This window comes from Lepisosteus platostomus, chromosome 11 (assembly GCF_059453375.1).
Source record: "Lepisosteus platostomus isolate fLepPlt1 chromosome 11, fLepPlt1.hap1, whole genome shotgun sequence".
In the NCBI taxonomy this organism is placed as follows: Eukaryota; Metazoa; Chordata; class Actinopteri; order Semionotiformes; family Lepisosteidae; genus Lepisosteus; species Lepisosteus platostomus.
The window spans coordinates 42,858,612-43,001,076 of record NC_142621.1 but is presented as its reverse complement, the minus strand read 5'-3'; the positions used below and the strand labels follow the sequence as shown (position 1 = coordinate 43,001,076).

Below are 142,465 nucleotides of genomic sequence, written 5' to 3'. Positions count from 1 at the left end.
TCTTCATTCTAATTGTAATGTCTCCAGATGAAGATGCCATGCTAGGATTTCTGTGAAAAGTGCGTGTGAAAAACTACCTACAGTAGCTGTCTCTGAGCTCCAGATCACACTGCCAACAAGGTCCTTTTAAATACAATCGCGTTTAAGAAACAGGCGTATTTTCAGAATGATTTCATATGCATAAAAGGAAAGTTGTTTTGACCTCCTTTAATAAAAGAACAGCTGGTATTATTCTAATTCCCCTCTCAATGTCAGCGCAGGGAGGGAGGTTGTGGAATGGCGACAGTATAGTTCAGCCTGCAAACGTGTGATGGTTTTCTGGGACCTGAGTGAGCCTCAGTGATCCGAGGGCAGTAGAATCAGTGGACGTCAACAAGACAGTGCGATATGTGGTCGTTCATGAAGGCTTGCCTATACACTAGCTCTCTTTGAGCTCTAGATCACACTGCCAACTGGCACATGCAAATCACAGTAACCACGCCACATTTCCTACCCTTTCCTGTAAGCTTTCGCCCACCACCACTGCCATCTGGACTTTTACAGTGTCTCACTCAGTGGTAACACACAGGGTGGAGGTGGGGGTGATATCAAGTAACAAGAGTGGAACAATTTAAATTTCTCAGCTGGAAACTTAATTTGCAAGTTTCTTTGCAAATCTGAAGGCTGCGGATAATGTAATTGGCTTGGTTGTTATCTGCAGTGGGCGGCATTGCTGCGTGGAGGTCAGTGAAGTCGCTTCCCAGCTCCTGAGTCCTGGGTTTGAGTTCAGGCTGGAGCAGCTGGGAAGAGCCTGTCTGTTCTTCTTCGTGTCCTTGTGGGTTTCCTTTCGGCACTCTGGTTACCTCTCGCCTCCCCAAGACTCGCAGGCTGGGTCGGTTGGTGTATCCTCCGCTGTCCTGTGAATGTGCCCCCTGCCGCAGACTAGCGCCACCTACAGGGTGTCGTTCTGGCTCATGCCACATGCTTCTGAGATCAGCTCTCACCCTTACCAGGAATTATCAGCTTTATGATAATGGATGGACAAATACTTTATCCTGTGTCCTGTAAATTGTCCCAGTATTCTGGGCCATATTCATTGCTGCGAGCAGTTATCAGATATGAGCCATCCGAATTTTCTTAAAGCTAAATTAGAGTCCTTGTATAGATTGCAAAGGGCATTGGACTCCCATGACATAATGGGCAGGTCTAGGTCAGGGCAATGCACTAGGACTATTTATTTGAATAAAGTACTGGCAATCAATGATTTGTCATCTGAGTTCCTCTTGACTTTTTTTTTTTAACGTTTCATTCTTTCTGAATGGAACCTTTTCATAATGCATTTCAAATGAAATCCATTAGCAGGCGCCTCATTCATAGGTAGGGCTTGCGAGTAACTGAGAAGTATGTAAACAAGGGAATTAACCGAAGAGGGGATTCCTATCAGTGAAAGCCTTAAAAAACATTCCCCGAATATTCTGACAACAATACCAACGGTAAAACGTGAGCAACCTGACATTCCACGTGACTCATTTATTTCATAGTTCATATCTTCGCAGGCCTTTTGTGTTTTCTATTTGGAGGTTAATAATTGATCCTTTCCATGTAACTGACACAAAGGGCCTCAGGCGGAGAGCCACAGAACAAGCCCACAGCTGATTTGCTACAGGGAAAGGTGAGGCCCTTGCTGCGAGACACGTGGTGAAAGAAGAAGGAACAACATGTCCCACAGCACTGAGAACACCGCCAGGTGACATCACGCAAGTCCTCCAAGATCCTTGCTGCCCAAACAGTCAGAAAAACGATTTGCAGTGTTGCAGCAAGTGTTTCAGCACACTCCGCATTCACAACATTCCTGCGACTCATTCACAACATGTCTGCTTGTGATCCACTTCTGTTGCAGTGCCACCTCATGATTTATCACAGTGTATAGCCTCTGGGACTAAGGCAGGTAAGCCTTGGTGGGGAAAGTGCAGTTCCTTCCCATCTCCTGTCCCTGACTTTCCTGGGTGAAAAACGTCAGTGGTGAGGTGTGGCCCCATAGTGAGACATTCACGCCTGGCTGTGCTCGGGCAAGTGCAATATTCCTGTTTTCACGAGGACCACGCTGGAGAAAATCCCTTCATGGCCATGGTTACCCCTGGGGAACACATTGTTAGGACTGGTGGGGCTGTTCAGACTAAGCAAATTCCCTTTTCTCGTCAACCCAAATGGCGTTTTCATTAAAATCCACAGGTCTGGGACTTCTTTCACCCTTTATCAAGTTTCACTTGGCCAGTGTCTACAACAGAAACTAAAAATAGAATGAGCTGTAGTGGGAGGTCCTTGTGTGTGTGTGTGTGTGTGTGTGTGTGTGTGTGTGTGTGTGTGTGTGTGTGTGTGTGTGTGTGTGTGTGTGCAGATATGGGTTTTCTTCTCTGTATGGATGTTATGTGAAGGGCCACATCTCGCAATAGGTTACGGTAGACATGTCTAGTAAAAAAAATGAAGTGGAAAGTGCAAAGGCAATACAGACTCTGCAGGAAAAGGAGCAGTGAGCTGTATGAACCACCACTGCTCACAAACTTTTTTTTTTAACGCCCTAACAACCCCGCCAAACAAATCAGACACACAAGAAGCAGCCATGAGAAAAGGTGCATTGAGAACTGCCCTGATCTCAACTGCCTTCAAGCTGAAGACCACTGGGGAGAAGTGTATGGTCGTTTCCCAGTGGTCGGCCTTTTCAGACTCCCGAGTCTCTTGAGGTCGGCTGGTACTGACCGCAGGACCTAATCCAGGACATGTGGCTCCTGTCTGCGGGCACACGTTTGAGAACGCAGCTCTCCTTTACAAAACTCCTTGAAAGAATATGTGGCCCCCACTGAGCAGATCATAATATGACCTTAGGTGTATCTCTTCTCCTCCCTCGTACAGTTTGCTTTGACTTATTATATATCTTCAGGCTGGTAATCTCTGTTTTGTTCCAGTCCTCCCTTATTTACTGCATTTCAAACAGCGCGTAACGGGACCCAGTTGTCTTATAGCTGTATCTACAGTAAATCTGAATGTGACTATTACCAGGGGCTCTTGTTAACTTTAATACAGTGCCAGATGTTCAGGGCCCTGTCACTGTGAGGGTTTCGCACAGCCAGCATTTTGACTCTTAATCGATTTTTAAGAAAGTTAATCTCTTTTCACAAATAAATTCAGATAATCGCAAAATAGAAAACTTTACATTAATATATATACCTAAAACAGTACATATGAACACATCTCGTTAAAGGTAGACCAGGCAACAGTTACATAATAATTTCTCTTGTTCTGGTGCATTGTTCCCAAGTCATTTTCAATCATTACTGTTAATCAACTCTGCTGTGTAATTAAGGAGCTGTGTTTAGCCAAGGAACTGCTCTGACATGAACAGGAGGTTCCTGGGTTTGAGCTTTCCCTGTCCTAGGGTGTGTTTTTTGGGATGTGACTTTTTCCCGGCACATCGGCCTTCTTTGTGACAGGAAAGCGTAGAGAAAAGGGGATGCTAGAGACTTTTCTGTAAGAGAAAAAAGAAGGAATTTCAGAAGGGCCAAATTAAAATGCTATACATGCGAGCGTGGGAGGGATATGTTCCCTGTGTCGATTTCCTCATTTTAATTTGCATGTGAGGAGGAAGGCGCCTCTCTCTTACAGCACACCAAGCACAGCATGTCATAACACAGTCTCTTCTCAGGAACTGGTTAAAGAGGAACTGTGATAGGAGGGAATTGTTCATTACAACAGACTACCTTTAAAGTGAAAGAGGTAGCTGGCACTGTGACAGCAATGTTAAAACACAGCGAGTCATCATGCCAATGGATGCTGTAGAATGGCTGTGTTGTACCGTATGTCTGAGGAGTTCAGGGTAAAAATACAGTGGGGACTCAAGCAGTTCATGTGCTGGTGAGCGGGACACGCCTGGTGTTGGGATGCCCCCGTCTGAATAGGAATCTTTTCTTCAGTAGTCGTGCATTTGGAGTAACAGGATGGTGACAGTGCAGGCACTTTCTCAGAAGTCAGCGTGAGGTCACTGTTTCCTTTCTCTTCTAAAGAACACCTCAGCCCTGACCTGAGACTGACCCCACCTCTTGTCTGTCGGCAGCATTTCACCCTGGATTAGAGGAAAGTGAGGCAATCTCTGCAATCCGAAACAGTATCCAGGCATAATGTGGGCATCTGTGTGGGGTAACTCGCGGCGATCAATTGCCGAATATTTGACTTCACATGAATTGCTTTATTTAGGTATGCTACACGCAATGCCCTGACTGCTTTATTTTGCAATCTGACTAAACAAAATACAGTATTGTAATATGAGTTGGCCAAAAGTTTCTTTTTTTTTTCAGGACAGAAAGTAAATTCTATTTCTTGGCCCTGGAATCTTTTTCTTCTGACAGAATTTCAATCTAGATTCAGAACCCTCCCCCCACCCCCCCCGGCAGTTAAGAAATAAAAGTTGCTCCACTCATAGTCCTTATGGTTTCCAGATGGTCTGTGAAATCATGAAATACAGAGTGACGAGTGCAGGACAGAATTGAGGTGGACACCTCGCACAGAGAAGCTGGACACAGTCTCAGCATGTCTCCTGGCACAGTGGTCACTGCCGCGTGGAGCCCATCTGCTTTGAGAATCCTGTTCCTTGACTTGGATTTGCATAGCAATTGGAACCAAATGTCCTAATCTAATCTAAAGATTAGTGTTACTGCAAAGCGTTCTCTATCAGGCATTACCTGGAAATGCAAAAGTTTGATACGTTTTGTTCACAGCTATGCCACGGGACTCTGGCAGGCAGGGACAGTATACTGTATGTCCTGTGACGTGGTTTCTGTCCACTTACTTGGTTGCACTCAATTGTTGGGCTGGGGCGGCGTGCTGAACTGTGGCTCCTCTCGTTGAAGCAGTATGTTATGTGGGGTGCAAGGTGATGGCTGTGCATCTGACATGGTCGCTGATGTTGGCAGGCAGTCTTGTCTGGATCAGTTTGGTTTCCCTTATCTAGCAATTAGTCCAAGATTCCCCCCCCCACGGTTTTCTGAGAGGAATTAGACGTGTGTCCTATTTGAAAAACCTTCGGTCTTCACTGACCTTTTTTCCTGCATCCTAAGGCTGGTATCCTTTCTGCGCTGGTTTCCGCCGGGCTCCGGTGTTGGACACACACAAGTGTGCCAGCACGGCCCACTTCTCCATGCACGGTGCAGCTGTTTTCAGCCCTGCCTGGCCTCTGCAGCCTGACAGATGGGCGTTAAACAGAAGCATCAGAAACCAAGCTTTCCTTTTTCGTTTGGTTAGAAAACCCCCTGCTTCTGAGAAGCCAGCAGCCCACGCAAGCCCTGAGAGACACTTAGGCACTTTCAATGAATCGCCTAAAATTGCTCCTTCCGTGTAGTAAGTCTGGTCTTTCTGTGTAGCTGAGTAAAACGTGCCTTTTTCAAAATCTTGATTCATGCAAAATCCTAGAACCGTTGGTGTTAATTGTGACTTATGCCAAAAGAGTGTTGTCCTCACGTCAGCTTTTAATGGTACTTAAACTGGTCCAAAACTGCTGTTTTAAGAAGTCTAAGGGAGTCCTAAAATAAAATACCGTCATAAGCTTTGCCGTATTTAAATAGCTTAGTTTTAATTTAAAGAAATTGTAAAATTCTAATCATGAGGTCGATGAGACTTTCGGAACACAGGGTTTTTTACCAGGTGACAGTAATTCTTTGGAAAGCTAAGGGCTTTCCCTAAACAGTCCTCTTCATGAGTCTTGCTGTATAAACCTTTCTGACCCCCCCAAAAGATACCAGTTGATCATGAACAATACATTGGCGTGTTTTTTTTTTTGCATCAGTTTTGAACTGAAATCCCTGATTGATATATCAGCTCTGGCTAGCATGTCATTCCACGATCTTGTTTGTGCTATTGTGCGAATCCTCACTCTTTGCTCAAAACCTAGCCTATACATTTGAACTATTCAAAGCACTTTTTCAGAAAAGCACTAATACAATCCAGAAGCACCGTGAAAGTGCTGTGGCCACGAGCATGTTGCCAAGAAACCCAGAAGAAGACAAGGATCTGAATAGTAAATACTGTTCCCTCTCTTTCCCGGAAGAAAAAAAGCAGCAGAGTGGGGTCGTACTGGGGGCAAGTGTCAAGTGCTTTTGCTTATTACCTGAATAGTCTTACATTTTGTGACCCTCAATTTATATATCATGAAGGCCTCTGGATGTTGAGCAACATGGAAATGAATGCCCCAAGTTTAGTCCTACTAGCTGAAGTATTTTTTATTTCTATATGCTATAATGCTTGAAAGTGCAACTGGAATCATCACCTGTAGTCTGTGAGAATGCAAGTGCGGATTATGTATTTTTGAAATGCAACCTTCTTTACTTTATACGTACTGTGTGCATTTCAGTCACGAGAACAGCCCGTCAAGTGAAACTTCAGCTCCTTCTTTTCCCATTTAATTAAATTTAACATTCACTAAATTGAATCTTGCAGTTTTAAACAATGAGCCATATTTTCCATATGGTTTTAATCCAGCTTTGAGCCGTTTTTTTTTTCCTTCAAAAACTGGGGGAGCTAATAGTGGTCTGGCAGATGTTGGATTGATGCTTTGGTATGCTAGCGTGTTCCTGGAAAACCCTTGGGCGTGCTTGAGCTGAGCTCAACAAGATTGAACCTAATCGGATAAATAAGCAGCCTCTCGGAGCAGGGCAGCGGCAAAGAGCTTTCAAAGAACTTTACCAAATAAACTTCTACGATGACAAATAGGTAGAATGTCTTGTACTAAAATGTTTGATTTCAGTCTATTTATAGAGCCGTGTTTACACCATCCGAACTCAGAGTTTTACTCTCCACTACCTGTTAAGGGTCTGCGAGTTGGTTCTTGAACAATTTGATGAAACGTTGGAACACTGGAAAGAAGTCTGCTCTGTGTAGAAACGGCTTGTGATAATCCAAACTCACCCCTGTAACACACAGAATGTTGTTATGAAGGTTCTTTGTCCCATCAGTGGGACAGACCTGAATTTTTAACAACCAATGCACCAGGGAGCTGTTTAATATTTTGTCTTTGTACCATTAGGCTTGAAGCTTTTTAAAAACCTCAGACAGTTTTAAAACGATGGAGAGATTATCAGTGATCAAAGAAATGCTGTAGGGAATCTGACTGGCGCCTTTCTCCATGTGTAGGTCAGATCTATCTGTGATGGACACAGCTCCAATGCTCAAGATATGACCAAGGCATCAGATTCTCTAGAATGAATAACATATAACAAAAATATTAAACACCTAAGTCTGTCTGGCATCACAGATTTCTCTGCCATCTCTATCATTTTGTCATGGATGTTTTGGAGAACACTTAGTGCTTCTGTCTTTTATTTTGTCTAAACAAACTGATTTTAAAGTTATTACTCACCTTTACAAATACCTGCAACTGCTTCAGGACATGTTTTGAGCTGGGGATCGTACATTTGTGTCTTTGGGACTGCAGCAGTTGCACTGCACAGCCAGCAGTGCAGATGTTCCAAATGACTTGCAGATGCATGAGAAATGGTTATCTGCTGTATTGCCCTTGAAGTTGTTCAAAGGTAATGCTTTAAAACGAAAGTCAATTTTAGGGATTGCATCAAACACGTACTGTAGCGTGCCTGCTGAATGGTTTTTTGTTGTTGTGAGCTTTCTTAATAATTGCACGGAGAGTGATTAGAAATCTAGATATCTGATGCTTTTCTACTGGGACATATTCAAGATAACTTTAGAGATTATTCTTGACATTTATATAGCGCTTTTCTGGACACTCCACTCAAAGCGCTTTACAGGTAATAGGGACTCCCCTCCACCACCACCAGTGTGCAGCCCCATCTGGATGACATGACGGCAGCCATAGTGCACCAGTATGTTCACCACACACCAGCTCTCAGTGGGGAGGAGAGCAGAGTGATTAAGCTAATTGACAGATGGGGATTATTAGGAGGCCATGATTGGTAAAGGCCAGGTAGGAAATTTGGCCAGGACACCAGGATAACACCCCTACTCTTTCGAGAAATGCCCTAGGATTTTTTTTTACCACAGAGAGTCAGGACTTCGGTTTTACATCTCATCCAAAGGATGAGTATTTTACATTATAGTCTCCCCGTGACCATACTGGGGCATTAGGACCCACACAGACAGCAGGGTGAGCGCCTTCCTACTGGCCTCAATAACACCTGTTCCAGCAGCAGCCTTAGCTTTCCCAGGTCTCCCATCCAGGTACTGGCCAGGCTCACACCTGCTGAGCTTCAGTGGGTTAAACGTTCATGGTTCCCCTGAACCAACTGCCCATTTCCATAAAACGTGATTTTTTTTCACAAGCAGGTCTGCAGTAAGCTGTGTGTGGGAGAGGCCTTAGCCCTTAGTTACTAAAGCTTGTGTCAAGGTGTTGGCAGAAGTAAATACACTTCATTACACTTCCGTAGAGCTTTTCTGGACACTCCCACTGACTCCACTCCAGCGAGAATCACACACCATGCCTCTGACACTTGAAACGCATTGGGTTCCCTGTACAGGACCCCACACTCTTTTGGTTTAACCACTCATTGCTGGAGTTGGTTTTTGCTGTGTGGCTCACTGAGAAGAGCATGACTGACTTATACGCGTTGCTAATAATACCGCCTGTCTCTGCTGAGGCCGGGGTGTTGAGGTGATGGTTTGGGTGGGTGGAGAGGGGAATGGGGGTTACCAGGGAAACCCAAGGTCTTCCTGTATGACACAGAAGAGTGGGCGGGCCAAGTTTCTAATCTTAGAACGATAGCGTCTCTCACCCCAGGGCTGGATGTGAAGATGCATCTGTGTGAGATCACCGAGATTGGAGTCCTCCAGTGAGATGCCTTTAATCTCGCTGTTCAGCTCTTCACACGTTTCACGCTCGTCATTGCTATCGATAAGCTGTGTTTGAGAAATGAGTAGTGTGTGACCTAACGCAGAGCAATTACGAAGGCAGGCATCATTTCTAAGCAAGATCGAATCCTTCCATCTAGTGAGGCGGAATAAACTTGCATCAGTTCACATGAATGTCATGTGTCAGGACTGGCCCTCTCTATCTCCCTGCGCATGCCTGATCGCCTTGTCCTCAATGCATGGTCTGCTAACACAGCACTGCAGCTTGGGAGAGTCCCCTGGCTAAACTGTTTTGTCACTCTCCCAATTTATTGCATGTGGCCTTGCAGTAAAATACTGATCTGTGTTGCCAGTCAATGCCACCTTTGGCAATCTTATTTAGGAACTGTTTTTGAATGTGAAACTTTTAAAAAATATATTAATTCCTGCCATCTGTGGGGATTGCTCATCATAGTTCCAAGAAGACTCAGCTTTGCAAATCTTATCTAATGAGCGAATTAACAGTACTGCAATCTGCTCAGGTACAGTTAATTTTTATTTTTGGCACAAGGCAGCTTTTTGAAATGCCATTGCTTGAACATCTCATGAAACTTAATTGCTGAATTATGCACGTCTTCGTGCATAACAGATGCATGAGTCAAGCATCCATGCTTTGTATAAATACCGAAAGCCATTTACTGTATACAAAGATTTGTTTATTGAAATGTTACTCTAACCAAGCTGTGGTGAAATTGATTGCATTGCTTGTCTTCTGTGAAGTGGAGGGGTGGTTGGAACAAATGGAAAATTCACATCACGATCGTTTACCAGAAAAACAAAACACCCTCCATTGACTTTTCCTTTTCCGTAACCTTCATGGAATCAATTTACAGTGACCACGCAGATTCTGCATGGTCAAGCCTGCCCTGCTGCCAGAATTTCCTTTTGTTCCCCTGAAAACTGCACCTCAGCGGATGTCCTAGAGGGTTCGTGAAATTCAGCGCTGCTTCCAAGTGTGATTGCAGGTGGGGCGCCATACCTCCGCGTTTCCCCTGCTCTTTGTGACGGAGGGCTCCTTCCTGCAGCCTGACACTGCAGCCAAGGGCCATGGGAACCTGCACTCACTGGCATTTTATGCAGCAGACAAGCATTGGAACGTTTCAAACTGCCTGCATGCTGTAAATAATCTGCTCTCCGAATCAGCTAGTTAAGGCATTCACTAGGGATGAGCTCAACAGCCTTGTGGGTTTCAGCCTGGGCCAAGCTACCTTGACAGGGATCTCCCATGTGTGGCCCAGCGCCAGAGTGCAGGGAGGGGATTGCTTAGCTCTCTGCAGAAGCTGGGATCCCGCTTCTCGGAAGAGCAGCTATTTCTGCAAATTTCCCCGGCGCCTGCTGTCTATCAGGCCTTTGAGCAGGCTGCACGCTGAGCCTCCTCCGCAACCTCCTTCCCAAAAAAAAAAAGTCTTTATCTCCGGCCTGGCGATAGAAGATTTCTGAGGCTGAAGATTTGCAGGTGGCAGCAGGGGCCCAACAGGGCCGACAGAGCAGCCTGAGAGCTTGTTCTAGGATAGTCCCGTGTAATCTGGGAGTCAAAGGCATGTATGTGGTGTTGAAGTGGGACTTCGTTCTATAAACTGTATCTGGTGATGACTGACATTAATTCACTTCTTTTACTGTCAGAAAACTCCCCTGTATTGTTTGCTCAGGGTGACAGACAATGCAAGATAATTTTTTTAACAGTTGTTGAGTGAGGTTTTTCTTTTAAGAGTTCCAGTTAACATTAAATTCATGGTGAGGGATTTATTGTTCATATGGCTGCTCTCACAGCCGATGAAGAATCCTCTCAGCATTCTTCTGCAAGGATCTGCCAGCATTGCAGAGGATGCAAACCAAAAATACCAAGACAATGATTCAGCCGTCTATGAGAATAAGAGCTTTTTGTCAGCCCTTATCTGTTTGGCTAAAGGTGTCCTAGGATTAAAGTAGGAATTTGTATTGCCAGAATTTAGCAGGGGTTTACGACCAATTATAAAGTAGTTCATCCATTTTAACTAAGAGAGAACTTTGCCCTTTGAGGTGAAGCTTTAGGATATGAATAAGACCTGGCAGAAAACGGTGCTTTAAAAAGTGCAATTTTGAGAGTGATTATGACATAGCCCAGTTACAACACTTAAAAACTATGTCAAAACCCGAGAGGATTAAGGTACAATATGTAAGTCTTTACACATGGGTTACACATTAGTATGTGTGACACTGGGAACATTTCTCTGATGAATAACCTGTGAGCTTTCTGATTCACTGGGGCCTGGCGATTGCTGTCTGGATTCCGTACACAAGCTCCAGGCAGCAGTCCGAGAGCCAGTGGACAGCACGGCCTTCTCTTTTCAGGAACTTGTCTTTATCTTTAAGCGCAATCGAAATGCGATTGGCGAATTTTGATCGCAAGCAATTTTCAGAAGAAGGTTGGAGCGCCTCTCTCCTGTGTCAACATCCTGCCTCCGTTTCAACATGCCTTCCTGGTGTGTAAGCGGCAGTGTGAGTGTGTGTGAGAGAGGGAGTGAGCCAGTAGTGATTCAGTGAGCACCGGAGAGGAGCCCATGTGTTGCTCAAGGCAGCTTTCGGTAATCATCTGAAGGGTTTCCTGATGGTGCAGTGAGTCACACTTCTCGGAGACAATTCTGTGTGTCTTGAGAACAAAAGGAGTGCACGAGAATTCTGAGTATGATTTGTAAGGCGAAACGTGAAACGTGAACCTCCACCCTGTGTAGCAATGCCTTATGAAAAACACTGGGACTCTACCTGTGCACTGCATGCACTTCTTCCTACTTTCAGCCATCTCCCACGTTTACAGCATCCCGGACAGACTTTCCTGAGAACTCTGTGCCTTGAATGGTCACAGTTCATACGTGAATATTCGTCTTAGCTTAGGGAATATTTTTGAATTTCCTTGACTTCTTTCCTTCATAATAGAATAGAATGTGTTTTTGTTTAACGCTTTATAATGACGTAAAAATCGGAACATTTGACATAGGTATGTTAAAAAGCAAGGTTATGGATACAGTACATGGGTTCCTAGGTGCTTCACACATCCACTGCAGATCTGTCTGATGTTAGCTCTAGCGGTGTTCTCAGTTCATGTCTTCGGAGACTGTAGTAGGGTTTGTTTCCAAATGCACTTGTGGGGTCATAGTCACCTCAGAATATTTAACCATGCACAAATAAAAGCCTTTTTTCAGTCTGATCTTGTCTTATCGGTTTGCAGAAAATAAAAAGATAGTAAAATCCCTATAATATTCAGAGCTCCAGTGTAGAATACGCACATTCTATACAATATTTAACTGTAAAATTGTAGAATCTTTATGACTTCACAAAGCTGCCTTGGAAAATGACTAGATTTGTAATCCATTTCTATATCACATAACACTACTTCCTATGTAGTGCTGTAATAGTTTGCACACAGCTTACACCCACCTGCTGTACATTTCCTGAGGGAGTTATTGAGAATCTTTGTTCTTGCTTAAGCTGTTTCTGGTGAATTACTTGTGCATACATCAACCTGAATTGCAAAACTTTATTACACATAAAGCAGCCTGTTTTACAGTTTGATTTTCCTGTATGCATGGTCATAATCCCAAATGTTTCTTACAGTCCTCTTGAAGTTGTTACCTTTTTCCTTTTGCCAGCAGTGTTTTACTGGAATCTAGAAATGATCACATTTACTTTCCACCTCCATTGTTAAGCTTTCAGTAATACATACTGTATTAAGCCACTGGATTCTTAAAACAAGCATGTGGTAAACCATCACTCTGACTTTCATGAAGGGTTTAAAGGAGCCTAATTGCTTATTTAAAATTCACATTGGTGCATGATTTGCTGAGTGTAAATGTAAACCATAGTTATACATTCAGCAAAAAATGTGAAGCACACAATATGCTAATTTCTTTAGTAATACTGGACTAGACTGAACTTCAATAAAGGTTGCAAAGAAGAGCCATTGTTTTCCGAAAAAAGGCAAGGTATTGGGTTCAACAACATGTCTGTGCAGCTTGTTCTCGACTCCCACAGCCCAAACGGGCCTTATAAATTTGCACTTGAATTACACTGAAGTATTATCACTGCTGAAGCTCTTTTACACACCCCTGGAACCTTGATATGAAACATGCTGCCATTTTCTTACTGCTTTAACCAATACAGGGCTGCGGGGGAGCCAGAGCCTATCCCAGCAAGCAACGGGCTCAAGGCAGGCTCTAGTCCATCCCAGGGCACACACACACACACACACACACACACACACACACACACACACACACACACACACACACACACACACACACACACACACAGACCTGGAATTGTGAGGCACCACTGCTAACCACTGCACCACCATGCTGCCCCAGTCTGAAACGTTGCTTTCTTTTAATTTTCATGCACTATTAGTAATGTATGAGTATGCACAAATATTTCAGAAACAGGATATCCCTGCCTTATCCCATTCCAGAAAGTCTGCAAATACCTTGATGATGAAACAATGGATTTGTTTTATGTTTTGTTTTCTCATTAAGCCTTCTCAAAAATTAATAGAGTTTGTGATGCTTGTGAGATTCATTCAAGTGGTATTACATCATTCTCTTAACTCAAACCTACTTGTGTCAGTCTTAATGCAGTGGTTTCTATAACAGACTGGATACTTCTCCAATAAGACACCAGTCTTTACATATAATTGTGTGTGCAAGGTTGTCTGTAGCTCTTGTTCATATGACATAATTGTAGACCCTCGTTATCAAAAGGCAGGCAGGAAAGACAGCTTTGAACTGTGTGGTATTTGCTTTGAAAAATTTTAAGCCTTGACATCTGTGCTTGTTTTGTGATTTGACACCTCAATGCTTAGCTGTCTTGGAGGCAGATGTTTTTCCCAGCAATTCTGCTATTTTGTGACTGTACTGGCATAGAAAAGGCCTTTCAAGCGATTCACACCTTTTCCCTTACTGTAAGACAGCTTGGACACTGATGAGTCAAACAGCTCCTGGAAATAGAAATGACAAACATGGGCTGAGGTGGCATGTTTGTCCAAGCAGGTGTTCCCACTGTAACAGGGACAATGGTGAGAGATGTGCAATGTCTTAATAAACTCTTCACCATTTCCTGCTATAAAACGCACTGAGACCGACTTACCAGAGCTAAATAAACCAGAAGTTATATTGAGTCACAATGTGATCAATACCTACTGGTAGCAGAGTGTGAGGCAAGGATGAGAGTTAGGCATCAGCTGTTTCTCATTCTGGGAAAAAAAATGTGATAAATATAAGAATTTGTGAGAAGTTTGTAGTCACTTCCTCCTTTTCGCTTTTTCATATCAGTGTTCATGCTTGACAGCAGATCCAGTGTGTCTCAACAGGTGTCGTAAAATGCTGAACTTTCTGTTTTCTTCAGATTTCAGGGGACTATTAGTAATCCTAGGATGTGCACAAGCGCTTTGACCTTTTTCAGAAAGAGGATAGCTCCGTGTCGCCCCTTCCAGTAAGTCTGCGTAACCTCCAGTGTCACAACAATGTCTGTGCAAGACTGATGACTCCTGTGGACTGATTACAGTTGATTCAATCATGGCATGGCAGTCCACATACTTTTTGATCTAATGCAATCGGTAGAAAATGCATTGAATTTTTTTGGATCATGCAGTGGGAATACTATTCTAGTGGTTACTGAAATCAAACGTAGTTGAAATTAACCTTAAGGAACAGGTGTTTTTAAAGGCTGTTGGTAAGACTTTACTCGTTAACATGCATGTCTGAATGCATCAGTGCAGATCCTTTCGTTAATAATAATAATAATTACTTACACTTATATAGCGCTTTTCTGGACACTCCACTCAAAGCGCTTTACAGGTAATGGGGACTCCCCTCCACCACCACCAATGTGCAGCCCCACCTGGATGAAGCGACGGCAGCCATAGTGCACCAGAACGCTCCCCACACATCAGCTATCAGTGGGGAGGAGAGCAGAGTAATGTAGCCAATTCATAGAGAGAGATTATTAGGAGGCCATGATTGGTAAGGGCCAATTGGAAATTTTGGCCAGGACACTGGGGTTACACCCCTACTCTTTTTGAGAAGCGCCCTGGGATTTTTAATGGCCACAGAGAGTCAGGAAAATGACTCTCTTCGTTAGTGCACGTCCGTGTCTTCGTGTGTCTTAATCTCGGCAGGTGAAAGAACTCCTCCTCAGGGACACACCCTCAGGGAAGAACCTTCTCAGCCACTGACGTGCTGACCGTCTGGAGAGCGGATGGCTGAATTATATTCCTTAACGGACGACTGTATGGGCTCACCCAGCCGCCGGTTGGGTTCCTGTTATGTACTTCTTTGCCTTAAAAAGATTGAATGATGTAATGAGAAAAATGTTGGTTTTCTTTTGCACTCTCAGTATGGCCAGTCATATTTCTGAACAAAGGGGTGTCCAGCACCCCTCACAAGAATAGAACAATGGGTCACAGAAAAATAAAAAGTTCCTGCTCTGTAGACTAAGGCCACACTGGATGATGAAGTCCTGATTTTTTCAGAAATCTCAACAGAAACGCTTGTATTCTTAGACTGTAAGTGAGAAGTGACTGCTATAATTCTTTCTGATATCACTTTCTGTAACTCACAGGTACAATCAAGCTGAGCTCTGAGCTTCTGTGGCTCATTTCCCTTCAGTTCCAGATTCCTTAGCAACAGGCTTCAAACAACAGAGAAGAAGGCATTAGGCTGAAATTATGGGAATATTCCTTATAGACGGCATTCTGAGGTGCATTAAGTAGATTTCCAGGAATCCTTCGCATGAAATATATCCATTAAAACAACTTCATCTGGGCCAGGAACTAAGCAGGTGATGGGTTCTGTTGTTCCACCTGAAAGCTAACAAACTTAATTTACAATAAAAGGGGCTTAATGAAAACATCATGCTTTGGAAATACTATGCAAACAATGTCGTAGTTTCTTATTCTCCCCGGGGTTTCTCTTGAGCGGACTGTTCCTGCTGGAAGATCCTATAAAAACTGTTCTAAGTGTTATGTAATGCCGTCCAAAAATCTTCATCATCTGTTCCACTGCTTCTTGGAAATGAGGATTCTTCAGACTTTTGGAACGCAGTTTTTTAAATAATGACTAATTTACTATACACAATCCGCAGTTGGCCTTGGATTAAAGATTAGAGCTGCGAGAGCGTGTTTCTATGGCAACTGTCTTGGCCAGGCCCTAACGTTGGCACCATGTCAAGAAGCCCATGTGTTTAGACCTTTCTGTGTACTTATATTCTTTTTTTTTTTACTTTAGCTGTCTTGGATTCCTCACCAGCTTCACCATGGGAATAGAGTGAGCGCGGGTTTTTTAGAAAGGATTACATCCAGGGTACTGGCACTCTGCCTCGGTCTCCAGGAGACGCCTCTCGTATTTTGGAAGAGTTCAGAGTTAAGCTGAATGACCTCAGCCCGAAGGCAGATGGGGTTTCCTTATGTATATACAGCCAGTGCACTTAGATACACCCTTGCCCAGCTGTTCCTGTAATCGGGACTCGACGCGACAGGAGGAATTCCCTTCACTTATTTTGAGAGAGGGACAGGCTGGGCTGTTCTTTAGTAGCAGAGCTGGACTGGGAAAGGAAAAATCCTTTATCGATGCCCATATCGGCCAGTCTTTGTGGAGCCTTGACTTCTGCATGCCTTTACCGTGAAATATCTTACTGAACGCACTCTCCGCATCTAGCAGAAAATAGGAAAAACAAGACTGCTTTAAAGAACAGAGGTACAGATATATATTGCTTGCTTTTCTGCTGGCTTAATAAATCACTTACTTTCCACTGATGTTGCAAATCTCTGCTTATCCTGAGGTGGCCATTGTCCATCCTTCCACACTGTGTTTAATTAGGATGGTGCTTGGGAAGCCTGCTCCATCGCCGATTTTGATTAGTATGCTGTTCTACAACCTGGCACACTACAAATAGAGTCTTGTGGGTTTATCTTTCACAGTCATTTCTGTCCCAGTGTGTAATGAGTTCTACTATTGATCAGCTATTGGAATGCTCTATTAGTGTCTTTGGAAGTTCCTTAGCTCAATTGGAGCATGCTCAGATGTCTGAGGTTTTCTGTGATGGGGGGGATAACACTGTGGGACACAGGGGGTGTGGTCTGTGGTTTCCATGGCGGCAGTACAGTATGTTTCCTCTGTGAGGCTTTCCACTTTTCTCCTAGACCTTTCTGGAACACAAAAACAAATTGTTTAATGCCTCCCCACCCCTCCCACCCCCCAAAAACAAAAACAAAACTCTTTTAACTGCTGAACCTTAAGCACCAAATGGGTTTTGCATATGTGCTGCTATCAAACACTTCTTTTTTTATCCCCAAAGGGATTCTATTTCCTTTCTGTTAGAAGAACAGGATGTACAAATGTCAGGTTCTATGTGTTACCCAAAATAAAGAAAAAAAACATTATTCTCTCAAGAGACAGGAGTTTTGCAGTCTCAGTTTATTCCACAGGGGGCTTGAGCTTGTGTTAATCAGCTCTCATCTAGGCCAAGTTTCTGCCTCTTTAGTTGCTCGGAGAGGTCCAGCCCAGAATGACAAAGGCAGTTCAAGACAGGTGTGGAAGTGAGAGAAAGATGTCATCCAGTCTGCTTTACAGAGAAACTTGTGTGGCAGTTCCTCTGTTTTCAAGAACCAGAAAAAAAAAGAATCTAAATATATAGATGATGGGGGCAGGATTTGGTGGCAGAAAAAAAGAGGATGTCCTTCTTCTTGTTTTGGGCCTCTTTGAAACTCATTGTGTAAGTTCTGCAGCTGTGTGGCATGGGTTTTACGGTCGAGGGGCTGACATCACAGGCAGTGTAACGTGGTGTACAGGAATAAGCTCTGGTGTGTGACTCGTGCTGAGCACTGTCTCATGAAGCGCATGGAGAGATTACAGCTGTCACTGTAAACCTGAGTGGATCGGAGAGGCGCGCTTGTTGCAGAACAGCTGTCTGCAGTAAAAGCGTAAGCATTGCTCAGCTGGGCCAGGAAGTGATAAGAAAGGCCTTGCTTAGCTTCAGATTACCGATCTTAAGAAGCTCTTGAGTTAGGAGTCAGTGATGCAATCGAAAGACCCCAGATTACCAACCACCACATTACAGGAAAATTATTTCTCATCCAGTTTATGTAGTAATATTATATTTCCAGCATTTCTACATTCTTTCTGAGGTCCCTGGGGGAATCATTATGTTTGTTTAACTATTTTTGACTTTGGGAATGGGAAATGGCCTGTAAACTAATGTCAAATTCTGGTAGTTTGGAAATTCATGTATTTCCAGTAAAGCTGTTAAGGGTCGATCACGTGTGTTTGTCTGTTATTTTGTTCCTGCTCTCCTAAACCACAGGCTGGCTTTGTTCGACAAAGAAGAAAGTAAAAACAAACAGAAGAGGCAGAGAAAGGGAACAAGCAAAGGCAACATGAAAATGGGTGAAAGAAACAAAAACTGAGGAGACCATAAAAAGAAAAGGCTAGCTGAAGAAGGAGAAGCAAAAAAGAGAGAGAAAATGTACATGGGGGGGAGGGTCCAGATTTTTTCTGCTTAGAGAAGTTGTAGCCTCATTCTAGAGCTCCCCCTCTTGCTGAGACAGAGCTGAGAAGTTTCTCTAGTTCCAGCTCTCTCAACTACAAATACCTGAGCCGACCATCAGGTTACACCTTGCTAGCTGGCAGTGGAATGGCCTGAGGTTCTGCTCTGAGAGGCGTCCCATTATGTTAAAATGACACTTAACATAAAAGCGAATGCATGTGGCCTGGTTAGAAAAAGGGTAAATCACGTGACTGGACTGAGCCAGTTCTGGTAACCTGTCTCTCTTCTGCTTTTGCTTTGGTTTATTTGGAAGTGAAGCACAACAGGAATGCACCTGGTACATGCGGCAATCTACAGAGGTGTCAATCATTCCCCTGCAGTATAATTGCCAAGACTGTAAGGAAGAAGCGTGGTGTCATAAAACACCTTTTTTTTTCCTGGTACACATGCCCATGTTGTCCAGCCTGACTTGATTACTTCCCTAATTACAGGGCTGGTTCCACTGGCTTCGTTAAGGAGGCGGATGTATCATGTGAACTGACTTGTGATTGTATTCTTTGCTAGAGTGTGCTCCGTATGTTTCTCAGTTATTGTTTCGGTTTAGATTTTTTTTTTTCTTCAGATTACCTATTCTAGCAAAAATAAAAGCTTCCAGCAGGATTTCCTGGAGCTGATGAGGAAATATGCAAATGTAGTGTAGGCTCAGTACAGCTCAGGTAGAAGAAAGACTTCAGGTTCACTGCTATTCAACAGCCCACGTCTCAAGGGGCTGCATCATTAATGCTTATGGAACAAGTGCAATGAGTGTTCCTTTTCATTAAGTAAGAACAAGGTTTCTTAACTTTTAATTTAGCGGTTGCAATTATTACTGGGTTGTACATTTGCCTTCCAATATTTTAAGGGAGCCCATTTAACATCATGTGTTGTTCAGTTCAAATAAGGTCTCCTAGGGCTGTTGCTAATCACTCTTTTAAATCTGCCATGGGACAGGATCCATCTGTTTTGCTTTTCAGTGAATATAAGAGCTTTGATGTTTTTTTTTAATACATCAGACCTCCTAAAGGCATTCTTTGTTACCTAAGCAACACATTAACGATTTCTTTAGTGTTTTAAGCCACATTTTCCATAATTCTACATTCCTGTACTGGCTAAATTCCATATCGGGAAACTCCAGGACCTCCATGCTCAGAGAAAAATCAGACCCAAACAACCTATAATTACTGCCTTAGTGTGTTTCTGTTGATAGAAATAGCATGTTATTTTCAAGATCTTCATAGTCCCTTACAGTAAAGGCATCACATTGTTGTCCAACATTGGCACTGCTCGAAACCAACAACAAATTTCAATGTTACTGCGGAAACTAGGAACACAAAACTGAGTTAGGTCAGCCAGACAGAAATACCGAATAAACACAGATCCAGACTCTCCATTGTTGATCGCTCTCTATCTTGGGTTTGTTCTGGGTGTAATCGAAGGAGACCCATTGACCCTTGACAAAAGGAGCACCTGGCTCTTCAGTAGAACGTTTTCCTTTGGAATCCTCTGCCGTGCGTGGAATAACTCAATGCTGGTGAAATGCAATCTGAGATGAATGGGGTGGAGGGGAGGAGTTCAGACTGGCTTGTCCTGCTTCCAGATTGACTAGTCTCCAATACTTGTAGCTGGCGTGTTGCATCAACAAAAACATGTGCTCAGGTCAAGGTCACTCACGCAGCCTGTGCTGGTGCATGTGGACAGGCATGGCCAGGCTGAGCCGCGATGAGCCGATGTAGGGTTATTAATAATAATAATTATTATTATTATAATAATTCCTTACACATATACAGCAACTCAAAGACCTTTTATGGGGAATGGGGTCTCCCCTCCACCACCACCAGTGTGCAGCCCCACCTGGATGATGCGACGACAGCCATTGTGCGCCAGTATGCTCACCACACACCAGCTATCAGTGGGGAGGAGAATAGAGTGATGAAACCAGTTCAGAGATGGGGATTATTAGGAGGCCATGAGTGGTAAAGGCCAATGGGAAATGTGCCAGGACACTGGGGTTACACCCCTACTCTTTTTGAGAGACACCCTGGGATTTTTAATGACCACAAAGAGTGAGGAACTCAGTCTTACATCTCATCCGAAGGACGGCGCCTTTTTATAGTATAGTGTCCCCGTCACTATACTGGGGCATTAGGACCCACATGGACTGCAGGGTGAGCGCCCCCTGCTGGTCCCACTAACACCTCTTCCAGCAGCAACCTTAGTTTTTCCCAGGAAGTCTCCCTCCAGATACTGGCCAGGCTCACAGTTGCTGAGCTTCAATGGGCTGCATTTGGAAAAGTGCCATTAACAGCTCCAGTGCTGGAGCTTCACATTGGTTTCCAGTTTGCGTTCTGGCTTGTGCCTGGATGACTTGAGAACTTCTCTACAGCCAGAATCATTTAGAAGGACTCCTGTAAGTAGTGACTCACAGTGTTTGGATATTAAAATGAGTGACAGAATAATACAGTAAAACAACTGCTTTGAACGCCCTAGGAAATTTGTTGGGAAATTCTGAAGGGATAGAGGACAGACTGGGACATGCAGCCTTGAGGATTTGAAATTCAAGTACTAGACAACTGACCTCAGCTTTCCTGTATTCTTTCTGTTCTGTAATTTAAATCGAAGTGAATTAGAAACGAATAGAAGGAATTTGGGAAAACTCCTTTTTGCTGTTGTTGACCAGCTGTCAGAACCCCCCCACACACACACAGTCTCTGTATCAAAAATAAAAAGCATCATAAACCACAACCCGGCGAATGTATTCTGCCTATAAGAAACCCCCGCCCCGTTTGTGGCTGAAACTCCCCCTCCCCACCGTTTCGTTACATTTTGGCAAGAATTCTAAAAAAAATCCCAGAACTGATTTTTCTGCGTGTCAGTTTCGGGTCTGGCCTGCGTCACCGAGAGCGGTACCGGCGACGGTGCTTTTGGGTATTTTCTCCACGCCGCGTCTCGGCTGGCTCCTCCTGCTCGGACTCCAGGACAAGAGCCAGTGATCGCTGCCACTCCCCCTGCCCGCCTGCCGGCCTGTTGTGACTGCAGGAAAACCCTGGACTTCCTCGAAACTGATTTGCATATCGCCGGAGAGATATGACATTTATTATAAGCTGTTTCCTGCGATCGAAGACCTGTGTGTTTCTTTTAAATTTCAGTTTTATTCTCCATGCTTGTTCAGACACGTTTTGAGTGTTAAGCCCTTCCTGCCTTCAGCACCTTCAGATCTGGAGTTTACAGAACTCGATGAGCCAAAAAAATGTTAGTTTTTGTTTTGCCGAAAAAAATCAAAATGAATTGATTATCCTATTCATTCGCAAGCCTGCGCCCCGGATCTACATGTATGCTTTGAAATTGTCCTCCTGCCTGCTTTTTTTTCCCCCTGTGATTTGTCTTTGTGCTATCTGGAGAGCTGGATCAATGTACTGTTGAAAGTATCCGTTTATACAGTAAGTTCTCAAATCACCTTGTTGCTTGTTGCTCGTCTCCCTGAATTAGTTCCCCTCCCTTCAGGGAAAAAAAAAAATCCAAATTACAGTTTTTTATACAACACCATCACAAACATTCTAAATTAGGGTGCCTGTGATCGCGTTTTGTCAGGAGCTGTCATTTAGAGCCAGCACCAGTTCAGCAGCTACCCTGAATAAACATTTTGACACGCCATTTAGTATGTCACTCATGCGTAATATCGAGTGTCAGGGAAAATGAAAGGCAGAAACACACATGCCATTTACCTATCATATTGTAACGCTTACGGCCGACAGGCACTGTGTAAGAGCCAGCGTACCAGAGCAGGTGATGTCACCGCCCTTCCCTGTGATAGCAGGACCACAGCTACTGGGCTGTGGAGAGATCTCTCTTTAGCTCACGGGGCTAGGTCGCTGCAGAGAGACGCGGAAGTCCCGGGTTCGAGCCTCCAGTCGGGATGGGGCCGACCAGATGCGGCAAGGGCGCCCGCCTGAGCCCCCGTTGCGTTACAATATGTACTGCAGGGGGAAGTATTAATAATATATATGTATATCAGCTTCAATCGGATCCATTACAGAATTTTGCTACAACCATCTCCTTAATTATTTAATTGATATTTAGAACAATCAATATATCTTGGGAGCGCAGTGCTAAAAGGAATTGGTTGCTTTGAAATAAGGTAATGGAGTGGATTGGAGGGAGCACAGGTCGACTACATCTTGGTATAGACTGTGCATCGATCTTTCCAAACCGTAAAGGAAAGATACACAACTATGATGAACAAAGGACTGGCTGCATCATTCACAGCTGTCTTTACAACACACTAGAGCCCTGCTAACCAGCAGCTAAGAACCCACACGAAATGTGCATTTATTACCTTTGTGGGTATCTCGATTTTTATTATAATATGATACATTATTATTTGGAGTAACATCCGTGGAAATTTTGAATACTGAATGTGCAGCCTAAAAAGACAGTATGGTGATGCTTCATATTTTTGTTAAATTGCCCAAAAAATGTAAAACGCTTCTCCTGTGAATACAGTATTGACAAGTTGCTGCTGGTGCCCAGCTCTGAGTGCCCCAGTAGACGCTCACCTAATGTCAGTGTCTCTCAACAACAACAAACTCCCTAACAGTACAGCGGTCTCTTCAGTGGGACAGGGTATGATGGCATCAAAAGACCAGAGTTTTGGGGAGGAGGAAACAGAAGTCCACTGGAGATCAGGGGGTGGGTGTAGTGTTTGAGGAACCGATACCAGTGCTTTGCCAGTATCTTGAAGTGTCATTTTCCCGGTTGTTTCAGACAGTGGCCATTGTGTTATTTGGTAGTGTGTGATCATGAAACACCAGATATTTAAGCCTCAGGCTTTCTTGGACAGTATGGGTTACAATTCCAAATCTTCTGCAGCTGGTTAAACGTTTTCCACATCAGCTCTGAGCAGCATATCCTTAACTTTCCTAAGATTATACATCACAGGTGTGTACTGTATGTATATCTTCAGCTGTGCTTTAATCACCATTATTCTTTACTATATGAAGTGCATCCAGTATTAGATTAGGTGTTCTATTCTTAGGCGTAAGAATGTAAAGTAACATTCCTAAAGCAGGCAGTCACTCTGAAAGCAGCGCTGTCCGTCATGTCAAACCATGCCAGGAATCCAGAGCACCCTGAACCTCAGTGACGAAAAAGCACTGCTGTGAGCTGTGAGGTGATGTACTAACACACGTCTGACGTCAGTCACAATGAGGTGCCTTGAAGATGGTAATCTCCGTTTCCTTTTTCTTCTGTGGCATGCTTGGCTCACGAAACGCAATAGGAATCCGAGTTGCTGAGACTCATCTTCTCAGTTCTGTACTATGGTGCGCATAGTTCTGAGTTCATTCTTGCATCGCTTGTCTAAGATTTTGGCTGCAAAAAGGAAAGGCAGCTTATTTTATTGGTTAGTATTTTTTGGAATTATGCAGGTAATAATAATAATAGTAATAATAATAATTTACTACACTTATATAGCGCTTTTGATGTGCCAGTCTGCTCACCACACACCAGCTCTCAGTGGGGAGGAGAGCAGAGTGATGAAGCCAGTTCAGAGATGGGGATTATTAGGAGGCCATGATTGGTAAAGGCCAGGGGGAAATTTGGCCACGACACAGGAATAACACCCTGAAATGCCCTGGTATTTTTAATGACCAAGGGTCAGGTCAGATAATCAGATAGTCTTTGCAGAATTGTGTACTCATCACTCTACGGAGGAATTAGGACCCACACAGACTGCAGAGTGAGTGCTCCTACTGGTCCCACTAACACCACTTCCAGCAGCAACCTTTGTTTTTCCCTGGAGTCTCCCACCCAGGCTCACAGCGCTGAGTAATGTAAATATGGGGACTAGGAGTGAAACACACTCGCGGGTTGGTGTGAGAAACTGCCGTTACTAATTACTTATCAGGACTGGTCGTCAGGAACACTTCAAAATACCACAGCACACCAAGTTAAAGCAGAAAGCTGGTATAATTTCAGTGCTGGAGAAGCAAATTGCATTGCCATTGTTAATGATTAACTACAACAGGAAAGGTACTGTAACAGTTAATTCCTCACTGAGAAGTAGAAGGAAAAAATGCAACATTTCACCCATTGAGCCTACTTCAAGTGTGAAGGAGAGACAGGAAGGTAATGGGGATATAAAGCACAGGAAAACTAAGGACAGAGCAGGTGAGAATAAAGGGAGAACTGAGGAAGAGGTCTGAAGAGCTGGAATCTATAAATGAATAGAGAGGTTCTTCAAAGAAATTAGTCAATTGACTCGGACCTCTCCAAAAACAATCTTTTAATGCATTTGCTCACAGGTCGATATCATGAGGCAAAGTGTGAAATGCAGCCAGTATTAATAATGCCCAACACAAAAGCACCTCTGTAATGACACAATGACTTGTGAGATAGGCTTGAGTTTCACTGTGTGTATTTAACAGCTTGTCTGCACTCGGTTTTGTTTTCACAAAGACAAACCAAGCTGTTTAATTGCTGTTTCTGTAACATGTTCCTCTGGGGCTGAGATAATTAAATATTAAAATGAAAACAGTGGGAATGGAATGCCTGTGGAATGGGCTTACCAGATTCGTTAATTGACTAATTAGCCAATAGGTATCTGACAATAAATAAAGATTTTGTTTTAACCAAGCCATCTGTTTAAATGGTGACGCAAGCTTCTGGCAGACGTGATCTAATCTGGATTGCCAGTAAAGGGAGAGAAAATGTAAAATGGCCCCTTGTACAATCAAATTCTACACTTGGTTTTTCAATTAAGCCTTTCCTCTGCAATTATAGTGGGTTATTACAGTTCATAAAAAGAAAAAACTGGCAAGAAAATCTATAAAGGACTTCGTCCGCTGTGTTCCCCCACTTTTTCAATTTACATTTTCTCAAAGCTTTGAACTTCAGGCTGACTCTCTCACAAACCGTAATCTTTTAACACCATATTTGCATTGCAGGCATGAAGTTTCACCTAGAGACTCCAGGTTAAAGGGTTGCTGACGCACGAGCACAGCACACAAAAAGCACACTTTTGGCATGTGTTGAGGTTTTGCAAGTTGCTTAATACTGTAAGACACCAGTGAGGTTTCAGGTTTCTGAGAACCAGTTTGAAATTGTCATTAATGATTGCACTGCTGATGCTGTTTTCTTCTAACACTGTGTTTCTTTGATGGTTTTTTAGTGTTGGGGAATACAAATATTATTAAATCCATCAGTTTCAAAGTGCTACTGTCCATTACCTAGAACATTTTATCTTGCATTGGACAGAATGTATAATTAATCAATAAACTTAGAATACATGTAATGCACAATTACATTGCATAGCAAGTAGTATTTTGCACTTAAATAAAGTGTTAAATAAACCTGTTTCAAAGGGATACCAATGCTTAAGTGTATTTTGAAAAGATTAGAATTAAAATACTTAATACGCATCTCTAGATGTTTAACCCACTGAATTTATTGTGATATACCTGCTAAAACATTAATTCATGTCCCCATTTCTGGACTCCTCATGATGTCCTGAGGCTGAATCATTGCCATTCATGGGTTGGCATGTCAAACACCAGATACAGTCACTTGCCTGGCATTTTCTTTACAGATTGCATAGAGCAGGCACCTTCAAGCCTGGTCCTGGATAGACCCAATCCAGTTATTCTTATAGGTTTTATAGGTCAAGTTAAATCATGGTCTTCTATTCTTATAGGTCAATCTAAAACTCCTGCTATTTAAAGATTAAGATCACATTTTTAAGCAATTGATCAATTAAGCAAGTAATGCTATGTGTGTGAGGATTGTTTGTTCTCCCCATGTTTGCGTGGGATTCCTCCAGGTGCTCTGGTTTCCTTCCACAGTCCAAAGACCTGCTGGTAGGATAATTGGTTCCTGGGAAAACTGACCCTGGTGTGAGTGTATGTGTGTATCTGTGTGCCCCGTGATGGACTGACATCCCATTCAGGATGTATCCTGCCTCTGCCCCATGCCCAGGGCTTGCAGGGATAGGCTCCAACGTCCCCATGACCCTGAATTGGATAAAGCAGGTAGAAACTGGATGGACGGTGTGTTGGTGCCTGTCTGCACTGCGAAGGACTGGCATCCCATCCAGGGTGTATCCCGCCTTGAGCTTGCCGAATTGACCCTGTATTGGATAAAGAGGTTAGAAAATTGATGTATGGATGTTTCAATGAATGGGTCACTGGTCCTTGATGGCTTTAATTCTGAGTTTGGTCCAGATGTTCTCTAAATGACTTAATTGATCACACAGCTGATTTAATTGCAGTAGTTAAATCATTCCAGGCCTTTGGAAATTGCTGTTTTATAGACTGCCTATGAAACCTGCTGGACTGGAGCTGTGCTGGATGAGGGTTGGAGACCCCTGGGATAGAGCAGTATCCCTGTGGGCCCTGTGCCACTCAGTGGCTTGCTGCTTACATTCAAGTGTGGACACTGAGGGCGGACAGCTCGATCACCATTGATCTCATGACAATGACATCATGTACCTTGTGACCCATACCGCCTGATGATTTTGTCAGAAACCTAGTTGCAAGTCGTGAAATGATGCCCCAAAATTGAATTAAATTCTGCATGGCCTACGGTTTATATGGAGTATGGGGTTGTATTTCTTAAAGGGTTTAACATTGTATACGCTGTTTAAATGTGAGAATAGGCACCAGTTATTGACTTTTCTAATGGAAATTAGTTTTAAAAAACTTTCAAAACCTTGCTTGTGCAGTGCTGCAGTTACTTTTCTGTTGCACAGTTCCTTCACAGAATACTCGCATCGTGTCCAATAGCAGGACTGATGACAGAGAGTTCTTTTAAACATCCTGTTTTGAAGGACATTCCAGCATTGACACTCTCTAAGTTCCTGTCAGCCACATGATCCTTAAGTCATAAGTCACGCTCCTCAGTACAAATTACAAATTGAACCCTCCTCCACAACAATTATCGCATTGTCTTACCTTCCACTGCCCGATGAATCTTCAAAAGTTAATTATATGCTTGCTCATTTAATTAGTTTCCGTAACCTATTGACAGGAACTTCCAGCAAACCGGACAGGGGTAATTCTGGGATTTATTCCATTTGTTATATCTATATGTCCTGTTTGTTATCTGTCTTTCAAGTTCGTCAAGTTGATGTGACTTTGTCCGTTATTCCTCTTCGTCAAAATATGCACGAAATATCCTAGTGATTTTACAGCTTTTACTATTAAATTCTACAGTCAATTGAATGTTCTCACTGTTTAAAAAACATAAACAGGATGGAATTTATAAACAGGGATGAGCAGAATCTGATGGACAACAAAATCTGACAAGTGCTCGTACGAAGCAGAACAATTAAACAAATAAGAACCATAGACGAGTTAATAACATATTACTAACAGCTTTTCTTTGGGAACGTTTCCAATCAGCTTAAGAGCCCAGGAAGTGAAGGCTTCACGCATGCAGATGTGACAAGGCTGTGTATTATTAATATTACTATTGGGCCTGCTGGGGGATTTCTGCTCATGCACACTTGGAAAAAGTGTACAAGCAAGAGGAGAAGCAGTTGTGTACTATGTGCATGACTGCGACCTGCAGGGGGTTGTCTTACTGTGCTGTGCTCTGCTGACTACAGCTCCTAGTGCAGCATTATTTTCCGAGTGGCCAGCAAGGGGTTAATTAATGCTTGCAGAGAAGTGCTCATAGAGCCATAACTGTATAGTACTAGAGGTCTATAAAAAGACCATTGTAGCTGCTAGCTGTGAAGTCACTTGTGCGCCTGTCTAACTATTAACTCAGAAGCATAACAGGGTGTTTAGATGATATTCATAGTTTGCTTTCCTGGCAGTGTGTGTTGAATGCCCTTGCTGTGCCCTCCAGGAGAGTCTGGGCTGAGTTACTGGAACAGGACGAAATTTTTCTTGAAGCATGTGTGTGTGCGCACACTCAGATAACCATCTTACTGTTCAAAAGGTGCAAATCAATGGCTCGCTTACTTTGCCAGGTAAATATCTCCCTGCTTTTGGGTTCCTGGACGTAACAATTCCTTGAGATTTACTGTATTTAATTTCCTCGGTTCTTTTTTTTTCCGCAGCTGTGTGCAGGATTGAACCAATAATGATTCCATTTTCCATAGCTTTTTGGGAAGTTGGGTGTCCTGGAGGCTGCTGTTTCTTGTGTTTATATTAGTATGGGCAATTTCAGGTTTAGAGGCTGACCAGTTCCTCTGCATGGACAATTACAGTAAATGGGCCATGCAGTGTATTTATACAATACAGTGTCTTTATATTGTACCTCATCTATTATTCTTTCATCTATTCGTTACATGTATGTCCCAGTATTAGCTGCCAGTGAATGCCTGTTATTATCAATGCTACTCCGCAGTCTGTGTTTACTCAAAAATGCTGATTTCTTGAACAAATCTGAATTAAATAAATTGAAATTCTTTTTTCACCCAATGAAAAAACCTGCACGTCTGTATAGAGTAGGTGTCTGAAAAGTAAACTTTTATATCGTTCTGCTCTGAATTCTCTGGTTCCCCTTAGAAGGCTTTGTAACTTGTTGATTTATCACATAGTCCTTCTCGTAATCCAATTCTAATCTCCTGCCCCCTTGCTCTGGTGCTGGTCTTGTTGTTGTTTCTTTTGCTGTGTCTGTATAAGGAGATGGACATGGAGTCTCGTGTGTTAGCGTTTCACGTGGCTGAAGATGAAGTTTCAGAGACACTCCCCTGTCTCTGCAGTCTTTGCCAGCATGTGAACTCTGTCAGCCCCAGTCCTCAACCTGCTGATCCGTGTTGCCTCGGCTTCCTCGTTCCCAGCCTGCTCCTGTTTCTGCTGTTTGTATCCACCCACTATCACATGTCTCTGGTTTCTATGATGCGCCTTATTTGTGCAGTAGCGGAGCAGTGGAGCAGCAGTTGGGGTCGTTAGCTTGTGACTGCAGGGTTGTGAGTTCCAGTCCCAGGTGAGGTACTTCAGCTGGATTGCTGCACTGAGACACCTGCTTGTATAAAGCTGTTGCTTTGATTAAAAGTGGCAGCAAATGTATTAGCAGTCGTTTCTAAATTTTAGCGTGAAGATTTGGCTTGTGGGCGGCCTAGTGGATGGCCCTGCTGCCTACTCCTGGCTCGGCATGATGGGCCGGTACACGGTGCCCCTTCCTCCGCATGCCTGCGATCGAGCCACGTGCTCGGAGCCCCGACTCTGCAGTTCCAGAGCAGGCTCCTGGTTGCCTCAGCCCTCGCCAGGTGAATCCAGTCTCTGATAATGGACACATAACTGCTTTGCCCCGCTGGGACCCTGCTGAAGATCATCCTTTACTTTCTGTGCTGGTTTTTCCAAGGCGCCTCTGCTCTCCGTGTGACAATGACCCTGCTTGTGTGTTCCGTGCTGACGTTAGAAAAATACAAAATCGAAACGATGCCCATGCAATCAAAACAAATAATTGCCATAAAACAGACACGTAATAATCAAATTCAGTAATGTATATATCAAAGTTGTATCAAAAGTGAAAGGTAAAGCAGGATCATGTGTTACTGGTCAGGGCCGAAGTCTGAGCCTGCTGAAATGTTTTATGATTCCAGGGAAATCTGGAAATAATCTGCCTTTGGTTAGTGTAACAAAAGGTAAAACAGGGAAGTAAATAAAGTTATGCGCTTAAGTTTTACTTTTGTTATAGGTGCACCTGATAGGATATGGAAGAATGTTTTCTAATGAGACCTGTGTGTGCTGATATTCACTTACTTTTCATGTTAATTCACAGTAATCATGAGTGCTATCGGCATGGTTTGTGTCTGTTAAGTGGTCAGGTTCCATGCAACTCAAATCACAAGGAACTAATTTTCATATCTGGCAGTATCACACAGAGTGTCATCACAACTTCATGGTATTCATTTTCCTTGTGACCGTTTGAATCCTTTGTACCTTTCTGAAACACATACGTCTTTTAAACTGGATTGCACTCGGGACAAAAACGGTCTAAGTGCCCTTTTCCGGAATAATAGGCACAAGCAAACACAATAGTCATGCACAGAAAAGGACGCATGCAATGATGAACAAAAGGATGCAAAAATGAAAAAAGTCAGATTTTTTTCATTTTCCTGAAGTATACCCATGCCTTTGTAAAAAAAACACAGGCTTGTGCACATATATGTCCCTGAAATACCTGTTAAAAAGCTTTGGTCCTATCATGGAAACTAGTCAACAGCTTGGTTTGTGTCTGTTAAGTGGTCAGGTTCCATGCAACTCAAATCACAAGGAACTAATTTTCATATCTGGCAGTATCACACAGAGTGTCATCACAACTTCATGGTATTCATTTTCCTTGTGACCGTTTGAATCCTTTGTACCTTTCTGAAACACATACGTCTTTTAAACTGGATTGCACTCGGGACAAAAACGGTCTAAGTGCCCTTTTCCGGAATAATAGGCACAAGCAAACACAATAGTCATGCACAGAAAAGGACGCATGCAATGATGAACAAAAGGATGCAAAAATGAAAAAAGTCAGATTTTTTTCATTTTCCTGAAGTATACCCATGCCTTTTTAAAAAAACACAGGCTTGTGCACATGTATGTCCCTGAAATGCATATTAAAAAGCTTTGGGCCTATCATGGAAACTAGTCAACAGCTCTCTAAACCAAAAGAAAACAGTGGGCTTATCAGAAATGAGCTGGTGTGGTGTCATTGTTCTGCATGTGGCCAAGACGAGGCTGGTAGCGCCAGGGTGTACTTCCGGCTGCAAGGTTTTCCCATCAGGAAGGTGACATGGCAGGCGCTGGCAGGGCTTACAGTAACAGAGCCACTTTGAGACAGGAAGCCAGACAAGACTGCTGGTGCCACTTCCAGCTGCACTGCAAACTATGGGGCTCTGTGGCGATGTATCCCAGAAGCACAGTCATCTATTCAAATATGACTTAGTAATGATTGATGGGACGAGATTAAATAGAAGCATTGTTGCCAGGATTGTAAAGTCATCATGAGTGCGCAATTAAGATCGGCTGCTTTATTGTACGTTCAGTCCCGCCCCCTCATTTACCATCATTTACACATTACGGCTGGCATATATTATTCCTGAACATTGTAGTCATTAATCTCTGCCTCCCCCCCCAGCACTCAATGTAGATCAGTGGGAGCCCATTGATAAGGCTGTGTGAGGTTTAAGGGGGAAGAAATCACCAAGGTGCAAAAAAAAACAGTTTTTCGCTCTGGTTAGAGTCAAAATGCATCCCGCAGATGCTTTTCAATTTAAAAAAATCTGATTCCCGGATAAACTAGTTGCCACAGTTAGGTCTTATTTTGCCTCGGCACCTTGAGTGTAAGATTTAAAGTAGCTGTTTTTTTGTTTTTCTCTCAAAAAAGAGGACCCCTCCCACATAACATTTGTCAGATCAGAATAGCGTGGTCCTGACCTCAGGAGATTCAGTGTACAGCAATGCAGACATACAATAAGTTAAACAGACATTTAAGAGCGCTGTCTTCGTGAAACATGAAGCTGCAGTGATGTCATGATGAGATGGTATCAGTTTAAGAACAGTAATAAAAATATTCTGGATGTAAAACCTGCTTGTCTAGATTTCTCACTCACAATAACTAGTGAGAGCTGACTTTGGACACTTCACTCTGTACTGCGTTATGAGGGTGAAAATACAAATCAGACTTTCAGGTGTTTATTCTTGTCATCAGCCTGCTTGAGATTTTATAGTATCATAAATAAGAAAAAACAACTGAGCAATTTTCTTCCTCTACATTCAACGAGTGTGGGTTTTATTAAAAACTACATCACCTCATATAAGATGTATTTGGCAGGGGAAATTTGCTGCCATGATGAAAAATATACTGACTTTAACTGTTCTCTTCATATTGTGAATGTGCATACTGTGTTTGTATAATCATGTGTGAAGAATAATAAGGCTGAAGTCAGCACATTCCCAGCCTTTCTTTTCCCCAGAGAGTTTCCACAAAGGAAGTCTCCAATGTGAACTTAGCCTTGTATAATTGTGTTGGGCTTCACTTAGCCTTCATTGTTTTGAGTGAGGAAACTAGAACATCTAATGTAACCCTCCTGCTACATCTAGGTTACTTAAATAGGGGTAGATTTGAGATATGAGAAAGTACACTTCTGTCTAGGGGAATGATACAGAAACCTTCTTGTTCGATGTAAGAAAGGTTTGAAATGTAAAAATGGCTGCTCTTCAGTATGTGTGCAAATATACACTGCTGTAGCGGAGTGGACGTGGTGAGTAGTTGGCTTATGTAATGGCAGGAATGCACCACATCACAGTGCAGTACAATTGCACACGACAGCAGAACAGGTTTCATTCATATTTGTGACTCGTTCACCAAATAGTAAAGCCAATTTTTGTTTTTCGCAAATCCTCCACACAGCTTCACTGCACCAGACTGCCAGCACAGTTGCCCTCCAAAGCAGAGAAACGATGAACTTGGGGTGCAAATTCAAACTTGGGTCTTGTGACGTGCCTGACATGATCTACAGTGGCTTAGGACTGTAGAAGCCCACTCTAGCTCCTGCAGTCAGTGTACACCTGGAACGTGAAGCACAGCAGATTAATAAAGACATCAATCAGCAGCTGCTGGGACCCAGGCTCAAACCGGAGACCTCCAGGTTATAGAGCTCGTCCTCCACTCTGGTGAGCCCTCGTGCTGGCTGAGCCACTGGCTGAGTTTGTTTTTCAATTCCTCCCATATGGCCTTGCATAAACATTACCTGCTAGGAGATCACAGACTTGTACCAGGACAGAGGAATAGGCAGTTAGTCGTTAAAGATTTGAGAAGCAGGGGCCAGCACTACTGTATCAGTTTAAGGGCGTGTGTGTGTATGTTGTGCACTCTGCCATTATGCCCTCCCCCCAAAAAACTGAAGGAACATCAGTTCCAGTTACTGGAAATCTGTAATCTAATCTCTTTGTTTAGGAATTTATAATGTATTCTATGCTTCCCTTATGATAAATTATGGCTGAGAGATTACCATCATTATTACTTTTTTCACTTTCAAATTCAAAAGAATCAAGTTAAACATTGCTCCCATAATGCTTTTTTTTTCCTTATTATTTTATTATGTTACTAATTCCCTTATGTTATTTAACTTGGCTGGTATCTGCCTGTAATTATACCTGTGAAAATTCCCTTTTGCTCTTGATTACTTAGGAATTGAAAAAAAAATAGTTGTAGCTGTATAATTTTTTTCAGCATTGTACTGGCGATACGATTATCTTGTGAGGAGATAATACAGATGAGCGCCAGGTGTTTTATTATGCCTGAAATTACCTCTACCTCAGGTCTGTCTTATGTTTGCATTTTAATGTTATACAAAACATCCATCAGTCTATTACCAGAAAGCTGCTGGTTCCTGGTGACATTTGGAGCAACCTGGAGTCTATCCCAGAAGAATGTTTTATTACCATATGCACATATATAAACAAGGACCACTGTGTAGTTATTGTTGAGAGCGAGACATCCTTATGAATTATGGAAATGCACAATGATCTGTTTATTTGGCCGTTTAACAGTACAAGAAAGCATCATTACATATAGCTGTTATATTGTATATAATCATACTACTGTATATAGTGAAAATGATACAATTTCTCATCAGTAGCTTACTGTGCACATACTCATTTTTAATGGTGAGCTGATTGGTTTGTTAATTGATTAGCATTGTTCCTTGGGATCACAGAATATTGAATAAATAGTTATTTCATTGTTAATGGTGAGCTGATTGGTTTGTTAGTTTAATAGCATTGTTCCTGGGAATCGCAGAATATTGAGCTCAAGTCATCTGATTTCATAAATCGAAGCCAGGTACTTTGTATTCTGAATTGAGTTACAATTGCTAAAATGAGTTAAAACTATGTAACTAGTCATGCAAACAAATTGCCTGGTGGCTGTCAGCATGATTGAAGGCAGCCTGTCTGCTGTCTGTGAGTGATGTTGCTTGAAATGTTCTGCTCCCAGAACCGCAGACTAGTCCAAAGAAACCAGAAAACAGGCCCTCGTGTCATGAGAGGCACCATAGTGGCCCAGCGCCTTCAAACCCATCTGATCCATCTGCATAACTAAAGAGTGCAATGTCCACAGTACAAGGAGTTCCAGGAATAAATAACCCACATCAGTATAACGGATGTAGCTCACCATCTGAATGCAAATGGCTAGTAATTGGCTTTGCTGATGCTGTTATCCATAGCAATGCAGTTGCACCCATTTATACAGGGCAGCAGAGAGAGCGATGGAGTGAGCTCTGTGAAGCCAGTACCCCTACAAACAGGACAACCAATGAATGACGTGACTCCCCGGAAAAATAAGATTCTATATCTTGGGAACGATAGCACCTGCACCTCAGACGCTACTTTTAAAGGCACAAGCGAATGAGATCAATTTGGTTCTCCTGCACTCCTGGGGGTGTGGGTGAGTAAAGACACACCCCTGAAAAAATAATAAGGAACTATATCTTGGGAACGAAAACAGCACAAATGGGTATTTTCAACGACACAAACCACCACAAATGCAACACAAAAAATGCAGTGGGTTTCATTGTTTGTGCTGTTTGTAAGGGTGGCAACTTCATGAAGCTGCTAGAGTGTTTCATTCATCGTCGAATGCTGCTTTGTCCTTGACAGACCTGATGGAAGACGTGAACGGTATGCTCAGTGATGCGGAGAGGAATCCCGTTTAACACCAGAACTTCTTTGGCGCAGATCGAAGTCAGCCTCACACCCGAGTGACAGGCCTTGAGCCGACAGTTTTTCCCGCTCCTGTTGAAATCAATCTGGAAGGGATGACTTTCCATCAGGACATTACAAGACCGCACAGTGCTAAGATTAAAGAGGCACAAAGGATGCTGAGGTCTTGCTCTTTCTCAGCTCTTTCTCCTGATCTAAGGCTAAGAGAACATCTTGCCATGGGGGGGTCTGGACAACCAACTCACCAGTGACCTCAATGAGAGACAGTGGCCCCCCCAGCCAAATGCTTGCCTGCAGTAAGAGGGCCATTCTGCAGGTCTGACCAGAATGCTGTCAGTGCTAAAAGGATTGTGTTCACGCTTAGGGAGGTCATACCCGATCCTAAAATTGAAATACTGTCAATATTGCCAACATTTGTGGGAAAAGAAATGAGAAGCCTGTTCACACAGTTCTGCCTTCTGGTGTTGTGAAATGGACAGAACCAGAACAAATCACAGTGATAGTTTGCTGGTAAACTCCATAATTCCGGGGGGTGTTTCTTGTACGATATACACACATACAGCATGTATGTACAGTATGTGCCTTTATGACCCAAAGTCTACTGTACTTGTGTCTACAGAAAGCTGAGTCATGCTGGGTTGGGTTTTAGCCAGAGGTGGTGAGGGCCATTTCTGTAGTAGACTGCAGGCTTGTCCTTTTTTTTTCTGAGGATGACATGAGCGGTGACTCACCCTCCACGAACACGTTCATTCAGAACGGAGGGAGCCTGTTCATTCACTGTGGCATGTGTACCAGCAGCGAGCTGCCTTTCCCTAAGTCTCCATGGCAACATACCGGTTGTGGAAATCTAAACAGTGAGAGGACTGCAGTATCCTTCAGAGCGGGAGTCCTCTTGGATATCCTCGGATGTTTTAACTAAGGGGGGTCTGCCCACTCCAGCTGACTGCTCTTATGTGCTGAGAGGTGTACTAGTGACACAATTCAGCAGGTTGCCATTCTGCCAAGCCCTGCTCCCTGTCATTCATCAGGAGACAAAGAAGCTGAGGTGTTTCATTTGATTATTAGGGTTATCATTAACTTATTTTTAATTCGGCGGGTGATACCTTGTAGGCTACTACACATTGTGGTTCGGCGTCAACAACCTTAAACACACAACAGTAAATGCAGCTTTTGTTAAATGTTTCATCATTTTATTAAACCTCCTTAAACAGTCTTTTTTTTTATCCGTGGCATCTTTTTAAGGTTTTTGAACGCGGATTCAGGCTGGCAAGCGAAGACTGAATTGAGAGTGTTCAAAGAGGGGATGCCAGTGCTTCTGTCGCTATACTTTATTTGGTGACACATAATACATCCGCCCATTTTCTGACCGCTTCATCCAGCACAGGGTCGCGGGGGAGCCGCAGTCTATCCCAGCAAGCAACGGGCGCAAGGCAGGGTACACCCTGGATGGGACACCAGTCCATTACAGGGCAGACACAGACACAGACATGCGCTCACCCACCCTATTTTAGCAGTATGTTTTTTGGACTGTGGGAGAAAATCGGCACGAAGACCAGGAGAACACGGGACAGGACCAGGGCCCCAGCGCCACGAGACAGCAGTACTAACCACCGTGCCTCCATGCCGCCTCTGTGACATATGACGGTCTTTAAAATGGTGTATTATTAGCTGCATTGCCACTGCTGTTTTTGTTGTTAGGATAAATATTTCAGCTTTGAAAAAAAGACCACAGGCAAGTAAATGTCCTGTTTTAGTTATGGTGTTTTGCTGATGAATACAAGGTGAATCCGAGTTTTTAAAAAAAAAAGTAATAATAGGATACTTTTCAGTAATGAAGGGCTTTATTTTAAAAAAATGACAGTCTCACCCTCCTCTGCCTGGATTGTGGGAATTTGCAGTGCTCTGGGAAAGGCCCGGAGTCATATTTTTCGACAGCCTCTTATGGGAATTTGAATTATGTGTTATGAACTGGTTTTGACAGGGAACGTTTCAGTCGCAAGATCCAATTTAGCAACAACTTGTCAGGTACAGGAAAGTGAATCTAAGGGTCTATAATTAGAGAACCTTTACTGTTGTGTCTGACTGGCACTCTCCTTTAACATGTTTCAGCTTGTGTAGCCCTGTGACTCACTCGCGGTGACATTCCAGGGGGAACTCTTACCTCTTGGAACCAGCTGAGTTCAGCAAAACAAGGGCTCTGCGAAAGAGAAGGCAGACCACTTCATTTCTCCTCATACTGAGAACCTAGCAACAAGACCGCCATTGACCACAATACAGTCGTGTTATCCCAGCAAGCCACCCTCATGTTCAAAATATAGACATACATCCATCATGAACAAAGCAGTTCACAGAGGTTCTGTGATCCAATCAGTTTTAAACACTGTTTACCTTTTCTGCCTACCTCTTGCAAACAAAGGTGTAATGAGAGGCCAGTGCTCTCTGTTGATGTTGTCATTTGAACTGCCATGATGTATAACAGTGACTTCTGTAGAATTTACAGAGAAGAAAACTTTCATATCAAAACCTTTCCGTATATGAAAGGATAAAGAAAAACAGACACATGCAGGCAGCAGTACACACGACACAGAGCGGTTTTATCCCAGACATCCATTTTTTTTTGCCCCAGCTTTTAATTCGCAAGAACTAACAGTGAACACAATCAAACAGCATTTTGTCTATTAATACGACCGACATCAGGTATCAAACTACTTCTCAAGAATTGCCTCCCAGCTGTGCCTGCGTTTCTATGGAAACAATGCTGTGTGTGGTAGTCAGTGTGGGAGGGGCTGTTATCGCAGTCTGGTTCATTCCTTACCTTCACACGCACAGAGTAGGCAGCTCTTCAGTATACAATGACAGCAGCTAAAGATTGCATAACCACACAAACTGTGCACACAGTTCATTGGAAGTGGGCTATTGAGTAAAATGTAATTCCGCTGTACTTGTATATTATATCTCGCTATCTGTAGCTGTGACTTTCCTTATATAGACCCACAGTCACTGTGGCTATATTTAAGCTCTAGTGCTGGAGGATCAAGAGCCTTGCTGTACGGAGGATTTCAGTTGTGAAATGTCACAGGAGGGATTCTTCTTAATTGTGACTGCAGAAGAAAAGCTTGTGCTGTAGTAAAGTAATTTTCTTAGAAGGCGTGGGGCACAAAGAGTGGGTAGAGATGACTTGTCGGTTTTGATCAACAAGCACTGGGCATGTGCAAAGCTGGTCAAAGATAGTCGTTTTTAGACAGACATGAAAGCAGCAAAGACAAATTGGCCCTGCTGGATCAATTGTCTGCTCTTCTGTCTCTCCAAACAAAGTGAAACTTACTGGCACTACAAAAGAGTTTAATGCCTTTGAGCAACAGTTTGCTTTGGACATATCTGTGTATAATCTCCGTTTACATGACAAAAGATAAACAGCTACTGCCATCACAAGGGTATCTATACATCCTTCCTTGTACCTAAAATATACATCCACTTATACATGTCTCATAAGAGCTTAATGTGATAGATTTATTAGATAGTGCAAAATATCTAACAAACTTAATGCAAAGAACTTGATGTGATAAATGTATTAGATAATGCAAAATAATAGCTTAGGTGTGCACAAAACATTGTAGAAAAAGTGTAATCAAGCTGTCTTTAGCTAATATGCAGCGAATACGTACTGTATCAGATCTTTCTGTGCCTGATACCTCTAAAGTGTAAACTAGTATCACCTACAATTGACTCCCTCCATTACAGCATAACCAAGAACTGATACCTAGTAGTGTTATCTAGCTTGGAAACATGTTTAACACTAAGCCAGCCGGATCATTCACAATAAACAATGAAACACAGACTAGAGGACACAAACAGGGGGGATTTCTTTACACAAAGGGTTGTGGGAGTATGGAACAAGGTACTCTGCAATGATGAGCTGGATGAGATCCTGGGATCAATTAGCTACCAACTACCGGTAACTACCAGTCTAGATGGACCAAATGGCTCCTCATGTTTGTATCTTTTCTTCTGTTGACCTCCTGGTGTTTAATTAAGGGCCAACATCAAGATTAATCTGTGTGTTTTTAGTGTTCTGAAAGAGCTATATTCCATCTTATCTGCGACGGCATCCATACAACAGCTAACGAGTAAGGGCATCCTCTGAGAGACAGGATACCACTTGAGGACAGCCTCCTCTCATCTCCCGTGTCCCTCCAACCCTCCGTAAAAGGTCACAGCCAGACCACAGCTCTTCCAGGAAAAAGTTGGTTACAATGAGGACAACAAAAAGGCTGACATTAACAGGCAAATCAGTAAACACATCTAAGGAAGAAAACCAGCTTAGTTTCCGAAAGCATTAGCTCAGATGTCTGGCAGGGGTTTAATCATGAGACAACATTCTTTTAGACAGAACCCCAGGGAGAATTACAGTGTACAGCAGATAAAGATTTATCAAAAACCCTTTTTTCATAGATTTCTAATCTTCCATAAAAGAGCCGAAAGATAGTTGTAGTTTCATGCGATGACTGCTATCTGCACAGTATTATTAAGTCATAGCCTACAGATTTGGTCACCGCCAGCATGGCATGACATCCCATAACAGATGAAAAAGCACGCCGTCCATCCACACCTGCTTTGTCAAATTCGGGGGTTAAATATCCAAGTCGGGGAGTCGGAGCCTATCCCAGCCAGCAACGGGCACAGGGCAGGATACACCCTGAATGGGACGCCAGTCCGTCACAGGGCACACGCAGACACGCACACACTCACACCAGGGACATTCTCTCACAGGCCAATTAACCTGCCAGTATGTCTTTGGACTATGGGAGGAAACCCACGTGACCACAGGGAGAACATACAGACTCCACACAGACAGCGCGTAGCTAACCACTGTGCCACCATGCTGCCCTAAAGCACACCAGATAGGCTTTAAGAGCACAGTAGTTAGCTGGTGGTACTGCTTTTTCTTTGTTATTTACTTTTAAGACTGAAGTGATAACTACGGTCTGTAGTAATGTTTCCAACTCAGCCCCTTTAGTTTCTTCTGAATATTTCTTTGGTATATTTGGAAAAACACATCTTAAAGGGCTCAATACCACTTCCTATTATTCCTGGTCCATGTTCCTCAGTGTAGCTTGTGGATCTATAATGTCATCTGTGACTCTGACCCTATGCTGGTTTATTACTTCTAAAATGTAGACTTGTAAATATTTAATATTTTGCCAGATATACCTTTCATCCACTTTAACTGCACTATACAGCTACAAGACCTCTTCAGAGATAAAGCTTTCCTGTTTGTCATGTTCTTCTCAGTTCTTTACTTTATTTCTCAGAAGTACAGTTCTTTGCAATCCATGATGGTGTGTTATTTTATACTCTCTTTTCACAGGATCCACAGAACCTCCACAAGCTTCTCTTGCTGCATGCCTTGTAGTTATCTTTGCACAAATTGCTGGCTAATTATTTAACAGTTTTTGCCAGTAAAGTGCATTTCCCTTGCAATGTGCAGTAGGCACCTTTTTCAGGATTGTTCCTGACCTGGATTTCTATGTCTTTTCCTGGGGGCTCAATGTAAAAGCTGGTGGTATAAAGGCATAATTCAATGTAGTTTCTAAGCATTACGTTTAAGATTTAGAGCAGTGGATTCCAGTCTTGGACCTGGGGCCAACCACTGATTTTCATTGCAGGTGAGTTCTTCACTTAATTGCATCCTGAACTGAACCAACAACTTGCTTGGTCGCAGGCCCTTCGAAAGTTTGTTTTTTTTTCACTCAAAGGTTAGAGATTTTTAAATGACTTAAGAAATGCAAAATTTAAAAGGCAGCTCGTGTGATTTTAGGAACTGAAAACAAAAAGTGCAAATTAAGACCTATTATTAGGTCTATTAAGGGTTCGATTATTTAATTGAGTGCTCATGTGGAACAGAAACCAGCAGCTGTGCTGGTCCCAAGGATTGGGAGCCCTGTTTCAGAGAACCAGCAGATGAGGAGCCAAGCTGAGAGAGAAGTGTCCACAAGCAGTGTAAACACACTCCATTGGGCTGTAGCAGGGCTGCTCAGTCCAGGTCCTATGTGTCCTGTGTGAGGGACAGTCCGTCAGCAGATTCTCAAGGCCACTAAAAAGCAGCAGTGCCTGAACAGCAGGTTGTACCTGTCATATTAGTGTAATGAAGCCAGTAATTTGGTGTTTGATCTCGCTAGGAGTTGAGCTGTACTGAAAACGTGCAGACTCGCTCCCTCCCAGACCAGCACTGGGCAGACCAGGTCCATGTCCTGAGGCACTGACCCTTGGTGCAGTCGGTAAGAGAAGCAGCTTACATGAACTCTTTTTCACACTAGTCCATTTGAAATGGTGATGTTTGTGTATTTATCTCTCTGTGGCAGTGTAAATGACAGGTCTGACGTTTCTGTGTATTACTATTGTGTTTTTGCGCATTGAAGCGTGCTGTGTGGTTTGTTGTTGTTTTTTCGGCGTGTCTCACCCAGGTCTCGTATGCCTGGGCCTAGTGGTTCAGGTGTATTTGCTTTCTTCCTCTCTCGCTCCGCTGAAGCAGCAAACCGGAAACCCTCCTCAGCGCTCTGGTTTCCTGGCGCTCTCTCTGTCTTCACAGAAAACAAACAGGACCCTGTTTTTTTTTTTCTTTTTTGGCGTTACCAAGGCAACAGAACATTTCTGGGCGTGTTGCATCGAGGAACACTTCAAAGCCCCTCTTACTGCTGGGAAGTCTAGAGCTCCTTCTCCCTCTTGCGCTCACGCACGCAGGCACGCTCGCGTGCGCACACACACACACACAGACTCACACACAGACTCACACGCAGCGCACAGGCATTTCAAACTTTTCAGAGAATCATGTGCGTTCGAAGATCGAAACACCTGCATGTGTCCTGGTGTACGCCAACATGTCAAGTACACGTCTGATATTCCAATCCAGGCCACAATAAAGCAGATAACGCACTCTCTGTTATGTTTAAAAAATGTTAAAAAAAAATTAAATGTAAAATAGAAATGAAAAATTCAATTGAAAACCACTCTCCAAACTGATGCATATTTCATATAAATTTCATGGGGACAGCACTGTGCATGCCCATGCGATCAGGCAGATCAACAGTGAAGGAAGATCTCCAGACCTACCAGCTGGGGGCTTCCTTAGGATTCCATTAACCCTCCTCAGATATCTCTAAATATACACCCCAGAGATAAATGCAATAGCAACAACAATATAGTTGTCACTGGGGTAAAACCAGTTCTTGTAAAATCCTGTGCAGGTGTGGCACATAAAATGCAGTTATTAGGCACAAACCACAGATAAATTCAAAGGTTGTCTCTTTCCTTCAGGCACCAAATTTATTTAATATTACATCAAGTTGTCAGACACTGCTTACAAGACGACAGTGTTCCAATTTCCTAAATCCAATTTGGTTTGTGCCATGTCGGGATGATTGCATTTGTGCACTGCTGCAATGATAAGAGAGGTCAGAATTTAGGCGGCAGGCTTTTTATTTTAAAAATCTGTTGTCTGTGCGCTTGGGAATCAGCAAGCTCGTCACCGAGAGACTTGGAGGGCTTTTTTTAAAAAGCAGAGGGTGCTCACTTAGGGTGGGGGACAGACTCCCTGCAGTCCATCTTGACAGTAAGTGACTGAGAGTCAGATCTTACTGCTTCTGAACCCAAAGACACCAGATGATATGCCTTACAACCTGCCAACAGCTTCCTGTTCTGCTGGCGCAGTGGAAATCTCTGATTCCTGAGTTTTACTGAGAATTTGTCATCGCCCTTTAAAATATGTTGCTTTGTCTTTCGGACATCTTGGCGTAAGCAAACCAGATTAACTGTTTGCACCATTTTTAAATGCAGCTACTGTAATCCCCATTTAACAATCTACCTGTTGCACTTATTTGAAAAACAGTTTCCAGGACTTTTTTTGTTCGTAATATTTTTCTTTGAACATTTCAATTTAGACTTCGAAAATAGTTGTAAAAAATGCACTATAACACACACTGGGATTGATGAGAGTTCTTTTTGGTTGTCTCCATTTTCTTAATGTGTTATGATTTTCCATTTTCTTGCGACTAAGAAAGTAATTGTAAAATGCCTCCTTCTCCAGTACAGTAGACACAATTTTTTTTCTGCAGGTTTAGAGGTACTTTATTTTACAATCAGACTTTTACGAGGGATGGTGATGATTACTTCAGAGGAAATAGTGTCATATCAGCAAATTGAAGACAAAAGCAGTGCCTGGTGGCTTAAGATAGCTTATGCAGCACAAATTCACAATGTTCTGACAATGCGACTGAATTTGAAGCAGAGTCTTTCTCTGTTTGAGCAGGCAGCAAAAAATCAAGTAATTTTCCTATTTACTGGAAAACGTGGCGTTTTACAGTAAGTAAATAAAAGTGTACAGTATATACAGAATGTACTTTATACCAGGCTGTGTCTGAGAGTGGTTACAGAACTGTTCTCAATACTCAGCCCTTTGTGTCTTTAACACATGCCAGGCGAGCAGCTGGAGGCAAGTCAATTAAAACAGTTTTCCTGGAAATAAACTCCACATGGTCCAGAAGGCATTTCGAGAATGGAAACCATGTGTAACAGGGAAAACTCAGAGCCTCTTTACAGGGAACAAAGCACACACATTCAAATCACGCTTATCTGGCACAGAGCAGGCCCGACCAGCTCTCCCTGCTATGCCCTGTAATGCACAGAGATTTTTAAATAGTAAGTCCTTTATGTCCCTTCTAGTGTCCCAAATAGTATCCTGGCTTGAAACAAAGAAGAACAATAGAGAAAATAAGCCTTTCTTTTTAGTTCAAAGTGAGAGCGCATAAAAACTGATGCTAAAAAAGTAAATAAATCAAGGTTCACTTTTTGGCATGTTTGCTATGTTTACAGGTATTTTACTGCTGCCTTCTCGTGCTGATGCCCTCAGTCTCCCTGGCCTGAAAAAAAAGGATCCATGACCATGGCCATGATCTCTGACCTTTTTTCTGTAATATGACGTGAGGTATTGATCTGCTGCGTAATGGGAAAAAAAATAAACAAAGAACCTGGGCTCAAAAGCAGGCACATCAAAGCGGACAGGTTTGCTCTTCCGGAGCCTTGCCAGATCAGGCCGACGACCCTGCTGAACTCACAAGCCTTGCACCACATGCCCTGAAGCGCCGTTAGGGGGGACAGGAGAGACATCTATGTAACAGATTTGTTGCGGAAAGGAGGCAAAGGAGTTGGGGCGCCACATCGGCGCAGTGGTTAGCACCGCTCCTACTGTATGCAGTGCTGTGGCCCTTTGTTCGGCTCCAGAACCAATTTGCTATCTGCGTGGAGTTTGCATGTTCCCCCCGTGTTCGTGTAGGTTTCCTCTAGATGCTCCGGTTTATTCCCACAGGCCAAAGATATACTGGTAGGTGAATTGGGCCTGGTGTGAATGTGTGCCCTGCATAGGATGGGCATCCCAGTGGTATCCCACGCTGCACCCGTCGCTTGCTGGGATAGGGTCCGGCTCCCCCTGTGACCCTGAATTAGAAGCAGCGGTTAGAAAACAGATGGATGGGTGAATGGAAAAGGAGATGGTGGTGACGATGGTGGCCAGGGGCTGGAACGGGATCAGAGCAGAGCAGTGCCAGTCCTGAGTAAGGAGGAATTCCTGACACCTCCGAGCGCAGGGTCAGCGCTGGCACAGCGGCTGAGCACTGGCTGAAAACGGGTGTCTTCTGCTCGCTGCTCCATTGGTGTGGCTCCCAGGCAGCAGTCTGCTGAAGGTTACTGCTGTGCAAGAGACTGCTTTTCCCCACTATCACACAGCCTCAGCGCAGGATGTATAAAAAGCTCAGTGCATTCTTTTCCTGTTAGGTACGCCACAATACAAGGCTGACATCCGATATGCCTGGCCTGCTTCCCAGCAGACATGAGCTTACTGAGTTACAGCGTCTTTCAATCAGAGAGCTGCTCCTCCCCTACCTAGGCTTCACATCTACCGTTTGACACTTGTGGAAGAAGTGGTAGGAATCTGAGAATATGCACAGTGCTGGTAAACTAGTGTATATAAGTGAAACTCCACTCTCCCTTCATGATGTCTGCAATGCCAAAGCGAAGGGACTCTTCCTGTCCAACATCCAGCGTTTTAGATAAATATTGATTTGTAGTGACCAGGATTCCATTTAAGCTTGTGGTTTGTAACCCAGCTGTTGTCATTAGAATACTGCCATAGGAGCATTAATCATAATAATAATAATCAGGATCTCAATCTGCCTTTTTTGTGGTTACACACTTTCCATGTGTTAAACCAGGTATTCTTAATTCACCATTTCCACAAAGAAAAAAGGGACTAGCGTGCTATGTGATGTCAGTCAGCCTGGATCCATGCTATTGAGACAATGTTGATAAGGGCGATTGTCATTGTCATCATCATCATAGTGTTATCAAAACATCACACACCCTTCTTCAGTGAATGAGGAAAAAGGTTATATACAAAAAAAAAGATATACACGGTGTACAGCAGAATGAAGCATAACTGTTACTTTCCATGTGTGACTTTGTTTTTTGTAAGTATTATGCACCATACATAGATGCAGACATGTGACATTTGTCTCTGTGACCTTTAAAGAGTACATTCTGGCACCACTGTTATGATTTCCCACTCACATCTATTGTGTGACCGAAGGGTGTGGTGATTACCTTAAATCATGCTTCTGCTACCTTTGTGAGGGATTTTTCTTTGCTTTTGTGGAGAGCGGGGAGAGGCTGTGGAGGGAGTGCATTTTTTCTTTTTGCTTGCAAAGTCTCTCAGTGCTGAAAAAGAGAAATTCTGCATGAGTCACACTGCCCGCTTTGATCCAGACTGTGTAGCTAGGCACCGCCACAAATTAAAACTGGAAAATGTGTTTCAATACTTGCATAGAGAAGAATTTCCAAAGCTGATTGTGTTTCAGATGTGCTGCAGAAGGCTGAGAAAATGTTTTCTGTCCATGCTTTTACTGATTCTTCTTATGTGTGCCCTATACGATATAAACACCTTGATAATCATCCTGTCCTCATATTCCAGTGTTCATTACCCTCAACTTGCCCCACATTTTTTCTTCTTCTGTTTAACAGATGTGTTTGCCGAGCACACTTCTCTCATTAGCTCCAAATTTCTCTGCTTTGAACTTCACACAGATCCAGTTGCTTTCTTTAAGCATCCTAGCCTTACAGTAAAAAAAAAAAGTCCCTACATTCTTCTGGAAGCAACTCCTCTAATCTGCAGAGAAAGGATTTGTCTTGCTTTTTAATTTCATGTTCCTGCAGAGAGATACTAACTTTGATCATGAGAAGCCGGACTCCTTCAGTAAAATTTATAATTGCTCGCAAATTACGTTGGCAGCCAGCTCTGTGTGCAGGGATGACGTGCCACCTTCAATATGAGCATAGCACCACAGCACGCAAAAATTGTAAAGCTGAATCAGACTAGTTTTCAGAATTCTATATTCCAGTTTCCTACTGGTGAGCTATTTCTCATTGTAATTCTATGCCAAAATACAGCTGTTTAGTGGCTTTCCAACCAGAGCACACCGAGAAAGCACATGCAAAAGCAGGGAGAACATACAAGGGCACAGACAGGGCCCCAGGTGCAGTACAGAACTCAGGGCCCCAGCGCTGCAAGGCAGCAACATAACCTACTGCTCCACCATACCACCCATATTGCCTTTCCATTTCTTGTAAAAGATGTTTTGTTTGAGGGGCTTGTTGGGACAGGTTGTATAGGTAGTGACGACAAGAACTGGTAGAGCTTTGGCTGTTTTCAGACTGATTTTTTCTGAGCACTTCAGTAAAGGAACATCTGCAGTTCAGGAGTGGGGTGAATCATGCATTGAGTCAGATATTTACAGCGGAGCCTTTGTGTCAGTAGTTCCTTCTGAGGACAGTTATACGTCCAATGAAGTAACTTTATTTTGGAAAGACCTTCAGACAAGGAGAGAAAAAACATGTGAATGATTTATTCATAGAAATATTGGTTCTATGATTTTGTTCTATATTCCTGTATTTTACATCAAAGTATGGTGGCTCTGCATTTTGTACATGTTTTTAAAATATTGATTTTTTTATGATGCAGTTGCGATGCAGATACCAAATAAATATGTGCACACAAGACAAGTCTTTCACAGACACATTGATTTTACTGTCAGTTTGTTAGTAAAGTCAATTCTTTCTTAACAGTAGAAGGTATTTACAGTTAAAGGTACAGCACAAATGTTTAGTGTTTAGCCTGGACAACTTAAGTTTGTGGATAAAGGATGAATTAGTCAGTGTAAATGTGAATTATTATAAGCTAAGGAAACAGAAAACCTGCTAGATTCTGGACCCAAATGGTAAAAAATGGGCACCTCTACCAATTACGTTCAATCTGCTGTGGCTTGAAAACCACTGATTATTCCAGTCGTATTCCTGGTAAGGGTTGTGGCAAATAGTGGTTATCCTGGAATCTCCTGAGCCTGTGCATCGTAGGGCACACACAAACCCATGGGAACTTTACAAAACATTAGACACGTCACTTGCCTATAGGAGGTCAGACGGTACTGCAGTATCTGGGGAAAAAACCCATTTGGGCGGGCTAGAACATGCAGACTCCACACAGAATGTTCCACTTGTCCCGAATTGAACCCTGGACCCAAGAGCTGGGAGGCAGCAGCTCAAACAGCAATACCATGTACGTGAAGAAACTGCGGAGGAGGTGAAGCTTGCGCAAGTGTAGCCATTATGCACAATTTTATCTTTCAGTGTCCTCTCTGATGCATGTCACCTGCCTTCTCCTCTTTGGCCCTGGTTCTCAGTCTGTTAGTTTTTTTTTTGGCCCTGTAACTCCATTCAGCACTTCTGATACATGTGGGAGCCTGCTATGTGCTTTGCTTTTGAAAGTTAGTAAAAGAGCAAGCCCTGCCAGCAGCACACATGCTACAGCTGAGGAGTCGGCAGGCTCCTCAGCTCACTAGTGCTCAGACACTGTTGTTCTCTGCTTCAAGCACCAGTCACCAGGACTTGGAGAAAAGGAGATGTACGAAGTGCTTACTGGACATCACAGATTCAGTTTAATACAGGTTAGAAATGATTGAATTTTAGTGCACGGTAGCTCTCATGCTACCCCAGTAACGCAAAAACGAAGAAAAATGTATCTGAAGTAATAAGCCAGTGGTTACAATTCCTGCTCTCTTGCCAGGAGAATCAGGTTATCTGAGTTCTTCTCGTGGAAAGATGCTCAATCCACAAAGCACCCTTTGAGCTGGTCCTTGTCTTTACCTCAGGTAGCGTCGTTCCAGCCTCTTCCCAGAAACTCGTCATCCGATGGCGGCCTCGTGCAGCTCGGCTGTGGATTTCAGCTGGCACCCAGTTGGCCTTCACTCGCCTCTAAATTCCAGCCCTGCCGATGTTCTCTCCCAGGGCTGGTGTGAGGCCAGGGGGAAGGGGTGCCTGCAGACAGCCTTCCTCAGCTGCGAAGATTTGCTGCCTCTTTGTTTTAGAAGTTGCTGGTTACCAATAGGTGGAAGAGAAAAACTCAACCGACAGGCAGAATTCCTCCGTCCATCCATTTTCTGATCGGTTTGTCCAGTTCAGTGTCGCGGGGCAACTGGGGCTTGTCCTGGCAAGCAACGGGCACAAGGCGGGGTACACCCTGGACAGGACGCCAGTCCGTCACAGCGCAGACACACACACACACACTCTTAGAAGGGTCAGTTTTCCCAGAAGCCACTTATCCTAACAGTAATTGTCATTGGCAGCTCACATGAACGTGAAGAGAACATACAGTAGAAACTCCATGCAGACAGCACCCCAAGTTTGAAATCAAACCCAGGGCTCCAGCACTGTGAGGCAGAAATGCTAACCACTGTCACACCCAAGTACCATTCCTGGCGTTGATTATTTTATTTTAAGGTAATAATATGCCCGACAGAATTGGACTCTTCTGTGCACGGTTAATTGAGCTGAATCAGAATAAAAAATCGTAGTCACCTTTGGTCTTGTTGCAGAGAAGATGTACAATTCAGTTTCTTACGCTCAGACGCATGCTTGTCCAGGCTCTACAGAATGGGACAGAATCCCACAAAACAGCATCTGCAACTTGGCGAAAAGCACATGATTCAGTTGTAGAGCTAATATTGTTTCCAACAGAGGCTACACATGTTAGTAGCTTGTGTGACTTTCACTGTTCATCCTCTGTTAATCAACCCAGTTCCTGGAATGTTAATCATCATAATGTACTTACCATTGTCATGTCTGTTTAGGTGATACATTACTCAGAGCACCAACTACAAAAGAACTGTAATTTTCCTGATTACTTTGTGAATTTGTCGCAGATACGTTTTTCATGCTCAGTCGACATGTTTTTTTTCATATACTGCATGCAGTTTATTCACGGTAAAAATACATTATAAACCACAAAATCAAATCACACTGCTTCTGTGTCTGTGGTGCATTGATCATATTCTATTTTTTCTGTCTGTCAGAGCTATGTTTGAGGATAACACTGCCAGTGTTATCTTGGGAAAGCATTGGTGTCTTATCACAGTACTGTGAGCCCACTGTATGCAATTATTTCAGAATGTTAAAATCTCTTCTTTTTAATTAAATATCACTCAGTGGGCAAGTTGACACAGAGAGGAAAACACTTGATTAATCGACACTAGGAGAGAAGAGTGTGTTGGTGTTTTTCGTCTCGTATTTAACCCCTGAAGATGATTGAATAATAAAATTAAATGGCGTAGAATCCTTTAGCTGGTTAACAACAAACAGCTGTCTTTTTTACATTTTAAGATGCCTCCTTACGTACTTTATACTTATGTCTGGTTTTTTTGTTATAGAATACTTACCTATGAAAGCAGCAGCATCTTATTTTAAAATGTCATTTTATGTTTCTCCCTATATGCAATGCATAACGTAGCAGTGGAGGAAGTTCAGTCTTAGTGTAGTCATAAAACAAAGTAATCAGTTCAAAGAAGACAGGTGAGGAGATTTATTTCAAGAAGCATTCTGTAGTTCAAACAGAAAGCTGCCCGGTTGCACAAAAAGCTTAGTTCACATTCTGAACCCACCTGTCTGTCACTTTTGACAACTACAAAGTCTAGAAATGAAGACTGCTCTCCCTTAAGAGTAACTTGACTCAGTGGGCTTTTCTGTGTAAGACGGAGGGAAATATCCGTGGGACTTGAATGAACAACTGCAGGAGAAGGAGCTCAGTGCCAGTATGAGTTGAGTACTACAGACCTCTTTCTGTTTCGTGGGAAGCGCAATGTGAAGTGTTGTACCCGTGTGCTGATTCATAGAAAGCATAAATAACAGAGGCTGTGCCCGAGTAGAGGAGTGTTACAGTAAACGCTTATGACTGTCGGTCCAGACAGCTCTGAATCACCAGTGGAACTTCGAGAAGAGATGAGGAAGGACGACGAGCAATTTCAAGAGCTCAGAGACCCGCGAAGGGACCAAGAAATGTCTTTTAACACACTTCCAGCTGAAGTTTATAAAGACCCTAGGAAAAGAGTGTGTAAATTGTAACATACTACAGATGCCAGAAGTGAAACTTGACATGCTTACCAATTGAAACCCTAAGAAAGCACCTCTGATAGACATTAGTCTTCTCAGTGCAGCTTAAAACGGCATTTAATCCTTAAGGGTGATGTTGGATTTAACTGATTTCTATCCCAATGCCCAGGGGGTATGAATATTTAGAAATGCACAAAAACTAGAATAATTCCACCCGGAAACATTCCGGAGGATCCGATGGGTTCCCACCTATCCTTTCTGCATTTCAACATGGGATTAGTCTCTGCTTGCTCCTTTGCATCCTGAACTCTCCACACAGCTCCCCCCCCCCGAACCACTGCATGATCTGCATGCATCACGCTCTGCAGTTATTCTGCACAGGGCTTTCACTGCTGTCAGCCAGCTGTGGCGCATCTAATTACTCCAATTAAGAAATGATGCTGAATCCAAAGACATCCGTAAAGATGTTTTTCACGATGATGTGCCAAACATACTTTCTCTCCCTACACCACACCATCGGTGACTAAGGGAAAGGAACAGAAATACACAAAAGCAGGTTTAATTTTGTAAAAAATAGTGCTCTTTATTATAAATTATTGAAATGTTTTATAAATATAAATATGTGCAAAGTTTCTTTTTTTGTTTTTGTTTTTTGTTTTTCCCCATAGATCTTCAAGCTTGTACTACCAGTCATCGGGCTGGACGTTAAGGTGGAATCTTTATAAAAGACAAAAAAAAGGTTTTCCGTTTGTTTTCACACATGTAAACATTTTCTTGTTTTTATAAAAATACTACATGGAACTCCCAACCTTTCTGCGGTAACAGGCAAGGCACCGAGAAAGGAAGGCTGATTCCGCCCCATACATTCATTAGCAAGCAGATCTCCTGTCGTGCTTGAGAAACAAACGCCACCTTATTCATCAGGGTACACTTCTGATTTTAAAAAAAAGGCCTTGAGACAACACTGGTTCAGATAAACCTGCCCCCTCCCCAGTGCTCCTAGGTGTGTTTAGCTCATGCTTTGCAATGCCACCACTCTTGTTCTACAGCTTTGCCTTCACATTATCTTTAGCTGGGATTGGAAATCTCGGTCAGCTACCGACGTCCTGGTCACCTCTTTCCACCTTCTCCTTAATCGGAGCTGCTTTGCAATAACCAGAAAGCAAAGGTGCCTGCAGTTTCACGTGCGTACCCTAGCACAGCGGATCTCAAGAGGAGAGAGCTCTCTTGTCAGTTATAATTTCCACCCATCAGTGGCATGCAAGCAAAGATGGCCACAGTAACCGAAATAAAACACCCGTCGGAGCTGGGAGATAATGCCAGAATCAACTACAACTCTTCCAAAACCATCCAGAATAAGACGGTTCTTGTTCTGCGAGTTGTGGATTTCCAGAATTTGCAAACCTCACAGCTCTACACTGGCCTCAGTGATTGCTGGCACACAGGCTGCTCCGTCAGACGTATTTTACTTCGGATACAGTCAGGATTTTCCACTGAATAATGGATCTGAAATCTTGGGTGTAGGTTTCCTCACAGTGTTTGGATTCATGGTGAAGGAATCTCATGGAGCCTTCCACACACTTAATACTTTCAGTCTGTAGAACTGTACTAGTCTCACAATGCGTACAGTTAGACCAGGCCAAAGGGCTGATTCACCAGTGTCTCAGAAGAGCAGGGCTGATGTCCTGTGGGTTCTTATCCCCACACCCACTTAATAGGTAACAATACTTGGCAGGCACTAGTGGAAATGTCTGAGTCACCCAGCCTTCTGGTTCTGGGTCTTAGTCAAACGTAGGACTAAAAACCTGGGTCACATTTCTCCATGAGAAGTTAAATGTTACATTATAACATTTCTGATCAAACAGTGAAACATGGCGCTTAGCCAGAGCAGCAAACTGGTACGCTAATCAGGTACGAGGTTAAAAAGGACTGGTGTTAAAACACAACGTGAGTCGCAGTTGCACTGATTAGAATATTGAACACCAGCTCCTTCCTTAATCCTGGACAGATCTGTGCTAGTGATCCCTTCTCGAGCGTCTTACTACAAACAGAAGGCACAATCGGGATCCACTGCCTGCTAGTGAAAGAGAACTATGTACCATCCTCAATACTAGAGTGACATGCTAGCTACACAGCCGCTCCTGTTGTCTTGCATGTTCTTCAATTTTAATTTTAAGACTTTAACACAGATTCCTTCTGATCAAGTTGGCCCCTTTGGTTACAGTACAGAGATTCCTCACATACAAGATTTCCACCTTAAACAAGTCACTGAGGCCATTTCTACGAGTGTCCGCTCCAGCTGGGGGGGCGGGGGGGGGCTTTAAATAGGAGCATCGTAATCCTGGAGGAACTCCTTGACCGTGTGGGGCAGCTGGTCCCTTTTGCTGGAGATGTCAATGTGCCCATTGACGGTTTTCCGGCAGAGGTGCTGTAACGTGGACATGCTGGAGGACAGAGGCCGGAGCAGTTCGAGTGGGATCTTCTCCCCGCCGGAGTAAATGAAATAGGTGCTCCTCCCGTTCCCTGCGGATGATGTCCCTTTGGAAGGCATATAGTGGTGAATCAGTTTTAGCACGCAGTCGAACCTGGGGACCGACTGCGCGTTCTTGGGGTCAGTTTGGAGGAAGAAGGAGCAGCTGTCGCACTGGATGCGCAGGTTCTTTGTCCCGGAGGCAGTCTTGACACTGAGGGTGAAGAAGTGCCGGTTATCCGAACTGTCCCGTATCAGGAACGTGCCGGCTGGCTCAGAGCTCAGCAGGTTGTTGGCCTCCTTCCCGCTCACCGTGTTCCAGTAAAAACCGCTCTCCTGCAACTTCCGGACGGCGTTCAGGATGAGCTGGTACTGCAGCTTGGAGCTGAAGGTCTTGTAGCGGTGAGGTGGCAGCCGCATACTGGCGTCGAGAGGGCTGCTGCTCATCGCGGAGTCAAACTTGCTGTGGGTTACCATGGCGCTGCGAACGCGCCCTGAACTTCCCGGTCCTCACGACGCAGTGTCCAGAACGGGGCGACCTCTCGGGGCAGGGTCCGAAGTCCAGGCAGGGGTACGGAGAGGATCCTGGTGTTGCTCTTCCACTAGAGCATCAGGATCGGCTATTCTTGGCCTTTAACCACACACTGGGGAAAAATAAAAAGCAAGCGTTAGGCGACATGGGTGAATACTCTGGCTACAATAATCCAGTGTACCTCGGTAGAGTTCCCTAATGCCACATTAAAGCTGATTCAGCACACTGCTTTAGTACGTGGCCCAGAGGGGAGACACAACTCTGGACACTGACATCTGCCTTTTAGGAGCGAGAATTTCCGTAACAGAATATAACTTCATTTTGACAACCAAAGCACCTGGTGGGACTGGAAGCGCAAATATCCCAGGCTGGAGGAGACACAGTTTCCATCTTAAAGACTCGGTGTGTGAAACAGCATTTTGATTGCATCTCCGGTTTACGCAAATTCTGCGTTGACCTTATCACGATCTCCTTTGATATCATCGAAAAAATCTCACTGGGGTTTTGTGAGCCAGGCTAACGGAGACTGTCTGGTCCATTCTTAATCTTCGTCGAATCGCACAGCAGTCATTCCCCTCTTGGGGAAAAAAAAAAAAAACACCCCTTCCCAGTTCTGCTGCGCGTCTGATCTTTTTTCAAGACATACAGGAGGAATACCGCTTTTGGTTTTTCCCTGCGGTGAAACTACATTACAGTACAAGTACCGCACAGCGCTGCGGGATACGGTAACAACCCCCGTCATTAAAGAAGAGTTACTTGAATTCTCTCCGCATCTGCTCTTAAAATATGCTGAAAAGTAATTCTTTTGAGTCTAAAGAACGCTCCATTCTCCTGTTCTGGGAAACATTATAGGGATAAAAGCATCCCAGGACAGTCTCCCCTCTGTTATGAAAAGGGGCCCCAGTTTCCTGACTAGCGATCTGTGGAGCCATCCCCCCTCCATGCACCCCCGAGCACACCTCCCCCATCTGTATATTCCCTCAACTCGATCCACGATATTCAACAAAGTTTTGAAGCCCCGGAGGAACCAGTATCTTGCACAACTGAATGCCATCTTGTCTTAGCTGGACCATGCGGCTGAAATTTAGTGTTTGGTAATCACTCATGCGTTTAATAATTTCCATCCTTCTACACGCGTCTCAGTGAGGCAAACACCCTTGTCTTGTTAAACCCTGTTATTTTTGTTTTATACATGAATGATCAGTAATGTTCAAGGTAAGGGCTATTGGTAAATCGCTGTTGATCTACACAGAGTACCCCCTAAAAAAAGTTTTGAATAGCAAACTCGTAGGAAAAAAAATGATTTTTTTTTTTAAACAGCGGTATAATTACCTTGAGGAAGGTTTCAAAAACTAGTATCCTTTTTTTTTTGTTCTTGTTGAAAATGTTAATTAATCCAAATGCGTCTTCTTTAACCTGAACTTTTGCTCGGGCTCAGTCGAGGGTCTCCACAATAAGGCGATGCAAGGAGAAAGAGTTACAGGGTCCCGGGCTTGAAGGCGCTCTGCAGGAGAGGACGACAGAACAGCCCCCCTTTTAAATGACTTGGAGCTACAGAGCTTTTGTACTCGCCGACTGTAACCCAGGCAGTGGCAGCCGTATAATGCCAAAGTCCCTCGGCTAGTACAGTTCATATGCTGTAAGAAGCTCCACCCCCCACCTTCCAGTAAAAGACACAGTTTTCATGTTTTTAACCGGCCTGTTCCTGGTACTCACACAGCCCAACCCCTCCCCCTCTCCCTCTCTCTCCCTCTCTCTCTCGCTCTCTCACCGCTTCCCCGCTTTGAATACACTGCTCTCATTCTTACAAGGTGAAGCAAGTTCAGGTTGTGGGCTGCCCAGTGCTTCCCTATGAGAAGGAGCAAAGGGACTCCCTTACGGTAACCCGCGATCTCCATTTCCCCGTCAACCACTAAAAGCGCTGAAGCCGAACAAAACAAAACAAAACCAAACAAAACAAAAAAAGACAACAAGACATAAAACGCAATTTACCAACAGCGGAATGTTAGCTATCCATGTCTGCGCTGTCCTCTTACTCTGTAATTCGCTTAAGGGGTCATGAGATCGGAGATAACGCTTTGCTTATCTTATTCGGGAAGACTGATTAGGCTGCGCTTTCCTCGCAGTGTGAGGCGTGGACTTCCCGTGGGTGGGTGAGAGTGGGGGGCACAGGGGTACTGTAGGTCGCGTCCGTCAAGTCAGCCTTTCGACGACGACCTCCACTGGAATAAGGAGACGCGAACTTTTTTTTTACAAAAAAAAAGAAACGGCTTATTAAAACGCAGTGTGCTCCGCTCCCGCTGTCCTTGAGGGGGCACTCTTTATCAAATGTTAAATATTTGTTTTAAAATTGGGCAAATCTAAAGACGCCAGAGTAAACAAAACTCTTTTTCGCTAACGTACCCTTAGGGAAGCGCATCTTCAGGTGAAATCAATTCAGACTAGGATACACACATACAGACTACGTGCAGAAATGAGTGCAATCCGCTACCCTCTTGGGTGATATGTTTCTCAGTGAGATGCACTAAATTACAATAATTCCTGTCAGTCTTATTATTACTTGCATGTAGCTCGGGAAATCAGGTGGACCCCCCCAAACTCCCTTCAGCGTGATTTATGATTTAGGGGGTCAGGAATTAGCCGACTTCCAGGCAGATTTAATGTTCCATTCGACATTAATCACTACGTCGTTTTTTTTCAGTTTTGTGTTCATTTGTTCCATTTCTTAAGAGCAGAATGACTGGAAACGAAAATGGATAATATTTTCAAAAGTCCCTGTATCGTGAAAGCTGCATTGCATATGCTTGGAACTGGGGAGGTGGGGGCATCAAATTTTGAAGAGCTTTTGCTTTCGCTCTTTAGTGTTTTTTGCAGCTGGCGGCAAAATGTTCATTTCAGGCGAGCACAGGTGTTCATCTAACGTCGGGGTAATTAAACCACATCCCCTCGTGTTTCCCGTTAGAGCGCCAAGCTCTCCCGTGCTTCCTGAGACCCGTCAGAAAGCAGAACCGCCGACCCAGACCCAGTTGGTGCACACAACACACAGTACTTTCACTAGTTATACCTATTCAGTGCGAGGACTGAACCTAGAATATACCTTTTCGGACTGTTTCAACACAGATTCAGACTGCAGAGGACGATGGTTAGCTGTAACGACTGCTAATCATTAATTCAGAAATATTTTAAGCATAACCGCAGGTGAATTTATCCCCCACACAGCCGTCCAGTGGAGATTCACAGTAATGAGACCCTTGTTTTTCTTTAAACGCGAAAAAAAAAGCCATTCCGTCGAATAACCTTTTGGTTTTGCACGCAAACCCAGTGCACTACAAGCTGTTTTATTTTTTTAAATCATGTACAGGAAACATCTTGCAAGTTGGGATGAACGTGGTTAAGGCGCCCCACTGTAGCAGAGCCAGAACACAGTCCCCAGCCCGCAGACGCTGTGTGTGCTCCTCCGTGCACCTCTGTGACAATAAAGTTTTGTCGGTTCAAAATCCAGAGCTAGGTATGGCGGCACCCATGTCCTGGAGAAGGCTTGTGTGTTCCGTGTACGCGCCGGCTGTGTCCGGCGTTATTACCCGCATGTCCGATGGGTTCTTTCGGACTCGGGACCGGAGACAAGGGTAAGAGCAACCTTTCTGGAGTTCGGTACCAGGCCGGGAGCTTTCTCAGTTTTGCTGGGACGCCAGGTAGCGTGGGTAAGGCAGTGTTGATCCTTGACGTACAAGGAGTCTTAAAGAGTGCGCGCCCCGAGCTATTGGATGATATAAAGGGGAGTAAACTTTATTTTAGGCAGCCCATTTAAAACCCATTATTTACGTGCATAATTAACAAGCAGTAGCAATTTTGCTTATTGTCACAAGTGATTGAGAGCTCCAACTTAATGGACGGGTTTGAGTGTTGTTATTTGAAGAGGCTGACCGTTAGCCCTGTCACGATGAAGGATGTCTTGGGTTAGAGTTGGAGTTTTTGCCTTAAAACTTCGGAGGGCATCGGTCGTTATATCAAAGTAAAAATGAGAGGGGAACCCTTCCGTGTTTATTTGTATTTTTCCTAATGGTTGATATTCGCTTACCGGACCTCTTGTAGATTGTGTTGGAGGAACTCAGCACTTTAAGCTCCATATGACTTTGTAACGACCAACTACTCAGCTATTATAGTCGCATACCATTTACTTTCCAATATATAGCAAACAGCGTTCTAAAACAATACAAATAAACACAAGATAATCGAAAACTGCACGGGTTTGTTTTCTAACGTTAATGTGTTTCAGGAGGTTTTAAAAAACAATAATGAAGTAGCATCATATAGAATAAACGAGCCTTTATTAACAAAGCTTTATTGAAGCGGTAGCACTCAATAACAAAGTAGCGTTCTTAATAGCTGTCTGTTACAATATTGTGCCATGATACCGATCCCTCCTACAGCCCTTGTGACGCCTCATGCGTGTATTTCCTGTAATAACAATTTCTTGTTTCCTCCTGATATGAGTAAGACATTCCCTGAATTTGTTCTGCAGCTATCTTCTTTCTGAGCTTTGTTTGAGGAATAATCTGCATTTCTTGTTCCTGGTATATTGCCAACGAGTGCAGAGCAACAGAAGGCTGCAGTCTTAAAAAAATAGAAATAATGGAGTGTAGTTCACAGGATTGCCAAGTTGGTTTAATATCCCTGAGGACAAGTGTAAATATCCTCCAGCAGAAATAGATCATTTGACATACAAATGTCCAAAATAAATGTCTCTGGCTTCTGGTGCTCTGTGGTCTCTGTACACTTGAATCTGACAGGAGGAAGACTGAAACAACTGTGCTAGAGTCAGCCTAGTCCCAGGTGAGCTCTTTTTGAAGTCACTAAAACTCAGTCTGGGTCGTGCTCAACTTCCTACGCATTGTGGGGAGTGATCAGATGAAGATTTAAGTACAAATTACCAGAAGAGTGAACTTTCCTGTAGACCCTGAAAAACAGGGCTGTAACATTTTTGGCATAAAAAATGTGTCCAGCACATAAATGCAGCGTCGCTCAAGCTGCTTGGGCAACTTCCAGGAGCCTTCAGAATGATACACATTTTTTTTGGCAGATTTTCAAGCTTTTCCAGGATTTATTCTGAGATGATAAAATCTCGTGGCTTAGACCTTTTAAGCACTGTTAGCAAGTCCTGATTTTTCTTTTCTATTTTTCTTTTGTATTTAGTGTGACCAACATAATCAAAACAATGTTTCAATTAACGTGGAATGTTTATTTCCTATAAAAAAACAGACCTCTATTTTAGCACTCTGCAAAAGACATTTTAAATGAAAGACTTTTGCATTCAGTGTTACTCAGATCAGACTGCAAGATGACGTTTGTTAATAAATGAATTAAATGAAACTGTAGTCTCGGTTTCTTGTATAGAATCTTGTCTAGTGACTTCAGTTTCAATTTCTTTGCATGTGTGATCTTTCTCAGCAGGAGGTGCAGCGAGGCACCAGCAGATATACAAGATTACTGGATGAGATAGATTTGAACAGTTTAGCCACAATATTTGCACTTCTGAGCACTTGGAAGTTTTAATTTTATTATACGTGCAGCTATTTTAATGGGTTTTTTTTGTGCAATGTCTGTATTTGAAGCTGGGTGCAAGAGTTGATAACGAGGCCTCATGACAACTCTAGAATCCTGGGTTCTGTTCTGGCCTATGGTGTCTTCTGTTTGGAGTTTGCATGTATTCAGTTTCCTCTCCTCAATCAAAAAGACATGCTTTCTGGTCAGTTGGCATCTACATTACCCCCTCGCCCTTGTTGCCTATGAGAGTGAAAGTTGTGTCTCTGCTGTGAGGAGGACTGGCCTTTGTCCTGTCTTGTGTCCGCTCCCTCTTGCTATGACCCCTTGCAGCAGGGGTGCCCAGTCTTGTTCCAGGAAGGGCGGTGTGTCAGCAGTTCTTCTAGGTCTCATTAAAGCACCAGCACCTGATGAGCTGGAAGGAGTTGTTAAATTGATCTAGTTAAGCTAATAATGAGCTGATGTAGATGGATAAGAACTGGCTTGGAACAAAGCGTGCTGACACACCAGCCCTCCCAGACGTTGATTGGACCCTCCTGCTCTATAGAATAAATTGGTTACAGGGAAGGGGTGCAAGTCTATATTTTAAATCAGAGTTTAACCCTTTGTTTGCCTACTCAGTTGGGCAGTGGTAATGCTTCCACAGTAAGAATTTTGTACGGGAATTGTATATCTTTTCTATTAAAGTAAAACATTTGAATATGTGGCTTATTTTTGATTCTCAAGATTGGAAAGCTAGGCAGTGACAGCTGAGGCTGAGGGTAGTAGTTTGTTAGGAGTGCTTTCTGAAATGAGGCATTTTCATACCAAACATGTAGTCCCAGTGTGATACTTTCACAAGGCGGGACACGTCATTTTGATCCATCTGTTCAAAACATGCATTTGTATTGCTGTGCGCCAGTGATGGCTCTGTTCTTGTAAGCTGTCACTTCTGTCCCTGGCAGCCCAGTAGATCATTGAGAAACAAGTCAGGAGCGGAGATCTCGAAAACGTGCCAACATTGAAAGCAATGGAAGGTCTCTGGGAAAAAGCCTTTTCCATTAAGCATGTGGCCTTCCCCCTGGATGGGCGGCATATGTGCTTTAATTAACTGATCTTAAAGCTGTGTGCTGCTGACTCAGCCTTGCTAAGTCATTTTCAATGGTAAAAAGGAGAGGAAAAAAATCCTTAATGCATTCCACAGCAGTTACAGAGGCTGCAGTTTTAAACGGGATTACCTGCCTCCGTCCCGTTTTTATTCGGAAACCATTACTACAGAACACTGACCAAGGAATGCAAGGACCTGCACTTTTATTAATGGCAGGTTTGCACGGATGCAGGCTTTTCCCATTGTGGGCTACACAGAAGGGCACCGAGTACAAAGTACTAAGGGAATAAAAACATCGGGAGGGAGGTAGTGGTGGCAGTGGTATCCAAAATAAAAGGGTTTGTGTGGTTTGTAGTTGCTCAGTCAGTGCCTCACAGAAGCCAGGTTCACAGGATGAGTCAGATGTGGGAAATCTTGCTGTTCAGTACAGCTGAATTCTTTTAGTTTCCTGAAAACCGTTGTGTCATGTACGTACTGTACAGATGTTCTGCGCAATCCCTTCTGGGCAGAAAAGAACGAGCTCTGGAAGAACTCGATGAGTTGGGTGGGATGGGAAACAGGAAGGTTCACCTCCATGTCCATGACCAGGTTCCAAAAACATATCGCTTTCTATGGATTGCCAGGCTAAATGCCAGCTGCCAACAATGAATATGCTTTGTTACATTATTGTAGACACGCCCTGCACTCTGATGTTGCGTCACATGCAGAAGTTTTTTCTCTCCCTGTGATCTTTCCAGTGAACTCTACATGTACTTTACTGAAAACTGTTTAATGAAACTGTGGAAAAGTCTTTGTCAAGTGCAGATTACCCCTAAATACAGTCTATCAGTGAAACTTGAAGAATGCAAACACAGAAGTCAGCATGCCATCACATATATGTGAATGTTTTATGCAGTGTTGAAGTGACATGTCAAAACATTTCCTACTGCTCTCTTTTGGTATTCAGTAGTTTAGATTCGAAATTATTTTGATGTCCATAAGCACAAATGTAATGCCATTGCTGGTGCACACGAGACATTGCCTGCCTATTGCATACAAGCTTTGAAGAAAACAAATTGTCTTTCCTATTGACAGTTTTTTAACTGCTGATTTGATCTTTATGGCTATATCAGTTTAGCAGGCAATGTACTGCTGTGCCTTTTACAACCCCCCCCTGCTCATGTGCTGATTTCAAGGTGTGTAGTGTTGGTCCTCATGCTAGTAGGTCTCACCCTCTGTGTTTGCTCAGTTAATCATTGGGCCTGTTGGGCAATGTGTGAATCGGTTTCAATGGACTCACTGCATTTGTCAGATGCATTGGAATTTAAGCTAAGCCTAAAAAACAGCAAGGCTTATGAGCTAGACCTTGTGAGCTTTTATCTCTTGCATTTCTTTTTTCATCAGAATTTAAATGATGGATGTGAAGTCATGGGTGATAAGTCAAAAATGTTCTTGATTTGTCACCCACATGTAGCACAGGGGATGTGGGGATTACAGTTTAGAGAAGCTGCCTAACCTGCATTTAATGTAATATTTGTAAAGCTGTTATTTGAATACTGAACTTCATTGCCAAGTGCTTATGTATGTCTGATCCTGTTAGACTGCAGCAACTGAAGATTTTTTGGAATTTACTGAATTCCTAGAATGTTTTTTTTTGTATGTCCAGTCACATTGTCTTAATAACTGGAACTAGTAGTAAAAGATGCACTAATAATTTAATAAATAACACCTGTTGTTTTTTCCCTTTTGTAGCCTTTTTTTCAGGGTAGTAATAATGAGTTGCAAGCTAATTATTGACAAAGTGTTTTATTCTTTGGTTAAGCGAGTGTTTCACGCATTTCACTGTTAGTGAGTCAGAGTAAAGGTTTGTAAGAGGTTCCAGTAATTCCTTTGTTGTGCAAAAAAATAATTCCAGCTTTATCACCAGTGAATCGAGGAGCATAATGCTTAAAAAATGAAATGCCAGGATGGAAAAAAATATTTCTTAAAAGTCTGAGACTCAGTTTACCCCCCTTTACTGCATTGTGGTGTATGGATCTGCCTTAGTTCATGTCAGATTCCTAATCTGTTTTATTTTCTAAACAGGATAATACAAAAACGCCTTCTCGGAAGCTCAATATATTTTACAGATATTGCTTTTTCAATCAGGTTTTGGTTGAAACAAAAGTGAGAATAAATTAACTTCCATAAACCTGTTGAAATAGTGGAAAAATGTTAATTGATCATTCTAGAAGTTTGTGTGCAAGGAAAAGCCAGGATTCTCCCTGCCTGATCTTGGGACACGCAGGACCTATTCCATATGTATTCCAAAGTATCCTATACTTTTTGGAAGCCAGCAGATTAGTTTTATTAGCAAATTTAGCAGGGTTTGATTTCCTGTCCTGAATGACCCAATTGTCACGAGCAAGGCACCCTAGAAAATTCTTAAAACTCTTATTTAGCCTCTCTTCTATTTCTAAAGAAATCAAAGTGAGGTGTAATAGTACTGTTGACAAGAGGGATCTTATTACTAAGCCATTGAATAGAACTGTGTTGGAATTTCATCACTACCAGTTTCCCAGAAGAGCAGATGTTTGGTTTTGATTCACAGACCTCTAAAGCACTTCTCTTATAATGGTGTGATTAAACAAAGACTACACTTTGCCAATTAATAATCTTTGGACTTTCCAGTGACTTTTCTCAGCATGTTTAGTTGTTTCTGCGTCCTTCCTCCATGTATTTGCTTAACTGAAAGGCCAGTTCTCCAGAATATGTTCGGCTGGATCTGCTCGCCATCAAGCCAAAGCCTTTAAATCACAAATGTCAGAGAATGGCTTTCCGCTGATGCCCTTGGGAAAATGTTTTGAACTCAAAAGGGAGGAATAAGGTCGAAGAACAATTGGGGTAGACTGCAGTGAAGTAAGAACATAAGGAAGGTTACAGATGAATGGAGGTCATGGATCAAGTAGGTTTCAGAGCCAAGGAATTTATCCCATTTTTCTAGGTGTTACAGAAAATCAGCTTCTACAGCATTGCTGAGCAACATGGCTACACCCCTCAATGTAAAGAAGGACTTTGTGGTACCAGATCTAGATTCAGACTAGAATATCTCTTTGGGTCTTTTTTTTTTTTTACCTTTGTTCCTGATATAACCTTTAATATTTGGGGGATTTTAGATGCTTATATCAAGTCCCCCCCTCTCCCCGTAGTTTGGTCTGTCCAAGACTAAAGAGGATTGGTCACTTGAACCCGTCTTGTCCAATACGGTCCTTCACTCTGTTGAAGGATGGAGAGTGCAGGGCTGTCCTTTGTTTCTGTTGTCACAGTTGTTCGATACGCGAGAACGATTTTTTGAATAGGAGAAACATCCTAATAATGAAGAAAGTCTCGGTGCAGCTCGTCAAACGTGGGCGAGCAGACGTGTCCCCCGGATCAGGCGAACGTATAGTTACCGTCAATACTGTTTGAGTAATTTCCCATTGGCCTTTACCAATCATGGCCTCCTAATAATCCCCCTCTATGAATTGGCTTCATTACTCTGCTCTCCTCCCCACTGAGAGCAGGTGTGTGTTGAGCGTTCTGGCGTACAATGGCTGCCGTCGCATCATCCAGGTGGTGTTGTATATTGGTGGTGGTGGAGCAGAGTCCCCATTACCTGTAAAGTGCTTTGAGTTAAGTAATAATAATAATAATAATAATTGCTTACACTTATATAGCGCTTTTCTGGACACTCCACTCAAAGCGCTTTACAGGTAATGGGGACTCCCCTCCACCACCACCAATGTGCAGCATCCACCTGGATGATGCGACGGCAGCCATAGTGCGCCAGAACGCTCACCACACATCAGATATCAGTGGGGAGGAGAGCAGAGTAATGTAGCCAATTCATAGATGGGGATTATTAGGAGGCCATGATTGGTAAGGGCCAATGGGAAATTTGGCCAGGACGCCCCTACTCTTTTCGAGAAACGCCCTGGGATTTTTAATGACGAAGGATGGCACTTGTTTACAGTTTAGTGTCCCCATCACTATACTGGGGCGTTAGGACCCACACAGACCACAGGGTGAGCGCCCCCTGCTGGCCCCACTAACACCTCTTCCAGCAGCAGCCTTAGTTTTTCCTAGAAGGTCTCCCATCCAGGTACTGACCAGGCTCACACCTGCTTAGCTTCAGTGGGTTGCCAGTTGTGAGTTGCAGAGTGATATGGCTGCTGGTGTGTCCAGAAAAGCACTATATAAGTGTAAGCAACTATTAATTATTATTATTAATTATTACCCGTCTTACTTCATTTGGGGAACATCGGCACCTGATAAGACTGTTGATGATTAGATCCATTGCACGATCCGAGCTGCTGTTGTGTGAAGCTGATGCCCCGGCTCCTTTCAAGAAGTGGCAGGGATGAGAACTTCGGATCAATTAGCTACTGAATACCGAACAGGCCAGAAGGGCCAAATGGCTGCCTGACTGCACTCCTTTGATTGCAGGCAGCTTATTGATCCAAGGGTCTCGTGCACTTATTTCCTGAAGGCTGTCAGTGAATTGGCTTCAGCTCCGTGCTTTGGCAGCTTGTTTCTGACCCACCGTCACCCTTTGTGTAAAATAAATAAAAAAAAGTGCCTCCTGCTCTCTGTTCTAAGTGCATAGTTAAGATTCAGAGGGTAAACTGCAGTGACTTTGCGTATTGTGTGTCTTTCTAGCTTGTTGTTTCAGCCAGGATAAATGTTTTCAGCTGTGCGTGTTGATCTTGCTTGCATTGTCTGCGAGCTGCGCCAGGGCCATTCAGCTCCTGCCCAGCCTTGGTGTGCCACACGCCCAGTTCCTCCCACATTCCCCCATGGCTTCTCTGTTTGCACAGCTTGTTAACATCGATTGCGCTTCCAGACAAATTGAGAAATGAAAAACATGTGCCTGGAGCCACATTAATACACAACATGAGAGATGCGTGGATACATGCTTTGAACCGTTTTGTTTCTGCAATTACGTTCATCGTCCATGAAAACCTTACATTCTTGACCCTTCTTCTGGTTTTCATTGCAATACCACTGCTTCCACGCTGAGGGGCGGAGTGTAAATTCAGGTTTCACATAATGGGACTTACAGTAAATGTGAACAAAGCGCTCATTTACTGTCATATCTTAGAAATGTATCATCTGAAACCTAAAATAAGATTATTTGGAATGTTGGCTTTTTAAAAAAAAACTTACTGTAAAGGAATCTGAGTTGAAAGTATTAAAAAATGTATCGCAGTAGACCTGTTATATTTTAGTGAAGTTCATAGCTGTACCTTTTGGAAATTACTTTTCTGTAACAAAATTCTCCTACAAATGTCTGTGAGTATTTAATCATTGAAAGTCTAGTAATGGCATTACGAAGTGGAAGTCTTCGCTGCAGCAGGGAGAACATGCAAAAACCTTCGGGATCAGGTTGCCTTGTGTACGCATTAAAAATTAATTCAGCATATTGCAGTGTCTCAGATCTCCCTTTCCCCTAAAACATGTAAATAAAAATAATGTCGTCTTTGTTGCATAACTGAGGTCAGGATCCAGTCATGAGTATTTTTCTCATTGATCCGGAGCAGAGATCCTGAAAAAAAATCAAGCAAGAAGCACTGGAAAATCTGCAATTTTTAGTTGCAGGATGGCGGAGGCTGCTCCGAGCTCACATCGCGGGTCCAGCCGGTGGTGTTTTACAACGATGTCCTGTATGGTTGCGGTGACCCCCGCTTTCCTGTCTGCGGCGCAGGTCCTCGGTCCTGCTGCCGGCCCCGCTGCTGGCCGAGGCGGACCCCCTCTCGACGACGTCCCAGCCGCGATCGCAGGTCACCGCCGGCACCGAGGGGCTACATCACCGTTTCCGGTGGATCGCCGACCACGTCCCGGCGTTCCGCGTCCCGGGGCACCGGGTCCGCGTGCTCCGCACCCCCGATGAGTTCTTCCAGGTCATGAAGGTCAGAGGCGGTGATGTCGTCTTTCTGCCTGCTTTTGTGTCCACGGAGGGGTGTGTGTTTAGTCTCCTCTGTCTCTCTTTGGAAGCGTTATGACTCCCACACTCAGGTTCTCTGCGTGTACAGTATTTACAGTTGCAAACAAAGGTGTTGGGTCCCTAGGTCTGAAATAGTTGACCACACTTAAACGTTATTATTTAAAATGGATTAACTAAACTGACAACATCTGCAATCGTTTAGGTTTCTGACAGGGACTGACTCTGCATGCACCTTAAAAACCCCAGGGCATTTGTTAAAAAGAGTAGGGGTGTTACCCCTATGTCCTGGCCAAAATATTCCCCTGGCCTTTACCAATCATGGCCTCTTAATAACCCCCATCTCAGAAATGACTTCATCACACTGTTTGCCTCCCCAATGATAGCTGATGTGAACTGGTGTTGTTGGTGATGGAGGAGAGTAGCTTTGAGTGTAGTGTCCAGAATATCATACCATATAAGTGTAAATAGTGTTCGACATGCAAGGTATATATATATACCCATATATACCCAGATGCTTTTATCTCACCTACAGTGCCTTGCGAAAGTATTCGGCCCCCTTGAACTTTTCAACCTTTTGCCACATTTCAGGCTTCAAACATAAAGATATAAATTTTTTATTTTATGTGAAGAATCACCAACAAGTGGGACACAATTGTGAAGTGGAACGAAATCTATTGGATTTTTGAAACTTTTTTAACTAATAAAAAAATGAAAAGTGGGGCGTGCAAAATTATTCGGCCCCCTTGCGTTAATACTTTGTAGAGCCACCTTTTGCTGCGATTACAGCTGCAAGTCGCTTGGGGTATGTCTCTATCAGTTTTGCACATCGAGAGACTGAAATTCTTGCCCATTCTTCCTTGCAAAACAACTCGAGCTCAGTGAGGTTGGATGGAGAGCGTTTGTGAACAGCAGTTTTCAGCTCTTTCCACAGATTCTCGATTGGATTCAGGTCTGGACTTTGACTTGGCCATTCAAACACCTGGATACGTTTATTTGTGAACCATTCCTTTGTAGATTTTGCTGTATGTTTGGGATCATTGTCTTGTTGGAAGATAAATCTCCGTCCCAGTTTCAGGTCTTTTGCAGACTCCAACAGGTTTTCATCCAGAATGGTCCTGTATTTGGCTTCATCCATCTTCCCCTCAATTTTAACCATCTTCCCTGTCCCTGCTGAAGAAAAGCAGGCCCAAACCATGATGCTGCCACCACCATGTTTGACAGTGGGGATGGTGTGTTGAGGGTGATGAGCTGTGTTGCTTTTACACCAAACATATCGTTTTGCATTGTGGCCAAAAAGTTCGATTTTGGTTTCATCTGACCAGAGCACCTTCTTCCACATGTTTGGGGTGTCTCCCAGGTGGCTTGTGGCAAACTTTAGACGAGACTTTTTATGGATATCTTTGAGAAATGGCTTTCTTCTTGCCACTCTTCCATAAAGGCCAGATTTGTGCAGTGTAAGACTGATTGTTGTCCTATGGACAGACTCTCCCACCTCAGCTGTAGTTCTCTGCAGTTCATCCAGAGTGATCATGGGCCTCTTGGCTGCATCTCTGATCAGTCTTCTCCTTGTCTGAGCTGAAAGTTTAGAGGGACGGCCAGGTCTTGGTAGATTTGCAGTGGTCTGATACTCCTTCCATTTCAAGATGATCGCTTGCACAGTGCTCCTTGGGATGTTTGAAGCTTGGGAAATCTTTTTGTATCCAAATCCGGCTTTAAACTTCTCCACAACAGTATTACGGACCTGCCTGGTGTGTTCCTTGGTCTTCTTGATTCTCTCTGCGCTTTCAACAGAACCTTGAGACTATCACAGAGCAGGTGCATTTATACAGAGACTTGATTACACACAGGTGGATTCTATTTATCACCATCAGTCATTTAGGACAACATTGGATCATTCAAAGATCCTCGCTGAACTTCTGGAGTGAGTTTGCTGCACTGAAAGTAAAGGGGCCGAATAATTTTGCACGCCCCACTTTTCATTTTTTTATTAGTTAAAAAAGTTTCAAAAATCCAATAGATTTCGTTCCACTTCACAATTGTGTCCCACTTGTTGGTGATTCTTCACATAAAATAAAAAAATTATATCTTTATGTTTGAAGCCTGAAATGTGGCAAAAGGTTGAAAAGTTCAAGGGGGCCGAATACTTTCGCAAGGCACTGTATAAGGCTCTGCATGGCTTGGCACCTCAGTACCTGTCTGAACTATTATCGCCCTACTCCCCACTTCGCAACCTTCACTCTTCTAAGTCTGGTCTCCTAACTGTTCTCCAAGCCCGTCTACACTCCATGGGCGACAGGGCCTTCTGTTATGCCCCCAAGCCCTGGAACTCTCCCCAAGGATATCAGAGAGTCACCTTCTCTAAACTCCTTCAAGTCCAGACTCAAAACCTTCTTCTTTAGAAGAGCCTTTACTTAACTGGTTCTGTTCTTTACCCCTCTGCTCCTACTATACTGAGTACCACCATCCACGGTCTCCCCAGTGTATGGTAATTGTGTTTTATCTTGCGTATTCTTTCTATTTATTGTCATTGTCATTCTGTAAAGTGCTTTGAGGAGCCACCTTTAAAGGCACTATATAAAATAAGTTTATTATTATTTTATCTGTATTATCTTCCACTCTGTTTAACACCTTATAGGTAAGGTATGCTTTCATTTATTCAAGAAAAAGACTTTCAATAATGCTCCTAGCCCATGTAAAGTATTTTTTTCTTTGACCTTTCAAAACTCCAAGTTCCACAGTGTATCGTTTCACAACATTTGGTCTAATTCCAGCTTGCATGAATGGTTTGTGACATACATCGTTACAGTAAGAAGTTGCCTATTTATAATTCTTGTGGGGTCAAATATTTAGGGAACATACCTGTAAGCAAAAACCCACTTACCTGAAGTGATACCACAGGAGGAAGAGAAAGTGTAATTGTTTGGGTGAAACAAGAGAGCAGGTTCTGGTTTCAGGAAGAGAAGGAATGTTTCCATTTGGTTGTGTGACGCAGTGTGTCAGTGTTGCCTTTCTGCATCATCATGCTAAAATAGGAAATACTTGAATTACAGTCGCCGTTCTCTCATGGATCACAGGACACTTGATATGAGACAGTGGTACAAAGATGGTTAGTGTATATGAATGTGAATCATGTTTTCATTTTTGTCTATTAAAAAAAATTAACTCTCTACTTACCTGGAGCATGACATGAGTGCACACACTGCACAGCTCAGCAGTGGGTGCAGTGTGAAATGTTGGGGTTGTACAGGTCAGGCGATATTAAAGCACAGGTATATTTGTCAAAGAACACACAGCAGTGGCTTGCATCCCACAAAAAATGGAATTCTTTGATCAAGATGAGTAGCTGTTGGCATCTTTAACTTGGAGCACAAAAAAACATTTTTACTTCATTTGGGATCTGGCGAAGATTGAATAACAGCTAATGACCTTTAAAGAGATGAAGGCAGCATGCAGCTAGATGTCTAAAATGCTCAGTCCAGGGTGTGTACAGGAACACCTTTTCCAGAAAGTGGTTTCAGTGTTTTAAAACGATTTAAAGCTTTAACCTGAGAATGAAACTTGAAAAGCTGGTTTTCAAACCGAAGGTAAAAAAACACGCATTCAGACTTCACAATAAAAGTTATTTTTAAACACGTGTGTAGGCGAAGATTTTTTTTTTCATTTATTTTCAGGCACGTATCAGGACGGCTAAGAAACGGGTAGTGATGGCCTCCCTGTACCTAGGCACAGGACCCCTGGAACAGGAACTGGTGAGAGTGGGAAAGAGTTTTGGCGATGCATTTTGCCAGTCCAGTTGCAGGGTGTGTGGAATTACATAAAATTAAAGCAGAACTCTAAAAAGAGTTTCCCCCACCAAATGCTTCGTAGGCTGAGCACAGGAGGCACCTTTTTAGTTGGCTGCCATGTGCTAAGTGGGCTAATAATGCTGGACTTCCAAATCTGAACTTAAGTAAAGATGCTATTTTGACCGAGACAAAGTGTGCATGCACAGGCCCATCAGACTGAACCACTTCAGTGGCTCACTTCAGGATCCTCAGTCATGCATTGCTGCTAGTGCTGACTCTTGTACTGTTCTAGGTGGACTGCATAGAGGAAGCCCTGGTGAGATCCAGGAAGGAGAGTTTGACCTCTGACTTCAAGGTCTCCATTCTTCTGGACTACACCAGAGGATCTAGAGGTGGGTGGACACCCAATGCTCTCTGGTGATGTTTTGAAGCATCTGGTAACACAGCTCACCTGTGTTCCTTGTAGTCTTGTCCTTTTGGTCCAGCGGCACGTAACTTATTGTATCGTAGTGGAATTTTACCTCTCTCTAATGCCGGTAATAAAAAAGGTAAATTCCATGCCAGGGCCTCAGAGGCTCATAGGACCAGAGATCAGCCTGGTTTCTGTAGAGTTAACAGGACTAGAAAACATGCAAGCCCCTCTGGATGTTTCCCCCAGCATTGCTGATCCCCACTGACAGAGATGGGTAGACTGAAGCAGCTGTTGTAAAATGAGCCCACAGTCTGACAGTAATGAGTTTAATGGCTTACCCTCTATGCTATACTTTCCCAAATACCGGTAGTGGGGTAGTTTAAACAGTTTTCGCAGGCTTGGGTCATCAAGTCACTTAAAGTAACACCAAAGCTATTTTTCAAACACAGAACCTGCGTCTATGTATTGCAGTGGATTTGTCTAGAAAGCCAGATAGCTGTCAAATGTAGCTGAGTGTATTGGAAGAATAATCATGCTGTTGCCACCAAATATGAAATCTGGATTAAGGAAATATATTTCTGAAAGTACAGTGCCTTGCAAAAGTATTCAAGCCCCTTGGACTTAGTGTGCAACACTGATAAAGACTTATCGAAAGAGACTCACAGCTGTAATTGCTGTTACCAAATATTAACTCTGGGGGGTGAATACATATGCATTCAATTATTATTCTGTTTTTTTATTTTTAATTAATTTAGTGAAATGTCTGGATTTGTTTTTCACTTTGACATTATAGAGTACTTTGTGTTGATGAGTGGCAAAAATTCTCAGTTTAATACAGTATGGTCCCATGCTGTAACACAATCAGATATGAAAAAGTCCAAGGGGGGGTGAATACTTTTGCAAGGCACTGTATGTGGCTTATCTTGCAACAGCATGTCACTCACTTGCTGTATTGTTGCCTTTTGGCACCTGTCATATTTACTCAGTATTTCTCTTCCTCCTACCTGTTATATTTTCACCACAAGTGACATAAACAAGCATTGGCTTGTTCTTTGAACAGTGCAGCCATTGTAGATCTAGTTCTGGAAGCTACAGACGTGTCTGTATTGGCTCAATTGGGGGCATTGTGGAGTACTTTTCTCACGGCTACGTGATAGTGACAATGGTCATTGGAAAATAAAGTGAAAGAACGTCGGCCTTGAAAAACCTATTGTGCCACAGCTGTTTTTTTCTCACATTTTTAGAACGTGAGAGAACACATCATGTGTTCACAAACCATTTATTGTTCCTGTTGTCTGTTGTACTGTGTATGTCCCGAGGTATCAGCGCGATGAAGAATGCCGGTGTACGTGTACATATGGCAGTAAACTCCTCTGCTCTACTCTGTAAGTTACGCACAGTTGGTATGAATCTGATCTGATAGGAATTTAGAGGTACAGTGTCTGTTGGAAAAATTGTTGTTATATTTAAAAAACACCCTACAAACGCTGCTTTTTCTGCCAAAGCTGTGGTTTCAGTTTTGGCCACATGATTATGTTTTCATCTTGCCTTATAGCCTTGGTGCTAATAGTTCCATTTGGTATGGTAGTTAAAAATTCCAGAAAAATTAAAAAATAACAGACAGCATCTCAAAGGCAATCAGTGAAGTCAACAGCACTGGCCATGTTCTGTGATCAGTGCTGTGTTCTTAGGGCCTTTATCGCTTCCTGTTTTCGTGATCGGAAGTTGAAATGTTTGAAAGACAAATCATGGCTTGTTATTAAAAGGCCTAACAGGCCATGACTGATCTTATTAGACACTTCAGCTTCTAAATAGGAATGAGTATTTCTGTCTGGAATTGCAGTTTCACGGCACGTGTTGGTGAAATGTGTGCACTTTTACACCATTATTTAGGAATATCCTGAGATTTAAGAGCTGTGCAGCTCTCTTTTTCAGAGAGAGAGTAGAGTAGAGAGTAGAGGAGTTTATTGCAATATGTACATCTACACTGGAATTCTTATTTGCACCTTTCTCTCAGGATGTAAATACTAAAATGACACAGTACGACAGACGACGCCATAGAATGTCGACAGTACATTACAAACATAATAAATAATTACAACCAGAACAATAAATATGTTGTGGGAAATAAGAAATGTGCAGCAGCGAAACAAAAAAAAAACCAAGGTAGACCATGCAAAAGGTGCACAGTGCAGACATGCATTGAGTCTGGGGCATTGCAGTTAGCTGTTGAGGATCCACACTGCAGGAGGGTAGACGCTGTTCTTAAGCCTAGGGGTTTTTGCATTAATGGTGTGGTACCGTTTGCCACAGCACAGTGGGGAGAACTGTTTGTGGCCCGGATGGTGGGAATCTCACGATAAGGCGGTACAGTATATACGTGCGTAATCAGTGTGGCTGACTGAGAAGTTCAGGGGGTTGTGGTTTTATGTGCTGGCCCCCTTCCTGATGAGGTGTGGCTTTTCCCTGGCAGGCAAGAGGAACTCCCGGACCATGCTGCTGCCCCTGCTGAAGGGCTTTCCGGGACAGCTGCGCGTGGCCCTGTACCACACCCCCGACCTGCGCGGCCTGCTCCGCCTGCTGGTGCCCGAGCGCTTCAACGAGACCATCGGCGTGCAGCACATCAAGGCCTACCTGTTCGACGACGACCTGCTCATCAGCGGGTCCGTTCCCCCCGACGGAGCGCTCCTCCTCCCGGCCGCGCGGTGTCTGCCTCTGGGCCGCCGCCCGCTGGCGGGATTCCTCTCCAGCAGACGCAAAGAAAAAAGTGCCGGAAGATCCTGCAAGACAGGGCAGCCAAAATTAAGTTCTTTTTTAAAAAAAAAACAGCCCGATCTAGAAAGGAATCTGTGGTTATCAGTTACAGCAGCTACCACAGCAAAGGAGACAGAAACTGGGCAATACTTGATACAAAAAGAAAACTCCTTTAACTAAGGATGTATGTCATTGCTTTTTATACGATTCAATTCAGATTTTTCTCTTATATGTTCAACTATCTTAGTTTTTTGTGTATGGCTGTTAATACAGAATTGACACTGATTTTGATTGTATATGTTAATGTGATGAGGACGTCTAATTCTGGCATTGATTGAGGCTCATGAGATTTCTGTTTTTTTGGCCGAGAAATTGAACCGGCCTTTGGCGTGGTTAGCAGGGATGTCCCACGATAAAAAGCGCCGTAGCGACGCGTCGGAAATGTCCCTTCTCTCCGGCGTCGCCGTGACCGTGTCTCGTCCTGTCGCCCCTCCCAGAGCCAACCTGAGCGACTCGTACTTCACGAACCGGCAGGACCGCTACGTGCTGCTGCAGGGCTGCCGGGAAGTGGCCGATTTCTTCGCCGAGCTGGTGGGGGCCGTGGCGGACTCCTCCCTGCAGCTGCAGCCCGACGACGAGGCGCGCATGCAGGAGGGGAGGGTGCACCCTTACAAAGGCAGGTGGCGTCGCCGGGGGAAACGGTTCCGCCCGGTTTGTACCCCCGTTGTATGCTGGGGGGTGCTGAACCCTACCAGCGGGCGTGATTATCTTGCTCAGGATGACCTGTTTCACCCAGCAAGAACTTTGTCTCGTCCCTTTGCCACTTTGGCCACCTTGGCCGCTGCTGATGGGGTGGGTTAATAAGATCGGGTGCCAGGGGGAGCTGTGGGGAGAACATGCAGACTCCTCCGAGAAGGGTGCTGTAGCCCGGACTCGAGCCCAGGGCTTTGGATCTGCGAGGCAGTAGGTCTGACCGCCATCGCCACACCACCCTCTACGATTCGTTCAGTAGTGAGTGAAGACTGTTTTTTTATAACTGGGCTCTTAAGTGTAAACGGACTGAGCATTTACAGCAGCGTGGTATAGTGTAAGACGTATACATTAAAAGTGTAAAAGTTAGGGAATTTAAAAGAAAAGAGAAAATGGTTTGGGGTGTTAGAAAGTAGTTTTATAGAGCTTCATCTTATTCTAGACTTCGGACAACCCTTTCGGCCTTGAGCTGATTCATCTATTGACGGATCATGTTGATTATTATTTTCTGGTTTCCCTTTACAATAAATTGCCCCCCCAAAAAAACAGATCAGTTCTGAAATGAATCTGTCGTTTCTAAGTCTTTGAATGACATGTTGCACTTGCTGTCAGCCCATCTTGGCTGAAGGGTTGTGAAAGATGAAAGGAAATGCCCATCTGAGCGCCTGATCTCGCCCCCATCTCTCTCCGTCCCTCCTCTTGTGGCTTCTGTGGGATTGCTGCTGAGATGACTGAGATGTCATTTTATTACGGTATTCTTAATGCAATCAGTTATCGTGCTGATTCAATTTATGAATCTGTGGTTATAAGTTACAGCAAAGCGATGCCACAGCTGAGATTGATAGACACCACAGCTGCATCTTTGTCAAAGAACTGGTCTTCTTGTTCCTTGGACATCACTTTTCAAGAAAGGAGACAGAAACTGGGCAATACTAGACACAAAAAGAAAACTCCTTTAAGTAAGGATGTATGTCATTGCTTTTTATATGGTTAAATTCAATTTTATGTACAACTATCTTAGTTTTGTTTACGGTATCTGCAGTTTTTTTGCCGCTGGAAGTAGGTGCTGAATTTTTTTTTCAGATTTTGTTAGAAAAATGTGTTTTTCATGGCTAGATCACCAAGTTCAGCAAAGGTCAGATAACTGAACACACAATAATTGTAAGAAAGTGTTCTTGATTGTCAATATCAGTACTAAACGCCGTGATTAAAAATATGAAATGACACAATGAGAGTAAGAAGAAGTTCAGTTGAATTGGATTCCAGAAATAACTCTCTGAAGTCATAATGATGTTGGTAAATAATCTGAGTGAGCTGAAAAGAGAGTAATTTCAGTATCCTAGCAGACAGACACCAGCAGGATATTCCTCAGTGTGACCTCAGCGCGATGAGTACAACCTGAAACAAGATACCTTTTTAATTTTTAAACAATGTTAGATTTTACATGAGCCGTTCTTCATTCATTTGCTGTGCGCCGTTCAATTCATAAGCACGGCTGGCCGTGGACGGCTGAGGGGTGATCTGAGTCATTAAGTTTAAACGCAGTGAACTGCTGCTCGGTTCAGCACTCTGTATGCATTGGCACGAGCTGTCTGTGGAAACTCGATCTGCAATAGTGCCAGGAAGCCATGCAGCTCTGTGCTGCTGGCTTTACTGTATCTGAACGGTTCCCTCCAGGGACTGCGGAGTGGTCTCGGCTCCCGAATATAGCTGCCCTGACCCGGGCCCCCCCCTGTGGGACTGTCCTGGAAGGCCAGGAGGACGGGTTTTCAGTTCCTCGGTAGTACCTCCCTTCAGGTTTTGCTCATTTTATAACTGCTCGTCCACAGCCACAGCCCAGCCATGGTTTGGTCAGTACGCGGCAGGGAAGCTTGCAGTGCGCTCGTTTCTTTCTTCCCCACCCGGGCACTCGTCGGGAGCGGCGCGAGGCCAACGCTGCAGACTGGGTGGCATTCCTGCTTTCCGCTCGGCACCTCGGCAGACTGCGGCCGGACCGAAGGCTGCAGAAGGGCGCGGGCCCGTGCCAGGCGTCGAACTCGGCTGCTGGCAAAGCCGTCGCCAAAGCCCGAGGCAGTGTCTGGAAAAGCCGCTCGCCTGGGTGGGGCCGACGCCTCCCGGTTGTCGGAGATGGGAGCTAACGAGCCGTTGTTGCAAAATCCGCTGGAGTCTGAGTGCGTTGTTTCTTACCATTATCAATCATGGGTCGTTTTTTACCACTTGTTCTGTGTTTCCAAACAAAATAGGCGCATTCCTCTCTTTTTTTTTTTCTTTCCTCCTTAGCAGCGTTATTTTTGTTGTTTTGCCCTCCCTCAGAGGAGGGCTCGTCGCGTTCAGGGCGACTCCCTTGTTTGTCTGAATTCCTGGGGGTCTCCTGCACTCCCTGCCTGTTTTCGGTGGTCTATCCCAACCCCCCAGAGCAGGGCTGTGCTGTTTGGCAGGGGGGAAAGCATGCGTCTGTCACTGCGCTTCGCTCTGCTGTCTTAAAGGTGCTGTTACTGCAGCTTGCTTTTACCACACTTGCATACAGGCTACATTTTTGGTTCATCTGTTTATCATTAAATAAAATACCGTAAAGTAGCACCGCAACCAAAATTAAGTTGTGTTTTTTTTCCCTATTATTATTTATTTGTTTATCCAAAATGTAAGGCCCTAACAGTTTACAAATGTTCTCCACCTTTTTTAAATTCATAAATGCCTTTGAGCATCAAGACAGAGTTCTCCAAGCCAACCCCACTCGAGCTGGTCTCGCAGATCACCCCAAATCACCTGCTATTTAAAGATTAGGGACACTTGGTTTAGCAAGTTGTGTTCCAGTGAGGGTATCACTGGTTCTCGAGGGCTGAAGGATATTTTGATTTTGCTCCAGATGATCTCTCAGCAGGAGAGACCAGGAATTTTAGAAATTGATGATTTAAAGCCGACTGAAATGGAGCTCTCCAGGAGCCGGGTTGGAGACCAGTGCAATAGCAAATAGCAAAAAAAATATTGCAAACTTAGTATTTTTCCCCAAAATGTGAGTGTTCAATGCCTGTCCCCGGCCTCCACCTCCTTGCAAAGTCTTTAAAGATGGTTTTCCCCGAGCTGTGACTAAATTCAGTAACATTTCAGAAAAATCAATGCTGCTTTATTTATTCACAAACATTTAATACTGGTCATTTGTCGTACGCATATCGAGTACTAAAGAAGACGGCTTGAAAGTTTATCGGGATGTTTATTTGAGAGCTTTCTGTTGCATTTCCTCCCGTGGTTGATAATAGTTCTCCTGCCCAGGCCAGCCCAGGCACTGATGCCCATGTCTTTTCCAGGTGACCGCACAGAGTTTGCTGCCGCGGCTCGCCAGCGGGTCATGGGAGTGGTGAACTCTGCGCGCGCCAGGCAGCCTCTGGAGGCCACCGCGGCGCAAGAGGGTGAGGGAGCGGGCAAGGGCACATCCGCCGGTCCAGGCCGGGAGGACACGTGGGTTTTCCCCCTGGTGCAGATGAAACCTCTGGGGATCAGCCTGGACGAGCAAGTGACCAAGAGGCTGCTGACGGAGGCGGGGGGCGACTGCCGCATCTACCTCACCTCGGGGTATTTCAACCTCACGCGGGCGTACGTGCAGCTGCTGCTGGGCGCGGCGGCGGACTACCGCATCCTGCTGGCGTCCCCGGAGGTCAACGGCTTCTTCGGCGCCAAGGGCGTGGCGGGCTCCATCCCCGCGGCCTACGTCCACATCGCCAGGCAGTTCTACAGCAGGGTCTGCCGCCTGGGCCAGCAGGAGCGCATCAGACTGCACGAGTACCACCAGCGCAACTGGACCTTCCACGCCAAGGGTGAGTCGGAGGCTGGTGTTAGATCTTAAATTGCGGCCCTTCGGCTGTCGGATCAGCCACAAAAACTGCTGCTGGGCGCCGCTGCTTCAGTCTCTCCGTTGCTTTTGTGAAACTACCCAGTGCGTCCCTAGATACCTCTCAGATATGCCTGGTACAGGAGCTGTGGGGATATATGCTTAAAAAGTCTCGCAAGCATGCCAAAAGCACACACAGTAAAGAGACAGGATGGAATTTGTTCCCCTTAGTGTAGATAGACTCATTTGCACTTTCCTGTAAGATGTGCCTCTTTTCTGTCAGTTCCTTTCAGCAAGGAGCTCATCGGCTACCCCGCTCTCACAACAGAGACCTTTCCTCAGTCTCGGCCTCGCAGCTCCTCGGCTACAAGCCCCATGGGCTGGTTCTTTCACAGCCCGCGTGGTGCCTCTTCTGAGTGTTATTCTTCTAGAAGCACACAAAATAAGTGCTTGCGCTGAGCTCTGACCTGGATTTCTGAACTAGAACTAACAGAAAGGTCAGCGTTCTTTCCAACTGAAACAGGGCCCAAAGAAAACAAGGCTTGAACCACTGGCTTGACAGGAAATTAGGTTCCTAAAATCTCAATAAACATAGCTGAGAGCGCAGTTTTACTGGAATTGCAAATGTACAGTGCAAGCCTGGAGCCAGTTCCCTCAGCTTCACAAGAAAACAAGCAGGACCCGCTGTTCTAGAAAACTCATGGCCGTTTTCTTTGTTTGCAGTGTGAAACACAAAAAAATGTGCTGTGCTGCACTGTCCTGCTCTGTGATGAATGTGTGCATAGAGTCTTTTGTTTTGGATGTTTTTTGTGAGATTCTGGGGAGTGAGTGTTTTGGAGTACATTTTTTTTAGATCTACAGGAAAAGAGACACAAATAAAATTATGCGTTATGTACTTGTATTTTGTACTGTACCATTATACTGAAGTCCGTAATACAATTACTGTTAAGTTAGCCTTAACAAATGGCTTAAAGGGGATAATCTTTCATTAAGAATTCTTCTCTAGCACTTGGACATACACTCTCTCTCAGCACACACAATGTGGGCGTTTTAACAATGCCAGTGGTTTATCTGTGATCTGCAATGTTCTTGGATTTCCAAAGTATGCCATCTACTTTCTGCTCGAAGTAAGCTGTAAATGTACTCCCTAAACGAAGATGCAAATGTATTATCGGTTTGAAGGCAGTTCTCTATGTGGTTCACTCTTGCCTTTGTTGCTGGTTGTTCTGATCTGGAATCTGATTTTTTTTAAGAACATAAATGGAGCTGTGACAGGTATGGGTAATGCACAAATTATTGACACTTAAGAATGTTTAGCAAAAGCATCTACTTTTGAACATTTGGATATTCAGATGTGCCGCTCCTCTGCCTCGGCTTCGGATCGGTGTGTTCCCAGTGTTTTCTGTTATGCTGATTATGCCCAGAGGACAAACCTAATGGTTGAAACTCTTTTGGTTAATTAATCTGAGCTAATGTTTGTTGAGTAAGGTTACCACTGTGCTTCACACAACAACAAAAAGAGTCGATATTTGTTTTACATCTAAGCAGCTGTCAGAATTTAAAAACAATGATTTGGTTGAATTACTGACATCTACAACATACAGATCTGTTGCTCAGATCCCATCTTGTAATAAAAATGCCGATTGATATAGATACAAGACAACCCAATAGCAAATTAACGATTTTTATCCAGGGGGCAGCATGTGAAGGGAAATTATTTGACTTTACAGAAATGCCTTGTGGAAATTATCCACGATCGGGAAAAGGGCTTCGCTGGAATTCAATTTAATGTTGTCATGCAGAACTGCGGGGGCTTATAAGAAGTCTTCTGGTTTATTTAATAAAGCCGTGCTGCCCTGGTATTTCTAGTAAGCACTGGGCGCTTTGATCTGAGTGGGAATGGAGTGAAAAATACATTTGGAGGAGCCGGGAACAATCAATCGCCATTAAAGGTATTGTGATGTTAACCTGGAGCCCCATCAGGTTAATCTGTGCAGAGAACAGAGACGCCAAAGGGGACAGGAGCTGGAAGAAAGCGTCGCTGTCCATCAGTACGAGCAGGAGCCCCTGACTGGTGGCAGTCCTCTGCAGGCGGAAGCCCAGGCGAGGCAGTGTCTGCTCCCGCCATGGGGTCTCAGCTTTGGTCGGCCTCCTGCCTCCTGCCTCCTGCCTCCTGCCTTTTCTTCCTGTGAGCCCCCTTCATGTAACTTTGAGCCCCTTTATATTGCCACACACTCTTAAAGATTCCTCTTGCATTTGTGGCTCTGCAGACTCCAACTGCAGGTTCAGTTCTCCATTTTTTTTTAATCGGGCGGCAAATTCAATGAAGAACATTGGTTGTGCGGTTGTGCTCCTCGCGTGTGTGTGTGCGTGTTGCCACTCCCGTCCGAAGCTGTGTTTTCTTCTGGTGCTTTGCGTGGTGCCGAGGTGAGCGTCGTTGAAGCTGCAAGCTACGGTCCGTAAAATCCCTGATTTTCCGTCTCCCCTCTTTCTGCCAGGAGGAGGTGCTACCAGCCCCCCCCCCCCCCCCCCCCCCCATCCCACTTGTACAACTGTACATGCCGCCGTGTGTGGTGGTCACCATGGCGCCAGGTCTGTTCCTGGAATGGGGCTCTGCGGGGTGGGGGCAGGGCCGGGGCTGGGGGTGCCGGTAGAGGGCTTGAAGAGGAGAGACAAGATGGATGGGATGTTGGGGGCCCAGGCTCCTCGTTCTGGGGCTTCCTTCCTCAGCTCCTCTGGTCATGGCATGCAGGCGATTCCTGGAACCAGCTGGCCGGCCCCTCGCTCGCCTCCCCCTCCTGTGCCAGGAACTCTGCTATTAAAACACTGAGCCCGGGAGCCAGATTAGAGGTTATCGCACATTATCACACTTTCTCTGTGCCTGTCCTTTTCTGAGCTCTCCTCACTGCTGGAGAAAGCAGGAAAAGAGAAGGTGAGGTGTGGTAAGGTGTGGTGCTTTTGTAACATCTTCTCCTCACAACGTACACAAATAGCCTTTCAGTTGTTCATAAAGCAAGGGGATTATTTGTCTTGGTCATAGTGCCTTTAATCACACAGATCTCTTGTCAGGGCGCAGCCTTATTTATAAAGCCCTCCATGGTTTCTGATCATAATGTTTTTTTTGTAGATAAGTCTTTAATCTGTTCATTGTTCGTTTCTTACAAAAGTGGTGTCCGTGCAGAATTAGATTATACATTAGTGATGTTAGCGTGACAGGGTGTATTTCAAGTTGGATCAGTGCCTTAATCCAATGATCTTTTACAAGGGGGTTACTTTTGTTAAATGCAAAAATTCAGTATTTTGGCAAGGTAAAGAAAAGAATGGCTGTTTTATTTCTGTTTTTCCCACATTTTCAGCCATTCCAATGAGATCATTTACAAAAAAAAAAAGTCTGATTGAACAAGTAATGGATTAAACTGTTCCTTATCTAGCTCCTGGTTGTTTCCTGTTTGTTTTCTAGCCTCATTGATTTGAAAAGTTCTGTAGACATTGCAATGTGGAAAACAAAAAAGTGAGAAACCTACAAAGTAACTTAAAATGGAATGATTCTTGCTCATTAGTTGACGTGCGTGTCAACCAGCGCTGCGTGTCTTTTCTGAGCCTCTGCAAAGCGAAGACCGACTCTTTTTGTCGTGGTCGAAGCCACTTGTTTTTTTTAATCAGTCTTTTATTGTTTTCTATGGCTTTCAAGGACGGCACATGAAATGTGTCAAAGACCTTTGATTAATAGAAGCATTTTAATGTTTCTTTCTACTGAAACGTTTACAGATCTCTTTGCAGTGGGTTTAATCTTTCGAAGCTGGCATGACACACGCGTGAAGGCACATCTCCCTGCTTGGCGAGACTTTACTCCTGTACTCCTGTCTGTGCTTTGTCCGTGAATTAAGACTCTTGACCACTTGGGGTGAATTTGAATTTGAAACTGGGATGACCCTTAATAAGTCTGGCCTGATAAACTGTCATTTTGTTCTACATATTTCGTTCGCAAACATTAGCAGTTTAGTTTTTTATATACTATAATAAAACAAACATATGATGATGACTAGAGATTAACCCTCCTCCCGCTGTCGGTCTAGTTTACGGTTTACAATGCGGAGAGATTATTCACTAAGTATACTTAGTTATGATAATTTTTTGTTTGTTTTTATTCCTGGCTGTTCAAAGCACCTATTGTCTGTGGTTGGACATTTTGCCATGTCCTTCAAGGCAAATGACACAGCTTTGACTCTTCTGGGAAAGATGAAGGTTATGAACACTTACTGTATTTGTCCCAGAAACCAGCCGAACCAGGAACATTTCTCGACGATTTCATTTTTACAGTTGCGTCTCATTACTGTAGATGAGGCATCCTGTGCTGTTACATCTGTTCATAATGTGCATTGTTTGCCACAATGACAGGGCACAAGTTTCAGGGATTTGGTAGACGTAGAAAATGATTTGTAGAATTAAATACCCTGAAAGTACATTAGAGATATTGGTCCCTTTTTCACATGAGGTAAATACTTTTTTTCAAGAGTGGTTTTAGTACCAGTGTGTGATTTTTTGGGGGGGAAGGGTGTTTTATTTTTATGTCCGTTTACACTCCCCTGGGTATGGTACTCTTATCATAATCCATTCCCCATGCCCTGTCCGAGCTCTCTGTGGTTCAGGTGGGCAGCTGCGTCCGCATGCGTAGGCTGCAAAGGAACAAGTAATAGGTTTATTCCATGCTGAAAAAAAGAAGACCTCTCACACCTGAAGAAGGCTCCACGGCCGAACCGTTGTGTTCTCTTTCTTCTTTTTTTCAGCATGGAATAAACCTATTACTTGTTCTTTTGAGCTCTCTTTATCCTTTGGTTTTTCTCTGAAAGCTTCTAGAAAAGTTGCCCTTTTTTTTTCCTGTTTGACATTTAAAAGGTTTTTAACTTCTGAAAGCGGAAAGATACGGTAAATCCCGTACTGGTTACCACTGAAGCAGGACATTCCTGCACGAGCTGTTCTGTCCTGCCCCCAGCCTCGCACAGACACCCACAGATCAAGGAAATTCTGTAGTTCTTTGTTTCCACAGAACTGAGTTTACCGTCGATTGACCCTCTTTGCTTTTCCCTTTGCCACGGTGCAGCCGATCCTCCAAAGAGGAAGCGAGCAGCTTTGTCTTTGAAAGAGGAAGTTGTCCTTCTGTGTGATTTTCCCTGGGTAATTTCTTGGATTCTAGCAGTCATTACAGAGCTTGTTTGGAAATCATCCGCTTGCTTAAAGCAAAAAAAACGAACGTCATTTGAGTCACAGATTCCTTACCTGGAAAAGCAGAAGAGCCACGACTTGAGTGTTGTGTGGCTGTTCATTTCTCTCTACTCGGTCTGGCTCTTGTGCTATATAGCACAGTGGGGCTGAGCGTGGGATTTTGCTGTGCTGTGCAAATCAGTTAATCAATCTCAAACATTTACTGGACTGGGGCTGACCTCTAGGGTCACTCCTTTCATGTTTCAAGCAACAGGGAATTCCTGGAAATTGTTATTTTTATCGGGAAATAATAGGATTTGGCCGTCCCCCCCCCCCCCCATTTATCACCAATGTCTTTTCACAATGCCTGCTGGAAATTATATATCCAATCCATACCTATATAGTCTTGAAACATTAAACATTAAAATTGGTATATTTTCATTTAATTGGTAAATATATTGCATTGATTAAAATGACCATAGCGGGTTCTTTTTATTTCACACACCAATGTATTGAAAAGAGACTTGTCATTCAGTTTGTGTTGGATAATGCGATCTGGCTTTACAGTAAGCACTTTGTCAAAGATTGTTTTGCTTCTGTTACAGAAATTATCAGCTATGGATTTTTCTTGATAAACCTGTTAAATGTACTGCTTATTGTGTAGTATTCTTTGTTGCTTGTTATGTAACAGACATTAGCCAAGCTCATTCTGCTGTTCTGCAGAAGAGGTAGTAAATTCTGGCCCCCTATTTAGTGATGTGGATTTTCCTGGTTCTGGGTAATCAGGTTTGTTTTCCCTGTAAAAGGCTGTTTTGTCTGTGAACCCCTTACTTGGCTCATCTGGACTGGGGTGAAATGCCTCGTTCTTGCCTGGCCCACAAGAACCTTCTCATGCCCATGATTTCATGCCCGATTTTGCACTGAGGGACTAATTTGCAGAGCTAAAGGAAAAACAGGCAAAACTCTTCTTTAACAGAGGAAAAGCTGGCGAAGCTGAGGTTCAAGAAAGACGTATTGTGGAAATAAACTAAGCGACACTAGGGAGATGAATGAAAGCAAATAAACCGTGTCATTGCAGCTGTTAATGTTTGGGTCTTTCCTTCATCAGGATAACACATACTTTCAGAACCCAGCTGTAAAAAGGAGTGTGCATAGTTTATACAGCTGCACTTTGGCTAGTTTATATCATTCTGATGAAGCCAGTGGGCAAAAAGCATCTTCACAGTCATTAAGGAACTCATTTGCTTTTTTGTGAAAAACAAAAGAAAATTCGAACAGGGCAATACAATGTTTCGACAGCTCCCTGCCCCTCCTCCCCATTTCTTTAGGGTGCCCCATAAAATGTAGTGGTTTGGAAGGTGTCCAGGATCAGGGCGAGAGCATTGCATGGCACAGCCTGCAGTTATTTACTGTGGCTCTGGCAGACAGCATCCTCTTTCAGGTGAATTGTCTACATTGTTAAGTATTCACTACAGGAACAGTGGAAGCGTTGGCTTTTAATTGTTTTTCTCAGGAGGTGAGGTGATCTAAATTCAGCCTCAGGGTTTTCCTTTGCCTACATGTTTAATACATATTGAAGACAACGTGCTGAAAGGCTGATTTCTGAGGCCATGTATTACCTATATCTGGGTATGTAGCAGTGGTGTTTAGAAAAGGCCTAGGTGAGGAGTTCCCTTTTAACTTTTAGCACAGGGGTCTCCTGTCCTTATCCTGCAGAGCCTCAGTACAGATGTAGGTTGACACTACATCACCCAGTATCTGAAGTCTTAGATATGCCATATTAATTAGTCACAATGAAAATTGTCACTTTGTGTAAATTAAGTAATTTAAAGATGTGGGAAACTCTTGAGTACCCTTAAACACGAGAGTCCTGTTAAACGGCATCACCTGTAAATGAGTGATTAATTAAATGAGTGACCTGTTCCAACTTTAGAAAATAGACACTTGCTGGATTGGGACTCTCTAAGGGTTGGAGACTCCTGTTCTTGCATATATACACATGTATACAGCCAGGAAGGAGTGAGAAGTCAGGGCTTCGCTCAGAAGGTGTTTCAGTTTTGGATAATGAATACATGTGCAATAGTAGCAAAGATGTCTCAGGCAGTTCACCCTGATGTTAAGCAAACTCGCAGTATACCACATTTAAAAAAAGCTCCGGACACTCTGTCCCGGACTGCAGTCGTCCGTGGTTTCTCCCCAGTCTCCGCTCCCCGCGCACTCTCTTGTTCTGCACAGGGGGCAGTGAGGGCCGGCTGGCACTTTTGTCCAAGCAGCCCTCAATCAGGGCCATTGATCTTCCCGTACAGGAGAGTCAGCGCACGAGGTGTCATTGCATGTTGCAGAAGTCGCTGTTTCTCCACCAGGTGACCTGGCTAGTGCCCTGGCTGACTTACGCCTGCAGATTGTTCACTAAAACATGGGGAATCCTTAGTCACGCTTGGCTAGAGACAGCTGGGACTGTTGTTAGATTATATTTACTTTCTGTCTCCCTCATTGGGTATGAGGTGGTGCTTGTGTATAATATACCTAATTAATCCTACTGTATCATTTTATCTTTATAGTCTCTTGCCAGTTAAAATGTAAGTATAGGAAGAATGATAAAAATCCCCTTATGTGGTCAGGCATGTTGCTCTACATGAAACACACCTTGTCTTCCTGTTTTTTTACGTTTGCCTGCATTCAATGTGATTGCATCTGCGCATCCATTTCTGTATTTGTGTCTCTGTTTGTGTGGGCCTGTGGCAGTGCCTGTAAATCGGAATGTGTGCGGCCTTCCGCGGCCCTGTGTGTTGGTAAGCGATTCGTGTCGGTGTGGGCATGACACAGGTAGGGCGTGGGTGGCCTGTGGAAACGCATCGCGATGGCTCTTGTGTGAACTGCGAACTGTACCTCAGTAAGCTTGCTGTTGTCACGTTACCACTTTAACCTACTACCTGTGGTTTTCTGAAAAGAAAAGAAACCTTCTTTTTCCCATACGTTCAGAGAGAGAGAGACTCAAGAAGTCACTCATTTCTGTAGCGCTGAATATTCGTGCAGTGACCTTTAAAAAAAAAAGTGATATGAGGGTTTCCTTTCTTTAAAGCAATTATAGGAAGAGATGCCTGACGTCTCTCTTTGTTCTTTCACTGAGCAAACTCTGGGTAGGGGACTTGCATGAATTCACATCTGAGAATGCCTTATCACGATGGAGATAACAAAATGTCTGGCGCATGTAAGCGGTTTGCAGTGTTCATGAGATATCCGACTGAGCTGGAAAAGGGCAAATTGCGAGGGGAGCCCAGCTCCGTCGGTCTAGGTGCTCCCTGCGCTAAACACTGGCATGGCGGGCTCGGGGCTCGGGCCTCTTCGCCTGGCCGCGAGCTTGCGGAGGCGTCGGAGGCACCGAGAGACGCTGCTGCACCGCGGTGCCGGTGCTCCTGTGAGCGCCCTGTCTAACCGCGTGGCTCTGATGAGTCACAGGACTCCTCGTTCTCCCCACGGGCGCAAGGGAGCTGGCAGCAAGCAGACAAACAACCGGGCGATTCCGGATTGGTTTACGGGCATGTATGGGCTGCAGGTGTGAGCTGTAAAAAGTGTAGCTTCCATGATCCACAAATTTCAACCGTCTACTGGGTGATAGAAATGCCTCTTAGCATCATTAATCCCTCTGTGCTAAAGAGCACTGGCAGCCACAGGTGTAGCTCAGGTCTGTGCCCGTGTCGTCTCTCTGCTGATACAGGCCTCTCTGTCTGTCTCCCTGTAGGGCTGTGGTACTACCTGCAGGGGAGTGACAAACCATGCCTCACTCTGGTTGGCTCACCCAATTTTGGGTACCGCTCTGTCCACCGAGACCTGGAGGCCCAGATTGCCATTGTGACGGAGAACAAGGAGCTGCAGGCCCAGCTACAGCAGGTAGGACTGCAAGGGTCCTTCCCAGCTTGAGTCCTGATTTTTTTAAGCGCTGTGTTTTTAATTATGCCCTTTATTTTGTGTTGAATTCTGGTTTTCATCATTTTGCTTAATTCCAGTAGTCCTAATGTTGCCACAACAGCCCATTTGCCTCAAACCAGCTGCCCTGACAGAGGTCTGCTTAGGTGACACTTTGCCAGCTCAGATGTCTAAAACTGGCTGACAAAAGCCCCAGTGATCTCAAAATGGTCATGCGGTTGTTCAACAAGGATTAAGGATGGCCAAAAAGGAGAAGCTCGCCTCATCCGGGTTTCTTTTTTTTTTTCCCCAACTCCCTTGGCTAGACTAGGTTTTTCCACAGTTCTGCTAGACTCTCTTAGGTAATGTATGCTGAATTGAACGTTCTCCTATTAAACAAGAATGAAGTAAATGTTGCTTGTTTCTGGGAAATGGATCTGAACTAAATGCTGCCTGAGTGCTCCGGCATGAATCTGTTGAAATATGACATACTTTCCAGGACTTAGCTGAAGTTTACTTTTTTCTCATCAAGTTAACCACAAAGAACTCTTTAATCAAGCCTACGCCTGCATAGAACAAATTGCAAGAGAGCTTAATGAGAGTCTTCTTTCATTTCAAGAGCTTATGTACAGAGCACAGTGTAACGCCAACAAGACTGCATTGGTCTTTACAGTGAAAAATGTGCAGCCTGTCTGGCTTGGTTAAGACAAGTAACACCTTCACAAGGCGATCAGAGCGAAATAATTCACAGAAGCAGATGTCTGATGAAAAAAACAGAATGGGATATGTGATTACAGCTGCTGACACTGCAGAGAACGTTCAACATAACATTGCAGGAGCTGAACGTGCACACTGAAAAGCTCTGATCATTTCTTTTAATCTTCATTGACATGTAGCCGTAGGAAGGCAGACTAGCATTGCACGGGGTAGTCCCTGAGATGGACGGGTGACCCATCCTGGATAGGGGAGGGGTCACATATTCTCTTGTCTGCTTAATGCAAAGGAAACCAGGACAAGCTGTTGCCCGATGGGTCGCTGTGGACAGTACCTACTGTGCATTCATGTGTACCTGAAAGGGGATTGTGATTGTACCTTAAGCTATTAAATGGTAATCCCATAGTATCTCCCAATTTAGGAGATGAAGGAATTCAGCACTGAAAAGCAAGGTTGATCTACCTAATGGTCATTAGCTTGCGGGAGTCTGAGACCTGGGACCAAGGACAATTCTGGGACCAAGGACATCCATTTTCTTATACAGCAAAAACTGTTCAGTGAGTTGCTTAACCTGACTCGCAACACGACTGGGCTTACTCGCGTACATCCGAATGGCAGAGAGTTTACATTCTGCCACAAGTCTGCAATTTATTTTCAATGGTCTGTAGCTGATGCAAATGGCGATACTCAGTTTTAAAGTTTTAAGTTTTAAGAAGTGACAGGCAGCTAGAGCCCTGAAGAGCGCACCAGGCATTCCACAGTTCCTCATACTTTCACCCTGGTCCTTTATGGTACAGTGACTCCCAAACAGCTGAAAAGCTGTGTGTTGAGTGTGATTTATTGGGAATTAAAGAAAACAGGAAATAAATTTTATCGTTTTAAGCATCACATTGCCTGGAAATCTCTGTGAGTTGGAGCAATTCCCCAGCTCCTTGTGACTGTCTTTCTTTTGTGACGTACGTGTTTGGTAGTTACTAGTAATTAAAGGATCTCATCCTGCTGTTTCCTGACTGCACAGCTTTTTCCACACTCCTAGAGCCCTGTGGATTTTCAACTATCCTGGGCATTCTTCAGCTATACAAAGGCCACCTGCCTGTCAACACAGTAGGGCAGTCTGGGCTTCAGGTTTCTTAAAATTCAACACAGACCCTTTTGAATTTTGGTCTGCTAGAGGCCGCCCATCTTCATTATTACTAAACTTACATTGTCTAAGGTTTAAAAAAAAAAAAGACCGGGAAGCATTTCTAACTTTATACTTGCTTGTTAAAATGTGTGAAGTGCATATTTATATATATATATAATTTATAAATGTTGTGTTTCTATTAATTATATTTTATTAATTCTATAAAAAAGTGATAAGGAAATGTGACATATGTAGGTGCAAATTAAAAAGGGACTCGGGAGCCAGAAGTGAGTTGATCTTCATGCTAGCTGGTCCTCTTGATGATAATATGGGAATGGTCATCCCGCAGGAACAGGAGATGCTGTATCAACGCTCCACAGAGGTGTCCTCCTCCACCTTCGAGCAGCCTAACCGCTACGTCAAGCTGTGGGTCAAACTGGTCACTCCATTCATCAAGAACTTCTTTTAACAAGGAGACAGACCCCCTGCACCAACATGCTGCTCCGCACTACCAGGAACAGGTACAGAAGAGCTGTCGGCCAAAGTCACAGTCTGCCTTGTACAGGGTCCTGAAACATACCAGGCCACCCAAGCCACAACCCCCTTGCTCTGCAGAGCTTCTTAACTTTCCCGCTGCTAACAAAGTCCTGCACAGGGTATGAGGCATGCAGACATTTCACTGATTTGCAGAAATGTTGATGGGAATTGAAGGATATCATGGTTCACTGCCTTTTGACTGGATTCAGATCATAAAGACTATAGTGTGACTTGATGCATTTTTCGATACAATGCCATAGTTTCTCAGTAGTCTCTTATTTGATAAATGATGGATCCATATATGCAGTTAATAGTCCAGATTGTTTCAGCCTATGGAAAGTGTTTTTTTGGGGGAAGAATCTAAGTGTTTAAAGAACAACCAAAGAACATTTTCCACAAATGTGTCGTTTTCTGATTCACATTAAAGGCTTTTTATCACATCTTTACCACTAAATTCTAAAGAAACCATAACCTTTTCAACATCCTCTTTATAATTTTGTTAAAGAGGTTAAATATTTTTTCCTGCTTTTGAAGTGCAGTTTCTCTTTCTAGTGAAATTCAGTATAGGGGGTCTCCAATACAGCATCTTTCACTAAAGAGAAGTGGTGAAGGAATTACTGCATTGGTATGGATTTTAGAGATGGTCACTTTAGTTAGAATGTCATGCTGGAATTTTTTTTCAGGGGTCCTATGACTTACTTGATCAATACAATGTAACTGTACTTCTGCTTTCAGTAGTATTATACTTCACAGGGCTGGACTAGAAACATCACTACAAAGGTCCACTGTAACGTTCCAGATGAATACATGGAGACATGTTTATACTTCTGTGCATTGTCAGTTTTCTTTGTTTTTTTCTGTGCTTCGCATTGGCTCTGTTTTTGGCTGATCACAGACTAGCACGAACCTGCACTTGGAGATTCAGAAGAGCAGTCTGGTTAGCCGCTGACCGTGTGGAGGAGAAGGAAATGGCATGAAATGGTTATAAGTGTATTACATCTTTATACAGGCTCTTATGAAGTGATAATGTTTGAAACACTTAATTCAGAAATCTTATCACTTTAATGAATACTTTTATTACATTAAAGTAGAAGATTACATAAGTATTTGTTATTCAGTTTTATACCAATTACAGTTATGCAGTTACTTTCCATGGCATGAAATAAAATAAAAGAGCATACTCAAGCTTAGAGGCTTACTAGGCTGAAGCTTGTCCTGTTTTCTTTAGCACTAAGTGGACTGAGTGTACATGCCTCCCAACACATAAGTCCATCGCACAACTCCCAGAAATGCAGGTTCCCATTTATACAAGCCAGAGCACTGGATCTACTAAGAACCTGAAAGCAAGCCTTTATGTTAAGAGTCCAGAGACATACAGGTTTTATAAATAGAGATACTGATCGTCGGCTCTTGAACCATTTGTAAGCCTTAGATCGGAATATGGTTTTTCTAGCTTTTGAGGGCTGCAGAACATTGCTGTGCTGATGAGCTCTCTATAGCTGACTATTCTGTTTTAGAGTGTCTGGGGAAAATGCTGCAATTGTTAAAGCTTACAGCTCTTATACACCAGGTAATATTTTGCCAACATACTGAACAGCCAAACTATTCTCATTTCTTCACACTGATCTTATCGGCACATACTGATGCCAGCAGGGTTTTCACATTAACCAGTGCCAGCATGCTTTGTACACTTAGTATTTCCCCCTTTCATCAGATAAAAACAATCTTTACCGAGGTTATCTTCTGAAGTTTTTATAAAGTGTAGGTGGAGGAGTTTTAGAAAAAACTAAAAGCAGTTATAGTAAGGGACTCTGTTTATGATAAATACAGAAAAGATAAAAGGCTCATCTTTTTCTTTTCCAGAAACTGGATTTTTAAAAATCAATCATATAATTCTAAAATTAAAATTATGCAGCAAATGATGAAAGTCTACCTCTGTTTTAAATTTCTTATCTTTTTTATCATTTTTCTTCCTAGTCTCAAAGTGTTTACCTACTCCTTAGCATCAGTGATAACCTCAGGTATTGAGTAAAAATTTTAGTATTCATATGTCTTAACCCACATCTTTTAGTGTTGGGTTAAAACTTTTTAGGGCTTTTCATCTGTATTAGTAAATATTGCTGTCCTTTAAGAGTTTTGAATTGCAATCTTCAGATGATATTACCCTTAACTGCAAATGTTGCCTCAACTTGCACAAGGGTGTGGGCCCAGTCTGTGTAGTACTGTAATACTAACAACATCATATACCAAGATCATGTACTGTACATACTTGTATACAAATTCTAGCTTATCTAAATGATTCCAAGAAAAGAAGTAACTTGTACAGCCATTTGCGCATTGGGATACTTTGTATATATTGTATTTTGTGAAGCACAATCAAAGAGAATGCACAGCATGTGTGGTACAGCCAAAAATGGGATACCTTCAATGATTTAATTTATCACTTCCAAAAATATTTTATAGACAATTCATATAACTGCTAAGGTTTCTGTAATGACATCTGTGATTTTAAGTGATAATTGTTAAATATTTCACATAAAATCCATCTTTCATGAGGAGTATTTTTTCATATTACATATTAAATATTACAAGGTTTTGTTTGTAGGTTAATAGACCAAGCTGCTCATCTGCAGACATCATACTAAGGAACTGAACTAGAAGATTTGATAGTATATAGTAATCATTCAATATTGGACGTGGTGTGTACAGTAAGTCAGGTGATTTCGATGCAAAGATGTGTTCATGAATGGAAAAAGATAAGATAGAAACAGTTGCAATTTAGTTGAATTGCAAAAGTGGTTGCTGTGATCTTGCACGCTGATGGTAGAGTGCAGAACTGCTTGTGTGCTTACAGTATACTGTAGATGCCTGAATGGACTCATGTTTGGGCTCCATCACAAATACACCTACCAGTGAATGATGGATTTCAATTGTTTTTCTGTCTCAAGGGTAGCCTCATCGTGATAGCTGTCAGGCAGTGAGAATAGAACAGGACTTTTTTCCAGTAATATTCAGCCTTGAAATGAGAGATGAACCATATTGTTATGATTTATTTAAATACCAATACAATACTTGTTCTGTGAATGCACAGACCCACTGTAAAAGGGAGCTGACCATACCAAAGCTATTACTAAACAAGAGTAAGCCTAAGCCTTTATTTAAAATGCATAGCAATTGAATGAATTGATTGTATGCTTCTTAAGAGCAGTGAAATCTGAAACCCTCTGTTACAAAAAAATCTGAAAACATTTTGACCTTGTTGTGTAGGAATTAAACCTGTTCTTACGATGACTTTAAATTATTTCATCGTTGGTATCAACTTTCAGTTGATAATACCATGTTCTTTAATATTCTTGCAAGAAAAAAGACACTTTTGTTAAATGGCAGAGCAGTGGGCAGTCCACAAGCAGTCCCTTCAGCCCTGCTGGGAACTGCAGATTGCACTAAGACTTGTACTGATTCTTTGTTGTGGCTTGCTGAGCAGGGCTCCTGAGTTGTTCTATGCAAAACATTGCAACAGACTTCCGTGAAACTTTTGTACAGGGGCTCAAAGTACTTCAGTAGCCCACACTTATTTCCTGTTTAGTCCTAGAAGTTCTATTGTATAAAAAGACACTCCTTTTTTCTAAAGTAAAAGAAATAACCACAAACATTTGCAGTTGCATGGGGTAGACCTCAGTTGTTTTGGTTATTTTTGGAAATTAGTTTTTTTATATTTGAATGTATTGTTTAAAAAATAAACATTCCTCCATCTTCATTCCATTCTGCAAGCTGTTCTACATTTATGACAATAGTTATAATAAGAGAAAGTGCTTGACATTTTAATGTGGTTAGCAATAGTAACTAATGCATAATTACATGGTACAAACTAATATATGTTTCCTGTTCATATATTTGTTAAATATTTTGTGTCTATTAAATTTGATCATGCTTTATGGGACTGTGTTATAATGAAAATGATACATTGACTTGCATCTTATTTTTTGTAAAAGACTCGGGACCTGATATTCTATACATTAGTCTGCAAAAATAACGTCATCCAAGACTACCATTTCCCCCCCTTTTACATTTTCAAAAGAGGTAGCCTACATGTTGTTTTTTAGTAAAAAGCAGATGAGTGTCTTTTGCAACTGCCTTAAATACAATAAGAGAAATATAATGCAGATATAAACATCCTGTTTTTTTGTTAATACTGTACTTTGGAAAACATTTCACAAGGACTGATGGGAAGGAGCACGTTATGTATTGCTCAGGGTACGTGTGAGGACCCAGATTTTTTTCTATTCTGGATTGTGAAACACTGTTGCGCAAATGTATTCAGTAACATGTTTGTTGTTGTTCTAAAAATCAAGAGCTTAAAAAATATATTTTTAGAAGAAAATGAGAGAATATTAATGGGAGATTCCATTATTGTCGGGATTTTGGAAGACATTTTGAAAGGGATATAAAGTTTTACTAGTAACCTGTTTGGTTTCTGTGAAATGAAATGATCACAGAATTGTATGACATATTGTGACTATACCTTTACAATATCAACAGATTTAAGGATCTTATTTCAGTCTTTATTTGTAAGCTATTGTTTTTTCAACCTAATTTAAATTGTTAGGTACATAATCAGTAATGTATGACTTCTTATGTTTTTTAGTTTGCAAAAATGAAGGAAAATTGTAAACTCATGGGATTTCATTTAGATGCTCTTAATTTTAAGTACTCTCCAGTGAAGTTAGACAATAGCATTTCAATTTATTTGAGCCACGTGCATTTACAATTAGTTTGTAATCACAATAATATGAAACAAAGACTGGGCCTTGTATTATGAAGGATAAATTGAATTCAATGGGAAAGACTGACACCTTGTGGATCTTAAAATGAAATTCATTTTAAGATTATAGTAATTTGAAAGGAGGCTTTCTCTGAATTTCTTATTCTGGATTAAGGGTTTTTACACAAGTTTCAGTAGTATATATTTTCAATATTTTTCTGGAGCATTGATTTTAAACAATATAAACCTAATCCAATAAAAGTATTTCTATTGGTTCTATTAAAACTATGTAAAAGTGTTTCTATAAACTTGTTTTGTTTAGTTACTGAAAAAGTTAAACAAAGCAGTACTTTGCTTCTTACCTATACAAACTGATTAAATAATCAATGCTAAATGTACTATGTTTGTGCAACAAAATTACATTAATAATGTGCAGCAGCTATATCAGTCAGTGGTTTTCCCAACCTATGCAAAACTGTAAAATATAGTAGGTAATATTACAGAGTAAGTGAATTAGGACCAGATGAAAGCTGATCATGTATGCATGCTTTTAGATTTTCTTGATTGCCCTTAAAAACAGTGTTATTTCCCTTGCAGTAGTCTTTATGAAGGTAATTACATAACTTAATGTGGCTGATTAATGTAGGCATATTACACAGCACTCTTCTGGAACACAACATACAGTCATTGGGTAATCAAGCCTTGAATCATTAAGATGGTACTTTAACTAAGATAAATGGTTTCTGATATATCTGTCTTCTTACTACGAGTAGATTGACTCGGACATCAATAAGAACAGGAGAACCAATTACATTAGGTATTGTTTAATATTATTATTATATAATATACTAACAGTACTATGGCTGTTGCAGGTCCAGTGCGGATAAGAATTAAAAACATCCTCCTTGAAGGCGGATGTTTATAATTATTAAATTAGGGATGAAAATAGTTTAATAAAAAGTATATTTTTAGGAATAAACATTGTTCAAGCAGACAGTCCTAAGCAGAAATACTAACATTCTTTTACACAAGGACAAAGGCAAAGGAAGGGGAGGTGGTTATTTGACGACTTCTGGGAAATGGTGAAAGCACTACCAGTCACTTGTTAAGGGAACAGTAACAGAAAGTTATCTTGGGTTAATTCACCAGAACTATGTAGACATATGTTCACTGTCTGCCGAAAGAGTTTTTCTACAGTTTCACTTTATCCCACTATTTTGTAAAATAGTGGGATAAAATAAAATAGTTTTATTTTTAACTTAACCTTAACTGATTTGGTTTTACAATGTGTGTTCCTGTGCCTTTAATGTATTTTCTCATCTTTCTCAATGTAATCCCTCCAAACATTCATTTTCCTTAGTTTGTAAGTTCTACTGACTGTATTTTGTTCAAGGAAATGTGATCTTTGAGCTCTGCACACCCAACAGATGAATTGAGATGTCATAAGTGGTTGACCTTAAACACTTTTTGCTGAATTTTTCATGCTTTATAAAAAATAACATTTTTTGCATTTTTATTCTAGTCTTTATGTGTAACTGAACAGAAACAGAAGTTTTGGAATGGTTGATAGTGTACTTTAGAGTGCACCATACAGAGACAGAGACTTCCTTTGCAAACTGGTTAAACTTTCAAAAACTGTTCCTTCTGTGTTTGTTTTACACATTTGTGGATTAGATCTGTAATAGCAGGCAGACTGCTGCCAGTACCCACTTAGCTGGTTTCTCCTTTGTTTTCAGGTTGAATGTCCAGACAAAGGTTGGTCCGCGGATGCGTGTTTTGTACACTGGACATTCGTAGATGTTCTTGGTCTCTTGCCTGTCCACGGGAATGGCTTTAATGAAGATCACTGGCATGGCAGGGGTTAAATCCTTCAACCTTGCATCTGCAATCACCCCAGCCTGAGTGTCCCAGCGAGCTCCTGCAATGCACAATAACATTGGGAACTAGGACTTCATTTCTTGAACTCATATCCTTTTGTTCCTGATGGTATATTACATTAGAAAAGGTATCATTTATCTAGTCTTTCCTATTTTCATGGTTGTTTCATATTCAGTGTTTGCTCTTTGAAAAAATTATACAGGCCCAGCAGTATGGAACAATTTTCATTGATAAAATCGAAGTAACTTATCTATGAATAAATGACCAATACTACCTCCTACCATTCCTGTTGCAGATGTGCATCCCACTTGTAATCTAGTGGAATGAAATTTACTGGCAGCTTTAGGCTTTAGAGCCATAACATTCTTTCCTTATCTAAAAGGTGCAACTCTAAGCACATAACTCCAAGCACATTTACTATATCTCTGTTTGTATTATGCAAAAATTAATCCTCTGCAAGTGTTTGGAAAAATATGGAAGTTAATCACAAAAGATGTTTTTTCTCATTTCCTAGGAATGAGAAAAACAGATGTTAAGCAGTGCACTGAATCACCTTGCCAGAAGGAAAAAGGCTGTGAACTTCTAAAGGTGTTGTTTGTTCTGCTTCTGGCCCATTAACATCCAAATATCAATATCTTTATCACGTATGCAGATACAAATAAATATTCCATGTTCATCCCAAGATGAGCATGTACAGTAATCTAGCCTTCATGCAATAGATTGAAATCTAGATTATAATTTATCAAAACACTGACAAACAGAAATATTACAAAGTCATTTTCTTTACATTCTTTATAAACAGTAATTTATACATAAATTACAATTACTAAAGTTGTCTTTTGTGTGTAACTAATTGGATATTAAGAAATTTGCAAATTAGAAAATATTCTTAGACCATATTAATTCCTCTGTAACTGAAGATTCCAAAATCTTCCAGACTGCACAAATGTTTCCTTAGTTGCACTAGTTTCCAGTACAAACTGATTGTATTTAATGAGTGTAAGTGTTTTGAAGCATTGTTTTTACAGGCTCCAAAAACCGTGTTTTTGTGAGCCGGAAATAACATCATTAGCTATGTCATCTCTTCTCCACTAAACCACAGATAGAAAGAACAGGGTAACTCAAGTATGAGGTAAGAGATTATTTTTTGGAGGACAAAGTAAGTAACCGACGCACAGGGATACAACTGCTGGGAATTCTATCCTTATGGGAGGAAGGCAGAGAGCACATGCTCAACTCTGCTTGGTCATTTCAGACAATGGCTTCCAGCCCTGGTCCTGTGGCCTGCTGTCTCTTTCAGTTTTTGTTACAGCCATGTTATTAACTGCACACTAATTTATTTACTTTTTCTTCCCATGTTGTATTTTAAAATGTACTTGCAGTTCTTTTAATTGAAGGGATTTGTAATTTGGCTCTATCCTGTATTCTTCAGTTTCAGAAGTCTGTATTTGGATGTGGTACTCAGTCTTGGGCCTCTATAGAATGGGGGGAAAACTGATTTTGGGAGTATATGAGGCATTCTACTTCCTATGTTGGGCCGTTGTGTGCTCCTCACAATGTTATTGTTAATTCTTCCTCTTAAGACTGATCACACATTAAGAGATGTCTAACTAGAAATAAGGGAAAAACCTTTAAAGATGAGGAAAGATATCATTAAGTTTATAATGCTGATATTATCAACAGCATCACTTAACACCAGTATGTAATGTCTTAATGAAAGTTAGTGAAAACCAGCAGCGCAGTCTACCCCTCGCATAGGGACCCACTGATTCAGGAGACTTATGCAGTCTGGTATCAGGATTGTAAAGTGAAGCAATGAAAAAGTCTGAATAAACCCAAAATGTTTAATTACCAGTTAACAGTTACAATTACAATTACCAATACATAATAGCTGTACTTTTGTTAATCATGATTCATCTTGACACCAACAGCAACAGAAATGATCTTCTTTACCCTTGAAACTGGGGGAGAGTAGGGGACTATTACTTTGAGTCTAGGTGCCTTTTGCCAGTGTACGATAATTGTTTGTGGTTTTAACAAGTTTTTACAGGTTTTTAATTTTAACAAAATTCTATGTTTCTCATTCTACAACTTAAAAGTCCTTTTCTTTGTGATAAAACTGAAACAACACAATGCTTAAATTGGGGACTCCAGAAGAGAACTGAAACCTTGAAAATGTCTACTGTATTTCTGAGCACTTACCCGTATTGTCTCATAATATGTTGGCTTAATGTACTATGTACATTTTAAACTGTTTAATTCTAATGTACAAATATATTCTCATGAATGAAAACTGAGTGTGCATGAATTAGTGTTGCTATCTTTTCCAAGTTCCAGGAATCCATTACTAAAATGGTACCGAGGTTTTTCTGTCCCTATCAAATGTTATTGCAGACCTTTGATTAAATACATAACATGAAGATATGTTACGCAAAGTGAACTTTATCTTAAAACGATGGCTCAAATATGTTTGTTTGTATTGTTTACAAAAATCTTACTTTTTTTGGAAACAGTGTCATTATTAACGCATACTCCAGAGTTTCCAAATGTTCTGCACAAAGTGTGACCTACCCTCCATGAAGAGACCATGCACGTAAGCACCCTCTCTGGGCGGGCTGGTCATGTCCTCGCGGTTCTTCTTCGTGACCTCCACAGAGAGACACATCTTATCCAGGGGCCACTCGTTCTTCCTGGCCGTGGACTGCATGATGGCAGTGAGGAAGGACTGAGGGTTAAAGAAGCCTGCCAGCCACACAGCTGTGGGAAGGGCGAAATCTGTAGTCCAGGACTCCAGCTCCTAAAGAATGAATTCATCCGCCTTTTACCATGGTAATGCTATTTATACTCACTGCCACCCATGCAAACAGAAATTACCACACCTCCATTAAATTACTGTGAATAGTTGCATTTCTGAACAAGTAAAAGCTTACCCTGATTCTTAGCAACAGATCTGCATACCAAGCTCCTAGTCCGTGAAGTGATGGATAGGCAAGCTTTGTCCAAGACTCTGGAACACTATCTAAAAACAGGGCATTGGAGAGCTCCTCCATATCTGATGTTATTGTTAATTCTCCCTGTTACAAAACAAAGTTTTTAGTTTTTCCTCGCATAACTGAATTACTGAATAAAAGAAAGACTTTATCATGCTCATTTAAAAAATAAATAACACCACCAATTCACCATTTACTATACTATATACAATGTAGAAAAAAAAAATCATAGCATTTTATAAAGCAAGACTCACCTTTAAACCCAAATCAAGCTCTTTCAAAGACCTCCTTATTTCTTTGGTCAATATGTTCATTCTTTCACACTCTTGCAGAGCAACAACTATATAGGGAGTCCTCTCCTCCACCTTGGCCATAATCTCCATCATGTTAAATCCATCTGGTAGCTTTTCTAGGATTTCATCCAGAAGTCCTTTTACCTGAACAAGAAAGGTTACAAACAAGAGGAGGAGGCGGTTTGGCTCATCCATTTACCTTACTTGACTAAACGAATAGGTCAGTTTCACTGATAAGGCATTATTGGAAGTTAGCAAAAATGCTGAGTATGTTATTTTTCTTTTAACCCTTAAGGCCTAAATTGTTGTTTTATTTCTGGAAAAATAAGTACTCCTATATTGTGGGAATACTTCCTTTGATAGAAAGATAAAACTTGCTTTCATATAAAAACTCAACCTTTCAAACTATAAAACTCAAACTTTCATCGTTGTACAACAATATTTACTGGCAGTCCCACCAGGTCTCTCTACAGATATGCTAAAAGTACCCAAGTTGAATATTCTGATGTTATTACGTTGTGAAATGACTTTTATACAAGGTATGCATATATTGTTTTATTAGATGCATTCATAAGTTAATCATTCTAACTAAAAAAAACAATTTTAATGCAAAGGAAAAGTTTTAAAAGAGTGGGCACCTTGAATGGGGCTGAGATTTTCTTCAGTGGGACAAAATTAACATCTGGCTCTTTGGAAGACTAATGCCTGCCAGTGTCCACTTTGAGGCTGCTGTCTGATGTCTTTTAGCATGCCTGTCTCTCCAGACCAGAAGCCCCGATTCAGAGTTGAGAGGTGTATTCAATCAGCGGGACTTTATCAAGTTCCAATATGTTTTCCATAATTGCATTCATTGTTTAACATGCATGAAATGGTTTCATATTTCTCAGCTATAAATAATGGTTTACTTACTTTCTCCTCTCGAGAGACCCCAGCCCCTCCAGCTACGTCCGATTCCTTGGGCTGCATCTCTAACACTGTTCGAAACAGTTTCTCAGATGTGATGGTCAGGAAGCCAATCTCAGCATTGGGATGTAAACCATAGAGATAAGGGCTTTCTGCAGGTAGCGTTTCATCTATATACCCATGGTAACCCTGTTGAACAGTGAACATATTTCTTGCAGCCGTACAGTAGCCAATACATTCTGAGTATAAAACATTTTCAGAGGTATGCTCTGTCGTGTTATATTCTAAGTGTCAACCATCATTTGATTTTCAGCTCCTGTATTATGTGTTATATACTGTAGAAATTTGTATATACTGGATAATGCAACACAAACCATGCTCATTTTTTAAATAAAACAAATGCATTGCAAAGCCATTTATTGCTGTTAATTCTAAAATTCTATTGTCCAAATAATTATTTTCATAGTGCTTTTCATGCACTGTATCCCAAAGCAGCTCACCTTCTGGGTGATGTAAAGGTGATCAGGTGGAGACATTAGAAGTAAACACCAAATAAATTAGGGGGGAGTTTAGGACGTCCAGACTGTACAAGCCCAGGGTGGAAGTATACTAGGACACTGAGGTGAACATCTCTCACTATAACCAACACTGGCATGGATATTAATAACCACGAAGTTTGGACTTGTGATTCATTTTTCATCTGAAGAACAGCACCTTATGGCAGTGGCTCCTGTTGCTACACTGAAGTATACTGGTTTGGAAATTCTGATCAAGAGGGAATCTGGAGTATTGTAAGAGGTTTCTGTTTACCTTATAAGATGTAACAATATCAGGCTACGTGGTAGTGTTTACATTATGTGTTCCTATAATACAGTGTGGGAATGGAACTAGCTGTCACTACAGACCTTGTAGTCAGAGTTAGGAGGTACGAGGAATCCAGGTGCCAGGTGCAGTTCTCCATCCAACATTTCAGGACGTACATATTCTTGAAGGTATGTTCTGCAGAGCTTCCGGTCCCAGTCATCTGTGATGTGTCCACCGTACATGATCTCTCCAAACAGGTAGCGCAAATCATCCCAGGGAACCTGTAAAATTGGAAAAGAAAAGCAAAAATAACTTAAACATCAAAATAAATACATTAATACGGTAACACAGAATCTTGTAGTAAAACAAGTTATTTAACAAGACTATCTTACTGTATCTATTCAGTTACCTTAGCATTGGCTTCTAGATAGTTATACAGCACATTGACAGAGATTGTGAGGTCCCCGTTATTGAAGGGATAGGACCTGTTCCAGCCCTGAGCACCAAACTTGCGCCTTTCAGCAACCACAGCATGAAAATAACACAAGGCAAAAAGTATGCACTTGAATTCAGACTCCTTAGAGCACATCTCTAAGGTATCCTACAATTGGAAAAAAAAAGAAATGTTACTACAATTTATCTATTGAGTATTATGATGCTAGAATTCCATCAACATGATATTTATAAAACATAAAATGTGCATTTGTATATAAAAACCATTAAACTGCCTGTAATTTCTACTTGAAATAGCATGTCCATGTCTTGTTCTTGGTCATACATCCTTCCTTCTCTGGGCTATGTACAGTACCTGATTGAACAAGTCCAGGGCTTTGTGCAGGTTCGCATGCATGCCTGTGGGAGGCTCATTGGTGATTTTAATAGCGTTCTCCAGAAGGCCTTGGGGGATGATGTGCGAGTCAGTTGTAGGAGCAGGCTCTGCGCTCATGAATACCCGATAGTCCTCATGACTCCCTATACTAAACATCTCCACTTTCTTGTCCAAAGTATTCAGCCATTTTGCCACAAGATGGATATTCTATAATGCAGATGATTGTGTTGAAGAAAAAAAGTATATCAAATACAGTTAAATGTTTTGTGCATCCTTTTCACTGAAGGCTTCTACAATATATCTATTTAAACAGAAACTACACCTAATAACTATAAAGAACTCAATTTTTATTAAAAATATATGAAGTTTACGCCATGCTGTGTGCTAATGCAACAAGATTCTAATACATATTTCCATACCTGCAGAATTACCCAGTGTCCTTCCTTTGCAGCAATATCCAGAGCATTCTCTGCAACTACTTCCTGACCTTGACCCAGAGACACGTTATGAAACTTGTTGTTGTCAAACATGAAGCCCAGCTTTTTACCTTTTAAGAGAAAAAAACAAGTATTATACCAACAAAGTTCTGTACCAGCTTAGTTTACGGGCATTTCAACACCACAACATTATATACTCTTACGGAATGCATTAACATAAAATCGAAACTTTCAGGTTCAATACTAAAATGCATCTCACAGATATTGTTAAGCTGTCTGAAGCACACTGTGTTCTGACACTTGGGCCTGCTTGCTTACCCAATGCTTCTACATCTTTGAGAGGGTCCACTCCCGGTGAAAGGATAAAGAACATTGGGGTTGATGAGCTGCTCTCTTCATAGGACACTGAGAATTCTACACTGCGGCCTTCTATATACTTAGTCCCCAGCTTTTCCTCAACAAAGTTCCTGATATATAAGATATATAAGACTGCACATCAGAGGTAGCTTATATTTGTCAAACGTTTTATAATATGTAAAATGTTAAAAAACTTACAGGTATCTGCTGCAGTAACGCAGGATATTTCAAACTAAACTTTTTTGAGAGGTCACAGCAAAATGTGATTTTAAAAAGTGAAAAGAAAAAAATAACATCAATTTTGCAAAGGCAAGTACGTTCAAAGTGCACACTAAAGGTTATATCTTACCGTACTGCATAAGACATTCTGTCTGGCCTCATACACCTCATCATGCAGAGTTTCTGGAGTCCCGACTTATTTTTCCACTCCTGGGGAAACTTGTCTTTTTCTGGTGCCTCTGACTCCACAAATTTCTTCCATCTTTTTGCCGAACCTTCAATGTCTCTGTCCAGGTTTTTAAACTCATCCATTTCAGCCAAAGCCTTCATTAACAAACATGAGTATTTGTGGAAAATGACTCTACAATCTTTTAGTTATGGTCCTAATTGTAGATTTAACATACGAAGACTGCTTTTCTTATTAAGTTTGGTCTTGTATTACATTTTCTGTTCACATGAATCTTGTTACTGTAAAGAAATGTTATTGCTTGTTTTTCAGTTTCACATTTATGTATTGCTTTTGAGTTTGGTTAACTTAGCGAATGCATTCATAGTATTTTAATTTACTTATTAAAGATATTTTATAGATGATGGCACTAGATAATGCTGTTCTAGTGTCTTTTAGTTACTAGTCCTTTGAGGATATGAATTAATCTAGCGGTCACTGTAACTAACATTTCAATCTATGAATTCACAGAAACAAACCTTAATCCCACCCCATCCTTGGTTTGAGAGAAAATCAACCGGGCTGATCAAACCTGCTTTGAATGGGAATCGCAAGAGGAAATCCAATTCAGCAGGATTCACTTCCTTCTTCATCACTAAAATCTTTTTAAAAAATGACAAAGAACTTTGGAATGATTTCTCGAAAATGCAGCCCAGCCAGCTAGTTTACATACAGCAGCAATAACATCACATCAATTAGAACTGATGCCCAGAATGATGCCTACTAATTCTGTAGCTCACAGGATACATATTCAGTTTTAATGTTCTGAATACAACAGCTCATAACAGCTTAAACAGGAAGCTCATTCTGTCATTTTTAATTGTATTGCTGTTAGAACGATACTTATCCAGTTAAGAGTTGTCAGATGGTTTTTGAATAGGAGCAGTTTTGATATGGGCCACATATCATCAAAATCTTATGATCCAGTATGGATATAAATATAATAACATTATTATTATAATATTTTCACAATTAACATGGGAGGGTTATATATATGTGTCTGGTTTGGGTGTTAATCAAATCTGTAAAGTTTCAACTCAATTTCAACAGTTCTGCCCATCCCAAGATGATTTTGAAAGTTTTTTGGAATATGTCAGGGCACTGTCTTGGTTGGCTCAGGACCACAGCTTCAGTAATGTGGAATACTAGGTCTTCAGTACTACACTTGCCAAAGTTGAAGTTGATCAGCTGCACTGAATCACATCCAGTTTAAAATTCAAGAAGAAAAAAAAATATATAAACATCTTGCAATTACAAAAGGCTTCTACACTTACTTCACAAATCAAATAGACAAATCCAACACAATCACTAATTCCAAATTGTCTTCATTTTGTATATGTTAAAAGAGATTAGTACATATTTCTGTGCTTGTTAATTTTCCTGAATCTGATATTAGAAAATAATCTCCTTAATATATCATCTTACTTTATTACTGCATTGAAGAAAAATAAAAGGTCTTGTTCTACTCATTTTATTGTCACATACAAAAATGTTGCCTGAATATTCTTACTTACTTGGAATGCCACCTGTGCTGTGAAGGTAAGTTTGTCCCTTTCAAACAGACTTCTGTTTGTATACATGAACACAGAGTAGGTGATTTCATCTATTAAGTTATCGACCCTCTGTTTCACCTCTTCAGCTGGCTCTGAGCGCATGATAGCCTTCTCAAACACTACACTGAATGCCTTTTGAGGAATGATTGGTTCATTAAAAAAAGCAATAAAATTTAAAACAGAATCCATTTCACACATTATGACTAGCACATCACAAATATTTTTTTCTCTTCAAGGGGGGAAAGATATGCAAAAGACATTATTTTCAAATAATGCATTATACATAAACATCACTTTTAACAAAAACAACAATCTATAAATTCTGATCTGTGAAAGGACAGTAATTAAATATGTACAAAATTTTAAGGAAAAAAACCAAAAAGACAGAATTAAGCATTTTACCTTTAAAGAGAACTGATAGATGGGGTTTATTTTATTTAAGTCATTCAGAATGAAGTACAGTAATGCTGCTCTTATAGATGCTGGCCTGTAGTTTTCTCTTGCTTCATTGATTTTAACTTCAGTGATTTTTGCTTCTCGCACCTAAAATGTGAATGAAAATACTATTAAGATGACCAGATTTAAGGTGTCTTCTACATTAACAGCAATTGGTTGATATGATTGTCTTCAAATAACAACACTTGCACAATGTTTAACAATGTCCACTTCTCTGCAATTCATTGTACAGAAGGGATTGAAAATGTTAAAGGACTGCGGTCACACTCACAAGGTCTCTTGCGTACTTAGTGCTCGTGAACAATGAGGTAAACTGGGAACTGATTTAAGCTTGTTATAACATGAGAATAAATTAACTTGAGTTGTTTCTCACCTTCTCCTCAATCTCAGTAGCAGTGCGTTTGGTTGTCTCTAGATTCTCCACGAGAGCAGTATCTCCCAGGAAGTTTCCTGAAGCGGCAGAAAGCCGAGCCAGCAGCGAGTCCTCCAGCTGCTTCAGCACGATCTTAAAGTCATTCTGCTGCTTGGTGAGGCCAGCCTGTAACCGGCCACACGATGCAACAGCAGCTAAGTATCTGTGTTACGTGTTGCTCCACAATGAGAATAAAATCATTTTTCAGTGTGGATTATAAATGTATCTGTATATCGCTCATGTGTTTTTTTATTTTTATGAATGCATTTTGATTAATGGTACAGCACTAACATTTTAACGACTACAAATTCCTAATGAATATCTCTCACTTCCTCCAATATCAGATGCCATTCTGGTATCAGATTACATTTATCAAATGGAAGTCACTGACATCCCCACGTTCAAAATGAATATAGACAGAATGACCCATTATTTTTGCCATATTACCTTCGAAACACTGCTATTTCTTATACACTTTTAAGCTGTGTGGGGATGTGGTAACAAAGTGTAATAAAAAAAGATTCGGAGGATTTAAATAAAGTGTGATTGAAAATATGCCACCATCTTTTATATTATAGCAAAAGACAAACAAATATTTATCCAGAACTAATCACAAGCCAATTAATCTCAACACACAGCAGTTTCTTCTAAAGGTTGTCTGCCTGTTTCAAACTCCAGTAGATCCAGGTGACCAAACACTATACCACATAAATAAATGTCTGTCAACCCAGTAATGTAACATGTTTTTCCTGGTTTAGCCCTAATAACAGATGAAACTCCATTTCACCTTAAGTTCCTCCAGATCAGGTCTCTCTTTGGCCACCACAGCAGCCAACAGCTGGTCCTCCAAGCCATCTCTGGTCACCAGGAAGTTAATGAGTGTGCACTGGGCTTGCATCTCTGGTTTGTAGTGAGGATTGAAATACTTTGTATGCAAAATGAGCCTGAAACTTGGATGATACTCCACCTCCTTGTCACCTATCCGAATGTATCTGTGAAATACAGTTAAAACAAGGACATCACAAAATAATCCACTTTCATATTTTAAAAATATTACTTAATACAATTAAGTTGTTAATATGTTTATACTTGAAACAAAAGGTTGAAAAAGAAATGTATAAATGCGCTTGAGAAAAGAGGAAATAATTAGCACATGCACTCAGATGTAGAGTCTTACTTTCCCTTTTTTATGGTGTTTCTGCCAAGCAGAGGATCCAACACTGGCTCCACGGTTTCACTGATATTTTCAATCAGCAGAGTGTCCCCATTTGAAACTGCCCTCTCTATTGTATCGAGGTAACTTGCATATAAAACAGAGACGAAAGAATTAGCACATTTAAACAACTAATGATTGTTTTCATATAAAATGTTAATGCACATTTTTAGGTGCACTTATATGATTTACTATTAATCACAAAATTAATGCATTTGTGATGTTTAATGGTTTCCTACACAGTGTTATTCCCACTAGATGTAACAATTCCATTAACAACAAAGCAGCATATTCATGATTGATTTTCAGGACTGTACAGTACAGGGCAAGATTGTAATGGGTAGCAGATTTGATGTCATGAAAACAGCAAGATTGCAGGAAATAGATTTTGTGGCCATCTCTAAAAAATTAAGTTTTCTGAGGAAAACAATGAGGAAGGTCTTTTTGACCAACATCAGTCTGGATTAACACTCCTTTCCCTTCAAAAGCTTGTCACCCTGCATGACCTAGCACCATCTCTTTACAAATTCCCCTATGATCCACAGAACCACAGCAAAAGAGAAAACAGCAGCACTTCCCCTCCTAAAACAGCATTCCTTTACTCCACTTTTATTTTTTGAGAGCTCGGTCCCTACCCTTTCTGTCCCAAACGGATTACTTTGAGATCACTTCCATATTTATTTTTGATCCATTTTATTCCCTGCAGCTGTGCATCCACAATCAGAGGCCAGCGCTCAGTGTTGCAGAGGATGGTGGCATTTTCAATGGACATACGGTCACTGGGCAGCCCCTCATTACTCCAGGCTGCAATATCAGCATCGTCAGTCAGCAGGCAAAGAGGATCCAGGCCTTCAGTAATTGGAATAGGAACCTGAAGCCCAGGGTGAATGTGAACATTAAACAGGAATATGACTAATACAGTATGGCATCTGTTCAATTCAACAGTGATTGATTCATCATATCTCATTCAATACAATTATCCAAATTATTGTATACTTTAACCCCACTATATGTCAGTATGTATTTGAAAAATGTTAACTGTAAAACACTCCATTTTTAGATTATGAAATCTAAAAATGATTATTACTTTTTCTACCCAAAGGTTATTTTCAGATAAATTTACACACATCGCTACCTTTAGCTCTTTCAAATAAGGCATCCAGTATTTATCCATTAAATCAGTCCTGTATCTTTTGGTAAAATAACCAACATATGAAACAAATGCAGAAATCAGCATCACATCTCCACTTAGAGTTTTCTCCTGTTCTTTAAAGAGAGCTACAGATTCCGACCAGCGAATCTTCTCCGATGCTAGTCCTCCCACCAATCTAGAAAGAGGAAAAGAACATCCTACTAGTTTAAACTTTTCTAAGAGTATTACATTTAAGGTTATTACATTTTATCCCTCTAATTGGTGTTAAAGTAAGCTTAATAGCTGGGTTACTTCAACTTAGCAATACTTTATGATTTACTGTATGATTTTTAGATGCTGAAAGACGTTTGCGAATAGATGCATCCCACAGAATGGATGTTACATGAGTAAGGGTAACAGTAAAGAAAGAAAAATTGCAGAAAACAATTTACATATGTGGGAAAATAAGTCTGTTAAGGTCCAATGTGAAAAAATACATTTCAAACTTGTATAATGTATTTATGCACTCACAAAATGACCTATTGAAAAACAATTCGTTTTTCACATACCTATTAGCTAGAGAAATAGTTTGATTGGTAGCATCTGCCTCCTGCTGACACTTCAGTTTATCCTCTGTAGCTTTCTCAAACTCTGATGTTAGTTTGGCTAAGTTCGCATTTAATTGCTACAAAACATTCCAGTATTATAGTCACTGTCTTGATGTTTTCTATGTCTATCAGTAACATACCATATTACTAAACTATTTAATTTACTTAAATAGAGAATACAGAAAAAAATATTAAGAACTCAATGAATGTGTGTTTCCATGTAAAATGATTAACATGCAATTAACTTGAAATCCCAATACAACAAACAGGCTAAATTAACAGAATACAAATTAACCTTAGCACTAATATGCTTATAAACATCAGATACTCATGGCATAGTGTACTGTAACACATGAAACACAGTATTCACAAACTGTTTTCTAAATTCAGGTGATATTACAGCAATGAGGTTTTCCCCACATATTCTTGAAACTCTAATAACAAGCTTCTGAAATGCACAATGTCTATTACATCATTACTCTTGCCATTTTCAAACACTGCCAAACCCTTCACAGAAGCGTTGTACTTACTGTTATTTTGGCTTTAATGATGGAAAGTTTCTCCTGTGCAGCTGCTAGCTCTGCATTAGCCTGAGCCAATGCTTGTCTCTTGGGCTCTACATCACAATACACCTCATAAAACCTGACAATATTAATACACCAGGAGCACAGACCAGCAGCAGCTATGGATTTAGACCGAATAAATTCAGGCTCAAAACTGGAATCACTCTTGTAAGGCCTTGAGGGAAAGGAGACAGAACAACATTTTTCGATGTTTTAGAACACTGTGGTTAAATAAAGATTTCAAAAATAGATTTATATGCAGAAATAAATGATAATGCATAAAACGTTTAATAAAATTTTATAAAACAAGTTGTACAATCTTCCATAGGAAGGCCTTGTTTTCTAAACAAAATATTTCTTTTACATGATTTCTTTATAATTTGTATTATGAGGAACGAAAAGGCGAGGAACAATGTACATTCAGTACTGTTATCCCTTCCCTAAAAATAACTGAATCAAATAAAATGTCTGCAGAGACAGCATTTCCAGGGACTTACTGAAAAGCTTTAATACATGCTTCATGGATGTGTTCCTTGTCATAGTTGACCAAACCATCAAGGAAAGAATCTACTTTGGCCATTGTATTCTTAGCTGCTTTCCAGCTTCTGTCCTTTGGGATTTTTCCTCCAGGAGCCAATAGGATCATTACAGCTGCTGTTACATTTACTACTGCTTCTGGAGGGGAACCGAAGGACTTGAGTTCCGTCAGATTATTCTGAAGAGACAATCAAGTGGTAGGAACAAATTTAAAAATGTTATTTATTCTTAGCACTGTTTCAACACACAGCAAAGCCTTGTTCCTATAACCAAAGTAGCTATCTTGGAATTAAGATATAAAAAAGAAAAAAGAAAATAAATGTGAACACTTTCCTTGTACAAGGTTCCTTGTAGACCCTGTCTTGGTTCTCATGAAAATGGTAAAATAAGAGTTTACGCAAAGACCTACAGTACCTTGTTGAGTGTGTTGAGAGCTTCCTGTGCAGCTATGAGAGCTGGCTCTGCTTTAGCAAGATCTTTCTCACAAGACCTTTGTTTTTCTCCAACATTCTGAAAACGGAAATCTGTTATTAAATAAACTTGTTATAGAACAACAAAAGGAATTTCACATTCATGCATTAAACAAACATTAACAAAATTATATCCATTATAAATAACATATTGAAAATACAAATACCTTAGCAATGACCTGAACTTTTAACTCTTCATCATTGGCAATGCCTTTCTCTTTAGACACCTTTTCCGTCTCGATACCTACTACTTCAATGAGTTTATCGGCATCCTCATTTTTTTGTTTGAGTTCTACTTCTTGCACTGCTAACTTAGCTTTTAAATCATCCACCTACAGTACAAAAATGTAGGGTAACAGTTTAGATTTCACCTGAATACTGAAGCACAAGACTGAAAAGGGTACAGAAATATATAAAAATGAAGGGAGTTAAAATTCAGTTCTGGAAAGATACCAAATCTGAAGAGCTCATTTAATGATACACAGGAATATAGCCTTAGGAAGTTCTCTGCCTATGAAGATCATAATGTCAAACTACATTAGTTCACACTTCACATGTTTTACAGGCTTACTTTCTTTTATTCATTTATCCTCTCATACTCTTGCCATCTTTATTCAAACATAATATATAAGGTATGTAATGTGATATACCCGAAACAGTTGATACCTGAGTTCTGAAAGATTTCCTACAAACCTGTGCAGATGTGCTCTGAAGTTTGGTCAGACCATTCTCCAATCTTTCCATCTTTGAAAGCAACTCGCTCCTTTTAATTGACAGCAGATTCTGATACAATTTAATCTGCTCCAGAAAGGTTTTTGGAGTTGTATAGTTATAGTGCCTGTCTGAGGTGAGGTATGCTTTAGACATTTCAATCACTGTTTTGTGTACAAAAGCCATAAACTGGCTCAGGGATGTTTTAACTTCAGGCTGGTATGGAAAAACAAGGAACATATACCACATTATGTCAAGACATAAAGATAAAAAAATCTTTTGAAGCTTAGCCTGAAAAAACATGCAAAAATGTATGCAAAGTCAAGAAAGAGGAAATGCATTGTAGTTTCAAACTCATATTCTATATATTTTTTTACCACAATGCCTTCAGTTTCCTGGAGAAATCGGGCGCTAACTGACACCAGAGCTTCCTCAGGCCATTCGTGAAACCAGTCAATTGACGTGCAGTTCACCACAGCCGGGAACTTCCTTGCCCGAACTCGTAAAGTAGAGCCAACAGGGGAAAAACACAGAATGACCTCAAGGAAAAACACACAAAAAATATTGTAGCACTCTGGATTACAGAGAAACAAAGCTGCAACTATACGTTCAAGCAAATAATACAGCATGATGAAGAATTGTCATAAAGAAGACTCACAAATTCAATATATAATGCTTTTCACCCCAAAGTTCTTTACACACAGCACATGACCCACTTCATCTACAAACTGAAGTACCGCACTGGCCTGGGTAATGAGCAGGATTGTTTCATTTACACAGGATACTGGAAATAACACCCTTGTCCTTAAAACAATGCTATGGGATCTTTAATATCCAAATAATAACAACATTGGTTCAAAGTTTTTTGTTTGAGACAGTATTTCCTATCACCATTGGCTCAGAAGCACTGGTTTCGGCTTGGAAGTTCTGGGCCACTTTAAAGAGTGCCACCTACTGGCCGAGCAACACCACATACAACACCAGGGCATGTTTTCTTCTAGGAGGTCTCCAAACCCACTAATGAATAGACCCTTGTGATATGATAAGATACATTTATTTCACCAAAGAGAAATCTAATCTGTAACTTTCAAAATTTAATTGTATTTCTGAAGCGTGCTGTAATACCTTCAGCTGTTTCCTGACTCTATCAATAAAAAATTTCCAGCAGTTTTCTCTGGTATCTTGTAATCCAATGCCTTTCACTTCATTTCGCATTGAGCCAATAATATTCTCCATTTCATCATCCTGAAATAGGCCTGGGATCTCCCCGGATGCAAGCAGATCATTAATGAGAACCAGAAACTGCTCCTCTGCCACCTGCGAGTCTGTCATCAGGAAAACTGTTCCAATGTTCTTCACTCCTGCTTTGATATACTGGGCAGCAAGGTCCACCTAGGTTCACAATTAGCATTCATCAATATAAGTTTCAATTTCACAGAATCAAATTTATCAGCTCCTGAGAATGACCCACTATAGTAACGTTCGTAAAGAAAAAGAAATGGCAAGCTAATTTCAACTATGAATCCAGCACATTACCAACAATATGTTCTTTTTATTTGAAGCTTCCAATGTAACTGAATGAAGTTAAAAGAGGAGCTATTTTAAAAAGGTGAATGATGATCACTTCTATTGCAAATGGAAAACGCTGAAATTCTACAAACTTCTAAGACATGTGTAGCTAACACATCGATTTTGGTTGTGATTTTTTTCAATAGTTCAATGTCATGGAAAGAATCTCAATAGTTGCCTTCAAGTCTGGGATTGCATATCCTTTCCTCAGTGATATCTGAAACACCTCTAAATTACTGATACTGGCAGCTAGTCGAGATAAACTCTGCTTTCCACTGCCTCCCACTCCAACTAGCAGTGCATTTCCACGTGGCAATTCCAAAATTCGGTTTATTCTGCAGATGTGAGACATTGCATCTTCAAACAGAACCTGAAACAAAAGCAAAGACATGGGCAAAGTATTAAAACAATACACCACATTAAGCTCATAAGCTCATGTTTGGAGGCTTTTAAGAACATAAAGATACACTTGCCAAGTTCATAACTGCATTAATTTCATTGTAGCTGTCTAAGGCTTCCACCAACAGTTTGTTTAAAGTTGGCCAGTCACCTATAGGTAAATATTTAGGTTCCCCAACTCCTTGTGCAAAATGACAAAAAAGGACGGGCTTTGCAAACAGTACATTTTCATCCATATCCTGCATCAGAAAGAAACAGAAGAAATATATACAGTAGAGAGAGAGAATAAAACAGAAACAACTACAAGTTACATACTGTGCAGTGCCCGTTCATAAATTGATTTGTGAGAAACAACAAGTGTCATATTCATTTTTGCACATTTGTAATTGATTAAAAATGCAGTTTATTATTGCACAAAATAAGGGTAAATATTGCTCATATAAAAGACAACCCTTTATCAAATTCATAACTAAGTGAGTTAAGTCAAGGGTTTAAATATTTTTTAAAGCATACAATCATTTCACGGTATTTAAAGATAACATTTTACAATTTGCTGCTAAAGCAAGGATGCCAAAATCCAGTCCTGAAGTGTCACTCTTTCAGCAAGTTTTCGCTTCAGCTCAGCCCAGTCAAATTAATTATTGGCCTAATTGTTGCAGTCTGACAACTCCTCCCAGCAGTTAATGTGCTACTGATATTTGAAACACTTATAAAAGCACCTCCAGAACCAGAGCTTGGCACCACTTTGCTAAAGACAACGTTATAGACACCAAGCAGTTTCTTTGCTCAGGAGTAACTGAATGTAAATTGTCATGCAAGCAATTCTTACCTCAAAGCACTTCTTACAGATTTCTGCCTGAATCTTTGTGAACTGTGCTATGTCTTTCTCGTCAACTAGTTTGTCACCATAAACTCTGTCAGTTTCATGTAACCACAATCTAACATGTTCAGGTGGGGCTTTCACACAATCTACTGTTGAAAACAGCAAACCCTGTGCGAAAACAGAAATTCATGATTTCAGAATCAGAGTAATGATACAATTTAAAGTACATGTAGTATCAAAGTCATCATCATGAAAATAAGATTTTTTGTAACAGGTACACATTTTGTAGAACACAATAACATGGATAAATTCATCATCCTGATTAACATTTGTCATCAACAGGAGGTATACGCATCTGTGGTGAATGTGGGAAGCAATAACACCTATTAATCTTTGACAAATTCTTTGCACCACGCTGCAAATGCAGTCTTGTGTCTTATTTATGAGATTCTGTTCCATTTCTCTCATAATGCCTGGACAATCACGTGCCTGTTCTCTGGTCTCTATGCTCTATCTGCTCATCCCACAGATGTTTAACAGGGCATTGAAACATGTGGCATGTTAGGCATCCAAAAATAACCGTCAAATTTTCAGCTCACAAAAAAGCCATTGTTAAATGCAGCATGAGGATATGTGTTGTCCTACTGGAATGAAGTCATGTCAGGATGAGCCAAGAGGAAGCAGGAAAGAGAGGTACTAGGACTTAATCAACTTAGCACCACGCAGACACTGGACCCTCCCCATCAATAAATCTGTTGTGCACAATAAGTCGAATATTCTTCTGCACATGAGCACCATCTCCATCAGGGTGTACATTGATACAAAAACATGATTCATTGCTAAAGAGGACTTAGATCCAGTCCTGGCAAGTCCAGTGTAAATATTCTTCAAAATCTCTTAACCACACCTTACAAAGGTGCAGTGTTTTTTACATGACAACAATAAAAAATAACATTTATATACATAGAGAATTCTAACTGAAACAACTTGATACATTCTCCTATGTTATATACTCTTGGTTATGAGTTTTAGCTCATGAACTTAGGCTTTCTCTAAAACCATGCCTGGACATTGTTTAGAATTAAACTGGATAGTAGAGTGCAACTACAGTATCTAGCTCACTGAGGAAGCCATCATCCTCAGCATGAAGCCAGCTGTGCAAGCAAATACTCTTGCATCAGGATCTGAAGGTTTTATTTTCTTACTACTTCTAGTAAGAGAAGTAACACAGCAATGCATTGCTGTTATTGTGAAGAATCTGTGACAGACTACCTTCTGGGTCTGGATCAGCAATACTTGAAAAAATACGTGTACCTTCATTCTCTAACTGTAATATGTAAATTAATGTTTTTAAAGACAATAGCTTTTTCATTTTTACATAATACTTAATGTTTTGTGAACACAAATCTATTTTATAGAACTGAAAGTATGCAACTTGCCTGAAATATATTTGAAAGGTCTCTCAGATTAAATACATAATGAAACTTTATAGCAGTTGGCAGGAAGGAAGTAGAAATCTTCTGATGAAAAGCTATTAGAGACAAAAAGGGACAGTTTATATTTCAGTAACAAGGTTTCTAACTTGTGAGCACATATACCAAGATGCATTAAAAACATAAATGAGTACTGGAATCAATATCATTTGTTGCATTTCAGTGCTTATCAGTTATTCCCTTGGTTACTATTAACCTAATTTGCAAACATAAAAGAGGTAAACAAACTTTATTACTCTTAAGTATTACTAATCAGCTTATATGCACTTATATTATCAGTATTTAATCATTTTAACCTCAAAAACTAATAAAATGGTTGTCATCAGAAGTAATCCATCATGGAATTTTGCATACCAAGAGCACCTGAGACCAGTGTCGTGGAGAATTTTTTAAGTGCTGGTGGAAAGTTGTTCATTTCTAAATGCTGAGAGAGAATGCTGTTATAGATGCTATGCAATGAATCCTGTCCAGGAAAGCTCACAGCAAATACACAGAAGTGTCTCTAGTGAAATGAAGAAAAAAAGTCAATTTTTCAGTCTCCTCAGAGAATGACATAGTCTGAAGTATGAGAAACCTCAAACAAGCAAAATATTAAATTATTTGCACAGACATTTACAATCCCAGTAGTATTTCTCTTAGATACAGCAGTCTCCAAAGTTATTGTCTTGGAAAGAAATGTTACTTTACAATCCAGTATACAGTGCTGCCTGTACATATGTGTATCCTTCATCTTTCATACATCTTAAATTATCTTACAATTACCTTAAAAAACCTTTTATCTGGACTTCAATATTTAATTATGATAAGATGAATAATGGACACACAAAAACATATAGTTTTATTATTTACTAAATAAAACATGTTTATTCAACAGAGGATCAAAGATTCCTGTGTGCAAAAGTAAGTAAAGCGGTTGTGAAATCCTTTAGCAGTTATGACAGCAACCAAATGTTTTCTGTATTATTATAGTTACTAAGATAGCAGCAGTAATAATAAATATGATTTTTGCCCATTCTTCCTTACAAAACTGCTTCAACTTCTCCAGATTTGTGGCATATCTTGCATGAAGAGCCAATAAAAACTAGACTTATTATTTTCAATATTGTACATATAAATAGAACATCTATCAGAAACAGTTTCAAATACATGATGATAATTATTTTTCATATCTTGGTTATTTAGGATTTGGGAAACCTTCTTTTGGCTTTCTATTTGAGATATACAGTACAGGTAATTAAGACCACATCATAAAAGAACATCTGATACACACAATGTGCTTACCTGGAGTCTAGGATCGATAGTGAAACTACCAGAAGTAGGATTCATACAGGCTACATACTGGCAGTTGTGAATGTCCTTCAGTGTGAGTTTTTGTCGGTCATACCTGAAAAGCAATATTTAAATATTTTAAATTCACTTAAAGTATTTTGGATTATTAGAGATACAGTAGAAATGAAGAAAAAGATGAAGTATGTATGAGTTTGAACTGTATTTAATCTGTACTTGATTTACCAGTGCCCATGGTCCATGTGCTGGCGGATGAGTGTGTGAGGAGCAACAGTCCCATATTTGTCCACTTCAGGCATGTTCATATCATCAATGAAATAGATCAGATTTTTTCTTCCTGGAGGACCATAGTTTCTACCTGCTTTCTTCTCAAGTGGTTTCTCAAGAATTGCTTTAAACAATGACAATTTGCCAAATTAAAATGTTAAAGGTTAATTGTTTCAATGATGGATAGTACACTTTAAAATCTTTTGCTCTTCTTACCCTGTAACATGGCAGATGTGGTATAGAAATTAAAAGGGACAGACTGCACCACATAGTTATCTGTGTTAAGACCCCTCAGCTTCTCTCCCATCAGCACTGACTTTCCACTTCCTGCATTTCCCACCAACATCACAGGTCGCTTTTTCTCCATCATCATGTCCATGAAGTACCTGATGCGAATGGTTTCTGAGGTGTGCACAAGAGAGGCCTGCAAACCGGCAGAGTGCAATATTATTCAAAATGGGTTTTGTTGGTGATCCTTTATCTTTATAGACATAGTTCTGACTTAAATTGCTCTACTTCTGAGAATGTCATCAGTTACACCAACACAATTTAATAAAGATTAAGTTAAATAAAAAACATATATGTATACTTCATACCAAATAATTTTGTCCAATTATTAAAAAGAATTTTAAAAAAATTAAAAACTACCAAATCTTGTTAACTGTGATTGGTCATTCATACTGTCCTACACATATCACCCTGTTAATTATTTAATTAAATTAATATTAGATTTTAAATTTAAATGACGTTCACACTTCAATTACACAAATTCCTTAATTTCACTTTGACCACTAAAAAGAAGAAAAAAAACAATGTTTTGTTTGTGGAGCCTTCTTCAGGTGTGTGTGGGAATGAGGGAAAGAGCAGGAATATAGACAAAGGGGTGGATAAGGAGGACATAAGAAAAAGAATGTGAGAATGGGAATGGGAGGTGAGAAAGGGATGTAAAGAGCTGGAAATCTGAGAGACAAACTCCAGGGAAACTTGAAAAAAGGGAAGTAGTATCTTTCTGAAGTAATATCTACTGAATTTCTGTTTAAGGATGCAAACAGAAATGTCAGTTTAATCATGATCAGGAAAGGTAAAACAAGGACATATTAGCTAAGAGAAATCTCTCTTTTGCCTTTCTGCAAGAGATGCAATAAGCCAATCAGCTCACATTTTGTCACTACACTCCAATCTGACCTAACCAGTTTTAGGAACATTTCATCCATCATTTAGTTATTTTGTTATGAGTGTATGCCACCTGCTATTCCATATGTTTGCCTTAGGGTCAAAAGATAAAGAAAAGAGAATATGTTTTTTAAGAATAAAATGAAACAAATTAACAAAGAGAAACTAGCTGTACTGTACCTGCAAAGGCAAGTCAGGATCCAGCTGAAATACAGGAACTTTTTCTGTCCAAGGCATGAACTTCTTTGACTCAGAATCAATATAGTAGTCAAACACTGTTCCCTGAGATGGAAACTTTATAGTTTTAAATTCATTCACCCACCACTTGCTGAATTCTACTCGATAGTCAATCAACTGCAAATTAAAATAAAACAATTGTGATGAAGAATGGTTTGCTGTGCCTTTAAAATACTAAAACAACATCAAAATCATAAGAACGAATAAATGAGTCCAGTCTTGGTCAATCTGGTACAGCATTATTCAATTATATTCTTCCAAAAAAGTACAATTATTTTCATTACGTAGTAACATATTGAAGATCTAAATTATTTTACTTCAGCAAAATAATAAAACAAGTGTGAAACCACTATGAGTCACAAATATATATTTGACCTGTTGTATGTAACACATTTTTGGCATTACATGTATTAAATAACATAATAAATGTTGTTATAAAAAAACACTGAAACACAAGAGATCAAACCTGGTCCTGAAACATTGCACCTCCAAAAGCCCAAATGCAGGCAAATACAAAGTAGAGCTCGTAAAGCTCTTTACTGGAGTCAGGTGGAGCATTGTCTGGTATCAGAAGACACTCCATGAAGTATAGCACAGTCTGAACCATAGTGATCTCGGGAACTGGGGTTATCTTCTTAAACCCAAATTTGAGTTTTTCTAGGCAGGCAGGCAAATACTTGTCAAACAAAATCATTAAGTTTGCCTTCTCAGATTGGACCTCCCGCTTCTCAATCCAGCTAGTTACAACTCTGAGGAAGAAGACAGAATAATGCTGTGTTATGTATTAAAGACCGTATAATTTCAAAGCTTCCTAGAATTACATGCATTAGGCAAAATACACATGGCAGTGTGACAAAATGTATGGCTAACTGATTACCAAGTCAAGCTGAACTAAAGTGAAGACACTCACGGGTTCCAGCCCAGGTCTGCGGGGTTGATGTAGAGAATTCCCGCTCTGGACACTGTGGCTGGGGTGGCTGTTCTCAGATGGCTGATCTCAAACACAAGACGCATGGTAGAGTTCAGGGGGATTCGCTCATTGCTAGCTAAAGTCAAAACCTGACCAACAGAAACAATTAGATCTTAAATGATATGTTGGCTAAATTAAGAGTAAAAAAGAACATTAATTTATAAATTGACAAGCATTACTTATTCCTTATTTGCAAACCTTATTGTCATCCATAACCGTATTAAGAGATTCAATCCACATTGGGTCTATATCACCATCCAGGACTATCCATTTTGGTCCACTGTGAGTAATATTGGCCAAGTCCCTCATTATGCAGGAAAAAAGACCTAGACAAAGATAGGTTTTTTTTGTCTTTCTACATTTGTATGTTTGCGTGAAACTAAGGTTTACAAAAAATTAATTATACCATCCTTCCATTCTCTAGTGGCAGGGTTGATAATTCCAAACAGCTCATCACAGGTAACAGCTTTTGGATCCAGGTCTACAGCTACAGGTCTTCTCTTCATGTTTTGATAGGTCTTGTTTAGGGATTTAAGCACCTTTTAGAACAAAATATTCAATTCAGTACTAGAACCTAATTTTTTAAGTCAAGAATGGTTACAAACAAGAGGAGGCCATATGACCATCGAGCCCACCTTGGGGCAATAGCCAGCACTTGAAGGAACAATAATTTACATTATTGATAAAAATATTTCTGTGACAACAGAACATTTGTGAATCAAATGATGAATGAAAAGTTTGTTAATGACTTTATATTGCATTAAAAATCACCACTGGTAGTGTAATGAGAACAATGGCCCAGGAGAAAGATATAGCATGCAGTATGCTGTTTTCTATTATTTCTGCAGGTATACCTGAGATTTGCCCGTGCCAGCATTCCCAATGATAAAAACTGAATGCCTCACTTCAAGCAGCTCTTCCAACTGAACCACTTTCAGAACAAAGCTGTCTTCTGCCTGTAGCTTCATGTCTAACACAGACTGCTTCACAACCTTGGGAAACAGACAAGATATTAATTCTTCCCTACCTTTATTTCTATTGAAGAACAATAGACTTAAATAAGGTCTAGACTTGATTAGTATAATTGTATAATTATGTATAAGTATAATTGATTTTAACACAACCACAACTCAAAATTATTTTTGGGAATCTTCTACTAAACTAAACTACAGTAGTAATTAATCTACTAAGTAATACTAATGCTCCACTTTTCAGTGTTACACTCAACTACACAGCATAATTTTCCTAATGTCTTCTCACTTTTTCAAATTCGAAGTCTCTCTTTCTTGGCACATCCAGTGCTGGGAAGAGATCTCCAATTAACCCCATGAAGACTGGCATGTCATCAGTCACAATCTTTGGTATATTGAAATCTCTCAAGGCCCTCATTAGTACTTGGTCTTCTGGTCGACCTGGATCCCCTCTCTTTAAAGATCCTGCTACTACAAGCACAGATTTGATGGCACGCAACCCCCAGTCATAGTGATCCTGAGAATAATAGCAAAGGTATACAGATTTATATTAAAAAGTCACATCTCAGTTCAGCAATATGGAATAGTTTGATACAATCCTTTTTAGAATTAAAATGAAGAAAAAATGAAGAAAACATACCTGTTTTGAGAGAAGTTCTTTGCACAGAGTGTACAAGGTAATAAATTTTCTAGCCAGTATTCTAGCATCAATAAAACCTTCTGCTACCAACATAATTTCACAAATTAGCTCAAAGTCAGGGACCACCATTGCACAGGGTCTGGGAAGAAAAAGAAATTACCCATATCTAAGGTACTAGTCCTATAAATAAATGAAAAGATATCTTTAAAAGAGAATAAAAAGGAATTTTGAAGTACCTAAACAGTGCTTTTAAATTCTCAGGCAGCTCAGCTCGCCCTGCATATCCTGGGTTCATTGTTATGAAAACTCCAACAGTGGGTATTAGGTTAATGATTTCCCCCAGAAAATTAAAAGTTGTCCTCTTGTATCGAATGCCATCCTGGACACACTTTACCTAAGGACAAAAGAAAATTGAGTTTTATCAAGCAAATAAACTCTAGTGTTTTCACAAAGGAAAATCAGATTGTCAATTGCTTTCATGCTTTCCATATTAACAGAACAAAAGCATGGCTTAATGTTATTACCTGAACCGCAATAACAGACAGTACTTCCACACATATTCTGTTGAACTCATCAAAACAGCCCCATGCTCCAGTTTGTGCTAATCCTTTGTAAATATCACCACAGGACTAAATGAAAGAAAATTAAAGGTAAAATTAAGAAAAATTCAATATTAAAGCATCATATCTATAACATAATCCATAGTACAAAATGTATTAGTAGAATTCACATAATAATCATTTTCTTTTACAATAACATTAGAGTGTATGTGCATTTCCTTTCTTAGAACTGGAAAAAACAAACTAATATTTGCACACGAATTTCAAATATTTCACAAGGATGTAAACACGCCATTTAAAAAATGCATCTCAATAAGTATATTGCAACCTATACTTAATAAGATCTTTTATGATTTTCAGCATTGGTAAGCAGGCACGTTTGGACAACAATATTATGAAAATTAAGATAAGCTGCTCATTTTCACCTTGTAGTCCATTTGCTCAGAACAGTTGAATACATATACCATAATCCCCAAAGCTCTTCCCAGATCCTTTGTGGTCTCAGTTTTCCCAGTCCCTGCAGGGCCTGCTGGTGCTCCGCCCATGATCAGATGGAGAGACTGAGTGAGGGTAATATAGCACCTACAAGAAAACAGATGTAAGCGGTTACCCAGCAAAAATCTTCTTAACTTTTATGTATTCATGATTCCGTCATATCCTAAACATAAAAAGTTATGAATGTTTTTCTTTTTTATCCCATCTATTCAACTAATGTACATCACAATTCCACAATGGAGTAAAAAGGAACTTCTGTAAACTGAGATATTCGGATATATTATTAGGATATTTGATTGATAAATGTGATATTTATATAGAATGTAAAATATCACTGCAGGTAATATAATTAAAATGATATGTTAGTTAAATGTATTAATTATTTAATTGAACATGAGGAATATTTGATTTTTTAAGACAGCAAGTACAATGCAATTTTCCTGAATTCTTATGGTAAAGTGAAGTCTGGAGGAACCTGTCTGTTAGGGGAGTAATGACAAGGCGAGGGGTGTTCCCCAGATACTCGTACGAGTATCTGAACTGGGCGTCACAGATGTTAGCAAAGCAATGCTTCTTCTCATCATCCCAGCGGTGCCTCAGCTGGGACTGCCAGGTAAATGCCTGAGCGCTTTCAACCTACAAAACATGGCATCCGCACCTGTGAATAACCTGCTCTACCTTAATAACAGCCACAAGCACAAATTACCAGCTATGATAAACTGGGAGCTGCAGAAGGGTTTCCAATATTTTTATGTTCAAAGCCTATAGCTCCAAAATGCAATAGGAATCTTTCTAATGTTATAAGACCATTTCTGATTTAAAAAGACAATAACATCCTGCGACTGTGTTGACCTTAGAGAGAGGCAGGATTCTGTGCCATACCCCAAGAGTACCAATATATTTTTACATAATAAGAATATTCATAGAACACATGGACCCGTGAATCTATAAAATATTTCTTATTCCAAAACTTCTCAAAACTTTCTGCCTGAAGGTAAAAAACACACCTTGCCAGAAACAAGTTTTCCCACAACATCGCGTGCATGTACATCTATCGTACAAATAGTCATGATCTTCTGTCTGTCGCCTTTTGAGAGGTTCCCAATGAGCAGAGTTATCAGGGTGTTTAGCTGGGTGACCTACAGTTAGATAATATCAGTAACAGTCATTTTTCAGAAAGAATACAGCAACATAATCTTTTTCTTGCTTAAAGGTAATAGTTTTAAATTTGAGGTTTGCCTAGTTCTAAAATTCTAAAACCTCTGAAACATTTAAATAGTAAACCACATTTAAATACAAACCAAACCACAGATATACCAATGCATTTTATATGAAATAAAACAATCCATCAAGTATAACCACACCTGCTTTTTAAAGTAGTCTTTAATGGCATTTTCATAACCCTCCTCAAGCCTGGAAAATGCAATTCCAACTTCAGTTGCCCACCAAACCTGTGTGGTGCACAATGCAACCTGAAATGTGGGAAATTAACATAGGATATACTCATTTGTCTGCAGATACACTGTAACCTCTTATACTACAATACACATTTAATACCATTATTTGTATAATGATCAACAAAATCTAACATTTAATATTACTGTATTCTGCAAGACATATTTTAACTAAATAAACACAAGACTTCCATGGAAATGTTATTTAGCTTATTGAAGGCTTTAGTTTGTGCTTTCAGTCAACACCATAGAAAATGACAGAAAAACAGTTAAATTATACTCTTCAACCTGGCCATATTAGTCGCATATGAAACATGGAATATGCCCTCAAACTTGTAGAATTTTATCATGAGCAATAACCAGATACAGTACTGTATATTCTCTTATAACTGGCATTTTCTTCATCATTAAGACAACATTTCTTAACTCAAGCCCACTTTTCCCCAAGTGCTTTTCAGATATAAAATAATTCATGAACTTCACTCATATTTAAGAGAATTACAACAGAAGACCACAATAAAAGATGGGAACCATATGAAACCAATGTTGATCATTGTTAAAACAGAAACAGACCTGTGCAGGATAGTCGAACAGCCACTGTTCTCTTGGCTTTTCCTCATAAGTCAGTACAGCCTCCCCTAATTCACTGCGCAGTGTAGCACACATTCTTTCTAGCACCCGAGTTAGCCAAGCTTCAACCTTCAACAGTGAGAACACTTATAAAGAGCTCTGGAGATACTTAGCATCTCTAATTTGATGTCCAACATGGCTGCTGATGAAATTCAGTAAATTCAAATCATCTACTGTATATTCATCTGTAAATCTGGTGTGAAAGATACACCGAACTGTTAAAAAACTGCAGTTTATATTGTTTTATGTCATTTTCTGTTAATCATGGCAACGTGGCATATTGCTGCCTTCTGATTACAGACTACAGATTATTGATTATGTTTCTAGTGCAAAGTGTTCCTACACTAGGATTCTAGTACTGTCTGCACATGTGACAAGGTGACATAATGTGCGGCGTTATGGAGATGTTTTGGAGTACATGATCATCAAACTATAGGATCAGAAATGCAGTTTAGTAGTTTATGATTGATTTTTCTTTCCCCTTAAATTAAATTAACTAAGAAAACACAGTCTTGTAGGTTAATGACATTCCAGCAAACATACCAGCAAACCTCATACTCACTTATATTGAACTGAATATGGGTTTAGGGTTTCTAGAAGCAATTAAATTGGTGATATACTTGCCTGTCCAGAGCAATCACATTCCATATCAAATTTAACATATTCATTCTCTTTGCTGTACATTCCTAGTCCCACTTTTATGGGTATCTTATTCTCATCAAGCTGAAATTCCAGTTTGGACATGCTATCAAACAGTTTAGATAAATGCTTGCTGACCTGTGAACATAGCGGTTAAGGTTTCATCAATAAGTTTATTTCAGCAGATTTAATTAACATGATTTTATTAAATATGCTGCAGTGTATTGTCTGAAGTTTGTTTATGAAAAATACAAAGGCGTTAGGACAGCTACTGTATAAGCTGCAGAGCAAAACAATTTACTTCTAGGACAGAAATTTGAGCACAGTGATTAAAATGAAGATGTCAATTTAATGTTTCCTTAGAAATGCAAACAGTATGCTAAACAAGTGTATCAGTAACAAATGATATGTTCATTGCATCTGAACATTTCAGCACGGTCTTAGTAATAACTAGAACTGACAGCCTTGCATCTGTGGGAATACTGCTGAGCATCAAATCGAAAGAAATTTAATCCTGCAATAACCAGCTTTCTTATAAACTGGACTGTCAAGGTCAGATATGGATGATGAGTATGAGGTAAATATGTAACGTATATGTGCCTCAAAGATTAATGCCTAAAAAAAAGAGTATTTTAAAAAGCACCTCCACAGGATTGTTTCCATTAGATAAAATATCCAGCAGATCTGCAGAAGATACAAAGTAGAATCTGGGGAAGGCAAGTCTCTTGGTTTCTAAATACTCAGCCAAAGCCTTCTCACACATAGACAAGCTGTTGGATATTAGAAGCTTTAGTTATTTTGCAAATACCAACAAAAACTTTCAATAGATACACTGTACAGTATTTGCTATCCTACATTAGGTCAAGTACAATACCTACCACCATTTAAAGAGTATTTTATAATTTTCACAATACCAGAAATATTATGGATTTTTTTGCATCTACAGAAACACTAAATGTAAATATTAAAATTTCACATACAAAATATATTGCATTATCATACTACAGTACTGTATATTAACGTTAACTGAAGACAATAGATAATTTCTCAAGTAGGTCCTAAAAAGATAACCAAATGAAAGAGATACTGTATATCTAACAACAGCTCCAAATTAAGTATTTAGGTTTCTTCTGACTGACCGAAATGCATTTTCATAATTTAAAAGTAACCTTTTCTCTAGATGCTCCAGCTTATTCAAAAGGCCGGCTTTGTTAGTAGCTTGAATTACGTTTGGTGTCTTTACAGCATCAGCCATTATCTCCTGGAAATAGAAATAAGGCGATTACAGTTGAGGTCAAGATAAAAAAAAAGCATGTAAATGCACTAACAAAATACGGAGACTCACTTTGAAAAGAGTGTCAATCTCATCAAATCGTTTGGAGTCTTCTGGCAGCTGTGACCGAATGTCCTCTGACCCGATGAAAATGCTCTCCAGGTGTGTCCAGGTCCTTTGCACCTGGAACCAGATGGAAATGACAGCATCTGCAGTGGACAGCTTCTGCTGCCAGTCAGACACCTCCTGCAAGAAGTGAGCAATGTACTTGGAGGTCATCATTGTCTGCAGCTGCACTTGGTTATCCTCCAGGGTTTCTACCAGCTCTTCACTGACTTTCAGCAACATAGTTCCAGTTCTTCCATGGGCTTCATGTTCAAACTGCATGGTGCTCCATGTGCTATTAAGCTCTTTCAATGTCTAAAAAATAATTATCAACGTTTTAAGTCACTGTAGTAAAAAAATATATGTATACATACATTTTGAGAATATAAATGTCTTATTAAAGATATTAAATAAACATTAGGAGAAATATCAATATTAATGATGATACATGTAAATAAAAAGCATCACTAAAAACTTGCATAAGTTTAATTTACTGAAATAAAACAAATATGGGATGCTAGTAACATTTTTTATCCCGTATAGATCATACTACAGTACCTTCTCCATTCCTGACTCCTTCACAGCTTTATCTACAATATTGCGTACTTCGTCCTCAAAATTGTGTAGGTTAAGTTTCAGCAAATCTTCAAATGTTGTCTTATCTGACATCACAAATTTAACCTGCAAAATCAAAGTGCATATTCTACTTGTACACAGAGCGCAGAGCTTTCAGGAAGTGTTGTTTGGACTAACTACATCCAGTCGTTATTATTTGAGGACTATCAAGAAGAAAGAATAGCAGAACAAAGTCCTAAAACAGGAAATGCTTTTGGAGAAAATTGTTCCTGTTCGTAGCAGCAGTAACCAAACAAGCATTATGGGTCAAATGGACCTCTTTCTTTGGTAATCCTTTGTGCATTCTGATATTCATACAGACATTTAAATGTACATTAAAGGCATAAGTGAATGTTTCTTAAAGGCCTGTACCTTGGTAGCCATCATCAGCTGAAGCCAGTGTCTGTCTCTAATGGCAGGGTTCTGAAGGTCTCCCACCGCTCTGAGAGATGTCATCATGTTTTTCACCATGCTGTCCAACCCCAGGAAAGCATCCCAGGCTCTCATTTCCTTATCCAGTCCCTTGATATCTTTGGCATACTTCTTTGTGTCCATGTCCATTTCATCTACATTGATGTCCTTCCATAGAGTGGTTTTCCAGTCATCCATGTTGCCTCTCACCTACAGGTAAAAATAGAGGCCATATCCCACCTCAAAAAGGTTCATACAATTTTGGACTTCAGCTACTTTTTTTGCACTACAGTAGAAAAGGTAATTAGGAAAAATGATTTAGCATTTTGATTATTTGATTTATCTGAATAAACAGCTCACCAAATGGATCATATCCCAAAGCTCTTTCAGTAATATCACTTCCTTTCTGCACGCCTTCAGCTGCTTATAATCGGGTACATTCACTTCAAATAAACTAGCCGATTTTGAGAGAGATACCATTTCTTTCTCTAATGAAGAGATATTTCTGTGTATCTGATGAATTAAAAAGAAGCAGTTGAAATGTTAAGCCAGTAAAACAGTTTTTTGTCAGGATGATGGCCATAAAAAATAAATGCAACATTACACTATGTGCTTGATGAAAAATACATTTTCTACAGAAAACAGAATCTGGCCCATTAAATAATTACCTCATTCAAAGCTTCATGTGGCCTTTCAAAAGAAAAGCAAAAGAAGCCCTCTTGACGGAACTTCTCTCTGAATTCATGCTGTTTGAGCTATAAACAAACATTAAAGTAACATCGTTATTAGAGAGAAAAAATCTTAGCACTCACCGTGTGCATTAAAATAATGTAGAACTTGTGAAGTTTGACGTACTGTACATAGTTTTGTTTTATAGTGTATTGATTTTAAGAATCTATTATTACCAAACTTTCTGAAGCCTATTAGTACTCTTCAACAGTACCTCAAACTGCTGACATTTTCTTCGAATGATAGTAACTTCATTGGCTTGCAAAGGTGCGACATTCTGTTTCACTTGAAGAACTGTCTTTTTAATATTGTTCCAATGTTCAGGAAGATCCTAAGGAGAAATGAATGTTTATAAAATACACTGTACCTCAATATCTATCACTTTCAATAGCCATTTTTTTCTTGTCCTAATGTTTTCCTTTAAAACTACTGAAGATATTATAAACTAATATGTTAATGGTACAACAATTCAATTTACAGCAGCGGCTGGTTTCTTCATATTAAATGAAATAACCAATGCACAGTAAAGAAGGCAGCCATTAAGATCACAAAGCACCCAAGGGCACTGCAGATGCAGCTTTACAATAAGAATTCTCATAGATTTTAATAAACCATGTTGAATCTAATGTTGTGCAGATATTCATGCAGACGTGAAAGGTCAAACCATGTTTGACTGTTGTTGGAACAATCCAAAAGTTTGAAAAACAAATCTGCAATTCAAGAGACAAACTGACATGAAGCTGTGTGTGCACTTCATCTGGCAGCTCCACCCCGTAGTTCTTCAGGAATTCGATGGTTTCCTTCAGCGGCTCAAACATGCTGTCTGTAGCCGCCTGCCTGTCCTTCACTCTCATCAGATGACCCATCACCTCCACCAGCCCATGGTAATCCCCGTCTTCCACTGGTTTAGTAAGGCCAGCCCTTGCCTCTTTAATGAAAGACTCAAGGTCACTCAGACTGCAAAAAGAAAAGACAGAATAAGAGTAGCAAATTTAGATGTGACGCAGTTATTTATTTCTGTCTCTTTATTTAAATTTATACAAAACTACAGACGTTAGATAAGCTTGAGGAAGTGATTACGAAAAAGACCCCCAATATAACTGATAACATCAATGTAACTGATAACATTTTTGTCTAGACAAATTTGGGAAGCAATAAAAAGGTAAATAGTATGAGGAGAGAACATTAAAAATACAGATTTTAAATGAGGAGACTGTGTTAAAATTTTATAATTCACTATTAAGACTTAATTTAGAATACTATGTACAGTATGAGAAATACTATACTCTTGCTCTGACATCAGTCCAGAGAAAAGTGATGAGATGTATTCTGAAGCATAAAGATATCCTACACTATCAGGCTAAGGGAATACTGTAAGCTTTGAATATAGTCTACAAAGGGATTTTCAATATTCAAAATATCCAAGGCCATTGAAGAAGCAAGCCTAACAGGCTCCTTCAGGAACAACAGTGAATAAACGAGCCAGAAAACACAAGTGGAAACTGCAAGACACCAGCTGTCCTGTCTGACCTGTGGCACTGCCCTGTGCCCTCTGCCTTTATGCCACAATCCTCACCAGGAATAAGCAATTTTGTACGGATGGATTCATGTAGATGATTTAGCCACATTAGAATATACAACTTTATTTAGGCTCTGTTTCAGATTACAAACACCAGGACTCAAAAACCCCGTACTAACTGTACCTGTTAGTGACCCGTTTAATTAAGTATTGTTTAAACATGAGGCTCCATCGTTTGATGGTGTTCAAAAGAGCTTGTTTAAAAGGTCTGCAGTCAATCCGCAGCCAGCCATCCAACACCTTGGAATTTTCAAGTCTGGATATTTCACCACAGAGGTTTTCATAGAAGTCAATCTGCAGGCAAAGATGTAATCATAATTAAACTATTATACGAAGACATGAAACTCAACAGCATGTGAATATGTAAACAATGTTCTAGGTTAACATGATTAAATTGTTGTGATTTTCAGACACTTGGTACAAAGATGTACTGTACAATTTACCAATGATTGTTTTTACAAAATAGCTTATGAAAAAACAAACTGAAAGGTATTAAGTAAAGCAGCAATCCTGTACCTGTATTTTGTACTCTACGAGAGTAGGAGGATTTTTTGGCACATTCTCCTCTCCATGTGCTTCTATTTCTTCAGGCGTAAGCACATGGCCATACAGAAGGAACTGTTCCATGAACTCATCGCGGTCATCCTCCCACAGGTATGAGTATTTATCAAGCAATTCTTGGTAATCCTGGGCCTCCTTCATTGCATTAGCAACATGGGTCAAAATGCTATCTTTTAACTCTGACAGCTCTACCATCTCTTCCAAGTCACTCTTAAAAGAAAAGAGAGGTCACTTCAAGCTGCAAAAATAGCAATTATTTAAGGATAAGTGATGATTACACTACTTATAATACTATACTGCAGTTTTTACTATATAGCATAATTTATGCTTGCATTGCCTTATATACATCACATCACATCATTACAGTATCATCATGTTACTCCTTTTTTAACTCACCACTCAATGTGTTAGAATTCCAGTTTGCTGAAAAACTATGTGCTTTGTAAATGTGCTCATAGGCAACACAGAATATTTTTATTGCAGATATTCAAAATATAAGTTTCCCATTAGCCTTCAGTCCAAATGTCCATATCATTTTCTCACCTGGTAGCTCAGATGGTGATCTTGAGAAAGCCGTGGAACCAGCTGTGCAGCTTTATAAACATCATTTATTAAACTTTCAACTAAATCATAGAAACCATCTGAAATCCCATATGCAAGAGATGGATAGAAAACAGTGTCGCAGTCTTCCAGTTCAAAACGTACTTCGAAAAGAGGACCAGTACTGACCTATGTGACATAATACATAAAAAAATATTTTGAGTATATAATACTATAGAATTTAAAAGAATTACAAACAAATTATTTGTTTAAAGTAAAATACCTCAGCATACATGTTGTTGGAAAGGAACTGCATGGATACATGAATAACTTTAAAGAATCCATCCAAAACCATATTATCTGTGTATTCTACATATGCCTTCCACACTGGTGTGTCATCAGTTGCTCTAAACAATTTCTTATTCTCCTGCAGAGGAAAACATTTACATAATTGAATAAGAATGTTGCAATAACAGTTTACATGTATAGCATTTATACTGTGCAAAAAAACAATTTATGTATGCAATTCTATTCTGACTCAATTAAAATTAATTCTGCTCATTTTCTGGACAAATGATCACTTAAAATATTAAACAGTCAGGTGAAGTACTGTACAGGTCACATCATATAATTAACAGTAAGTGTGATCACCATAGCCTCTAACATCTAGACTATCAGAGACATTGCACATCGAGAACAGGGATATTACTCAACATCAGTCATTGTACATGTTGACATTTATAATTCCACAGCTCTCCCCACAAATTCTCTACTGGGTTACAATCTGCCAGTTGACCCCAGATTGATGCAGAATAGGTAGAGTAACTGTGGCACTGTGGACACAAGCTTTTTTAATGCTAAAAGACTAAATGGTTATGTCAGAAATACTGTAATAACTGAAAGGCCCCAGGTCTCCAATCACTCCACAGTACAGCATAGACATAAAAATATCAATATCTCAAAGTATTTAAAAAACATTTGCAAAGATAACAAAGATAGTAATATTTTCTTTTATCAAAACATGATGCTATGAGTGAATAGAAAGAAAAAATAAAATGTCATCCATTTCTTCCTTGACACATCCCTTAATGAAAAGATTTATCATAATTTACGCTGTGAAATTGAAGGAAATCCTTTTCCAAGATTCTATTCCTGCATTGTTGGATAACACAAGAAATATCCTCTACAATTTGGAATTTCAGCAATCTCTTCACCTCAAGTAATGCATGAATTTTTTCTCCAGATTCTCTGATGGCTGCATATTTCTTGTTTAATGCATTTACTCTTCCATCGAGATCAAGAAGAGATTCCCTTTTATTGTCCTTTCTCTCAAACATAGGAGATACCGACCACTCCTGTAAAATATAGAACATTGAATGTCAACTTTTGTCATCACAAAAAGATATGTGGATATAAAACAACCTTTAAAACAGCTCAAATAATTTTAAGGTTAATCAAAAAGAACTAGTATTTTTAACTACATTTTTAATTAAGTTGATTAAAACTGAATTTTTCACCTAATTTAAAACCTTGCAAATATATTTTGGACTTAAAGTTCCTAAATGTTGGGTCTCCTGAGTGACACAACTAGTGAATGCACTAGCTCAGTGAGAAGGCAGAGTTCTACTCTAGACCAGTGATCACCTCATCTGTGGCAGCCTCCTACCTGGGCTGTATAGGATTAAGTAAATTCATGGACTAAGTTTTATATTTCATGAGTGTGCACAGAGTGGAAATAATCCCACTCTACATTCATAGTAATCTTACTGCTGCAGCATTAGGTCTGCTCTGCAATAGAATGTAAATAAAATGTCACTTTAAAAGACCAAACAATCCACTGTGGTCTAGAAAGCCAGCCAGCCAGTCATGGTATAAAAAAGATGAAGGAACACTGCTGCAGTCTAGAGCAAGTGTTCCAAACTTCAATCCTGTGAAGTCAGGCCTCTGAAGGCTCTATCAATTTCTTTAATTTGGAAAAACCTCAAGAGCTTGAAACATATGTTCAACTGTTTTCCAGAAATCAGTTCAAGTAGATCAGGTTTGAATTTGGGAATCCCTGGCCTGGGCTGTACCAGGTTTAGTCCATGGCAACATTAGACAACTGTGACTGGAAATCCCCAAGTGGTGTTGCATGTCTGGCTTCATGTCAAAATGGTTAAGTTAGCATACAATTAGACAGGGTATCTCCCACATCTGCACAAAATTACCCGTTCTGTGAGGTTACATGATACATTAAGTCACATACTGTAAGTCCTCCAACTCTCCTGCAAGTACTATGAATAATAATGGATGTCCATCTCAAACAAATGAGAGCTTCTCATCCTCCCATGCCGGTACAAGGGTAGAAATGGAAAAGCTGAGCTGATTATCAATTGCTGAAAATTGAAGAAAGCTAACAAACTAACTAGAAAGTCTTTATATTATTTTCATAGCTATACTTGCCTCCATTATTAATAAAATGGCTTCAACATTGGATTTGGTCTTATCTATTCTTGTTTCAAAGTCACTGAGTAAATCTCGCATCATCTGTATATATTCCCATACACCTGCCAAACAAATCATTGTTTAGGAATTAAATACATGTAAATACATTTATATAGTGAAAATAACTGCTCTAAAATCAGTGAAAATATTATTATAGTATACAGATGTTAAGAATACCAGCCCACCAGTTTTGCAATAGCACTGTAAAGTCAAAAAATGTTAAATCAGATATTTATGGATAATGTACTGTACATCCCAAACATAGATTATGCAAGTCTGGCATGGCAGTCAGGTCAGGCAAAACTGATCCATTAAGACAAGAGACAGGCATTTGACTTACCCTCACTATTCCAGTGCAGTGTACTTTCACCTTTCTCCAACTTTTCATCTATAGCTTTAAGTTCACTCTTAATAAGAGGAACTTCAACTGCAAGAACTGTTGACCTTATCTGCGAAATATGATTGTTCATAAAATGAAATGTGACATTTCAAAAGTTTTAAAAAAGCAGAACAGCCGGAACATCAGTTACATGAAAAACCTGAGAAATAAAACAGTGTAAAAGACTGAAACAGATCCAATTAAATCCAGTCTAACTGCTCATAAATTACAGCAGTATGCTATTGGTAGATACAAGAGTCCTCTGACACACTGTCATCAACCATTGGGCTACCAGACTGGAAACTGTTACTGAGGGGTGAGTCTTATTCTCAGCCACAGTTACTATTATGCTCAGCAGGATAAATCTGGGGCCCTGTAGTGGCTCAATCTGTAACAAATTCTCAAATCAGAGACCAAGTTGAGTTCTGTGCACCAAATATTGCTAGTTTTAGCCTGGGACATGCCAACCACGGCTGAGATTCCTCAAGCAGCAGGCTGTGTTTTGAGTGCTGCTTGAGGAATCAATATGTACAGTATTGGTTTATTACTATATAAAAATACTGCTTAAACCTGATAAAACATTTATATATAATTTCTGTTTTACATTACTTTTATATAAAGACATACCTTATTGTACCACGATACAATCAGATCCAGATTGCCAACATACATTCGAAAGGTTTCATTTTTGGCAAAAACATCTCCAGCACTTAGTGGGATATTTTCTTGACCCAGAATAGTCAGGTACTTCACCTCACGGAGAACTGCAACCAACTACAAACATAAAATAAACCTTATGGGCACTTATTTGCAATTCTGTCTTTTGTAGTTTCTAAAATATTGATATTATCCCAAACAGTCTCATGCTAGTTAATGAAAAAACAAATATGCTAACCTGTTTGTTAAAGTTAACTCTTAAGAAATTAGTTTTTGGGTTGCGCAAGATCAGGGGCTGGTCTAGGTTGAAATGGCAGTCTGTGTCTACTCTTTCGGTCCATCCATTATATACAAGCACACGGTAATTCTGGAGTAAGTTCAGCATTTCATCATACTTGTAGAACACCATCCTGGCTTCATCCGTTAACATGCAGCTGAGAAGAACAAACATTTTAATGTTACTCAAAGAATTCATGAAGACAAAAGGTAATATGAACAAAAGATTAGATGTATTTCTGTTAATAAAATAATCCAACAAGATTGGTATGAAAGATTGAGAATCTTAAAAAGAACTATAAATCAACCTCTTCCACAATAACTCAAAATCCACTCCAGTCTCTTCCAGTATGAATTACTTACGGGTGATTTATAGCTTTGAAGCTTTTCATGGGCGTCTGGATCCTGTCTCGCAGCTCTTGTGCCCATTTCAGCTGGCCGGCTATGTGGGGCAGGTTTTTATTGATGGGTGGAACATCTCCACTTGCTTTCATAGTTGCCATCTGAGCATCATAAACCAGCTTTGCTCTGTCTAACTCAATGTTAAACATCTCAACCAAGTCTTTGTATTTCAAAGACATCTGTGATTTTATGTCAGGACGCTCCAAAAGGAAACCAAACATGTCAAAAAGCTAAAAGGAAAATGACATTAATAATTCTGTGGTATTCAGTACAGACTTTTTAAAACATATTACACTAATAATAGGAAGCAGTTACATTTGTTTCAAACTCCATTTAAAATAAAACTTTACATCTATTGAAAAAGTTGTATTCTGTAAACCATTAAACTACATTCTCAAAGCTTCAAGGCCATGAAACACAACTCAATCTTCGCAAATAAGATTTATTTTGTAAGCATGCACAAATTGCAATCTTTAAAAAGCGTAGATAGAACAAATAAAGACAAATGATACCCAACACCATAACATTTATAGGCAGAATAACTTACTTTTACAGTAGATTCAATAGATGAACAGTCATCAAATGCCTGACTAAGCACAGTTCCCAGCCTTCTGTCATAATCCTGAATTTGATCCCGGAAATTGGCAAAGCTTTCATCAAATGTCTATTGAAAATAAAGAACAAGAGGCATAAGGCAATAACTTTGTAGACACTTCATGTTTTCGCCTTTCAGTCTGAACAAACTGTATAACACAGGCTTCAGATATTTCAAAATGAACACTGAATCACTAATGAGAGAAGAAGAAAAAATCCAAACCACTACATTTTTCATTTTGAAAGAAATCCTATCAAGGGCATTCTATCTGGGATATATCAGGGAACTGAACATAAAGCTCAATTAAGATCAGTGATCTAATGCAGTTTCAGTTATATTTTAAATGTTTAAAGCTAATGAAATACTGTATAAAGAGTACAGTTAGAGCTTTTCAAAACAGCTGCAATAGTTCACTGCGGTTCAAAGGGCTGAACATGAAGCCAACTGGTCAAAACATTAACTCTTGCAACTAATCTCACTTTGTCATCAGGGTCCAGGGTGTCATATTTGCACTCTGCAAACACTTTGATCAGCTCCAGGAACTCCTCATAGATAGAGAACACCATGGTCCCCAGGGCACTGCCTCTCACACCTTGAATATCTACTTTCTCCAGCTTCAGAAACTCCACCGAGATGTGATACAGTTCCTGGGAGACAAAAAGTGATGTATCCACAAATGATTCTGGAAAAATATATATTTTTCAGAAAGAGCAAAAATACTGTTAATCATTTCTTATAACTATAATTCCACAATTGAAAAAAATGTAAACCAAAAAATAAAATATATTAATTGATGTGCAAGACTAGCTATTGTGGAGTTATCAGTCAATTCCAATTTTGCATTTCACAAAAAAAGCCTGGCAGAGCTATGATTATATAATGAGCAAGCAAATGTACTGAAACTTTTAATATTATTTACATAATTAAACGATAGAATAAATTGCAACAAATCGTATAAGCAAATTTTCTTCAGGGCAGGATGAACTTGTTCAGTTGTTCAGGCATGTACAGTAATACCTCAATGGTCTGTAAGCGCTGTAGAAATGCATCAAGCCTTGAGAAAACAAGGTACGTGGGGAATTCCAAGTGCTTTGTCTTTTTATCCTGACAAAACAGAAAATGAAAAATGTATTTTTCATGTAACATTTTAAAGTAAACATTGCATAAATAAACAATGCATACATGGTTACATTATAATGATTTTACACATTACTTAAACAGCAATATGAAACAGAAACTGGAATACCATTAGAGCATTATACAAGATAGACAACAACAAAAGGTTACTGACTAATGCAAATAATTAAGCAATCTGAGAAAATTAGACATCGCAAAAAGGAGGAAAGGTCTTTTTCTCAAGGTAAGAATTTTTTGTATAATTATGGGAGGAATTTAAAAGCCTGTGAAGTAAATACAGATCATTAAGGTTTGTTTTTTTTATAAATGTAAGGTTATCATAATAAAGCTGTTCTTACAGTTACTTATGTTTAGCAGTAAAAATAACTGTGCAAACCTGCCTTGAAAAAACCATCCATCTTTGACCTGCACTGACCGTACGATTCCCTGAGAGTCTCCAATGTGAGAGCACTCAGTTTTATTTTTGCATGTACTTCGTCTGTTTCTCCTTGCAGCCCCTTCAGCACCTCATCTGGCCCTAAAAAACCTCTGGTCTGATAGACATTATAATACTTTTAATAACTCACACAGATCTCAAAATGGACTCAAACCTTTCTTTTAAACAACAATTAATTGTACCAATTCAATAAAAAGGTTGCAGATCTCTTGCAGAATGACAATAATTCTCTCAGGATGACAGTAGTACTCTGAGTTTGCCCAAATCAAACAAACTGTGTGCATCACTGCTCCAACATAGGAAGGCAACTAGGACAAAAAAAAGAATCCGACTGTAAATGAACTTGAACTGCAGACACACATTAACACGTGCAGATATTAAGATGAATAAGATGAAACATTTAGACATTTTCATTTGAGAGTCTTCATGAAGTTCATGCAGCATGACATTATTTGAAAACATTTCAGATTAAATTTAGAGAATTCAATAAACGATCTTGAAGTCAATGCTGCTGGAAATTACAGGACTCCTGTTTTTTCATGAAGTACTACTATAGTTTCAATTCAGTGACAGATTGTTTAAATGATTATTTACCAATGAATAGTCCAGTTGCTCCACTTCCTCCAATACCTTGTGCAAGGGTTTCAGGTAGAGAACAATATCCTTAGCCTCTTTCAGTCCTGCATTGCAAAAACAGACCATGTGGTGATGCAACTACAGTATGTAAAGTCTCCATGACAGCAATATGGAAACAGTTAATCTGATTTGTAACTTACCTTCATTAACATCCCTGTAAATGCTCTTCAAAGCTGGCCAGTAGCTGCTGGCTGCCCTTTCCACTATCTCAGCTATTTTGCGTACTTGTGGATTCAACAGCTTTAAGTGAAAAATGGGGTTAAATAATTATGGACTACTTTTTAATGGTTAAAGAGCATGAGCATTCTTTCAATTCTTAGTTACCTGTTCATAAATGTAATCAAGATTCCTTAGCCTGCAGTTCCAGAAATCAATCTCCACTTTAGGCAGAGGGTTTAGCCCATCCAAAATCGGCTGTGCAGAGTCCTTACTCAAAACATCTTTAATCTGGTGAGTCCACTCTATTATTACCGTTTCAAAGGCATGCATTAGCTTGCCGTCAATAGGAGGGGGGAATCTACAGTAATAAGAACAGAAAACAACTCAGAACAAAAAATATGAGAAAACTGTAACAATGTGAAACTAATGCAAACGGTCAGGAGAGAAAAGGCACAACCAAACTAGAAAATTCACTTTATGAATAAGAAAGGAAATGTATTTCAAGAATATCATGATTAAACACTGCTCGTAACTGCACACACCCGAAGAAGACTACACAGCCGAAACGTTGTTTCTTGTCTTCTGTTTTCAGCATGGAATAAACCTTTACCTGTTCGTAAAACCTTGTATCCTAACCTTAATTTAGGGTGCAAATCAAAACTATAAAATAAGTGATTTATTTTAATTAGAGGCGGTACAATTACGAAATGAGGGGAAACGCCAATGAACACAGAGAAGCCAGGGCGACAGGGCGTGTCTTACCTGCGGCCCTCAGGGTCCACTAATTTGTCAGCATTTTCGGGCAAAGGAAGGTGTGTTTTGCCTTTAACTTGCCCTCCAACAACACACATTTCATTCTTCAACTTGTGAGCACGTCTGCATACATCGTCTGCCACCACTCGCGGCCAGCCTCGCATATTATCACTGTTGGTGTGCAATGAATAAACCACCTGGGGGAAGAAACACTCATGTACTGTATGCCTGCCTGGGTTGATTTGTGCAGACGGTAAAAATGTGGATCTCTGTATATTGTAGGATGCGTCATCCTAAATATCCGATTATTTAAAAACGTATTGATTGTTTAGGAAACGAAAGCTTTGCGTTATCAATTTTTACTACAGGTTGTGAGAAGATATTTTTCCACCACATCACTAGCAATTGTATTGTCAGTTCTTCCAAGTAGCCACCGTTAAGTAGCCATATTCCAAGGGAATATTCAAATTTGTGCTCTAAGCGAGGCTGACCGTAGATTCGGTTAACTTAATGTTGTGATAACTGTTGAAACTGCTACTGTACATAGTAGTACATAATTTATAGTAGCTGGCAACTTATTTCACCTCTTCCACCACGGTGATTAGCTCGTCTACGGGCGAGAAGGCGACGTCTCCAACGAGGAGGTTTTTAACGCTGTCTTTCGTGATCACTTCCTTGTTCTTCTTGATAAAATAAACAGCCTTGTTTTTCAAGGAGCGCGGGAACTCCTGGTTAGCTACTAGTTGGGCTGCTTGATTCATGGAAATGATCAAAACCAAAACGTCTGCTTTCTCAAAGAAATTGTAAACAATCAGTCGGTTCTCTTCCGTGGCTACAAACTTCGTCCATTTGTCAGCTTTCTGCTTTAGTGTCTTTAACGTGAAGACCTGTAAATACTCTAATCTTTTGTCTTGTTCTTCCATGTCCGTTGGTTTCTAAAATTATCCGCTACTTTGCATCACTGAAACACTTGTCAATATATTTTTTTAAAGTATACCCTCGGCAAACTACCTGATTTTACACGAAACTTCAATTTCTAAACTGCGAAAAACTGGCCTTTAGTTCTCTCTGGACAATAATTTAAAAAATAATCCAAGTATTATAAAAAGACAATAACATTTTACTAAACGGAATATATAAAATGGTGCGTTAGGCTAGTAAATTGTTGTCTTTTAAAAAAAGTCCCAATTTATCCGTTAAAAAATGGAACGCGGGCCACTTTTTTAAACGGAAAGGTTTCAGTCTGAACCATCAGTAGGCGAATGGGTGGATTATGATTAATTACATGTGCTATAAACGTACCGTGGAGGATTTAACGCTCCACAATTCAAACCTCAACAAAAATTATCACCGAAATACCCAATATTTTAATATTCAGTAACATAAGTTTTAGTTAGTCTCTTTCACATTTTCATTGTGGATATATTACACTCCCCCACTCCCCTCCCCAGCCAGCAAGGTAGAATCGAAAATCTGAAACGCTGGTGAACCTGTCCCGTGAAGCAGTAAATTTAAATAAACTCAAAACAGAGTTTTAAGAATTACAGTTCATATTACAAATAAATATATAATTTAATATTAGAATATTAAATAAGCTACAGTGAATCAGTCCACTTTAAAACAATTAGTCGATGTGCCCTTTAAACGATTAATGTTAGGTTTCGGATAAAAAAGTCCCCTTAAGATGCCCTAGCTACAGAACATGGTGTAGGATTAAATCACTAAATTATCTATATATATAGTTGGTTTTACAACATTTAAGCAATTAAAACCTAACATTTTGGAATTGCACGCTTACGACAGTGACCATTTGTCTGGTATCTCGTCTAACGATGTGTTGCAGTACCACCAGCAGCAGTAATACGTGTTGGAACGTCTTCAGGGTGTTATCTTACTTTTTTTTTAAATTACGATATGCTGCTTTAGTGAAGTTCCTTCTGTTTGATTAAAAAAATAACCACAGTGCTTTGTTAAAGGGGGCACAACTATAGATAAAACCTTAGAGTGGTTCTAATTTCTTTCAGTCGTTGTACTGTTTTGTGTAACGTGTGTAAACAAGAAATCACTGAGGTTGATGGCAACGTTAATGGCATTCAGTTCAGACTGTTGTCTTCTGTTTAAGTGTAAAACTGACCATGAAATTTCTTAACAAAGGCGGTTTAGCAACAGAGGATCGCCAAATCCCTGTTTGGAGTAAATATTTGCGTGAATCTGATTACTTGTTTCCTGGAATTGCCCGCTTCACTCGCGATATGTGGGCAGTAATGGAGAAACACTTTAACATTGACGTAATGCCTAGCATTAGCCATTTAATAAATCCATAAAAAGAAATAACCAACCCATTCTCGGATAAATAAATAATTAGTCGAAGTGTCATGTTGCCAGTCGCAAAATAAATAAACGGAGATCCACACGTTGAGGTCAACATTTTCTGCCTTTTATTCCATTCTATTTTTTATTCCGTTATTAAATTCCATATCCTTGTTACAGATGCAGTTCTGTGGATTTTAAAGGACACCTCTCTTGCACAAGTGCGCAGATTTGGCCTTCAGTAACCACAGGGGCTACTGAATGAAAATTAGTATGCTTCAAAACCACAACCACTTACACAAGTCTGTACTGTATATCTCGAAGCACTACAAGGTCACACCTTCTGTTATTTCTAAGAATTCATTAAAAAAAGTACCTTTTGAGCCACTTTGGTCCATTATGTAATTCACTGACACACTTATAAGATCAGTGGTCGTCTTTCTCTATGGCGAGAAACTGTAGCAAACCAAGTTGTGAAAAAGTTTTATTGCCTTCTGGGTTATTGATAAGTTAATAACTGAATGAAGTATGCACTGAAGAAGTCTTACTTTTCTATAGAACTATCAGATAGGTATTTTAGAGATATGATTAATCTCTAAAAACCACAATGCAAACACAATGAGAACCCAGCCTGCGGAAAATCGGGACATCCAGTCTCTCAACTTCATAGTAGAGAACCTTTTTTTTCTGTTCTGCTGAAGTAGCTGGTTATTGTCCCCAGTGTTTTTTTTGTTCCATGTCTCACAGAAAACTGAATCCCTTCATGGAAGATGAGGCATACAAGGTATCTAAAGCGGAAGTGCACTGTGACACATTTACAAGCAAATTCTGCCAAGGTTTTGACGTCAATCAGACATGGCTGACGGTAACAGGAGGTTAAGGATGAAACGAGCACCGAGAATCACACAATGATACTGGTAACAGGAAATTAAAGCCGCCGGAACATTCAATGCTGTAATAGAAAGGTGTGTGAAACTGCTCCTTTGGAACCCTGTGGGGCCAGCGCTCACAATATGAGTGACCTGGATGTGTGAATGTTGTTCTACACACGGCAGGCCTGGCAATCCTCCCCATTGCATTCTGGGAACAGGAAGTCAGATGGAACAATGTGAACCTCTGAAGTGAACTCCAGCACTGTATTTACAGTATGGGCCATGGGAAAGTCACCTATTAGGAAGAGCAGCACTCAAAAACTCAGATATACAGTTAATATACACACTGTACATAGATGCTATACAATAGCATCAATGTTATTGTATAGCATTTTCTTATAGCATATAAGATACTATACAATGTAAGAAGGAAGATGCTATACAATGTTAGAAAAACACATGAACAGATGAATGAGTCCCCCAGAAGTCCCTGGATGTAGACAGCTGTCCAGCCCTCTTTAAGAATACGAAACAATTTCTTATATGCCTCAGCAGCCTTTGAATCCAGAGAAAACAACAGTGTATATGCTGCATTCCAGTACATTAATAACTGAAAACAAAATAAAACTTTATTCCCTGGGTCTATTGTACTTCTTTCTGTTGTATATGAGAAGAGTTAAAAGGCACATTTAAGTCACTTGACTAGCATGGACTTCCTGCCTATTCCAGTGTATCTTCCACGTTGCACTGATCTGAGCTTTCAGGAGTAATTAAAATGCCTTAAACACCTTTAAAAAAACTTTCACACCACGCTTGCAGATTTGCTCCTTTGCTGATGCTCTTACCAGCCATGTGACGGGAGTGGGCCACCAGATAATGGCGCAGAATTCAAGGATGTCGGGGTCCCCTAGGGCTGCCCCAACCCAGCGGAAGCCACGCCTTCAACATCAAAAAGCAATGATGCATTTCACAGACTCCAGGCTAAGCTCAAAGGTTTTAGCTTGGCAAGCGTGCACATCACATACTCTCGGGTACCGGCCATAGCTGGGAAGTTCAAAACTCACACGAGACCCTGCTGTTGTCGAGCCACCTTTGAGTGAGACGGATCATCCGCTCTGCTCCAGTAAAATAACTACAGTAGCTGTCTAAATGTGTGCAGATGTTGACACACTTTGGCTGTAAGCTTCAGCCAAATAATTAGTAGTAATAAACATTTGCAGTGAATATGTTCTCCCCCAGAAAATATTGAAGTGTGTCTCAGCTGCTGAAACGTAAGCCATGCAGAGGAAAAAAAATAAAGAGGAGTGTTGCAAATACATTTCATTGAATGCAACAATTATTTTTTTGGAATTGGTACAGACAGAATTAATGATGCCAGGCTGCTACTTTGGTCATCACTGACAGCAGGCTGTGAGAGCTTCTGCCGCCTTCCATTCACAG

General features: G+C 40.8%; 3 protein-coding genes across 7 annotated transcripts; 1 reads left to right on the top strand and 2 right to left on the bottom strand.

Moving 5' to 3' along the window:
- Positions 1–51,133: 51,133 nt before the first annotated feature.
- On the bottom strand, positions 51,134–55,205 carry socs3b (suppressor of cytokine signaling 3b). Its single transcript, XM_088599839.1, has 2 exons — positions 54,911–55,205; positions 51,134–53,690 (listed from the first exon to the last, which is right to left on the bottom strand). Exon 2 carries the CDS (start codon positions 53,521–53,523, stop codon positions 52,897–52,899), a length of 627 nt encoding a protein of 208 aa, XP_088455965.1. The 5' UTR covers positions 53,524–53,690; positions 54,911–55,205; the 3' UTR covers positions 51,134–52,896.
- A 1,846-nt stretch (positions 55,206–57,051) lies between these two features.
- Positions 57,052–98,236, top strand: pgs1 (phosphatidylglycerophosphate synthase 1). 5 transcript variants are annotated; one of them, XM_088599835.1, is made up of 11 exons: positions 57,052–57,204; positions 65,908–66,112; positions 69,819–69,896; positions 70,225–70,324; positions 72,818–73,007; positions 73,596–73,774; positions 77,154–77,660; positions 86,619–86,767; positions 88,969–89,140; positions 95,655–95,923; positions 96,311–98,236. In XM_088599835.1, the coding sequence occupies exons 1-9, from the start codon at positions 57,089–57,091 to the stop codon at positions 89,086–89,088; spliced, it is 1,644 nt and encodes a 547-aa protein (XP_088455961.1). In that variant the 5' UTR covers positions 57,052–57,088; the 3' UTR covers positions 89,089–89,140; positions 95,655–95,923; positions 96,311–98,236. The 5 variants fall into 5 exon arrangements, with proteins under 5 accessions (XP_088455961.1, XP_088455959.1, XP_088455960.1 ...); XM_088599833.1 differs by having other exon boundaries at positions 95,655–98,236; XM_088599834.1 differs by having other exon boundaries at positions 94,692–98,236.
- Positions 94,727–138,879, bottom strand: LOC148652732 (dynein axonemal heavy chain 17-like). The gene is made up of 80 exons (XM_088599838.1): positions 138,428–138,879; positions 137,853–138,040; positions 137,256–137,448; positions 137,072–137,171; positions 136,890–136,975; positions 136,478–136,603; positions 136,240–136,392; positions 135,740–135,826; positions 135,202–135,369; positions 134,675–134,791; positions 134,089–134,357; positions 133,688–133,883; positions 133,420–133,566; positions 132,754–132,862; positions 132,372–132,475; positions 131,144–131,284; positions 130,213–130,356; positions 129,933–130,118; positions 129,345–129,599; positions 128,953–129,122; positions 127,984–128,206; positions 127,464–127,580; positions 127,189–127,275; positions 126,881–127,033; positions 126,482–126,730; positions 126,053–126,175; positions 125,462–125,809; positions 125,286–125,377; positions 124,760–124,886; positions 124,102–124,254; positions 123,421–123,546; positions 122,758–122,865; positions 122,401–122,532; positions 121,869–122,029; positions 121,324–121,480; positions 120,863–120,967; positions 120,575–120,732; positions 120,339–120,477; positions 119,988–120,215; positions 119,582–119,719; positions 119,134–119,266; positions 118,926–119,053; positions 118,668–118,816; positions 118,224–118,506; positions 117,701–117,874; positions 116,564–116,771; positions 116,306–116,471; positions 116,075–116,177; positions 115,148–115,295; positions 114,740–114,831; positions 113,307–113,468; positions 112,552–112,716; positions 112,257–112,448; positions 111,635–111,901; positions 110,887–111,048; positions 110,492–110,725; positions 109,966–110,130; positions 109,743–109,838; positions 109,289–109,506; positions 108,759–108,966; positions 108,190–108,305; positions 107,624–107,816; positions 107,124–107,359; positions 106,453–106,575; positions 106,063–106,267; positions 105,237–105,401; positions 104,810–104,950; positions 104,369–104,539; positions 103,334–103,456; positions 102,759–102,952; positions 102,371–102,519; positions 102,035–102,162; positions 101,595–101,822; positions 101,196–101,387; positions 100,888–101,067; positions 99,989–100,171; positions 99,041–99,223; positions 98,727–98,870; positions 98,368–98,593; positions 94,727–95,836 (listed from the first exon to the last, which is right to left on the bottom strand). The coding sequence occupies exons 1-80, from the start codon at positions 138,764–138,766 to the stop codon at positions 95,589–95,591; spliced, it is 13,383 nt and encodes a 4,460-aa protein (XP_088455964.1). The 5' UTR covers positions 138,767–138,879; the 3' UTR covers positions 94,727–95,588.
- Between the last annotated feature and the right edge of the window lie 3,586 nt (positions 138,880–142,465).

Coding starts and splice junctions, on each gene's coding strand:
- socs3b (XM_088599839.1), bottom strand. CDS start 53,523: ATGGTAACCCACAGCAAGTTTGACTCCGCGATGAGCAGCAGCCCTCTC.
- pgs1 (XM_088599835.1), top strand. CDS start 57,089: ATGGCGGCACCCATGTCCTGGAGAAGGCTTGTGTGTTCCGTGTACGCG. Junction 66,113..69,818: donor AGTTCTTCCAGGTCATGAAG/GTCAGAGGCGGT, acceptor ATTTATTTTCAG/GCACGTATCAGGACGGCTAA. Junction 77,661..86,618: donor CTGGACCTTCCACGCCAAGG/GTGAGTCGGAGG, acceptor GTCTCCCTGTAG/GGCTGTGGTACTACCTGCAG.
- LOC148652732 (XM_088599838.1), bottom strand. CDS start 138,766: ATGGAAGAACAAGACAAAAGATTAGAGTATTTACAGGTCTTCACGTTA. Junction 129,600..129,932: donor ATCACCATCTGAGCTACCAG/GTGAGAAAATGA, acceptor TTTTCTTTTAAG/AGTGACTTGGAAGAGATGGT. Junction 102,520..102,758: donor AGAATGTCTTATGCAGTACG/GTAAGATATAAC, acceptor CTTATATATCAG/GAACTTTGTTGAGGAAAAGC.